This window comes from Strix aluco, chromosome W (genome assembly GCF_031877795.1).
Source record: "Strix aluco isolate bStrAlu1 chromosome W, bStrAlu1.hap1, whole genome shotgun sequence".
Classification (NCBI taxonomy): Eukaryota; Metazoa; Chordata; class Aves; order Strigiformes; family Strigidae; genus Strix; species Strix aluco.
In genome coordinates, this window is record NC_133970.1 from 45185930 (window position 1) to 45330108 (window position 144179).

The 144179-nt window shown below is 42.8% G+C and overlaps 1 protein-coding gene, 2 long non-coding RNA genes and 1 pseudogene across 22 annotated transcripts; 3 read left to right on the plus strand and 1 right to left on the minus strand.

Moving 5' to 3' along the window:
• The first annotated feature begins 16548 nt into the window (after nucleotides 1-16548).
• On the plus strand, nucleotides 16549-110501 carry LOC141917769 (soluble lamin-associated protein of 75 kDa-like). 20 transcript variants are annotated; one of them, XM_074811230.1, is made up of 14 exons: nucleotides 16549-16674; nucleotides 18513-25535; nucleotides 88143-88280; nucleotides 90372-90471; nucleotides 92594-92679; nucleotides 94081-94252; nucleotides 96513-96692; nucleotides 98134-98262; nucleotides 98473-98585; nucleotides 101786-101840; nucleotides 102181-102319; nucleotides 105918-106083; nucleotides 106964-107167; nucleotides 107933-110501. In XM_074811230.1, exons 3-14 carry the CDS (start codon nucleotides 88143-88145, stop codon nucleotides 108482-108484), a joined length of 2034 nt encoding a protein of 677 aa, XP_074667331.1. In that variant the 5' UTR covers nucleotides 16549-16674; nucleotides 18513-25535; the 3' UTR covers nucleotides 108485-110501. The 20 variants fall into 20 exon arrangements, with proteins under 20 accessions (XP_074667331.1, XP_074667327.1, XP_074667330.1 ...); XM_074811226.1 differs by lacking the exon at nucleotides 16549-16674 and adding an exon at nucleotides 16681-16890; XM_074811229.1 differs by lacking the exon at nucleotides 16549-16674 and adding an exon at nucleotides 16898-17668.
• Nucleotides 32207-34211, plus strand: LOC141917764 (uncharacterized). The gene is made up of 2 exons (XR_012621443.1): nucleotides 32207-34014; nucleotides 34045-34211. It is a non-coding gene; the product is annotated as an uncharacterized LOC141917764 (long non-coding RNA).
• A 12743-nt stretch (nucleotides 110502-123244) lies between the features above and the next one.
• Nucleotides 123245-128774, minus strand: LOC141917619 (ribosome biogenesis protein NSA2 homolog; annotated as a pseudogene).
• A 1292-nt stretch (nucleotides 128775-130066) lies between these two features.
• LOC141917678 (uncharacterized) lies at nucleotides 130067-142280 on the plus strand. The gene is made up of 4 exons (XR_012621400.1): nucleotides 130067-130132; nucleotides 131484-131609; nucleotides 141723-141811; nucleotides 142216-142280. It is a non-coding gene; the product is annotated as an uncharacterized LOC141917678 (long non-coding RNA).
• Nucleotides 142281-144179: the final 1899 nt, after the last annotated feature.

The following is a 144179-nucleotide window of genomic DNA, read 5'->3' on the forward strand; positions in this document are numbered from 1 at the left end:
TAACTGTGGACAAATGGGTCATTTTAAATCAGAATGTCGTGCTCATGTGTCTCGTAAGAGGGGAAACGGGAGGCAGAGCGCGCCCCGCCCTCGCGCGACGACACAAGTCCAGGGTGCTTGGACCGCTGCTCCGCTGCCACCTCCGGAAGCGCAGGGGTGGACTTGGCAACAGCAGTAGCTATTACACTTACAGACACTACAATACATCTGGTTGATTCTAATCTGGTGGGGCCTCTGGGACATGGTTTAAGTGCCTTATTAATTGGACGTTCCTCAGCATCTAAAAAAGGTATTTTTGTCATCCCAGGACTTATTGATGCTGACTTTGAGGGAACAATTAAAATCATGGTATACACACTTACTCCTCCTTTGACTATCATGGAGGGATCGAAAATTGCTCAGCTAATTCCATTTGAATCAAAAGTGCCTAATGCAGAACAAAAGAAGAGAGGTGAAAAAGGCTTTGGGTCCACCGGACAACCAGATGTTTTGTTAGCCATGGACATTAGTCGGGGGAAGCCAGAGGAGCAGATGGAGATGAGACACCCTAATGGACAGACGAGTAAATTACGAATGCTCATTGACACTGGAGCAGATGTCACAATTGTACCACTTTATCTATGGCCTAGTCAGTGGCCTTTACTGCCTGCTAATACAGGAATTCTAGGGGTTGGAGGAACTCAAGTCACATCCATCAGCAGAGACACAATAGCATTTATGTTTCCGGATGGCAAGGTAGTAACCACACGTCCCTATGTGATGCACTCACCTGTGGCACTGGTGGGCAGAGATCTGCTCAGTCAAATGGGAGCTCGATTGATTACTTCGCCTTTTTAGGCGCGGCCACGGTAGAGCAGCCAATCCTAAAATTAACCTGGAAAACTGATGATCCCATATGGATCGACCAGTGGCCGCTAAAACTGGACCGGCTGCAAATTATTAATGATTTGGTACAGGAACAGCTAGATGCCAGACATATCCTGCCTTCAACTAGCCCATGGAACACGCCGATTTTTACAATTCAGAAAAAGTCTGGGAAATGGCGTCTGTTACATGATTTGAGAGCGATTAATGCGGTTATCTGTGACATGGGCACCTTACAACCTGGTTTGCCTTCCCCAGTAATGTTACCTGAAGGCTGGGATCTGGTAGTTATCGATCTAAAAGACTGCTTCTTTACAATCCCCTTACATCCAGAGGATGCTGAAAGGTTTGCCTTTACAGTGCCATCGATTAATAAGGCCGAACCAGCAAAGAGGTATCACTGGGTGGTGCTACCACAAGGGATGAAAAATTCACCCACGATCTGTCAGTCTTTCGTCGCGTGGGCTCTGGAACCCATCCGAAAACAGTATCCTCATTTACTCATTTATCATTACATGGATGAGATCTTAGTGGCAGGAAAACAACTAGACTGCGAGACAATATTGGGCCAGCTAACATGCAGTCTCAGGGAGAGGGGATTAGAGATAGCACCAGAGAAAATTCAGAAACAGGGACCATGGCTGTATCTGGGCTGGATTATTACAAACGCAGTGATTCGCCCTCAAAAGGTTAAAATCAACACAAAAATAGAAACATTGTCTGATGCGCAGAGATTAATTGGGGATATCCAGTGGGTTCGTAATATCTGTGGAATTACGAACGATGATCTGAAACCTTTGATGCCACTCCTGGGCACGTCTGTACAAGCTCAGGAGCGCCGTCAACTGGATGAGGATCAACAGCAAGCTTTACAAGTAATTAGCAATAAAATCATGACAACTTATACTCACAGGTGACTGGATGATAAAGCTCTTTCTTTTATGATAGTTAACTCTGGGGGTAAACGTGAACACCCATTGGGGCTTATTATTCAGTTGAGTGAAACAAAACCAAATTTACGAATTTTAGAATGGATTTTTCTCCCTTTCCAGCCCAGAAACACAGTAGTTACACGTCCTGAATTATTTTCACAGCTTGTCATAAAAGGGAGGCAGCGAATTTTAGACATCTCAGGCATCGAACCAGCAGTCATCTATATACCTGTATCTCAGTTTTATTTAGATTGGTTATTAACCGCTTCAACTGCCTTTCAAATAGCAATTGCTGATTTTTTAGGTACTATCACCAATAGTTATCCATCAGCCAAGCTTTTGTCATTATTATGCCATCAGCGGTTTGTACATTTACCCTTGCGATCAGAGGTTCCAGTAGAAGGGATAACTGTCTTCACTGATGCTGGACAAAAATCTCGAAGGGCTGCAGTCACCTGGAAGGAAGGGGACACCTGGGAACATCAAATACTCCCTGGAGTGCCTGGTGACTCTTTACAGACTTTAGAACTTCGAGCTGTTATCTGGACATTTCAATGCTGGTCTCAAGAACCTCTCAATATAGTATCAGACTCATTGTATGTTGTGGGAACAGTACAACGTCTGGAAAACAGCATGGTGAAACCTGTACGAAATCCTGTGTTACATACTTTGTTGTTACAATTGCTGATGCTTTTGAACCAACGTCAGGATGAATATTTTATTATGCACATCCGCAGTCATCAACAATGTGGAGGCCTTGCGTTGGGAAACGCCCGGGCCGATCAGCTTGTCGCTCCAGCCTGGACGGGCCCTGCCGTTAACACCTTTGAACAGGCCAGGCTGTCACACCAGTTTTTTCACCAGTCGGCAAAAATGTTAGCCAGACAATTTCACATTCCTGTGGCTGATGCTAGAGGAATTGTGCAATCCTGTCCCGATTGCCAGAAGGTGGGAGTAGGCCTCGGTTTGGGAGTAAACCCCCGAGGACTCCAACCTTTACAACTCTGGCAAATGGACGTGACCCATATCCCAGAATTTGGCAGGCTTAAATATGTGCATGTCTCTAGTGATACCTTTTCTCTAGCACTCTGGGCAACAGCACAAACAGGAGAAACAGCACGGCATGTCATCAAACATATGCATGCTGCAATTATGGCACTGGGTGTGCCTGCAGAGATCAAAACTGATAATGGTCTGGCCTACACCTCTCGGAAATTTACTCATTTTTGCCAACTCTGGGGTATACGTCACATCACAGGAATACCGCATTCCCCCACGGGACAAGCCATCGTGGAGAGAGCACATCAAACCTTGAAAGCGCTTTTGCAAAAACAAAAAGGGGGAGAAGTCTTGGCTGCTGCAGAACCACTTGCAAAAGCGGTGTATGTGTTAAATTTTTTGCGGTTCACAGGTGATAGAAATGAACCACCAGTAATAATACATAGTTTGGGTTTGAAATCTGGTACAAACCAATGTGACAGTAATGTTTTTGTTCAATACAGGGATGTCGTTACAGGAGAATGGAGAGGACCTGCAGAACTAAGAATGACCAGTCGTGGATATGCTTGTGTTGTTACAGATACCGGCGTCAGATGGGTACCGAGTCGATGGGTGCGGCCCTGGAAAGGGGAAGTCAGGAAGAACGACGCAGAGCACTAGGCTCACTCACAGGTCCTAGGCAGGGGTTCCTGCTTGTGTTTTTACAGGTAATAATTCATCTATGTAGGCCTCTGCAAACTGGACGGAGGACCCTGTGTTTTGAGGCACTTCAGAGACACCAACATCGACTGCACCTGGTTCTGACCTCGTTGCTAACAGCACTACATCCAGCAAACAGAGAAGCCTTTTGTCTTTTCCTGGGCTTGCAGTCGTTTTGCACGGCTGTTCGAATACAGCCGCTTATCACAGTTCAGAAGTTTATACTGAAGCAAGCTGGTTGTCTGAATTTGCCAACGAGCCAACATATCAGCAATCCACTTTTAGTTACAGAAAGGCAGGCTTAATTTTTTAGAAAACAGCAGTAGTTTGTTAAAGTTATAGGCTTAATTGAAAACCTTAGATAAAGGATTCTAGCAGAAATTGATTTTGAAGCTTTGTAGACGTTTGGCTTTGCAGTGTGTTAATTAGAACAATAAGATAGTAGATAAGAGTTGTGGTGTTGGGAAAGAATGGCTCTCGAAGCTGGCAGGTGTACCAGGACACCTGAGAAAGGAAGGTGAAATGATGACTACACGTCAAATGTGGGCCACATTTGTTCTAGTTTGGCTCACATTAAGCCATGAAGGGATTCTTGACATCGAACCCAGAGCAACCATTTGGGTAACCTGGGCAAACGCATCTGGGATAAAGGATTTCTGTTTGAGTCTACAACAAGCAGACGATCCTTTTAGGACCTGTTTAATTGGCATTCCATTGCAGGAAAATGAAACTGATTTTGAAGGATATTGGAAACAACAGAGAGTGAACCTGATTGGCAGACCAGATGATGATAGTTGTTTCATTTTAAATTGGCCCTCCATGCGTAATGCAGCTTGGCAAAAGACAGTCATTGAGAATCTAAACCAGTTAACTTCTTTACCCTTGCAAGAACTGGATTTGTTGGCCAGTGTTACACCTGTTAAGTATGTTGATGTTACGGAGATGCCAAACTGCCATAATGTGGTTCCTCAGCTGCAGCCAGTGAATGGCACAGGAGTGGTTTGGTTTGGTGACCCATGACATATTTGGTTAGCTCAGAATGGTCACCGAGATTTATTTGTAGGTTGTCAAAATGTGACAGGGCATTCTTCTTGGAATAATTTGAAAACAGGAGGATTCTCCGTAGAAACCACCGGAGGCTTTAAACTTCCACCTGGAGTGTTTCTGATTTGTGGGGATAGAGCATGGCCTGGTATTCCTGTACGACCTGTCAGTGGTCCTTGTTATCTTGGACGACTAGACTCGGGATGAGGGGCTGGTTGCAGACCTTGGTCAAAAGAGTATTGATAGTGCTAGTAGGTTTACTAATCTTGATGTTGCTTCTTCCCTGTCTGTTTCAGTGTTTGTGACGGATGTTGAATAGTCTGGGTGAACAAATGTTTAAGAAAAGAGAAGTCTGGATCGCTCAAAAACAAAAAGGGGGATTTGTGGAATGGCTGGAAAATAACGGACATATTATGAGCGATCCAAACCGAGGGGCCTCACTGTAACAACAAGCTGCAGCTGTGTTCAAGGACAAAAACAAGGCCGAGACGGCCTGAGAAACTACATTCCTGCCCAAGAGATAAAGATGTTGGAATGTCGAAAACAGGGGGTCTACCTGGGGGGAGAGCAGCGCGTGGACGCCACACCGGGACCAATCATAGGGGGCAAAAGGGCGCGTGAACAAGTAGCTTTAGCCTATTAGCAATAAGATAGCGGTGTGTGAAGCTTGTGATAGAGTATAAATTGCTGTGTAACCTTTAATAAAGTGGCATCAACTTGATCACATTGGTCGTCTAAGTTGTGTCCAAGACTTCCGCGTCGGCAATGGATGATAAATTCAGAAGAGAAATATTTGAAAAAGCTGTATTTATATAATTATTCAAATTTCAAAAATATAAGTATGTCATGAAGGAAGATAATATTATTAATTCAGTGAATTACATTTAGAATTCAGAAAAAATATGTAATGATTTTATTTTCATTCAAAGAAGTAACTGTATGGGAAAGGAACTACATTGCAGCAGTAAGAAAGCAATCACTATGTTTTTGTTTATTAGTGATTTGAAACACTGAACTTTGTGCTTGCAAAAAATTTTCAGTATCATTGAATGTTTAAAAAAAATATTTAAAAGCATATACACATGTGCTTGCACACCCACACATAGCCTATAATTTTTCTTATGTATCTTACAGGTTTTTGTAAAGCTGGGTGTCATAAATCAGATGGGATAGAGTTTGACTTCCCAAAATGTCCTTTATTTTTCTCCCTGAGTTGCTTTGGGATGGTTGCGACCACCAACATCCATTCCTATTAGTAAAGAAAGGGTTTTCCATATTAACATACCAATGCAAAGCAAACTAATTCCTTAGCTTTAGACACAAACGATAAGATGACCAAATTTTGAAACAATTGAACCAAAATTCATATGAATTTAACTGCTGCACCGTCTGATTTTGTTTGCATGAATGTCTCAGTCTGTAAGAAGACAATTACAGTGTCGCAATATCATTTATTTTGGTTTTGGTTATGCTTGCCATTCCTGGGCTTTCCATATCTGATTTCTCTCTCACCATGGAACATAAACTGTTAAAAACATTCCTTAAAAGGGATTGTTGAACAGTTTCCCAAGGCAGCTAATCACAGAAAGCAGTTCCATATTCTAGAAACAGAATTATATGAATCTTAGGTTTCACGTATCATATTACGCAGTAAATTACTAAATTTTATTTGCATGGCCTATACATATAAATGAGATTACTTTGATGCTGTATAAGCAGAAAAGACTACCAGGTACTCTTACTTCTTGTTTCAAAATTAAAACTATTTTTCTGTGCTTCACCTAGCCCATTCAAGTAATATGCATTAATCTGTAAAAAAAAGTATTTCAAACCAAAGGATAGGATTTTTTTGATTTAAAATACCTTCATAAACAGTAACCTGCACTTGCTTTTTATAGACTTGGGACTTTTGTTATTCTAAATATGATGAAAAAGAATTATACCCTCATAGAAACAAAAAAATGTATACCTAAATCTTAGAAAGGCACCTTTCTCTAACTGGAAGATAAAGACTACTCTGTTTCTATAAGGTTCTTCTCATGTGTGCGTGTCATGTCCTGCTCAGAAGAGGGAGACAAGTGACTTAGATTCGTAAATCCCCAATGGAGTGGACAACAGTGAGACAAGTCTCAAAGTCCAGACATAAACATTTATTAATTTCCCACAGTGTATTAATTTGATACACAATAATTGACTATATAACAAATTATGGCAAATGATATGATGTGCCTTGTGTTACTTAATGATAACAAGGAAATAGGGGAAAAGAGAAGAAAAGAGATAGAGATAGAGATGGGGATAGAAATAGAGATCACCAGTTCGGGTTCCTGCGTTGGTTCTGCCAAGGAGGGTTCAAGGATGCATCCGTCTTCTTCACTTCTTCACTTCACTCCTTCACTCACTGTTATCCTTGCCCCTCCTCAATTTATACACACTTTCCTTGGGTCCCTCCCCTAGGTTAACCTAAATATCTATGTATCATATGTATGGGGAGGGGTAAGGTGCTTCATTGGATGATATAACTAGCATGATCTTGTTAATCTTCATTAGCATAGGCAGAAGTGTCAACTTTAATATATTTCGTGGATAATGAAGCAAAGGTCATTCACCAGACAGATGGCCCTTGAAACTTTACAGGATGCCCCAGAGCAGAACTGTCCTGTCTCCACAGGGCTCCCTCCTCCAGCTGCATCCCGTGCTATTCAGGCAGCCTTATCAGCTCCAAACTCCACACTGTCCACCCTGTGACTATAGTTTCTTCTTAGGGTACTTATGAGTGTTTGAGACATTCCTTGGAAAGTCTTGGAGGTTCTCCTTCCCCCCCATCCCTTATCTTTACCAGTTCTCATCTTTCACCATTGTTTATGCTTCCCTCAGGCTGCTTCTTTCAGTCTTCGTTTCGGGGAGTTACAAGTCATCTCTTACAGTGCAGAATATATGGATTACATGTCTGTAGCAGGTATGAGCTTTAGTGAAAGAATTTTCTGCTGCCATCCAATAGCAAACTGACCAAAAGATGGAATAAGTCAAGACTTCATTTACATATTTTATTATCTACCATGCAGGAGAATTCTTGTCACAGAAAATGTAATAATTTTCATTTTAAAATGTAAATGAAAGAAGAATTTATTAAATTGCAATGAGCAGCAAGAATCCTATTCAAGGTTATACTAAATCTTCAAATCCTCTACTAAATATAATTTCAAAAAAGAAGAAATTCTACCAGCAACTTACTAGTACTTGTATAAGAAAAAATTTAATATGCATAACTACCCACTCTTATAACTACAGTTGAAATAGCTGTTTTGAATGGTGCAGCCTGAGCATCTGTATTTGGTATTGTAAAAGAGAAGTAACAGTATGGTGAGAGGTAAAACAAGATAAAGGACAGAATGAGTTTTACTGTCCGAAGTCATCAATGAGAAGAAGAAAGAGAAACAGTGATGTGTGGCATATCACTTCTTTACTGACACTGAAGACAGGTCTACCCAAGTATACACTTAGACTAATGCTACTTCAAACTCAGTGGGGTTTTCAGAAGAGGCAGGAAGAAAATGGTGCATTCTGGATATTGTTAGTAATTCAGTCTGACAAATGCTGTTACTGTGCTGCTAAAAAGGAACTTGTGATTGATAATAATTTCTCTGGGAGCATTCATTCTGCATAAAAAGCTAAACATGCTGACAACTATGTGATCCTAGGGGGAGCAAGCAGCTTTTGAAACCCAAGGGCAGAAAAAGATGTGTCAGACTTGGAACATAAATTGTGTAAGATAAATTAGAACTTATATCATAGGTTCAGAATAAGGCACAATATGCATATGAACACAGGCATAATTATGCAAATTTGGGGATACATGATAAATAGTTTCCCAAGATACTCTGTCTAGGTTTTTTTTTTTTTAAGCTGGCATATTCACCATCTGGTTTTGTGCATACCTGAAACTCCAACCATGATTTTGCTTGGTTTTAATTTTAAATCTCATTCATACAACATTTCTCTGGGATAGAGCAGGACATCTACCATCCCTCTGGGGAAGGAATTTCAAAACTGTAATTTGCAAAAACACTAAGCTGTCTAGACAGGCATGTGCCAAACATCCATATGCCAAATAGCTTACAAAGTACTTGAATGGAACAGGTGAAGGGTTTTTTGGCCTACCACTCTCCACATGACTCAAATGGCCAAAAGGGACAAACTCTTGCCATTGAACCTAAAAAGCAATTCTAACAGTTTCTACCATCACTCTGGAGAATGAAAAAAAAGAAGAATGATCAGAGTTGTTATAGTAAAAATTTGACATAACACATAATTCAGAATGTGTATAAACTACTTTTTGAAAAAAAAATGCACATATGAGCCTCGGTAGGAAAGAAGGATCAGGACAGTAGATGAAAATGAGAAGAAAGACATATCATCAGATATAGAGACATGAGGAATATGAAAAAGGAAATAAATAGAAATATATGGGTAAGAATAATTCTGACTGAAGGAGAGAGTAAGAATCAATGGAGCAGAAAGAGCTGGAAATGGGAATAAATGGTAGGACAGCTGGAGAAAATCAGAGGCAGAGTAGCAGACTATTTTAGATCTTACTACTAGTTTGAACACAGAATATTCTACATTGTTATATCATTTGAACTGATCCATAAGTAACAGTAAGGGAGTCATTGCTCTACCACACAAGCCCCTAACAGTTATAATTTCTGTCATTTCTTTAAAATGCTTGTTTGTGACACAACTTAAAGCATGAACAGTTGGATGATTTTTTCATCTTTCACTAGTGCCTGTGTTCAGTCATTCTATATTAAATTAAACTTCTTTACAGAATTTCACTTATTTTAAGGCAGACTGTTTATTCCTGTTGCGGGAGGATATCGGACCTGCACAACTCTATGAGAGTTATAACAAGCAAAGCTGTTTATTTTTCTAATAGTACATACTTAGCTCTCGCCAAAGCTCTTACTTCATAATTAGCAAGTCAGCAATCAGACAGCTATCAACCTTTTCTCCCACCAGCATCAGACCACTCTAACACGCGCTGTGCAGACCAATCACCCTCTCGTTCACGCGCTGTTCACGCAGCGGTAACTTCTCACAGCTCAGCACTTTCCCACAGCTCAGTGTTGCAGCTGGCCGTTGTTTTTCCCTGCCACCTTGGCACAACTCGGCAGTTTCTGATCTTTCTCCCAAGGCCTGTTTCTCATCAAAGCCTAGCTGTTGATTCAGAGGCTGTGCAAGGCTGATAGGCCAATGCCTCCCACATCTCCCCCTTCTTTGTTTTGCAGCTGCGCCTGCAAGACTTGTTTCAAAGCTTTATCAATTAAGGTTTGGGCAGACTTCAAAAATCACAGCATACTTAAAATAGTTCCACAGAAGGCTAGAAACAATACAGCAATTACAGTCACTAGTTGAAAAGAGTAGGACAGTCTTTTTCACCATCACATTTCCAGGACACTGGGATACACTGGGTTGACTGAGGACCACAGCTGATTTCATTTACCCGGCATGTTCTCATATGGCACAGTTCAGCACTCTCGTCAGACCCACCCTCGCAGTCCGGATCCCCATCACACTGCCATCTGTTAGGCACACACTGACCACTGATGCACACAAAATCAGATTCAGCACACGTCTTCTTCACACAAGCACTCTCATCACTGCCATAAAGCATATGACTAAGTGCTACAAAATAAGGAAGATACAGAATAGCACACTTACTTAATGGGGTACTAACATTCAGATCCGCAATTGCCGGGGAACCCTGGATGCAGCGAGAATTTAGAGTGCCCTTCCTCGCAAACCGGAAATCCTACGCGATGCGTCCATCCGTAGGTGAGGCATCCAACATCGCTGCAAGCAGGTCCAGCCTCATATATCTAAATCAGCAGGCCAAAATAACTGGCAATTTTCTTTGAGCGGAAACATCTGCTCTCATCCTCCTGTTGGGTTCCACCCAGAGCCTGGCCACCACTCAAGGGGGAAACCAAGGGAGTTTCTAATAAGGTTAAACACTTGAGGTCTTGCTTCTTAATATTGCTAAACAAGGAAAGTTGAATACACACATTCTTATAGCATTTCATCCTTATTAATAACTACATTTTGTCTAAGCTACATCTTTCACTAGTGACTAGTAAGCCTATATATGTCATCAAGGAGTTGCAATTACTGTCAGCATTTTCTCTTAAAAGAGTTGGCAACTGCAGTGTGATTAAGGACAGAGATAGTGTCTTTGGTCCTATTGCAGCAGCAAGCATTGCCCATCCATTCTGCTTAAATGATCAGTCGAAGAGATGGCGAACTGCTGGCACAGGGGCATCCACAGCACCCACAGCCGGCTCCTGAGTGTCCACCAAAAGCTGCCTCTCACGCCTCGGGTGTGGTCGCACACACCTTGCCGGTAACCACCGGGGACCGTGACCTGTGGAGACACAAGCATAACCTCTTCCCCAGGTTATTAAAGGATCTGGTCCTGCCCAGTTACCACTCTCCAGGTTTTTGCTAACACTTGAGCCTTGCCCTGGACTTCTTCTTGATCTGGTATCTGCGACCAGAAGTGACACAATATTGGTGGCACCTGTGAGGCAGGGGAAATGTTTAAAAAGTTCATGGCATATAATGCCTTATTTAGCCTTTCATGAGGTGTAGATTGATCCCCTCCATCTCCCCCTTTTTGTTGTTGTAACAGACGCTTTAGCGTGCCATGCGTACGCTCCACAATGGCCTGTCCGGTCGGTGAGTGGGGAATGCTGGGCAATGCTTGACTCCCCACTCCATGGCAGGATGCAGACACTGCTCCAGAAAAGGTATCAACAGACACATGTACACATTTTAACGTTCCAAGTGCAGCGAAGTGAGTGACGTCAGATTGCCATAATTCTGAGGAGGTGAGTCCCCGAGGGTTGACACCACTAGCTGTTGAAGAGAGGGAGTCCTCTGGTATTCAGGGCAAGTGGCAATGACGTCTTTAGCCTGACGCCTTGATAAAGAAAACTGGTTTTGTATTGCCCTGGCGTTTTGGTGGAAAAATGCATGTGAAAGCCGAGCTTGCTCAAAGACATCAGGTACCACCTGAGCCGCCAGAGTCAACGCATCCGCTCGTCGATTGCCTTCAACCAAAGGTCCAGGTAGTGCAGTATGCGCTCGGATATGTACAATAAAATAAGAAGTCTTGCAATTATTTAATACTCGTAAAACGGTGTGCGTTAATGAATATAACAGTGGATTATTAACGTCCTTCGGACATGAATTCTCTATACGCTGTACAAGATTGGCAACATAAGCAGAATCAGTAACAATGTTCATTGGGGTGTCCCAGCGTTGAAATACACGGACTACTGCAGCTAGCTCAACGATCTGTGGCGATCCCGGGGATCGAGTAATGTCTGATTGGGTCTTGCCATACTACGACTGACTTTCCCGTTTTTCCAGATCCATCAGCAAACACAGTCAAGGCTTGCAACGGTACATCGCTGCACTTTGGCATGGCATATAATAACAAATTTTGCTGCAATAATTTATGTGACGGGCTGTGTACTAAAAGCTGTCCGGGGTAGTCACAGATCACTGTCTGAAATGCTAAAGACATTTGTATTAGCCACTGTAACATGTGCATAGTAACCGGAACAATGATACACACAGGTTCCTGACCAGCAAGTAATAGTAGGCGCTGCCTACCTTTCATGATCAGTCTGGCAAACATTTCTGGACGAGTAGTGACCGTCTTGTGCATTTGGTGTGACAAAACAAAAAACAAAACAAAACAAAACAATCCATTTAACAATAACAAGAGGGTCACTAAGTGTTTCATCCCATTGAAACAGCAGAGCATAGGGCTGCCCTGGAGAGTTAAATAATATCAGTTGATACGGATGGCCGGGCACACATCGCGATGTCTGTCTTTCTGAGATGGCGTTAGCCACACGGTGGAGATCTTGTTTCACTGTCTCTGTAAGTACTCTGGGTGATGTCAGTGAAGGATCTCCTCACAAAATATCAAACAAGCTATGCAGATCATCGTTAGTTAGGCCCAACAACGGCCGTATCCAATTTATGGCTCCCAACAGTTTCTGTCAATCATTTAAAGTCTTAACATCAGTTTTAAGTTCAACCTGTTGTGGGACATTAGTCTGTTCACAAATTCTCCACCCCAGGTACTGCCACGGTGATGACCTCTGTACCTTTTCAGGTGCTATTTGTCACCCCATTTGAGATACTGAGTCTTTGGGTAAAGCAAGAGCCTTTTCCATGATCTCCTGTGTTTCTGCTGCTCTAAGGATGTCATCCATATAATGATAGATAACAGCCTGGGGGACCTGCGTTCTAACAGGGCTCAAAGCCTTTGCAACAAACCACTGACACATCGTGGGGCTGTTTTTCATGCCTTGTGGCAAAACAACCCAGTGGTACCATCTTGCAGGTTCACTGACATTAATACTGGGAACAGAGAAGGCAAATTTGGGTGCATCATCCAGATGCAAGGGAATGGTATGTAGGGAGTGGCGTTCAGAAGATCTCGCGATGTACGGAAGGAATAGCTGTAGCCCTCCCTTGTTACGAGGTAAGGTGATGGATAGGCTTGTAATGTTAAGGGCACGCCCACGAAGGAGGTGCTTGGTGAACGTATATAGGTGAGATACACAGTTTAATAAACGGACATTTTGTATCCATCATATTGGTGTTTGTACTGATGTCCCCGTGAAGGTCTTAACCTCCTGCAGCATTAGTCTGCGATCTGAGCGCCACTGATATGTGGATTGGCAGGTTTAATGAGGCAGGCTAATTGCGGTGTTGCAGTGTTAGTCTCTGCGACCTGAGCGCCACTGACACGTGGAGAGGCAGGTTCAAAGAGGCAGAGCTAACAGCAACAATGGTAAAAAATTTCAATCCTTTAGATCAATTATTATAAGATGCCAGTTTCAGGGAATCACTGTTGGGGAGGGCATGCCTGGCTGTAACGTACCCATACCCTCCATGGCATCATGAATGTGTCAGAGATCATGTAAAAGTCACCATTTACCACTTTTCTTTAAAATAACAAACACCGGGGAGTTCCAAGGACTGGTGGTAGGTACGAGATGTCCTGCACTTAATTGTTCCTGAACTAAATCATTAAGGTGGCACAACTGTTCCATTGGTGAGGGCCACTGACCCACCCACACAGGTGATTCTGTTTTCCAGGTTAGTCTCAGGGTGGGTTTAGGGGTGGGCTGTGCTGCAGTGGCCCTTAAGACAAATTTGATCCAATTGGAGTTCCCCATTGAGCCATACAGTCACGACCCCATGATGTAAGAGGGGTTTCCGATATAAATGGACGAATATTTGCTACCTGGTTTTCTGGGCCCCTTACATGAATGAGTTATTTGCTTTGAAACGTTACAGCATGACCACCAACCCTGAAAAGCACTCGCGTTACCCGAGCTAACAGCCAACCTGCTCACAGATATTACGGTCACATCCGCGCCAGTATGTAATATGCCTGTCAGTGCAACAGATTTTCTGCTTTGGTGAGGGCACATTTTACCAGAGGTCGCCCTTGTGTCACTGTCTGAGCCCAAAATATTTGAGGAGTACCTGCTGACCCAAATCCTGAGTCACCCCGGCTTCTCGGCATACTGTTAGGGGGAGCTGCAGTCAAATAAACAAGCTGAGCAATTTTTGACCCTTTTGTTACTGAACACGGGGGTACCGGGGTCCAGGCCATAATTCTGATTTCCCCTTCATAATCGGCATCTATGACCCCTGGTAAAACGAACAACCCCTGTAAGGTTGTAGATGAACTTCCCAGTAATAATGCACCTTTTTTTTTTTTTTTTTTTTTTTTTTCCCATTTCCCAACAGTCTATATACTCCTGTTGGTATCAAGGATACAGTGGTATCTAATGATGTTACTGACTCGGAGGCTGCTAGGTCCACGCCTGATCGGTATCAACTAAATTATTATAAACCACCACTGATTGCAATATTTGATTAGTGTCTTTTTGTTCACACTTGTGCCTGGAGGTCCCCCTATCTTCTTCCAGCATTTAAAAATACAGCCTAGGGGGCTCTTTTTGACTATTCCCCCACTCCAGCCGCTTCCCATCTCGTCTGCTTTACCTTAACACGCTACCTGATTAAGCTGACAATATCCCCCTCAGGCAGATGGTACAAGGGTGCGCTCTCCCCACAGAGTACGCACCTAAATTCAAGACAACAATGAACACAGAGTTACTGCCTCCCGCTAGAGGAGATATTTCACCTGTGACACTTCAAACACTGAGCCCGAACAAACAGGCAGCACCAGTGACCCAGCGGGCGGGCACTAGGGCGCTCTGTACTAAGGAATGTTCCCTCGTCCTGCACTACCCCCCCACTGGTACAGAGTCTGCCCTGCGCTTCGTTCCTCTGCGGCCGCTTCCCTCGCGGGATAACGGAACTGCGGGTCAGAGAACTCCGCACTCCGCAGCTGCAGCTGGGCTGCGTCTCACACCCGCAGAACAGTCCCACACCCACACAAAGGGGCCCTTACACTTATTACTCACACAACATCAAATGACAAATACTACAAACATCAAAACACCATTAAGAATATATAAAGCCATTGATTATGTGGTGCGTCCAGAAAATTCCTCCTTCTTTGTTTTTAAATCAAGGCCTTTAGTGTACTGACCATCAGAAAGGTTTAAAGTTAGTCCTTTTAGAATGGACAAGGGACTCCGCATCCCAGTGTCAGCACCTTCTGTAAAAACTGCCGCTTTTGGTGTTCGGGGGAGGTGGGACGGACGATCGCGCGGTGCTAGATGGCCGCAGGCAGTCGCTCCGTGGCGGGGGGGCTTGAGGAGGCCCCAGGCCACTGCCGCCAACTCCGCGCTTTAAGTGTCCGAAACCAACTTCCAAGTGGTCGCGAGCTCACTGGCATGCTGATCCCCCTTGGAAATAGCTTCCCACAACTGTTCACCTCTTTCAGCCCATTTTGCTGGTTCAAAGGCTGTGAGGGTATCGGCAGGATGGCCGTGGTTTCTGCACCATTTAAGTAACCTTCGTACAGAAGTTTCGTTATAAATTATCCCTCTCATAGAGAGTATATGCAGCAGGAGTCTGACAGTGGCCGTCTCCTCTGCGGACATGTTCTGCCCCATGCTGCCCCCGATTGATCACCTCTCCCGGGTGAGTTTCCGTCGATCGACTGTTTTCCATCCTCCCTGTCACACCCCGCTGCAGACAGTACCTCCGAACGGGGATCCTCCCGCGGCGTCTTCTGCACTCCGTCCTGGGACATCGGGGTCACCATTTGTTGCGGGAGGATATCGGACCTGCACAACTCTATGAGAGTTATAACAAGCAAAGCTGTTTATTTTTCCAGTAGTACATACTTATGCTCTCACCAAAGCCAAAAAGGTCCTAGTTACATTACATACATTCTTTAATAATTATAGACAAAAGCTACAGTGAAAGAACATAAGACAAATGGTGCACAGTTAATGAGCATTTATTGAACGATAAAGATAAAATACTATCTGATGAGGCCTTATGACTATTTGAAACACTATTCAAAACATTTCAGGCCATTGCATATAAAGTAATGCATCCAGAAAATTATAAACTCACATTTTATAACTGTCTGGAAAAGTGTGGTTTCATTAACTTAATTTGTATATTGCAGAAACACTATGCCAGAGACTGAATTCAACTGTGCACGTCAAAAATAAACCATCTGAACTTTACTTACTACTTAGCTTCTGTGGCAACTGAGGTATGGACTCTCCATTGAAGTGCAGAAGAAAAGACCCTTTATTATTACAATAGTAACTTCTCACAGCTCAGCACTTTCCCACAGCTCAGTGTTGCAGCTGGCCGTTGTTTTTCCCTGCCACCTTGGCACAACTCAGCACTTTTTTATCTTTCTTCCAAGGCCTGTTTCTCATCAAAGCCTAGCTATTTCTCAGAGGCTGTGCAAGGCTGACAGGCCAATGTCTCCCACATGTGCCCTGCACAGAGCCTCTCTAACTCTCAAAGACTGTGACTAGTGAATGCCTGGTTGACTTTTTGCTGCACAGAGCAGATGGGACTGCTGCAGTATTTCATTTCACACTAGGAAAGTTGTGAGGGGCCATAAGCCTTGGGGTCAGCAAGAGGACAGAGGCCACAGAGCCAGGTTTCAAATTAACTGCATAAGGGTATTGTATGGGGAGATGGGGGGTAGGGGATATGCATCCTGCAGAGGCCAGACTACTAATTGCAGTGTCCTGGTTTCGGCCAGGATAGAGTTAACTTTCCTTGAGCTGGGAAGGGTCACAGCTGGAGGGCCGGGTCTGGATTGACCATTGGAGTATTCCACATCATGTGATGTTACGCTCAGTATATAAAGGAGGTGGGTTCTCTCTCATTTCCACTTCTGGTTGGCACCAGGTGGTGAGCAACTGCATTCTGTATTACCCATTTGGACTTCCTATTGTTACAATGTAAGGAGGAATTATCCAGATTTTATTCTCACATCCACATTTTTTACAGGAGAAAGTTTTCTATTTGGCTCATTTATAGCATCTTTGGTTTACCTATAAATGACCATTCTGTACTTGGGGAGTATGAAAATTTTGTCAAGAAATGGAAGATGCAGATGAAAGCATCTTATGAAATAATTCTGAAATGTTCCAGGAATCTTAATCTCCTGTTAAAACTTAATATAATCACGCAAAAATGTTTTCTTACCAGAAGACAGAACGTGGAGTGTTTTAGAGAGTAGAGGCCAATCAAAATAAGTTCTGAGTGGGAAAACAAAACTCATACAGTACTTAGAGGAAAAAGGGAGATTTCAGGCTATGAAATTGGAAATTGAAAAGGAGGTGTTAACTTAGGAACTGTTATTTCTGTTACATGCTGTTGGATAATGAAAGTTCTGATGACACAGAAAAATCCTTCTGCACGTGGACTAATCTGACCAGAAATGGAGATGTTTCTAGCTTTAGTACAGGAATATAAGAAAGAAAACCAACTTTGTTATGGGACTTTGGAACACAGAGACTTTTGCTAATAAGTCACATGGATGGACTGAATCAACATCAATAGAGATGACAAGATGAAATCACTTTTACTGAAGTGAACATAGTTCTGCAAAGGATGCCAAGGCTGTATTTGTCCATGATGTGGAGGTTGGTGGGAGAGGTTAAAGAAGAGAAAGCTGAAGGGTAGATGTACCTGACATAGCTGTTTGATGTGCTCTAAAAGAAACTATCAGTAAAAGGAATTGCAAGATTCGCGTTTCTTTCTTTACACCTAATTTAATAACACCCCCACTTTTAAGATTTGCCCTTCTCTAGGAGTGAGAGTGAGATGGTCAGTGGCTGTGCTTTTGCATGTTTTGTATGCTTGGTTTGTTATGCTTTCATCTGTTATGTAAATCTTGCAAAGAGCAGATTATCCCTTTTTCCAGATGGGTTAGGCACTCCTGAATCATTAGTGATAAACTCATTCCTTCTTGGCTGCCAAATCTTGCTGGCCTTACCTGTGCACTTCAACAGGCGTGTAGACATCAGAGCTCCCCCAGTAATGTCTGCCATCAGTCCTCTACTTGTCAAACCCATGATTCTCACTGGTAACCTGCAGTATTTTGCCTGTTAAGTTCTTGATTTTCTCTAGGGATAAGTCCCAGCATCACTAGCTGTAACATCTGTCAGGGAAGGCAGCTGGTCTGCCGATAACCTGATTGAAGAAGAGTTTGACCTTGACAAGATTCCGGTGTACCCTTGAGATAAGGAAGCTATGCTTAAAGCAAATAACTTTCAAGGAGCTGCTGACTACATAGCAGGATGAAGCAAGCAGGGAGGAAACTGATCAAGGTTATCCAATGAGAATGTTAAAAACAACTTTTTGACCAATTATATTGTAACACTCTGGCACCTGAAATCTATAAAAATGCATGCTTTTAGTAATAAAAAAACTAGCCGCTTGTTCACCCATGTGAGTGTGTGTGTGTCGCTTTGTCCGTCTCTACAGCGACAAATGGTGACCCCGATGCACAACAATGACGTGCAACAAGGACGAGATCATGATTTGACAAGGATGTGATTCGGGATTCACGACTTAGCAAAGGTGGGCTGCAGGACGACGTGCAGCGGAGACGGAGCCCGGTGAAGCTAAGAGCAGTGGGAATCTGCTTGGTCTGGACCTGAACTTTGACACCTAATATGGTGAGCCACCGGGAACGGGACTATAGACATGGGACAGCATTTAACGAAAGAAGAGCAAACAATACTGTCCACATGGAAAGCATTACTTAAACATAAAGGTGTTAAGACTAGTGAATATGGGCTAAGGCGAATGCTCATTTGAAGTAAAATGCACGGATTTGAAGCAACAGCTGCCACGGCGTTTAGTGTATCAGCATGGCAAGAAGTAGGGCAAAAATTATGGGATGCAATCTCTAAAGGGTCAAAAGATGCATCAGAATTGGCTACTATTTGGCGGCTGCTGAGTAAGACTCTAAAAGAATGGAAAGCAGAGCGGGACAGTAAGGAAAGGGACCTAGAGGCAGCAACTGCTGAGACAAAGAAAAAATGCTCTGATAAAGACCATGACATAGAAACTGTAACAGAGAAAATGGGAGCATTACAGCTCCCTCCGGAGCCTAATTTGTCTAATTCTTCAACTAAAGATCTAAATGAGAAACTAAACAGATCCCCTAGTTACCCATCACCTGCTGATCAGATTAAAGTTGTGAACACCTGGAAGTCACCAAAAGACTATTCCTGTAGGTTCAACTATAAAACCCCTGCTCAGCAGCTAGAAGAATTTGCTAATAAAGGCAAACCTACTGTACCCAGTGCCCCCCCTGTGGGAAAAGAGGAGTTCCAGTTACCTCCCTCCTCTTCTGTCACTCATATGCATGTTCCTTTGCCAAATGATGAGGACAGTGATGAGGAAGAGGTGATAGTAACCTCCCGAATAATGAGGCAATCAGGAGGTCCTGATTGCCACCCAAACACTCAGGAAAAGATGGCACTACCCTGGACTTTGCCCCCCGCCACTGTGGCTGTTACACCACGACATCCAAGTCAGTTTTGGGCACAGGTCAGGAAAAGGCAACTGAAGTAGGGAATTGGGATCTAGTTGAAAAACTTGATCTCCCCCATGAGACTGGCTCCAACTTGGGGCCGTGTGAATCAATAGCGTATCCTGTGTTCAAAGCTATACCTGGTTGTTACAGAGGCTCTCAAATAAACAACCAACCACCAAAAATAAAAAAAATAAAAAATTTATCATTAACACAATTAACTAGCCCTCCGTATATTACAGGTTCGAATGTCTGTGAGAGGAGAACAGAGCAACTTTCTAGGGTTTAACGGCAACCCAAAACGCTTCACAAAGAACTCTATAGGGTTTAAGGGCAATCCAAAACACAGAACAAAGCCCCACTCCCTAGGGTTTAACGACAACCCAAAACGCTTTATCACTCGCCTGACAAGTGAGGGCTCTCAACCTCGAGGACCTGCTCAGGGCAGCGTCCCGACCCAAGGCACCTCGAGGAGTTTCCTTGGGCAGCGTCCTGGCCCAAGGGGAGAGTCCTCAACCACAGCATGCTGCTCCAGGGGACGAGCTCAAAATGGCTCCCCCAGGGGACTCCATTTATACCCAGGCCCAATCTGACCTGTAGTCAGTAGCGGCTCCCATTGGCCAAAGGCCCAACTACTGCGAGGCCCTGAGAACAAAGACAGCCAGAAGCTGCTACACTTCAGCAGCCAAGAAGCTCTGCTTTCATTAGGCGGATGCACCTGCCACACTGTTTCGGGGCAAAATGATGATCATAACCCATTTTCCTGGAAGGTTGTGCAAGATTTACAAACGAAGTCTGCAAAATTTGGCATTAACTCCCCCAAAATCATGCAATTGATACGAGTAATAAATACGGATTTGTTGTGCCCCTACGATATTACTCATCTCGCCCAGATTTTATTTCAACCAATAGAATTCATGGTGTTTCAATCGACTTGGAGACAATTAGCTGGAAGGGCTGCTATAGAGAATATGCAATTACCACAAGGAGACCCAAGGCAGGAGGGACACGTTAAAGCAAATTGTCCTGCCAAACAAAGAGATCCAAGAAACTCTGCCAGCAATTCCGCAGGACTAAGCTGCAGCTTCTGTGGAAAAATAGGGCACTTTGCCAAACAATGTTGGTCCAAATTTCATGTCAGCGGACAATCTCTTCAGGGAAACGGCAAGAAGAGTGCGAGAGGGCGTGCGAGGACACAAATTCCCTCCAGCAACCCCTTCCTGAGAGCCACCCAGGTCAGCTACCCTTATGCGACCGCCTCATAGGGAAAACCACTGGATCAGCAGGCATGGATGTATCCACTGCTGACACAGTAACCATTTCAACGAAAGACATCGTTAAAATACCGTTAGATGCAAAAGGACCTATAGGGTGAGGGTTGAGTGCCTTATTGATCGGAAGGTCTAGTGGTACTTTAAATGGGTTGATTGTGCATGTGGGAATTATCGATGCTGATTATACTGGGCAAATTTGTGCTATGATTTTTACTCCCTATTCGCCCGTAACAAACCTATCTTTGGCAGACAGCATTGCAAAGTCAGTGGAATGACTGCTGTCCCTCCCATGGGGCAGTGACCCCATTTTGTGCTCAGTCTCCTCTGTCCCAATGATGTCACCACAGCTGTGCACCTAGTACTTCCCCAGCTCGGCACAAAGCTTCATACGCTACAAAGCAAGGGTATGTTGCATAGCCTAAGTCAAGCGTGAGTGCTGTCCTTCCACAAGAACCTTTGTTTAATTTTTCTGCTTTTCAGTTCCCTGGCATGCAGGTGTTCTTAGGGGTGGACACTCTGGTGCTGCAGTCTATTGATGGTCAGTGCTGGGGAACAGAGCTGGCTATTGGCTGTTTTCCTTTGGAAAACATGTTTCTGCCAGTAATTCAGTTCAGTCACCCCCCAGTTTGGTGAACAGGAGTGGTGGTGAGGCCTCAGGCTGGCCCACGGTGTGGGTGTCTATCAGAGATGCGGAGGTAGCCCTTATTGGCCATGGCTGTGGGGCTGCCTTTCTTGCAGAGGGGATATTTCACCCCAGTCTCATGGCAACCTGCTTAGCACTAGGAGACCATGTGTGGCTTTGCTCCTTCCTCCCTGTGGATACTAACCAGCTCTGAGGCAGCCTCAGGTTCCCTTTGCATGCCTAGGCCACGGAGCAGGTACCACCAGCCCCCCACCATGGCAGGTGATGGCGTGGTGAAAGAGGAGCTGCTGCAAGTATACTTGAAATTACAAGACCAATACACCTCTCAAGACCCCCTGACTTTGTTAGTGTATAGAAACCAGTAATGTTATTTTTATTTTTGTATGCAATGTATATAACTTAATTTATATTCTTTTCCTAGCTACCCCCTGTAGTCTTACCCATTTGTAAAATATCTTGAAACCTGTAACTCCTTGCCTAGTGGGGATAAAACAGGCCTTGGACAGTCTGGTAAACTCCCTGAATACAACCCTGATAACAGGGACCTAAAAATGCCAGATAAGCACCTGAGAAGACGCCAGTGTCAAGATAAGTGACTGGAAGCTGGTTTAAACTAACCACCTTGAAGCAAACAGGAGCCAAAGGACGGATGAGGTAACTCCATGACCATATGTGACACGGGAAGCCCAAAGTTCAACTAGCGGACAGTGTGAGAAAGGCTGTGTGGACCTCCAGGAGGGGGGAGAAGACCCTCACTCTATTTTTACTATGCATGCTCAGACTATGTAAATGAATTCTGAGAAGCCATTAGCATAAGACTGCCTTTTCCAGGAATCCTGATGCATATGTATGCTTTCTGTGTATATTAGTCAGAGAGTTTTGTTAGTAGTTGGAGTACTCATGGTGGAGTAAACCCCAGTGCTGCCCAGCGCTGCAATAAAGAATACCTGCTTAACAGTCATATTGGATTCTGACTGCTGAGTGAAACTCTTTGTTTCAGTGGGTACCACCACTGCCACTGAGGCTGACCATGGAACAGATACCAGGGTTGCTGCCATGGCAGGCGATGGTGCAGGTAGCACCACCGCTGCCACCATGGTGGGGGGCACGGGTGCCACTACTGCCACCGACGGCTGTGGTACCACAGGAGCCGCCATGTCAGGAGGTGATGACGCGGGGACTCCAGCCCCCGCCATGTCAGCAGCTCGAGGTGTAGCAACGTCAGCGGCGAGGGGCGGGAGGGGAGGCCGCCCGGGAAAATGATATCAGGCGCCGGGCAGCAGGACCGCGGAAAGGCAGAGAGAGCCGTGAACGCTGCCGGGGAGCCCGGCCTCCGCCGCCTCCTCCTCTCCTGCCGCCGCCTCGGGAGGCTGCCTAGCTGGCTGAGGTGAGGCGTGGCGGGGATGTGAGGGATAACCTACCGGGGCTTCCTGTTTCTCTGCGTAGCCCAGCCGGGCCTAGCTAGGCGAGTGGAAGGACTCAGCGGCTGCCTGCTGCAGCCAGGGTAAGGGAGGCTGCGCGGGTGGGCGCGGGGCGTGCTGCCCACCGGAAGGCAGGTGGGCGGGCCGGAGCGGCCGCTGCCCCACGGTAGGCCCTGGCGCCAGGTGTTCGCCTGTACTCCCACCGCCACGTCCCACGGGTGCCGCGCTCCCTCCCTGAGGGCAGTGCCTGGCCCCTGCGGCCGTCGCAGGACAGGCTTGTGTGGTCGTGCCGAGCCCACTGTCATGGAGGCCGTGGAGGGGGGCAGATGCGGCTCTATCAGGGCTCGGGCAGACGGTGGGGCTGGCCAGGCCCTCCCGCGGCGGTGGGCGGCCCGGCCTCCCCTCGGCTGGGCCCGCCGTCCCTCGCCTCGCCTAGCATCTGCCCGGTGCGGAGCCCAGGCGCCGTGGGGCGCAGACGGGCTTGTGTGGTGCCAAGTTTTATGTGAGTTTTCAGGAAAACAGCCACGTTTTGGGCCAGGCCACTCCGTGCAGGGTAGGGCCAGTCATCTTTTGTGGGAAGTATCTATTGTAGCATTGCAATTTACGTATTATAGCCACACACATATACAAGATCTATTATATATACATATATCTTTATGCATATATATGAAAAGAAAAATTGCAATGCTGCAATAGGTGCTTCCCACAAAAGATGTCTCTGTGTGTGCATATGTGTGAAAATACATGTGGACACATATAGTCTCACATACACACACACACTCTCATGTTTTTCTATACGATGTGTGTTTTTTTTAAAATTTGTTTTTAGGTAGAGTTGATACTTCCCTCTTAAAACAAGGGGAAGTATTTTGCCTAAGATATACGTTGATGCAGCATTGCTATCCTGCTTACGGAGTGTTAAATCCAGACTGAGAAAGTGGGTTACTTTGGGAGCTAGAGCAAAAGGTTTTACTAGCATTAATGGAAAACAAGATATACTCACTCACTGGTTTTAGATACATATTAATGTCCTATTTAGAGGAAACAATTAAAAAGTGATCTTTAAGCTGTTTTGGGCTGTGGTGTTTTCAGTATTAATAATGAGAAATTTGGAAAACTACCCTTTGGTGTGGAGACACTGTCCATCTGATACTTGGTTTTGTGTGTGTGTGCATGCAAGAGAGAGGAGAGAACTTTTTCTCCTTCCTGCTTAAGTTCAGATACTTGTTTTGTGTGCTGGGCCACACCATTGGTCATAGTCTGGTATATAACCCACCAGTTTTTAAGGGGAATAAGTATTGTGACAGAGTGATCAGTATAATAAAATCAGTGCTGCTTCACTGGAGGACCCATAAAAGATTGCTGCAAATCAGAGTGATTATGGTCTCTCCTCAAAACTTCCTATGGGAACTGAATGCATCTTCTCTCTGTTTCCTTAATCACACCAGCACCTTTCTTGTTGTTTAATAGACCTCTGCTTGATTTAAATATTGAAGAACTTCTTGTCTTAACGGTGGCTAGTAAGAAAACATTTTAGCACCTATTTCACAGAGGAAAACATCAGGGCAGAGAGACGTTTATACTATAAACGTTTAAATTCAGGTGTCATTAACCTCAGTGATCATCTCAATTTCAACACTATGAATGAAAAGCTGCTGGGGACTCTGATATAGCAGACTGGTGTTAAAGTTGCTTCCCTGTTCCCTTTCCCCAATCTGATCTTACTCAGCATCTGCTCTGAGAAGCAAATGTTTTACGGTGCCTTTCTTTACTGTGTGGAAGCTGAGTAATTAAAATGGGATTCTACTGTACTTTTCCAATGAACTATCTCCAGCAATGCATGATCAAGACACACAGTACCAAGTCTTTTTGGAGTGTTTCATAACCTAGCTCCTTTACAAAGAGGTATTACTCTGACAAATGACTTGTAAAATAATCTTAATTTCTTCTGTATGCATATTAAGATAGATAATGTCTCTTCACTTTAATAATTAAAAATAGATTTTTTTTTTTTACTCTTATTAGTATTGCAAAAATAACACAACTCAGAACAAACTTAACTCTCCTTACTTCTCCAAACATCCTATCTGTGCAGGTTGGTTTAAATAGTTGTAATTGTACACCTATTACAGTGCAGAATCTTTGCCAGTGAAAGACAGATGGAGTTCACCTCAGTGACATTTATTAATGCTTTTGTTTTTATTTTTAAAATTGAAAAATTGAAATGTTTGATATGAAATCACTAAGAGAAGAACATGGAATTTGGCTGTATTAGAGAAACTCATCAGGATAGAGGAGTCCTTTACTTGCTTATGTTCGTAGGTATAATAAGGCTTGGTTTATCAATATCTTGTACCAATCAATGAATATCAAGTAGTAGTAATAATTTAAAGGAGTTACCAATTGCATTTATAAACTTCAAACACAAATAGTATTATTAGAGCTGAAGTGTACTTATGCTTATTTTCACATTGCTATTCCTTAAATATTTCTGTATACAAGTTACTAGCTTCTCATTTCCTCACCAGATAAATACCTTCCTCCAGCTCCACAAGGTTGTAACCTAGTCATCAAATTGTATCAGCTATACATTCCAGAAAGTCTTAGTCATCCTTTGATCTGTGAAAGGTAAAGTTTGGGGCATCTATGGCAGAGGTGTATGCTTATCTTTGGAACTGTTTTCATCAGTTAATGACTCTTGGATAGTCATTTCATAAACTGTTCAAAAACAAACAAAAAACCTTTTTCATACAATAGAAATGTGTTGTGTTGTGTTTTTTTTTTTTTTAAATAATCAAGCAAAATTCAACCCTCCTCCCAAACTTCTGCTTACAGCTGTTTCAGTATGGTTTAAACAATCCTGAGTGGAAAAGCCTGCTTTAATGTGTTTCCCCTACTGCATTGTTTTAGATATGACTGAAATGGCATATGCAGTGTCTTGATAGCTCTTCTCTGGCATTTTTGCAGTTTTGTTTGTTATTGCTGACTTTTTTTTCTTTTGTTGTTTTGGACAATGGGATGTAACAGCATGTATTTATTTAGTCATTATAGATTTAGTTGGTGTTCTCCAGTGAGTCTGTAAAAATGTAAAAAAGATCCTATGTAAAAAGATCCTTCCTCAAAAGAGTGATGACCTTTCAAATCTTCCCTAAAATCTCACTAAAATTAGTGAGAATAGTCAGGACTAACATATCTCTTTCTTTGTTTTCAAAGTTAAATGGAAAAATCTACCAATGTTCTAAATTATATATCCATATATATTTAAATGATTCCTTGAGTTGCAGATCTAGCAAGATGGATTTTTTTCAAAAATAGCATTTTAGATTTTTGATCTGTTTTCAAATATGGGTTGTTCCTCTCGGTCCTGTACTTTATTTTTGTAGTAAAATACTATCCTATGATTTTATTATTACTGTAGAACAGGGGACCTGCATATTCACAGTGACAGTGTCTCTTTGTTTTGCTGATTAAGGATACCAATTAAACTCGGACACCAGAGTGAAAAGAGCAGGCGTATTTTACTGGTGATAACCAAATAGCGTAACAGTGTAATACAGAAAACATGCAGGAAGAAAAGGCAGAATAGTGCACTTAAAGCAACAAACAGGAAAATACAGGGTAATGCATCAAATCATTACTACATGAGAGAGAGAAGAGTGATTAAGAAAGATCCATCACCACTTGCATACGTTACCATCATCCAGACCCGCAGGCGCTGGGCAGCCCCGGTTACAGCGAGGATTTGGAGAGCCTGTCCTGGCAAGTGGGAAATCCTACGCGGTGTGTCACGTCCCACTCAGACGAGGGAGACAAGTGACTCAGATTCGCAAATCCCCAATGGAGCAGACAACAAGTCTCCAAGTCCAAACATTTATTAACTGCCCACAATGTACTAATTGAACACACGATAGTTGGCTAAGTATATAGCAAGTTGTGGCAAGCAATACAATATGCCTTGCATTGCTTAATGGGAAAGGGAAAAGAGGGAGATAGAGGGAATGGGGAAATACAGATCACCGGTCTGGGTTTCTGCGCTGATCCTGCCAGCGAGGGTTCCAGCAGGCACAGGAGGCAGCCGTCTGTTTCACTTGCATCCGTCTTCTTCGCTTCACTGCACTCTCCAGGCCCCCCCCCTCCTTCCCCCCTCTTGATTTATACACCCTTTCCTGGGGTCCGTCCCCTAGGTCGACCCACATACCTACGTATCCCATGTACGGGGAGGGGTGAGGTGTTTCATGGGATGATGTAATTAGCATGATCATGTTAGCCCTCGTTAGCATATTGAGGGGTGTTAACTTTAATATGCATTCCGTGGATAATGAAGCAAAGGTCATTCACCGGACAGATGGCCCTTGAAGTTTTGGCCAGGTGCCCCAGAGCAGAGCCGTCCTGTCTCCACAGGGCTCCCTCCTCCAGCTGCATCTTGTGTTATTGGGGCAGCCTTATCAGCTCCGACCTCCACAGAATGCACCCTGTGACTCATAGTTTTGTCTTGCGAGTGTTTGAGGCATTTCTTTGATCAGCCTCAACTTTTGCTTTCTCAGGCTGTTTTTCTTAGTTTATCGCAGGCCTGGTTTCTCGTCTCTCACAGTGTGTCCACCCATAGGTGAGGCTGTGAGCGGGTCCAGCCTTATATACTAGATTCAAATTCAAATTCAAACCATTCAAATTCATATTTTTTCCATGTCACCTTGTACCAAGGGGTTAAAATTTATCCCAAATGGGGAATATGTTGCCTCCAGAAGCCGAATAGCCCAATGAATCTTTGAGCTTCTTTTTGTCTTGCGGTACAACAAAATCTAAAAAATTTTTCTTTGTTGGGCTTTAGGCAGTATTTCTCGATGCCCACAGTGCCACTGAATTCCTAGAAACTTCACTGTCTGAGATGGTCCTTGGATTTTTTCAGGGTTAATTTCCCAAGCCTTCTGTTTCATGTGATCTACCACTAATTCAAGAGCTTGTTGTACCTCCTCCTCATCATTTCTTTGAATCAAAACCTCATCTATATAGTGACTTAATTGTGTGTGAGGAGGCAGCTGTATTTCATCTAAGTGTTCAGCTACAATTCTATGACAGACAGTGGGGCTATGCAACCACCCTTGTGGTAGTCTGGTAAAAGTGTATTGCCGGCCCTGCCATGTGAAGGCAGATAGATCCCAATGCTCTTCTGCAATCGGGATGGTAAGAAATGCATTAGCCAAATCTATTACAGCGTACCCAGTTCCTGGATGTTTCTGAACTTCTTCTATTAAAGTGACAGTGTCTGGCACAGCTGCTGCAAGCGGTGCAGTATGTTTGTTCAGTTCTCTAAAATCCACCGTCATTCTTCAGGATCCATCACTCTTCCTGACAGGCCAGATCGGATTGTTCCATGCTGTCGTGGTCGGCTTTAAAGCTCCTACATCTAATAAATCTCTAATTGTCTGTGATATCTCTTCATGTCCTCCCGGAATTCTATACTGCTTCATTGTGACTAACTTAGTTGCAGCTGGGATCTGCACAGGAGGCATTTTTACTTGACCGACGGTAACAGGTCTGGCACTAATACAGGGTTTAACTCCAAATTGATACTGACCATCAGAAAGATTTAAAGTTAGTCTTTTTAGAATCTCTATACCTTTTATATATCCAAGAACGGGGACAATCATGACTGAATATAATCATTTTGGGAGGTTTCTTATTTTCATTTCTATTTGTGTTTGTACAGCTTTAATCTATTTTCCTCCTAAACCTGTAATAATTACAAGTTGTCCTTTAAATTTCTTGGGATTCCAATATATTAAGGAGGCCTCCGCTCCAGTGTCAATCAGCGCATTTACAGTTTGTGGGGACTGCGTGTTCTAAAAAAAAAATTTAAGCTCCACATGGGGTTGTCAGTCCTTCTGCACCCACTACCCTGGAGCTTGGCCATTAATTCATTTGTACTGATCATAATATTGATTCACTTCCTCTGCCTCGTGCAAAGGGTACAAGTCAGAAAATGGTGCCTAATCGTCTTTCACCCCCGGAAGTGGTGATCCACTTATGGGGGGGGGGGGGGGGGGAAGGGGGCCTTCCGTGGGCAGATGCAGGGTCCCGTTGAGGTTCGAGAAGGGGCGCCGTAGGCTGAGTTGTCCCTGGATTCTTAGTTTTAGAACTCTGCACTCTCTTGCTAGGTTTATTCAGCCCTCTCTGTGTATATATTCACCACAGCTCGTTAGTTGGAACACTATCAATTTTTTTTCACGAGACATGCCGTCTTTTAGCAAAGCCATAAACATTTCCTTAAGAGAAATCCTACTTTCACTGTCTTTAGGGCTCTCTCGAGTATCTCGATTCCCTGCACTCCCTCGGGGGTCCCACTCCCCAAGGTCACCCAGCTGCTGTATTTTTCTATCGCATCACAAAGGAGATTTCCTATCTCAGTAATCAAAAGAGTCATGATAACATTTTTACAGTAGTACCGCATCTCACACACTCACACACACTCTTAGATTAAACACATCGATCTTATATTTTACCAGCAGTCCTGGCTGACTGGGGAGGTCCCGACAGATTGGAAACTGGCCACTGATCCAGGAAATTACAGGCCTGTCAGCTTGACGTCGGTGCCCGGGAAGCTGATGGAGCAGCTCATCCTGAGTACCATCACACAACACGTGCAGGACAACCAGATGATCAGGCCCAGTCAGCATGGGTTTATGAAAGGCAGGTCCTGCTTGACAAACCTGATCTCCTTCTACGACAGGGCGACCTGCTTATTGGATGAGGGAAAGGCTGTGGATGTTGTCTACCTTGACTTTAGTAAGGCCTTTGACACCGTTTCCCACAGCATTCTCCTAGCAAAACTGGCTGCTCGAGGCTTGGATGGGCACACGCTTCGCTGGGTAAAAAACTGGCCGGATGGCCGGGCCCAAAGAGTTGTGGTGAATGGAGTTAAATCCGGTTGGCGGCCGGTCACGAGTGGTGTCCCCCAGGGCTCGGTTTTGGGGCCACTCCTGTTTAACATCTTTATTGATGACCTAGACGAGGGGATCGAGTGCACCCTCAGTCAGTTTGCAGATGACACCCAGTTGGGTGGGAGTGTTGATCTGCTCGAGGGTAGGGAGGCTCTGCAGAGAGACCTGGCCAGGCTGGAGCCATGGGCTGAGGCCAACTGGAGGAGTTTCAATAAGGCCAAATGCCGGGTGCTGCCCTTGGGCCACAACAACCCCCAGCAGCGCTACAGGCTTGGGGAGGAGTGGCTGGAGAGCTGCCAGTCAGAGAGGGACCTGGGGGGGTTGATTGACAGCCGGCTGAACAGGAGCCAGCAGTGTGCCCAGGCGGCCAAGAAGGCCAATGGCATCCTGGCCTGTATCAGAAATAGCGTGGCCAGCAGGGACAGGGAAGTGATCTTCCCCCTGTACTCGGCACTGGTGAGGCTGCACCTCGATGAGTGGGTTCAGTTTTGGGCCCCTCACTACAAAAAGGACATTGAATCACTTGAGCGTGTCCAGGGAAGGGCAACGAAGCTGGTGCAGGGTCTGGAGCACAGGTCTGATGGGGAGCGGCTGAGGGAACTGGGGGGGTTTAGTCTGGAGAAGAGGAGGCTGAGGGGAGACCTCATCGCCCTCTACAACTACCTGAAAGGAAGGTGCAGAGAGCTGGGGATGAGTCTCTTGACCCAAGTAACAAGCGATAGGACAAGAGGTAATGGCCTCAAGTTGCACCAGGGAAGGTTTAGACTGGATATTAGGAAGTATTTCTTTACAGAACGGGTTGTTAGGCGTTGGAATGGGCTGCCCAGGGAGGTGGTGGCGTCCCCATCCCTGGAGGTGTTCAAGAGGCGGGTTGACATAGCACTTAGGGATATGGTGTAGTTGGGATCTGTCAGTGCTGGGTTAACGGTTGGACTAGATGGTCTTCAAGGTCCTTTCCAACCTAGGTGATTCTGTGATTCTGTGATTCTATATTACCACACAAGGAGCTCCCTTACACCATTTACACAAACAACACAATTACACTTATAACCACAAGTACCACTAAGACAATTATGACAAACGACAAATCCAAATTTAACACCATACGTACAATAAACAAGTTCCAAGTCTCAGAGTCAATATCGGTGCCAATGGTCAAAGTTCACAACAAATCCAGCCCTCTCCTTTTTCTATACTTATATTGTGCTACTCGCACTGTGGCTTTCTCTGCCACTGTCTGATAAGTATCCAGCTTATCAGCAAGCAACTTATTCCAGCATTGCAACATCACTATTTGACTCTGCAAATCACATATCTGTCGCTCCATCTGGGAGCGCTCCAACAACAGCCTCTCTTTACTCTGGTGTTTTCTATATGCAGTTAACGAAATCCATCCCCGTTTACTTGAATTTGTAGTCTCTTTTCCTTTTCCAATAGGTATCCTTTTCATATAATTTAGAACATCTAATGGTTCGGCTTCTTTCAGCCAGCTCTCCCATTGTTCGCAAGGTTCTCCGACCTGAGCCCACTCCTGGGCCCGCGAACTACAGGGAGGATTTTCCCAACCAGGAGTATCTGGTGGACTTGACAAATTTCCTTTGAATTTAAATAATGGCATTTTTTGTCGGATCCCACTTCTGACACCAATTTATGTTTTGCTGATTAAGGATACCAATTAAACTCAGACACCAGAGTGAAAAGAGCAGGCGTATTTTACTGGTGATAACCAAATAATGTAACAGCGTAATACAGAGAACATGCAGGAAGAAAAGGCAGAATAGTGCACTTAAAGCAACAAACAGGAAAATACAGGGTAATGCATCAAATCATTACTACATGAGAGAGAGAGAGAATAGTAATTAAGAGAAATACATCACCACTTGCATATATTATCATCATCATCCAGACCCGCAGTCGCTGGGCAGCCCCGGTTACAGCGAGGATTTGGAGAGCCTGTCCCGGCAAGTGGGAAATCCTACGCGGTGCGTCCACCCGTAGGTGAGGCTTCCAAAGTCGCTGTGAGCGGGTCCAGCCTTATATACCAGAGATCGACAAGCCAGAATAGCTGGCACCTTTGTTTTGAGCGGAAAGTTTCTGGTTTCATTCTCCTGTTGGATTCCACCCAAAGCCTGTCCAGGGCTCGGGGGGGAACCAAGGGAGTTTCTAACAAGGCCAAATACTTGGGTTCTCAGCCTTGAAGAAGGCTGCGAAAGGAAAGTTGGATACATTCTCTCAGCATTTTGTCCTCACTACTGATTATATTCTAGGCCGCATCTTTCCCTAGTGAGCTTACATACTTTGTTAATGACTACATGCTAAGTTAGCAGCTTCGTCTCGGGGCCTGTTGTTCAGGCTGCAGTATTTCAATGCTTTAGCACTTTTTACACCAGCATAAGTGGGTTGTTATAACTTAGTACAATACCTACTAGCACAATGGTTATCAGTTATAAAATATCCAGGATTCATCTATAGGTCAACTCAGGCTTGGGCCTGTTGTCCAAGCCTTAGCACTTCACTCTTCTGCTTATGGTTAGAGATTGTTTATGGGCCAGGGTTACCCTTTCTTCTAGGCTTCATCAAAACATATAAAGTAAGGGTGGTTAAATAGGTTTCTTTAATTCTGTGGAATTGCTGAAGAGGAGGAATAATCATTAAAGATGTGGTCTCCATTGAATCAGTAGCCCCTGGGGCTGTGCTAGAAGCATACAGCTTGTTCAGAAGTTCTAGCATAGTGGTGGTTATGAGCCTGCTGCCTCACTGGCCTTTCCCAAGCACTGAATATCGATGAACTTTGAATGGTATGGAATGCTGCATTAACCATAACTGATTTTATACTTCTCATACACCAGATGTAAAAATGGGAAATGTGTTTAGGTTAGCAAATGTATTGCTAGAAGACCAATCTTTTATCTAGCTCTTTTGCAGGTAGCAAATCCTGCAACATAAAGGCTTTCTAGCTTGAATAGCGTTTATCACAGCTGTTGTAGAATTAACCAGGAAATGTCATCATTTTGGGGAATTTGAATGATTTGTGAGTTGATAATAATAAAATAGTTAGGGATGTTAACAATAACAGCATAAATGTTATTACAGTGTAGCACAGACAAAGGATTTTAAAATGCTGGAGTATTTGATTTCTTTTGATACTGTAGCATTCAGAGTTCATGCTGTCAACCTTTACTCTGAAGCTGCGAAAATGAGTTTTCTGAAGAAGCAGGAGGTAACAAACCGATTCCTGCAACTGAGGCTTAAAGCTGAACACTAATTTAGGATTAATATCTTGAGTTATCAGTGATGATACTGCTCCAGTAATTTATATAGTACAGTATGGTGATGTGTTGAGAGGTATGATTAACTTGCTTATCTTTGTTCTAAACCCACCCCTAACAAGCAACATCTGTATTTCTAGAGAAAATAAGTTATTGAAGCTTTTAAGGCATTTTTTCAAAAATTCAAGTGACGCGAGAGGATATCGGACCTGCACAACTCTATGAGAGTTATAACAAGCAAAGCCGTTTATTTTTCTAATAGTACATTCTTATGCTCTCACCAAAGCTCTTTCTTCATAATTAACAAATCAGCAATTAGACAGTTATCAACTTTTTCTCCTATCAGCATAAGAACATTCTAACCCGCGCTATGCAGACCAATCAACTTCTTGTTCACACGGCAGTAACTTTTCACAGTTCAGTACTTTGCCACAGCTCAGTGTTGCAGCTGGCCGTTGTTTTTCCCTGCCACCTTGGCACAACTCGGCAGTTTCTTATCTTTCTCCCAAGGCCTGTTTTTCATCAAAGCCTGGCTGTTTCTCAGAAGCTGTGCGAAGCTGACAGGCCGCGGTCTCCCACATTCAAGTACATCCAGGACAGAATAGCCTGGGTACTAAGAGGTATAGCTTAGAAGTTTGAAGCGCACAAACATGTATTACAGTGCAAAGCAGGGGAAATGCAGTATATTCACAGAAGCATATAAGTTCTTGAATGGATGTCAGGATGGTTGATGATAGAGATAAGGATGGGCTGACACCAGGGAGGAGGCTGTATGTGAATTCCTTTCCGCTATTAGAGACAGTCTTGCTAACATTCTGTCCTGGTTTAGCCAGGATAGGGTTAAGTTTCCCCAGCAGTGGGGGGGGAGCTCTAGCCGGGTTATTCAGATACCATGCGGACGTCACCGGTCATATTTTCCTGGCGCGGGAGCGCGGGAAGAATCGGTGATCGCGTGGGGTTCGCGCCGCCGGGTTTTCTCTCAATGCTGTATTGGTAGATATTTTGCCCTGTTCATTGTTATTACTGTTATTCTTATTGTTATTGTTGTTGTTTGTTGTGTTGCTATTGCACTGTTGTATTAAACCTCTCCTTATCTCAGCCCCGGGGCTTTGTATTTCACTCCCTTTGTGGGGGAGGGGCAGCGGCCGTGTGGTCTCAGACCCCGGCAGGGGCTAAACCATTACACATTCTCAGATGTAGTACTTCAGTCCTGTGGTAACATGTTCACTGATAGCTAGTGAATACATGTTAACGAATGTTTTTTATAATGAAGCTGCAATAGATTGAACTAAAACAGCAGTGGTTATACCCAGACAATTGTGGGGAACAAAAATGAACCATCTGCAACTACGAGACTGCTGAAAGCAGAGGCAAACACAGAGCTGCTCAGGAGTGTGCTCTGTCTGCTGAGGAGTTTGCTAAATATTAGTTTTGATGGCAGTAGGTATGGACAGCAGGGAGAGGTGATTCATTTTGGGGAAGACTCTGTGCCCTGAGATGCTTCTTGTTTGTGTGGTCCCACTGGAAAGCTTAGAGAAGAGGGATGTAAGTCAATTGATGTCTGAAGAGATTCTTCAGGGCTCTGAACAATTATTCTTTTGATGTTTTATTCTTCCTTTGTTCTGTAAACAGGACTTTTACATAAACAAGAAATACCAGACCTTGTGTTTTTGGTGGTTTTTTTTCGTCTTGCTGGAACAGCCTACAAGATGCCTGACTCTTTGCTAGCTTCTTAGTCATATTGATGTTGGTTTTGAATTTGCATTTCTTGAATGCTTATTTCTCAGAGGATGGAGTTTATTTCTAGTTCTAATTCATATGTGCCTTTTTTCCATCCTTCTGAAAATGGGGTGAGGAAGACAAACATTCACTACTGAATCCAGCTGTGAGCTGAATTGGAGTTGGGATACTCTATGTGTTGTTTTGCATGGACATATGAAAATGCTTGTGCCTACCATTGTATTTGCGAGAACAGTATCTGTCACCTGGGATGGTAGCTTAAAATATCTCTTCATAAAATGACTGGGCTCAGACTGATGCTCAGTAATGACTTCCTCATCATGTCTGTGGCCCAAGCATGGTATCTGAAAGCCCTGATTACTTGCTTTGAACATAGTTCCTAATGTCTGCGGTATTCTTGTCATCTCACTTTCATCCTATCTTTCTCTTAAGAAAGAACTTTCTTTACCTTGTCTTTCTAGTTATCTGTGTCCCTAGCTCTCCTGGTGTTCTTTGATCCCATCCAGTTTTGATAAGTCCACAAACTGCATTGCCTGTGAAGTTCATAATTTTGTTTTACACTGTTGTTATAAATTGAGACCACAATGGACTATAATTCACTCTTTATTAATTATAGCAAGTAGAATATGAGCAAAGACAGCGCTGGACGGCAGGGGAGTCTGCGCTCCGCCAACTGCCGTGCTGAGTAGTTCAAATAGTCCCCTTTTTATACATCTTTACTTCCGTGCTCATGAGGTAGTGGAGGTACTCCGCGCATGCTTCAGTTGTTGTTAGGGGGGTCGTTTCCTGCCTCCTGGTATTTGTTGAGGCTGAAGTAAGAAGTCTTCCCTCTTTGTCTCATAGTTGATCTTTCACTCATATATCCTTATATGGGCTGTCTTGTCCTGTTTCTTGTCGCTTCCTGGAAATCTGGTGGTTATCTTGCATGAGCAGTATCTGGTTCAGTTTGTGTGAGCGATTACAGTTATCTTATCTCACACAGGCAGCGTCCAGTGGTTGTTTGCATGAGTGGTTTCTGTCGTCTAATTTTACATTGAGCTTAACATAAATCTTAATAAACAATACCTTAGTCCACAGTTTCTCACACTGTCAAGCTTTCAGCTGCTCTTACCCGAAAAGTGGATTCGTGCCCAGCGTGCAATGAACAAATCTTGACATGCTCAGGAGAGATATTGTATTTATTCAGGCCTGGGTGCTCGGTGGACTTTTCCACAAATCAAGCACACCAACAGCAGGTTTTCATGCTCCTTTTATACACAAAAAATCAGAAGTTAGTACTTTTCCATAACACGCCTATTAGATACTGATTGGTTAGTGATTAACATACAATTATAATACAGCTTACATAATACTTCTACTACTACGCATGCTCAGGGGAAGGGTCTTAACCTGGGCAGGGGTCTTTTTGATCTGTGGGTGTGGTTTTAGTATTATAATGAAGGCAGTTCACTTTAAGGACACCCAAAAGTTGGTTTCATTGCCAAGTTAACTGATTGATTAATCACTTTGTCAAGCTGTTAAATAACAGACCTGGTTTCGACCAGGATAGAGTTAACTTTCCCTGGGTTGAGAGGGAGCACAGCTGGAGGGCCGGTCCGGACCAGTCATTGGAGTATTTCATACCATGTGATGCCATGCCCAGGGATACAGGTGGGCGCGGGCTCTCTCGGGCGGGCGCCGTTTTCAGGTTCCGGTGCGGTCGCGTGTTGCTGGGGGGGGGGGGGCGGTCGCCACGCTCGGTAAGTCACTGCTGCATCTTACCCGTTCCTTTTTTGGACTCGCTATTGTTACTGTTGTTCTCTTGGTATATTTAATAAATGCTTTCTTTTTATTCAACCCACGAATTCTCTTCTTTTTGTCCCTCCCCTATTTCACTGAGTAAGGGGGGAGGTGAACGGCCAGCCACGTGGCGTCTGGCTGCCGGCTGAGTTCAAACCTCAACATTAATCTACAGTAAGGTTTAAATTCTTACTGTTCCAAATATGTTCTACTTACTGTAGCACTGACTTTGATTCTGATACTCAAGTTATGGTAAATGGGCCATAAGGCCATATAGTCAGACTCTGAAACTTCTCAATTCTGTGTGCTTGCTGATCTGCGAGAAGGTTTTAGGGTTGACTGACAGAGATCTGTTGTTGCAGGGATCTGTTGTTTATCTGCGTTCTATGTGTATTGGGTTTGCGTGGCAAGGTTTTGGTAGCAGCGGGGGCTACAGGGGTGGCTTCTGTGAGAAGCTGCCAGAAGCTTCCCCCATGTCCAATAGACCCAGTGCCAACCAGCTCCAAGATGGACCCACTGCTGGCTAAGTTTGAGCCCATCAGTGATGGTGGTAGCACCTCTGGGATAACATATTTAAGAAGGGGGGAAAAAAAAAACCTGCAGGCAGAACAGCAGCTGGAGAGAGGAGTGAGAGTATGTGAAACTACTCTGCTTAAATGAAGGTCAGTGAAGAAGGAGGCAAGGAGGTGCTCCACGAGCCGGAGCAGAGATTCCCCTGCAGCCCATGGTGAGGCAGCCGTGCCCCTGCAGCCCAGGGAGGGTAACGGTGGAGCAGATCTCCACCTGCAGCCCGGGGAGGGTAACGGTGGAGCAGATCTCCACCTGCAGCCCGGGGAGGGTAACGGTGGAGCAGATCTCCACCTGCAGCCCGGGGAGGGTAACGGTGGAGCAGATCTCCACCTGCAGCCCGGGGAGGGTAACGGTGGAGCAGATCTCCACCTGCAGCCCGGGGAGGGTAACGGTGGAGCAGATCTCCACCTGCAGCCCGGGGAGGGTAACGGTGGAGCAGATCTCCACCTGCAGCCCGGGGAGGACCCCACGCCAGAGCAGGGGGATGCCTGAAGGAGGCTGTGACCCCGTGGAGATCCTGTGCTGGAGCAGGTTCCTGGCAGGACTTGTGACCCCATGGAGAGAGGAGCCCACGCTGGAGCAGGTTTGCTGGCAGGACCTAATGGAGGACCCACACTGGAGCAGTCTGTTCCTGAAGGACTGCACCCCGGGGAAAGGACCCACACTGGAGCAGTTTGTGAAGAGCTGCAGCCCGTGGGAAGGACCCACATTGGAGAAGTTCATAGAGAACTGTCTCCTGTGGGAGGGACCCCACGCTGGAGCATGGGAAGAGAGTGAGGAGGAAGGAGCAGCAGAGACAATGTGTGATGAACTGACCGCAACCCCCATTGCCTGTCCCCCTGTGATGCTTGGGGTGGGAAGGTGGTAGAAAAGCTGGGAGTGAAGTTGAACCCGGGAAGAAGGGAGGGGTGGGGGGAAGGGTTTTTAAGATTTGTTTTTATTTCTCATTACCCTACTCTGCTTTGATTAGTAATCAATTAATTTTCCTGCGTTGAGTTTGGTTTTGCTGTGACAGTAATTGCTGAGTGATCTCCCTGTCCTTATCTCGACCCACAAGCCTTTTGTTATATTTTGTCTTCCCTGTCCGGTTGAGGAGGGGAAGTGATAGAGCGGCTTTAGTGGGCACCTGGTGTCTAGCCAGGGTTAGCCCACCACAGTCCTTTTTGGTGCCCAACGTGGTAGTTCTAAAAGACTAAACCGCCACCAAAATGTACTAACACAAAACTAGATACTCTGAATGAAAGTATAAGCAACAACATTAAAGAATGCTTTTAATTAAATAGCAGTTACATTTGCAGAAAACATGATCTCTTAACAGCTACAAAAATTCTATGGCTTTTAATGAAAACAGGACAGAAACCTTACCAGTTATCAAAAGTGGGGTGGTAGAGTAATATTAGGAAAATATATTATGCAATGTCACTCTCTGCGGGAGATATGGACATGCAGACAATCAACGTGATTAAGCAATGCCAATTTTATTGTGGTGAAGCAAACCTTTTATAATGCAGGTGAGAATCACATGATACAATCACAGGGTATAATTCTTTCTGATTGGACAGTTAGCCTTGCACATGTGCCTTAAGCTCTCTCTTCTGATTGGATGAAAACTGCCACATCGACATTGTACAAACTTCCTTCTCCGCCCAAACCCACACCCTGAAATTGTTTTACTTCCTGCGATCTTCCTCATTCCTTCCGGGTTATGTCTTCGTGGAAGCTGAGGCTTTACCAGTCTTGCTCATATGCAGGATTGCTCACACGTCCATTTCCTTGCAGGAAATCCTTTAGAATCCCCACAACTCTCAAACCCACCTTAGGTAGGTAAGGTTCTTGAGCATATGCCTGATTAAGCACCTGTGTATCTCCACTGGTGTTTTGCTCAAGTGATTAAAATTAGGCATTTGATTAGGTAGCCTATTTAATCAAAGACTAAGTTCTTCTGTATACAAACTACTAATCTGTTACTTACATTTTCCTACACAGTCTCATGCTTTAATGGGATTATCATTTGGTTTCTTGAAGAGCACTTTCTTTGGTAGAGAGTTTTGGGAAATTAATATGCAAGTGTTTCCTACAGTGAAAGTGTGCCAGATATTTACTAAATTAAAATTCTGTGTTTGAGACAACTGGAAATAGCCACAGTTAATAAATCTGAAAAATTAGGTTTTCTTAAAGAATCCTTTCATGCTTTCCCTTCAGTTTTGAAGTGAATATATCCATACACAAAATGAAATCCATTCCAGGTGTGTTTGAAAATAATTAACATCTAAAAGACAGAAAGATAGGACTAAGACAGATTTTTACTTCCTGGATCCTCCTCTCTTTGACCTATATTTGATCTCTCCTGTGCTCAGCACGCACTCTTTCTAATCTCCCCCTTTCCTCTGTCTCCCCTTTACTACACACTACAAACCTGATTAATAACACCAAACACCACATAGATACCCCTAATGACCTACCTTTCCTCTCTGGTCACTGATCTTTCTCCCTTCCATGCATCAGCAGTTTAGAGCTGTTGTTTTATAATTCTCCAGTTCCCTCAGATTTTGCTCCTGCACTTTATACCTCACAGCATCTGCTCTTAAAGATTAACAGCCTTCCTATAGCTCAGCACTTGTAGCCCACACTCAGCCTCCCACACAGCCAGCCACGCTGCTTTTGCCCCTGCTTGTCTTCCACAACTCTGTCCCCAGGTTCACCTCCTACTTCTCCAGGTACCTCTTCAACAAGTCCATAAGATATGCCTCCTCTTTAATTTTCTGCAACTTTATTTGCCACTTGCCATCAGAAGACCATGTCCTACTCCCACTTGGCACCCATGTTCCTTGCCAGCTTGTTCAGTTTTCAAACCTTCTTACTCTCTCTAACATTATCCCTCCAGTTTGGAAGGTGTTACAACCCAGACTGGGAGCTCAGGGAGTCATAAAGGTTTTGTGATCCCCTTGTGTTAAATTAAGGTGAAACAACACCAAATGACCGGTTAAAATGTTTTACTTGTGGTAGAAACAACTTAAACTTGAAAAAAGTATACTAAGTGATATGGTCTCTTATTGATGAAGGGAAGGGAAGGGGAGAGGAAGGGAGTCAAAGAATCCAGATCACCACCTCAGGTTCAGGTGTTGTCTCAGGTCCAGTAATCTTGGGTGGTGGGTGTACCCTGGCAAAGTTTTCTGTTGCCTTAAATTCATCTTATTGGTTGATTTGCATACTAGACAAAGAGAGGCAGGTATTCTGATTCACGGAAACAGACTCTACAACTCAGAGAGAGTTATACAGCAGGTATGTTTACTCTGGCACCAGGGTGCAAGGGGATTTCTCCACAAAGCTTGCACACCCACCGCACATTTTACCAAAAACTTATCGAGTGTGGCTATACATATTCATTGGATTACATAACACAAACATACATATGCATGAGTAAGGCTGGGTTAGTTCTAGAGGCTGATGTCAGCAGTTTATGTTCTCTTTGCACCTGCGCATTGCCTCCTGGGGGGCGTCTTCGGGGGGCTTTGGGAGGAAGGCTCACAGTCTGTTGTAGCGGCCAAAATAATGAGTCAGAGTGTTCTTTCTTTCTGCAGGGCAGGGGCCATTTATTTTTTCAATAGTACATACTTATGCTCTCATTAAAGCTCTTCATAATTAGCAAATCAGCAATCAGACAGCTATCAACCTTTTCTCCTATCAGCATCAGACCACTCTAACACGCGCTGTGCAGACCAATCACCCTCTCGTTCACGCGCTGTTCACGCGGCGGTAACTTCTCACAGTTCAGTACTTTGCCACAGTTCAGTGTTGCAGCTGGCCGTTGTTTTTCCCTGCCACCTTGGCACAGCTCAGCAGTCTCTTCTCTTTCTCCCAAGGCCTGTTTCTCATCAAAGCCTTGCTGCTTCTCAGGGGCTGCATAGGGCTGACAGGCCAATGTCGACTTGCCTCTCTCCCACAGTCTTTCTCACCTTGTACTTTTCCTCGGAGCATGCGCAGATTCTCTTAGCCAATTTCTTGAACAACAAGAGTGTTTTCAGATGGTTTACTCATTCTATCTGATCTAAAAGTGCCAGTGTATCCATTTCTACCGTCCATATATGGCTATCTTATTCATTACCAAGACTAAACTAGTTAGAGCACATCTGCTTTCCAAGGACATGTTTCTTATTTTTGCTGAACACTGTAGTTCTTGGTAGGTTTCCACAGAAAACTGCTTTGTTTTGATGGACACAGTAGCAGCAGCCCTTGGTAAGCTTCCACAGAACAGTCAGGGCAAGCAGGATTATTAAGCAATATTCAGAAATCATTATAAGTTGCTATAAGTAAATAAGTTGCAAACTAGGTGATCATTTCCTTGTATCAATTCCATGAACTCATTTGCATGAGAGATGAGGAAAAGGTCGAGCATGGGTTCTGTCTCTGCGCTGAGAGGGAATGGGGTGCTTTTGTCCAACTGAGTCGGTGGTCATGATCTCCCCCTACCACCTTTACCTTTTCCTCAGTTTTTGTTTCTTGGGCAATTATCTAGCCTCTAGCTCCATCTGGTGCTGGGTGATTTTCTTTCTTATTAATCTTTTAGCTCTTCTTCAAGGCTATAGTCGTAAATTAAGGTGTAGGCCTTAACCTGAACATATGGTTTTACTCAGTCTATGTCTCCTCCCTTCAAGGCTTATCTAGGGAATTTGGCTATGCAACTGAAGGGAGCAGAGACATGCACCCTTCCATACACCCTGTGCTTCCCTAGGCTGATAATTCATTCCTTAGACTAATCACAAAGGCCACAGCTTGTCCTTGAGGCTTTCCCTGTAGATCAATGTTTGAGGCATTAACTCCTTCAGTTCCTCACAGAAGGATGCCCTCATAAATACATCTAGTGATTTCAGAGATAACAACAATAAAGCAAGCTCTTCTCTTGACCATAGTTACAAAACACCCACCGAATATGGTTAGACAGCTGGTAGACTATTAAACCTAACATAATTAACTTAACACTGTGGTGAGACTGGTACTGCAGTAACCCTATGTATGCATTTGCATCTTTTTTTAAAACACTTGGTTGCATTGTGTTCTCCCTAACCCCCCTAAAACTGGAGCAGAGATCAAAGCTGCACAGATTAGGTCAGCCAATTGCAGACACATTTTAGCACAGTCTAATGAGTTACTGCTCATCAGCCAAAAAAAAGTAACTCTCTTTATGGGTGCTTTGAGAATATTCCACATGCAAATTCAAATGTGATGGTGACCATGGTTACTAATGGTGAGCAGCAGGTCATTAAGCTTTGCAGTCATACCCTCCATACCTAAGGAGTTACTAAAACAGATGCCTGAAGTACAACTTTGCCACATTAAGTCTGTGAACGTCATGGCTTTCAGTAGAGGAGCTGTAGGAAATTCAAGTGATAAGTAGTATTTCAGCTCTTGTTGCCTTCTTAAAATTGTCTGTAGGTTTTTTTGATGTTTTTGTTTTGCTTTAAAGTCATTTGCAGCAGGAGATTTATAACTGAGAAAGAAGTAATTGCTTAGTTTTCACGGGTAATTCAAATGAAAATGCAGAAAGGACAGGCAGAAATTAACACAGGATATTCCCAGGAGTAGAAGTAAGTCACAGAAGTAAAGCAGGGTGTGGTAGGTTGACCTTGGCTGGATGGCAGGTACCCACCAAACTGCTTTATCAATTCCCGTCCTCAACTAGACAGGGGAGAAAAAAATATAACAAAAGGCTTGTGGGTCGAGATAAGGACAGGGAGATCACTCAGCAATTACTGTCATGGACAAAAACCAGACTCAATGCAGGAAAATTATTTTAATTTATTACCAATCAAATCAGAGTAGGGTAATGAGAAATAAAAACAAATTTAAAAAAACCCCTTCCCCCCACCCTTCCCTTCTTCCCGGGCTCAACTTCACTCCCAGCTTGTCTACCTTCACCCCCAAGCAGCACAAGTGGGAAGGGGATGGGGGTTGCGGTCAGCTCATCACATGTTGTCTCTGCCGCTCCTTCCTCCTCAGGAGGAGGACTCCTCACACTCTTCCCCTGCTCCAGCGTGGGGTCCCTCCCACAGGAGACAGTTCTCCACAAACTTCTCCAACATGGGTCCTGTCACGGTCCACTCGGTGGACTCGTGATGGTTCCTTTGCTACGATCTCGAAAGTGCAAAATTAAGGTGACCAACACCAAAGGGGATAGCAGTAATCAAACAGTGAAACTTTATTGTGTTGCCCATGAAGCGGCACACGATAGTTAGAGATGGGTGAGAGAAAGGAGAAAGTAAAGTTAAGTTTAGAGAGAGGAGGGAGAGAGGTTATAGCTACCACCGCTGATCTCACGACGTCCTAACGGTCCCGGGTCCAGCTGATGCTGCGTCATTGATCGTTGTGGTCCTTGGTGGGGAAGCTTCCAATTTTCGTTGTCCAGAAGTCATCTTTTATGCTCAGTAACACACCTTGCTCCTCCTCTGCCTCAGGGGTCTCCGCCCTTCTCAGAATTCAATTATCATATCTCCGCCCTTCTCGAGCGAGGCCATCACGCGTGCGCAGGGGGGAGTGTCCGAGGTGTGGTCAGTCTTGGAGGCGGGTAGCCTTCGACCAGGAGGTGTGTTTTGGTATTATAATGAAGCAAAGTTCGTCTAAAGTTCATGAATTCTTCATCGATGTTATGGCAACAGTTGTGATCCATCTCTTTTGACAGTGGCTATGCAATTATCTCTAACAGCTCCGGCTAGGCCCAGGTACCGAGCAATAGCACAGCACTCTGTACTGCACGGCTCAGGCACCGAAGAACAGCACTGCACTGCCTGCACCACCCGGGTCAGTGCTCAGGAGAACAGCACTGCACTGCCTGCACCACACGGGTCAGTGCTTGTGATAGACAGTAAACTGTTTGTTCATCAAATTCCATTGAAGATACTGGGAGCTCGTGACATGTTATTCCATAAACTATGTAGGCCTAAGCTTAATCTTAACTATTACACTGTGTAACGACTAACTGACTGTAAGTGCTTATCTAAGTTGAAATGCTGAAGCAAGGACTCCTACTAGGCAAAAGACTGAAAAGAGGGAGAAAGGGAAGAAGGACAAAGGGGAGAAAGACAAAGGGAAGAAGAAGAAGAAAAAAAAAGGGGGTAGTGTCTATATTCTGTAAGATATAAACAAAGACTTTGTGAGCCACTCTCAGGAAAGTAGGAAATACGAGAAGCTGGTGACGTGAGGAAGACCCGGATGGAGCGACCCCCTAGCTGCAAAGTGCGCAGACGCAGAGTACACCTCTCAGAGAGACCCGATAACGGAAGGCGGAGGATATAAAAAAGACGGACCCTCGGGAAGTGGGTGCGCGCCGTTGGTGGAGCAGGGACTCCCCGGCCGCCCAGCGCTGTTTTGCTTATTGCCGCTTGCTAAAATAAATAATTGAAATTTAATTTGTCCTAACTTGCATCATTTTGGCAAGATAGTCTATAACAAAATTGGTGCTGTGACTCGGATAGAGGCAATCTGGTGGGAAGCCCCATACGGGGAGGCGCGCCCCGCTGAGTTCAGCGGCCCCGGCTGAGTGCTATCACATCACGCCCTCTACCGACGAACTCCAAAACTCGGCAACAAGCAAAAAAAAAAATACCGGTAACCCCGTAATCTTTGTGCACGAAGCCCCGGACGAAGACGCAGGGTTGCGTGAGTATAGGCCGGTTACCGTTCGGTTGGGGTTGGGTTTCCCGGAGTGTGGTGTGTGAGACGCCCAGCAGAGCGAAGCGAGTGCGGACCCCTCGGTAGTGCAGTTCCCATATCCCGCGAGGGACTGGGTCACGAAAAGGGGGAAGCGAATTGTGTGAGTGTGTGAAGGCGCTCCGGAAGATGGGACAGAAGAAAAGCAAGCCTTCTGATCCCATGGGTGATTTGGGACCCGAGGTGAGGTACCCCCAAATACCACCAGATAGCCCTTTAGGCTTGATGTTAAACCATTGGGAAGATTACCCCTCTAGGCGGGGTAAGGACAAAGCAAAAATGATTTATTATTGTATGGAAGTTTGGGGAGGGAAACAAATCAGAGGCGATCATCTCTATTGGCCTGTTTTTGGGTCCTTTGAAGAATGGGTCTGCCAAGCCCTAAACATTTATGTCAACTCAAGGGAACCCTTTGATTTAGAGGAGAGTGAATATGCACAGGTATGGATAGCATCAGATACCCGAATAAATCTATATCCTCTAAAAGAAAAAGTTAAGAAAAAGAAGGTACGTGATGAGGACGAACCTCCCACCTCTCCTCCTCCTTACATACCTCCACCCCCACCTCCGGCGCCTTCACCTCCTCCGACTGCGCCGGAGGACCCAGAGAATTCAGACTCCCCACCTGAATCCCCGAAAGAACCGAGACGAATAACCCGTAGTCAAACTAGAATGGGGTGGGGTGATAGTGGCTTGTACCCCCTAAGGGAGGTTGCGATGGGGGGACCCCAGCCTGGCATGGGATATGTGACTGTCCCTCTTAATTCAGGGGACGTCAGAGAATTTAAAAAAGAGATGGGGAATCTATTGGAGGATCCCTTAGGTGTGGCGGAGCGGGTGGATCAGTTTTTAGGACCAAACATCTATACCTGGGATGAAATACAAGCCATAATGGCTATACTATTCACTGTTGAAGAAAGGGATATGATCAGGAGAGCAGGAATGAGAATTTGGGATCAACAGCATCAGCAAGGTCCGGCAGCAGATGTAAAATGGCCTCTAAATCGACCTAATTGGAATAATCAAAATGAAATCGATAGAGGTCATATGCAAGACCTGAGGACGATTGTAATCCAGGGTATAAGAGAATCAGTCCCTAGAGGACAAAATATAAACAAAGCCTTTAGTGAACATCAGAAAAAGGATGAAACTCCTACTGAGTGGTTAGAGAGACTGAGGAAAAATCTTCAGCTTTACTCAGGACTGGACCCTAATACCCCAGTGGGACAAGCATTGTTAAAGACACAATTTGTGACAAAAGCATGGATAGATATTAGAAAGAAGCTAGAAAAAATAGAAAATTGGCAGGATCGGAGGTTGGATGAATTACTGAGAGAAGCACAGAAAGTCTATGTCCGAAGGGAGGACGAGACTCAAAAGAAACATACCAGAATGATGGTAGCTGCGATAAGGGAAGGACAGAGAGTGAACGGTGCTGGGAGAAAACAAGAAGGTCAAAGAACAGGCTATAGATCAAAGGAACCGGAGAGAGAGAGAGAAAAAGGGAGTATTGTCTGCTTTTATTGCGGAAGAAAAGGTCACACAAAGAAGAGCTGCAGAAGGAGAATGATGGATGAGAGAATGTTTAAAGAAGATTAGGGGTGTCAGGGGCTCTATTTGCTGGGGACCCGAGAACGAACTGAGCCCTTGATAAAGTTAAAAGTAGGTCCTCAGCAACAGGAGGTAGAATTTTTAGTAGATTCAGGAGCGGAGAGATCTACTGTTCAATCATTGCCCCAAGGATGTAAGATTTCATCAGAAAAAGTACAAGTAGTTGGGGCGAAAGGAGAACCATTCGGAGTACCGGTAATTAAAGATGTACTCCTTGAAACAGATTCTAAAGTGGGGGTGGGATCCTTATTGTTAGTACCTGAGGCAGATTATAACCTACTGGGGAGAGATCTAATGATTGAATTAGGAATTAGTTTGGAAGTAACAGAACACAAACTTGAAATCAAACTATGCCCCCTACGGGTTGAAGATGAGACTAAAATCAACCCTGAAGTATGGTACACTCCGGATACGGTGGGAAAATTGAATGTTGAACCTTTTATGGTAACCATCCGGGATCCTGAAGTACCGGTGAGGATTAAGCAATATCCCATACCTCTGGAGGGAAGGCAAGGATTAAAACCAGAAATTCAGAGATTAATAAAGCAGGGATTATTGGAACCCTGCATGTCCCCTTTTAATACTCCCATTTTACCTGTCAAGAAGGCGGATGGGGGGTACAGATTAGTCCATGACCTAAGGGAAATTAACAAAAGGACTGTAACTAGATTCCCTGTAGTAGCTAACCCACACACTCTCTTAAGTCAATTAGGCCCGAACGACCGGTGGTACAGTGTAATAGACTTGAAGGACGCTTTCTGGGCATGTCCCTTAAAAGAGGAGTGTAGAAACTATTTTGCTTTTGAGTGGGAGGACCCAGACACCCACAGGAAAACTCAACTCCGGTGGACAGTCCTACCCCAAGGTTTCACTGAATCCCCAAACCTGTTTGGGCAAGCTTTAGAACAAATTTTGCAGGATTACCAGATAGGAGATACCCTTACCCTAGTCCAGTATGTAGATGATCTTTTAATAGCAGGGGAGGATGAGGAAAGGGTTCGGGAAGAAAGCATCAAGTTGTTAAATTTCCTGAGCTTAAAGGGACTGAAAGTGTCAAAATCCAAATTGCAATTTGTTGAAAAGGAAGTTAAATACCTAGGGCATCGATTAAGTCAAGGAACTAAGAAATTGGATCCAGAAAGGGTGAAAGGGATACTTTCCCTACCAAGTCCAAAAACTAAAAAACAAGTCCGGCAGCTATTAGGGCTATTTGGATATTGTAAGCAGTGGATCGAAGGGTATAGTGGAAAAGTAAAGTTTTTATACACCAAAATAACTAAAAATGGATTATTAAAATGGACTCAGGAAGATGATCAACGGTTAAAAGAACTAAAAACTGAATTAGTAAATGCTCCTGTTCTGAGCTTGCCCGACCTGAAAAGACCATTTTTCTTATTTGTCAACACAGAGGAAGGAACTGCATTTGGAGTATTAGCCCAGGAATGGGCAGGAAAAAAGAAACCAGTAGCATATATCTCAAAATTACTGGACCCCGTAAGTCGGGGATGGCCTACGTGCCTACAAGTTGTGGTGGCAGCTGCTTTGTTAGTTGAGGAAGCGCATAAAATAACTTTTGGTAGTGAATTAAGGGTACTATCACCCCATAATATTAGAGGTGTGTTACAGCAAAAAGCAGAAAAATGGATAACCGATGCTAGACTAGTAAAATATGAGGCAATCCTCATTACGTCCCCCCACCTGACCCTTGAAACAACATCGTTACAAAATCCAGCCCAATTTTTGTATGGAGAACCTAGTCAAGATCTTTTTCATGATTGCCTCCGTAACATCGAGGAGCAGACTAAGATAAGACCAGATTTGGAAGAGGAGGAATTAGGGAAAGGAGAAAAATTATTTGTAGATGGATCCTCTCGAGTGGTAGAAGGGAAAAGAAAATCAGGATATGCCATAATTGATGGAAAAACTTTTAAGGTGATAAAATCAGGACCCTTGAGTCCCAGCTGATCAGCACAGGCATGTGAATTATATGCAGTATTAAAGGCTTTACAATTACTAAATGGAAAAGTGGGAACTATATACACTGATTCTAGATATGCCTTCGGAATAGTACATACCTTTGGGAAAATATGGGAAGAAAGAGGTTTAATCAATTCTCGGGGGAAGAGCCTAGTACATCAGGAGTTAATATCACAAATTTTGCAAGCTATACGAGGGCCCAGCGAAATTGCGGTAGTACACATAAAAGGACACCAGAGGAGGCTAAATCCTTTAGTACGGGGGAATAACCTTGCTGATCAAGAGGCAAAGAGAGCAGCGCTATCAGCACTGGACTTGGATGATCCGATAGAGGACAGAAAGCGGTGTGTTAATTGTGGAGATAATTACCTCCCCTGTTATGGTTGCTGGAAAGAATACGGAGTAGACGGTATAGAATGTATATGTGAAAGACCAGGGTTTAAGTGGTGCTTTTTCCATGGAAAATCCTATGAACTTTTAAGTTTTACTGTTCAAGAACAAGCAAAATTAAATCAAATGGGGATTAAACAGAAAGCTAATGGAAAATGGGAACTCCCGGACGGCCGAGAAGTTCTCCCAAAGCCCATAGCTACCAAGATAATGCAGCAATTCCATAAAAACACTCATTGGGGAACTCAGGCATTAGTGGATCAATTTGCAACTAAATACATGTGCATTGGGATATATGATATAGCCAAAGGAGTGATAGGAGAATGTCTCGTTTGTCAAAAAGTAAATAAACATCAAATAAGAAAACGAGTATATGGGGGGCGAGAATTGGCTCATAGACCTTTTGCAAGAATACAAATAGACTTTACTGAATTACCAAAGGTGGGGAGGTATAAATACCTATTAGTAATTATAGATCATTTAACTCAATTCGTAGAAGCCTTTCCCACAGCCCGAGCCACAGCTCACACAGTAACAAGGATATTACTTGAAGAAATTATACCTCGGTATGGAGCAATAGAAGCAATAGACTCAGATAGGGGTCCACACTTTGTATCCAGAGTAGCCAAAGAGACTTTGGCTGCCCTGGGTACACAGTGGCAATACCACACTCCGTGGCACTCGCAGAGCTCAGGAAAAGTTGAACGTATGAACGGAGAAATAGAAAAACAACTTACCAAACTAATGTTAGAAACTAAAATGTCATGGGTAAAGTGTCTCCCTTTAGCCTTGTTAAATATCAGAACTCAGCCCCGAACTGATGTAGGCATTTCTCCCTTTGAAATGCTATATGGGATGCCTTATGATTTAGAAATGCCACCGGATCACCCCCAACTTGAAGAATTAAAGATAAAGTCCTACCTGATACAGCTAATGGCAAGGAGAAAACAACTACAGGCTCGGGGGATGGTAGTGCAAAGACCTCCATTGGATGTGGCCATGCATCAAATCCAACCAGGAGATAAAGTACTAATCAAATCATGGAAAGAATCTTCTTTGACCCCCCGTTGGGAAGGACCCTATGTTACTCTTATCACTACAGAAACTGCTGTTCGGACTGCTGAGAAGGGGTGGACACACGCAAGCCGAGTAAAGGGACCTATACAGGATCCGGCCTGGAAAGTGACCAGCCCTCCTGGGGATCTACGAGTCACCCTTCGGAAAACCTGAAAGAACTCTCTACACATTGTGAGATAAGAACCTACGAAGGACTCGATGAGTGAAACCCTGATATTTTGTCCAATTGAAACTTGTATTTGTTTTCCTTTTATATGCATAAAGTGTAAAGTGTAATGTATGTAAAGAAGGCTGGGGGATTCATAATGCACATGGAATAAATCTTCGGTCTAGTTGTAATCAGTGTTATTAACGAGAACGGAGATTAACTAATCAGGCCCTAAAACTGGAGTAAAAACAGGAAAATAATTGAAGATTCTAAAACTTGGTAGAAAATATTTACTAAAGGGATAAATCCTGAAAGAGAGTGCACTCACTCTAATTGGCCTACTCAATAGCACTCTCAGATCCTAAGGGTGATCTGTAGAAAGCACATCCCCTGGGTCCCCTGTCGTGAACCCGAGGTCAAAGATAAAAACTGGGGGACCTGTGTGTCCCGGAGTAGAGGCAAACGTACCCCTGAAGAATACGGCTGCTGCCGAGAAGATGGAACACCCTGCTGCTCTAAGCAACAGAGTAGGCAGAGACGTATCAAAGTGGGGAAAACTTTACTGCCCTACTCTGAAGAAAAAAGGACCTCTGAGGGAGAAGGGCCAGACGAGAGTGTCAGACACCCCGATACAAAAGAGACTAAGAAAAAATATGCAAATCTATAGAATCCCGTCAGCCTTCTATTGGAGCTATTGGATAGTCTGGCTAGGTGTATTAGCTACAATGAATACACTACCAGGATGGGCTAGAACGACTAACCAATCCCACCAACCTTTTGAACATACCCTAACTAATCAAATTATATGGCCTTGGACAGATGCTTATTATGGACATACAGGAAGTATGGATGCAGATTTGTATGGGACAGAGTTAGCAACTGCCATACTAAGCAATAACCTAACACTCCAAACATATAAATGGGAGAATTCATCCCATACCTGGACAGCTAAAAAAGGAGATGAGATACAGATAGGCTGCAGAGTATTCAATGTAAATGTGATAATAAGTCGACACCCTTTAATTCAAACCGTCCGTCAGCCCCCTTTTACTCAAATCGTTATCAGAGACAAAACGGAATCTAAAATAGCTCAAACCCGTTGTGAGTCGGAAGCCTGTTGGTATGCATTTACTGCAACCCAACCGGTGTCCATAGTTTGTTTGGGAGAGACCAGGTCAGGAGATCAAGCTATATCTTTCCGATTTCCATTGAATATACAGGAGGAAACTACAACAACCACAACCCACGCTCCCAAAGAGACTACTCAGACTACTCATACTGTTCCAACACAACCAACAGTCGTGCTTAGCCCAAGAATTTTTAAAATTGGACCATATGCAATTAGAAATACAGGTCAACAACAAATGCTGTTTAACCCGGCGTGGTCTCTCAAACAAGTTGAATTGTTAATGCAAAATAATGTTTCAAATATTCAGCCAGCATGTTCACCTTTCCTAAAGACTTCTTACGAGGGATGGACAACCTGGCTGCAAAAACAAACTCCTCACACAAAAAGAACGCAGAGAGACTTAACCGGTGCTTTGGGAACAGGATTGGGAGTTTTAAATAGTATTGATTCGGAGGTGATAATGAACAAATTGGCTACCTCAATTAGTGATTTAACTAATATACAAAGGCCTTTGCGATCTTCCTTATTGGCTTTGGGGGCTAACCAGTGGCTGTTGTCGAATATATTACCAAAAGGGGAAAAGGTAAATATAAAGGATCATGAATTGATTACAGACGCACTCAGTGTGCTCCAAAATAACCTCTCTTTAGCTCTCAGCTGCATCCAGGCTCAAATATGGATGCAGTCGATAGCTGCCTCAATTATAAGAGAAGGTGAAGAAGGTATTCTTCCTACTGAAATTCGAAGAATAATTTGGGACAGTGCTACTAATTTTGAAAAGAAACTCCAATCCTGGTGGAACCTGGTAAACTTTACCTATGACCCCATCACAAACACAGCTACTACCTTTATACTCACTATTTACAATGCCACCATATACCAAATTTATCCTATCATTGCATTAGGGCTGAATCACAACGGAACCATACTCTATCCTTCTGAGCATAGAGTATGGGCCCGAAAGGTAAACGAAAAATGGCAAACTGTCAATCTAGAGTCCTGCATTGTACGGGAACAACAAGGATTCATTTGTGAAGGCAATGCAATTGAGGCACAAGATATTTGTTTAGATACCGAACAAAATATTTGTCACTTTGAGGTCCATCCCAATGAAAATCCTAAAACAGTACTTATATATATTGGCGAAGGTTGTGTATGTTTGAGGACGGTTTGTGAATTCTTAACCGTAGACAAGATCATAATAGAGACAAAAAATTATTCAAATCTCTGTGTTTGCAACTTCACAAAGGTAATCGGATGTGACTTTTCCTATTTAGCCCCGGTCACGTCTTACCAACTCCTGCAATCCAATTATACGTTAATACATAATCTACAACCTACACCCATTGGAATGAACCTCACTTTGGTTAAGCAGTTACTTCAACACAAAGACTTAGTTAGAATTTTAGAGAAAGTTAGAGAAAACGGACAGAAAACTCTAATAACTGTTCATCACAATGTGGAAGAAATACACCGAGTCTTGGAAAGAGCAAAAAAGAATGCAGAACATAACTGGTGGGACACCCTTTTTGGATGGTCACCTACTGCTACAGGCATCTTGAACAAGTTGTGTCACCCCATTGTGGTTCTCTTGATATTAATCTTAATCAGTTTGACTTTGTCATTAATATTATATGTCATAACTTGGAGAATGATGCAACGGGTAACATATCTGATATCTGTCACCCGTCCAATACTCATTAAAGCCAAAAACAATCAATTAGATGATGACTTTAAATTGAAAAAAACTCTCCTGTTAAGTCAACAAGAATTGCAACGATTTGATGAACAAAATGATAAAAAGAAAAAGGGGGGATTGTGATAGACAGTAAACTGTTTGTTCATCAAATTCCATTGAAGATACTGGGAGCTCGTGACATGTTATTCCATAAACTATGTTGGCCTAAGCTTAATCTTAACTATTACACTGTGTAACGACTAACTGACTGTAAGTGCTTATCTAAGTTGAAATGCTGAAGCAAGGACTCCTACTAGGCAAAAGACTGAAAAGAGGGAGAAAGGGAAGAAGGACAAAGGGGAGAAAGACAAAGGGGAGAAGAAGAAGAAAAAAAGGGGGTAGTGTCTATATTCTGTAAGATATAAACAAAGACTTTGTGAGCCACTCTCAGGAAAGTAGGAAATACGAGAAGCTGGTGACGTGAGGAAGACCCGGATGGAGCGACCCCCTAGCTGCAAAGTGCGCAGACGCAGGATACACCTCTCAGAGAGACCCGATAACGGAAGGCGGAGGATATAAAAAAGACGGACCCTCGGGAAGTGGGTGCGCGCCGTTGGTGGAGCAGGGACTCCCCGGCCGCCCAGCGCTGTTTTGCTTATTGCCGCTTGCTAAAATAAATAATTGAAATTTAATTTGTCCTAACTTGCATCATTTTGGCAAGATAGTCTATAACAGTGCTCAGGAGAACAGCACTGCACTGCCTGCACCACACAGTTCTGCATTCAGGAGCCTTTGCACCACATTCCACTCCGGGGATCGGCAACTGCGCTCCAAACAGGCCGTTGTTGGGTACCTCACTGTCCATGTCCCCGACAACAATGTTGAGACAATGCTGATCTTCTGACCGACTCTTACAGGTCCTTCCTGTTGTAGCCTTGTGGCCCATACCAATGTTTCTCATCAAGCACAAGGACCGCTAATCACCGGTTCCATTGTGTAAGCCTGATACTTTGTGGCTCTATTGTGTAACCCTGATAGGTCTAGTCCTTGCTAAGGAATCCCATCATTGAAGAGGTGATAAAAGATTGATAAGAAGTAAGCATCTGGTGCCAGAAGCTTTATGATTGCCCAAGAAGCGTGAAGTCAGCAAAAATCTGTGGAAACTGGGGGAGAAGTAAAGGCAGCAGGGGGAGTTCGTGACCACCAACTCAAGACAGAAAAAACTTTTCCCCCCACCTGTATGGAGTATGTGTGCTAATTTACACAGTGAATGAGGCTAATTTAAATAGAGCTAACCAATAGCAAGTGGAATGGTAGTTGTTATAGATTAAAAGTAATTTAGTGGGAAATAACCACTTCTCAATTTTTAGTGATCAATAATAAATTTATTAGCAAGCGGCGAGTGAGCAAAACAGCGCTGGGTGTGCCGGGAGTCTCTGCTCTACCAGGACACACACCTGACCCGGCAGAACCGAGTCCCTTTCTAGTGTAGGCTTCATCCATATTCATGATGGGCGTACCCTGAGGGGTCTGCAAAGGTGTAAACAAGTTTTCCCGGGCTTTTCTCAGGTTTTCGCGGGCTTTTCTCAGGTTTCGGCGGGCTTTTCTCAGGTTTCCGTCACAGAAGGGGGGATGACTCAGCACAGGGGTTTCTGTAGTGGCTTGAAGATGGGGGCCATTTTAGCTCCCTTCTAACAACTGATTTTAACAATAGAAACTATATACATATAGCTTATTTCTTATTTACATAAGAGAATTACAAAACTGTTCGGCCACAACATCCTGACTACAACTTCTTTTCCCCTTGAGATTTGAATAACAAATACCATATATGTTTTATTACAGTAGTTATGGACCAATGAGTGCAAACTTAGATAGGTTTTTACTAATCATGTAATAGGATAAATAGGCTGTAGTTCCTTTGTGTGGTGTGCCAGCTTTGTGGAATTACCACCTAGCACCCATCTTTGCACAACTATGGAATAAACTGATATATCAGCTCTGTGTGTGAGATCGGCTTTTGCACACCAGGTAACAAACCTGTTTGAGGGTCAACACCGTGGGCTACAGTTCTTTGAGAACTGCTCCAGCATGGACCCTTTCCATGGGGTGCAGTCCTTCAGGAACAGACTGCTCCAGTGTGGGTCCCCCACGGGGTCACAAGTGCTGCCAGCAAACCTGCTCCAGCGTGGGCTCCTCTCTCCACAGGGCCACAAGTCCTGCCAGGAACCTGCTCCAGCACAGGATCTGCACAAGGTCACAGTCTCCTTCAGGTCACATCCACCTGCTCTGGCGTGGGGTCCTCTTTGGGCTGCAGGTGGAGATCTGCTCCACCGTTACCCTCCCCGGGCTGCAGGTGGAGATCTGCTCCACCGTTACCCTCCCCGGGCTGCAGGTGGAGATCTGCTCCACCGTTACCCTCCCCGGGCTGCAGGTGGAGATCTGCTCCACCGTTACCCTCCCCGGGCTGCAGGTGGAGATCTGCTCCACCGTTACCCTCCCCGGGCTGCAGGTGGAGATCTGCTCCACCGTTACCCTCCCTGGGCTGCAGGGGCACGGCTGCCTCACCATGGGCTGCACCAGGGGCTGCAGGGGAATCTCTGCTCTGGCACCTGGAGCACCTCCTCCCCCTCCTTCTTCACTGACCTTGGGGTCTGCAGAGTTGTTTCTCTCACATATTCTCACTCCTCTCTCCCAGCTGCTGTTTTCGCTGCAGGGGTTTTTTTCCCCACCTTAAATATGTTCTCCCAGAGGTGCTACCACCATCACTGATGGGCTCAGCCTTGCCCAGCAGTGGGTCCATCTTGGAGCCGGCTGGCACTGGCTCTATCAAACATGGGGGAAGATTCTACCAGCTTCCCACAGAAAGCACCCCTGTAGCCCCCCACTACCAAAACCTTGCCATGCAAAGCCAATACACTGTAGAAATGAACTTTTAAATGCTTTTTTTAAGACTTTATTTTGTTTTAATGAAATTAATATACTTTATTCAAACTTTGGTGGTTTTTTTTTTTAAATTGAAAAGAAATCATGTGCAAATACTTTTTTTTTTTTTTTTAAGTGGAAGACAACTCCTTTTCTTGTTCATGTTTCATTCCACAAAAGACTGGCTGAAACAAGTCACATAGACCTTTCAACCGTAATTCTTGCTGATCTCCACTGAAGTTGTGTTTTATACCAGGAGTGGAGAGTTGGATCCTTTATGTAGCTTTCATTTACTTGTATAACACAGAATTATGAAAATAAATCGTTGTGGCTAACTAATAAATGGAAAGGATTGATTATTTTTGTTTGTTTATTTGCATTTAAACAAACAGCTTTGATTTGTGTCTCTGATAGAAAACCAGAGCTGCCTAAATTGCTTCAAGCAGATTATGGATAACGTTATTGGCATATTAATCCATAGCTCTTGGTGGATGTTGACATCAGCTTCTAGACCACTGTACTATGTTTCCTTAAGAACTTTATATACCTTATAGGGTATGACTAGATGTTATTTGGGGATTTATATTCCTGTTTAAAAAAAAAAAAAGGGAGACTTCTTTTTCCTTGTAGGAAATAACAAAGCCCCAAACCAGAGCAAATTTATCTGAGTTGGCAAGAACTTGTATTTAAGATTGATACATCTATATTTTCTAAAAATGCAAACAGAAGCCACACTGCAGGAAATATATTTATATTTCTTAGCTGTATGGTGCAGATAATGGTTTAAAGCCTACTTAGGAATATACGAAAACCAAGATTTTTGAATTAAACCCCAAGAAAACCTACTCTTAAATATGTAGTTATTTGAGTGGGGAGGGTTTGAGTTGTCTATTAAATGTGGCAGATGAAATACTGTATTATTGTTGCTTCTTCAAGCCTGTACAGTTTTCAAGAAATCCTAATATATACTCTATTGTTTAAAAAAACAATTCCCCTTTTCTAAAATATCTTCCTCTTCCCTCAGTCTACATACATTACATTACAAATTAAAATAAATAGTTTTAAAAGAGATGGGGATATTTATAAAACATAAAAGTTTTTTTACAATAATGATTTAAATTGTTAATTATGGGACAGGTTTTCTCTATGTATTTCAAACTGCAAGACTCATAATAAACCAGATAGGTACTCTCTATAAGTATTTGAATGATTAATTATTTTAGCATAAGTTTAAAATTTACTTATTCTTATATTAGAAAAGGATAAACAACTTTTTTACTTATTTGCTTCAGACTGTATTTGGATAGAAACAAGAAAAAAGTGCAATTGCACAATACAACTAAAAACACACACCTCACCCTCCCAATTAAAATATTTGATGTTGAATAAAGAAGAAACAAAAGTGATGAGAATGTTTTGTGTATATGACAGTCTAAGCAAAGAAACATTTATGTAAGTTAGTTAGCTGTTAATAGAATTAGTGTTAGTAGAAATTCACAATTTTCACAATTTTAGAAGTGGCAGATGTCATGTTGAAGCTTAGTTGAAGCTAGAAAGCTAAAAATACTACCTTTTAAAAAAAATTATCTTTCTTCCAACTTTTATGTGGTTTCACAGCTTTCACCAAACAAGCAACTGGATGTTGTAAGGTGGGAAACTAACAGTAAACCAGAAATGATGTTCCTGCTGCTCTGATTGAGAAGATGATTGCTGGTTTGGTGCATTGTCAGATCTCTTTCTGGAGCATAGCTTGGTCCTGTGGCTTGGTTTTCTCTAACATCAGTAGCTAGGGTATATATGGAGATATATGCCTAGTTTGTAATTTAAGTCTCTTTTTACAAGGCTACCCCAAGTGTAGGTAGTCTGGAAGATCATGGTAGGACTGTAATTTTAATATAGAACTTGGTTCAAGGTGCATAAGAAATGCATTGCAGTTTTGTTGTGGATGAAAATATTAACACAGTAATGATTTAGCAGCAAATCATGATTTATTAATGACTAGCAGCACTTAACCATCAACCAATTTAAGGATTTGCAAAATAATTCCATAAAATACGTTATGGTTAAAATAGCAACTTAACTACAGATTCAAAAATGACAAGATTCACACTAACTTACTATAAAGTATCCTAAATCATTATATATATATGTATATTCATAAACACAAGATGTACAAACACACAGACAGACAAAAGTATTTGGATCCAGTGAAATATGTATGTACCCACACTAGTGAAAATAACTGTGTATACCCAAACACAGTGGCAGGTAGAGAGGTGGGTGAAAGAGAAGCTAGCTCAAAGTAAAAATTGCCCTCTTCTCGAGTTTAGAGTAAATACTCACAATGCATCGGCATTCCTCAACGGGCCATAATTGAGACTTGAGGGGGTTGACTTCACCCTGGCCCTTCATTGGCTTTGACGGCAGACAGTACCTTGAGGAGCTGATACCTGAGAGGCGTCCCAGCTCAGGGGAGATGCTGGTCACAGGCCTGCTGTGATCCAGGAGAGCTCAAAGGGTCTCACTTGGGGTCGCTATTTATAGGGTCCAAGATGACTGACTTCCGTCAGGTACTTTTCCACTCCGGTCCAACTCGAGTGATGAAATATTCTGGTGTTTCCACCAGTTGCACAGGCCCAGAACTTGCTGGATGTGCGGTTCTGTTATTGCCCTCCCTCAGCCACGTCCCAGGTACAGATGTACCAGGCTGTCAGGAGGTGATGGACTGTTATTACCACTCCCAAGTGATAGGGAGAGCAGGAGCCAGGCACGTCAAGGGGGTGGCTTAATGCTCTGCTCCACTGCCATTTGCAATCCATACCTCCCTAGGTTGGTATGTGTCCCAGGAGGGGAGTTGGAATCACACCAAGCACCGAGCGGCCCAGCAAGGAGGAGGGGGGGAAGGGGGGTAATTGCACCACCACAAGTCCTTGAGGAGTTCTGTGATCCAGTACTTCATCACTTGAGCACTTGTTTAAATAGATTAAACCTTATGTCAGGCACTACTATGGTTTACTTCTTGTCAGAGTAAGCGAGTACTTCATCAGAGGACTGGACTGGCTGTGTATGTCCTGAGGGCTGGGGCTGGATTAGTTGTCCTGTTTTAGCAGCAACATTCTGCAGATCATACCTTGAGCACCCTGGTGTCTGTTCTCATAACTTCAAATTTTAATGAAAACTACTTAATTTTATTTTTATTTAGTTTTAAACACAAATTTAAATCTGAAGATTGATTGCCTGCTATGTAGCTGTTGATTTAGTGTCGTAGTTTAACCCCAGCCCACAATTAAGCACCACACAGCCACTCACTCATTCTCCTCTGCCCCACTGGGATGGGGTGAAGAATTGGAGGGGTAAAGAGAGACTCATAGGTTGAGATAAAAACAGTTTAATAATTGTAATAAAATAATAACAATAATAGAAAGTACAAATGGGTAATGCACAATGTGATTGCTCGCCACCCACCAACTGATACCCAGACCATTCCTGGCTAGCAATCCCAAAAAAACAAGATCTCTCAATCACAATCCTGGAAGCAAGAGAGAACCCCCTCCTTCCTGGCCGACCCTCCTTTATATACCAAGCATGATGTAACACGATATAGAATATTTCGTTGGCTAATTTGAGTCTGGTGCTCTGCCCATGCTCCTTCCTGGCTTCTTGTACACCTGTGCACAGACAGGACATGGGGAGTTGGAGAGTCCTTGATCTCTTAGCAACAACTGAAAACATCAGTGTGTTATCAACATTCTTCTCATACCAAATCCCATACTGAATCCAAAACACAGCACTAGTCTAGCTACTAAGAAGAAAAATTAACTCTATCCCAGCCAAAACCAGGACAGTACCCACCCCTTATTGCATACCATTTACGTTATGCTCAGGTTCCATGTTTCCCAATACATTCTAAGTAATCACCATCCCTTTCCCTGGTTTTTGATGTATACACACAGATATCATTCCCTTAGTCTATGGGCCATCCCTGCAAAATGTGTAGTGAGTTCATTTAGTCTATAACTTTGGGGTCCATCTGTCATGACAGTCTTTTAAGGCAGGAGGGGTGATGTGGAGTTGGCTCAGTTGGTGGAGTGGGTGACCTTGGTCACAGGAGGGGAATGGTGTGTAATCTCTGCTACATTTGGAGCTCATAGCTGATGTATCTGGAGAGGTCTGTGCTCACAGTCTGTGGGCCAAAGATGTCAATCTCGAGGAAGTTGCTGGGCACCAATTGCTGAAATCAGTCCTGACTCTATCAAAGCAAACTCTATCTTTTTTTTATTAATCTGATTCCATTAGTATAATATATATCAACCATAGCAATGATGATATGCAATAACAGGGTTATTTAGCAATTAACATCATACAGTTCAATTTATGGGCTATTTTCACCTAAGATCAAATCCCCTTGAGGCACACATCGGACTTCCCCATCCTTCTGCATTACCCACCAAGTGCACCCAGGCCCTTGGGCAAAAGTAATCCCACCCATGGGTTTACCTTTACCCTAGGCAGGAATAACCCAGATGGTCACTCGCCGAGGAGAGCAGCTCACACCCACCCCTCGGTAACGAGCTGGGAGGGCTTCCTAGTTAGCGTGGGCGGAACCAGCACCACCCACCGTTAATTCGGAGATAAGAACCCTGTGGGAGGGCAGCAACCAGGTCACTGCCCACTGAGCTCAGGGTGATCAGACAGTACCTGTAAACCACTGGTAGCCTGAGCCATGGTCTCCACTTGCCTCAAAAGCACCACCAGCAAGAACGTGGCGACCCAGACTGAGCAAGCACGCAAACATGCAGCAGTCCAGGTCCCAGGCTGCAGGGAGTGCCTGAGCCTGTCAGTGCTGTTGGAGGGCCACAGTGACAGTGCCTGTGTGCGCTGCGACCAGCTGGATGACCTGCTCAGCCTGGTGGCAGAACTCAAAGAAGAGGTCGAGAGATTAAGAAGTATTAGGGAATGTGAAAGGGAGATTGATTGGTGGAGTTCCACCTTGGTACCTGTTATAGACTATCTTGCCAAAATGATGCAAGTTAGGACAAATTAAATTTCAATTATTTATTTTAGCAAGCGGCAATAAGCAAAACAGCGCTGGGCGGCCGGGGAGTCCCTGCTCCACCAACGGCGCGCACCCACTTCCCGAGGGTCCGTCTTTTTTATATCCTCCGCCTTCCGGTATCGGGTCTCTCTGAGAGGTGTATCCTGCGTCTGCGCACTTTGCAGCTAGGGGGTCGCTCCATCCGGGTCTTCCTCACGTCACCAGCTTCTCGTATTTCCTACTTTCCTGAGAGTGGCTCACAAAGTCTTTGTTTATATCTTACAGAATATAGACACTACCCCCTTTTTTTCTTCTTCTTCTCCCCTTTGTCTTTCTCCCCTTTGTCCTTCTTCCCTTTCTCCCTCTTTTCAGTCTTTTGCCTAGTAGGAGTCCTTGCTTCAGCATTTCAACTTAGATAAGCACTTACAGTCAGTTAGTCGTTACACAGTGTAATAGTTAAGATTAAGCTTAGGCCAACATAGTTTATGGAATAACATGTCACGAGCTCCCAGTATCTTCAATGGAATTTGATGAACAAACAGTTTACTGTCTATCACAATCCCCCCTTTTTCTTTTTATCATTTTGTTCATCAAATCGTTGCAATTCTTGTTGACTTAACAGGAGAGTTTTTTTCAATTTAAAGTCATCATCTAATTGATTGTTTTTGGCTTTAATGAGTATTGGACGGGTGACAGATATCAGATATGTTACCCGTTGCATCATTCTCCAAGTTATGACATATAATATTAATGACAAAGTCAAACTGATTAAGATTAATATCAAGAGAACCACAATGGGGTGACACAACTTGTTCAAGATGCCTGTAGCAGTAGGTGACCATCCAAAAAGGGTGTCCCACCAGTTATGTTCTGCATTCTTTTTTGCTCTTTCCAAGACTCGGTGTATTTCTTCCACATTGTGATGAACAGTTATTAGAGTTTTCTGTCCGTTTTCTCTAACTTTCTCTAAAATTCTAACTAAGTCTTTGTGTTGAAGTAACTGCTTAACCAAAGTGAGGTTCATTCCAATGGGTGTAGGTTGTAGATTATGTATTAACGTATAATTGGATTGCAGGAGTTGGTAAGACGTGACCGGGGCTAAATAGGAAAAGTCACATCCGATTACCTTTGTGAAGTTGCAAACACAGAGATTTGAATAATTTTTTGTCTCTATTATGATCTTGTCTACGGTTAAGAATTCACAAACCGTCCTCAAACATACACAACCTTCGCCAATATATATAAGTACTGTTTTAGGATTTTCATTGGGATGGACCTCAAAGTGACAAATATTTTGTTCGGTATCTAAACAAATATCTTGTGCCTCAATTGCATTGCCTTCACAAATGAATCCTTGTTGTTCCCGTACAATGCAGGACTCTAGATTGACAGTTTGCCATTTTTCGTTTACCTTTCGGGCCCATACTCTATGCTCAGAAGGATAGAGTATGGTTCCGTTGTGATTCAGCCCTAATGCAATGATAGGATAAATTTGGTATATGGTGGCATTGTAAATAGTGAGTATAAAGGTAGTAGCTGTGTTTGTGATGGGGTCATAGGTAAAGTTTACCAGGTTCCACCAGGATTGGAGTTTCTTTTCAAAATTAGTAGCACTGTCCCAAATTATTCTTCGAATTTCAGTAGGAAGAATACCTTCTTCACCTTCTCTTATAATTGAGGCAGCTATCGACTGCATCCATATTTGAGCCTGGATGCAGCTGAGAGCTAAAGAGAGGTTATTTTGGAGCACACTGAGTGCGTCTGTAATCAATTCATGATCCTTTATATTTACCTTTTCCCCTTTTGGTAATATATTCGACAACAGCCACTGGTTAGCCCCCAAAGCCAATAAGGAAGATCGCAAAGGCCTTTGTATATTAGTTAAATCACTAATTGAGGTAGCCAATTTGTTCATTATCACCTCCGAATCAATACTATTTAAAACTCCCAATCCTGTTCCCAAAGCACCGGTTAAGTCTCTCTGCGTTCTTTTTGTGTGAGGAGTTTGTTTTTGCAGCCAGGTTGTCCATCCCTCGTAAGAAGTCTTTAGGAAAGGTGAACATGCTGGCTGAATATTTGAAACATTATTTTGCATTAACAATTCAACTTGTTTGAGAGACCACGCCGGGTTAAACAGCATTTGTTGTTGACCTGTATTTCTAATTGCATATGGTCCAATTTTAAAAATTCTTGGGCTAAGCACGACTGTTGGTTGTGTTGGAACAGTATGAGTAGTCTGAGTAGTCTCTTTGGGAGCGTGGGTTGTGGTTGTTGTAGTTTCCTCCTGTATATTCAATGGAAATCGGAAAGATATAGCTTGATCTCCTGACCTGGTCTCTCCCAAACAAACTATGGACACCGGTTGGGTTGCAGTAAATGCATACCAACAGGCTTCCGACTCACAACGGGTTTGAGCTATTTTAGATTCCGTTTTGTCTCTGATAACGATTTGAGTAAAAGGGGGCTGACGGACGGTTTGAATTAAAGGGTGTCGACTTATTATCACATTTACATTGAATACTCTGCAGCCTATCTGTATCTCATCTCCTTTTTTAGCTGTCCAGGTATGGGATGAATTCTCCCATTTATATGTTTGGAGTGTTAGGTTATTGCTTAGTATGGCAGTTGCTAACTCTGTCCCATACAAATCTGCATCCATACTTCCTGTATGTCCATAATAAGCATCTGTCCAAGGCCATATAATTTGATTAGTTAGGGTATGTTCAAAAGGTTGGTGGGATTGGTTAGTCGTTCTAGCCCATCCTGGTAGTGTATTCATTGTAGCTAATACACCTAGCCAGACTATCCAATAGCTCCAATAGAAGGCTGACGGGATTCTATAGATTTGCATATTTTTTCTTAGTCTCTTTTGTATCGGGGTGTCTGACACTCTCGTCTGGCCCTTCTCCCTCAGAGGTCCTTTTTTCTTCAGAGTAGGGCAGTAAAGTTTTCCCCACTTTGATACGTCTCTGCCTACTCTGTTGCTTAGAGCAGCAGGGTGTTCCATCTTCTCGGCAGCAGCCGTATTCTTCAGGGGTACGTTTGCCTCTACTCCGGGACACACAGGTCCCCCAGTTTTTATCTTTGACCTCGGGTTCACGACAGGGGACCCAGGGGATGTGCTTTCTACAGATCACCCTTAGGATCTGAGAGTGCTATTGAGTAGGCCAATTAGAGTGAGTGCACTCTCTTTCAGGATTTATCCCTTTAGTAAATATTTTCTACCAAGTTTTAGAATCTTCAATTATTTTCCTGTTTTTACTCCAGTTTTAGGGCCTGATTAGTTAATCTCCGTTCTCGTTAATAACACTGATTACAACTAGACCGAAGATTTATTCCATGTGCATTATGAATCCCCCAGCCTTCTTTACATACATTACACTTTACACTTTATGCATATAAAAGGAAAACAAATATAAGTTTTAATTGGACAAAAATATCAGGGTCTCACTCATCGAGTTCTTCGTAGGTTCTTATCTCACAATGTGTAGAGAGTTCTTTCAGGTTTTCCGAAGGGTGACTCGTAGATCCCCAGGAGGGCTGGTCACTTTCCAGGCCGGATCCTGTATAGGTCCCTTTACTCGGCTTGCGTGTGTCCACCCCTTCTCAGCAGTCCGAACAGCAGTTTCTGTAGTGATAAGAGCAACATAGGGTCCTTCCCAACGGGGGGTCAAAGAAGATTCTTTCCATGATTTGATTAGTACTTTATCTCCTGGTTGGATTTGATGCATGCCCACATCCAATGGAGGCCTTTGTACTACCATCCCCCGAGCCTGTAGTTGTTTTCTCCTTGCCATTAGCTGTATCAGGTAGGACTTTATCTTTAATTCTTCAAGTTGGGGGTGATCCGGTGGCATTTCTAAATCATAAGGCATCCCATATAGCATTTCAAAGGGAGAAATGCCTACATCAGTTCGGGGCTGAGTTCTGATATTTAACAAGGCTAAAGGGAGACACTTTACCCATGACATTTTAGTTTCTAACATTAGTTTGGTAAGTTGTTTTTTTATTTCTCCGTTCATACGTTCAACTTTTCCTGAGCTCTGCGAGTGCCACGGAGTGTGGTATTGCCACTGTGTACCCAGGGCAGCCAAAGTCTCTTTGGCTACTCTGGATACAAAGTGTGGACCCCTATCTGAGTCTATTGCTTCTATTGCTCCATACCGAGGTATAATTTCTTCAAGTAATATCCTTGTTACTGTGTGAGCTGTGGCTCGAGCTGTGGGAAAGGCTTCTACGAATTGGGTTAAATGATCTATAATTACTAATAAGTATTTATACCTCCCCACCTTTGGTAATTCGGTAAAGTCTATTTGTATTCTTGCAAAAGGTCTATGAGCCAATTCTCGCCCCCCATATACTCGTTTTCTTATTTGATGTTTATTTACTTTTTGACAAACGAGACATTCTCCTATCACTCCTTTGGCTATATCATATATCCCAATGCACATGTATTTAGTTGCAAATTGATCCACTAATGCCTGAGTTCCCCAATGAGTGTTTTTATGGAATTGCTGCATTATCTTGGTAGCTATGGGCTTTGGGAGAACTTCTCGGCCGTCCGGGAGTTCCCATTTTCCATTAGCTTTCTGTTTAATCCCCATTTGATTTAATTTTGCTTGTTCTTGAACAGTAAAACTTAAAAGTTCATAGGATTTTCCATGAAAAAAGCACCACTTAAACCCTGGTCTTTCACATACACATTCTATACCGTCTACTCCATATTCTTTCCAGCAACCATAACAGGGGAGGTAATTATCTCCACAATTAACACACCGCTTTCTGTCCTCTATCGGATCATCCAAGTCCAGTGCTGATAGCGCTGCTCTCTTTGCCTCTTGATCAGCAAGGTTATTCCCCCGTACTAAAGGATTTAGCCCCCTCTGGTGTCCTTTTACGTGTACTACCGCAATTTTGCTGGGTCCTCGTATAGCTTGCAAAATTTGTGATATTAATTCCTGATGTACTAGGCCTTTCCCCCGAGAATTGATTAAACCTCTTTCTTCCCATATTTTCCCAAAGGTATGTACTATTCCGAAGGCATATCTAGAATCGGTGTATATAGTTCCCACTTTTCCATTTAGTAATTGTAAAGCCTTTAATACTGCATATAATTCACATGCCTGTGCTGACCAGCTGGGACTCAAGGGTCCTGATTTTATCACCTTAAAAGTTTTTCCATCAATTATGGCATACCCTGATTTTCTTTTCCCTTCTACCACTCGAGAGGATTCATCTACAAATAATTTTTCTCCTTTCCCTAATTCCTCTTCTTCCAAATCTGGTCTTATCTTAGTCTGCTCCTCGATGTTACGGAGGCAATCATGAAAAAGATCTTGACTAGGTTCTCCATACAAAAATTGGGCTGGATTTTGTAACGATGTTGTTTCAAGGGTCAGGTGGGGGGACGTAATGAGGATTGCCTCATATTTTACTAGTCTAGCATCGGTTATCCGTTTTTCTGCTTTTTGCTGTAACACACCTCTAATATTATGGGGTGATAGTACCCTTAATTCACTACCAAAAGTTATTTTATGCGCTTCCTCAACTAACAAAGCAGCTGCCACCACAACTTGTAGGCACGTAGGCCATCCCCGACTTACGGGGTCCAGTAATTTTGAGATATATGCTACTGGTTTCTTTTTTCCTGCCCATTCCTGGGCTAATACTCCAAATGCAGTTCCTTCCTCTGTGTTGACAAATAAGAAAAATGGTCTTTTTAGGTCGGGCAAGCTCAGAACAGGAGCATTTACTAATTCAGTTTTTAGTTCTTTTAACCGTTGATCATCTTCCTGAGTCCATTTTAATAATCCATTTTTAGTTATTTTGGTGTATAAAAACTTTACCTTTCCACTATACCCTTCGATCCACTGCTTACAATATCCAAATAGCCCTAATAGCTGCCGGACTTGTTTTTTAGTTTTTGGACTTGGTAGGGAAAGTATCCCTTTCACCCTTTCTGGATCCAATTTCTTAGTTCCTTGACTTAATCGATGCCCTAGGTATTTAACTTCCTTTTCAACAAATTGCAATTTGGATTTTGACACTTTCAGTCCCTTTAAGCTCAGGAAATTTAACAACTTGATGCTTTCTTCCCGAACCCTTTCCTCATCCTCCCCTGCTATTAAAAGATCATCTACATACTGGACTAGGGTAAGGGTATCTCCTATCTGGTAATCCTGCAAAATTTGTTCTAAAGCTTGCCCAAACAGGTTTGGGGATTCAGTGAAACCTTGGGGTAGGACTGTCCACCGGAGTTGAGTTTTCCTGTGGGTGTCTGGGTCCTCCCACTCAAAAGCAAAATAGTTTCTACACTCCTCTTTTAAGGGACATGCCCAGAAAGCGTCCTTCAAGTCTATTACACTGTACCACCGGTCGTTCGGGCCTAATTGACTTAAGAGAGTGTGTGGGTTAGCTACTACAGGGAATCTAGTTACAGTCCTTTTGTTAATTTCCCTTAGGTCATGGACTAATCTGTACCCCCCATCCGCCTTCTTGACAGGTAAAATGGGAGTATTAAAAGGGGACATGCAGGGTTCCAATAATCCCTGCTTTATTAATCTCTGAATTTCTGGTTTTAATCCTTGCCTTCCCTCCAGAGGTATGGGATATTGCTTAATCCTCACCGGTACTTCAGGATCCCGGATGGTTACCATAAAAGGTTCAACATTCAATTTTCCCACCGTATCCGGAGTGTACCATACTTCAGGGTTGATTTTAGTCTCATCTTCAACCCGTAGGGGGCATAGTTTGATTTCAAGTTTGTGTTCTGTTACTTCCAAACTAATTCCTAATTCAATCATTAGATCTCTCCCCAGTAGGTTATAATCTGCCTCAGGTACTAACAATAAGGATCCCACCCCCACTTTAGAATCTGTTTCAAGGAGTACATCTTTAATTACCGGTACTCCGAATGGTTCTCCTTTCGCCCCAACTACTTGTACTTTTTCTGATGAAATCTTACATCCTTGGGGCAATGATTGAACAGTAGATCTCTCCGCTCTTGAATCTACTAAAAATTCTACCTCCTGTTGCCGAGGACCTACTTTTAACTTTATCAAGGGCTCAGTTCGTTCTCGGGTCCCCAGCAAATAGAGCCCTTGACACCCCTAATCTTCTTTAAACATTCTCTCATCCATCATTCTCCTTCTGCAGCTCTTCTTTGTGTGACCTTTTCTTCCACAATAAAAGCAGACAATACTCCCTTTTTCTCTCTCTCTCTCCGGTTCCTTTGATCTATAGCCTGTTCTTTGACCTTCTTGTTTTCTCCCAGCACCGTTCACTCTCTGTCCTTCCCTTATCGCAGCTACCATCATTCTGGTATGTTTCTTTTGAGTCTCGTCCTCCCTTCGGACATAGACTTTCTGTGCTTCTCTCAGTAATTCATCCAACCTCCGATCCTGCCAATTTTCTATTTTTTCTAGCTTCTTTCTAATATCTATCCATGCTTTTGTCACAAATTGTGTCTTTAACAATGCTTGTCCCACTGGGGTATTAGGGTCCAGTCCTGAGTAAAGCTGAAGATTTTTCCTCAGTCTCTCTAACCACTCAGTAGGAGTTTCATCCTTTTTCTGATGTTCACTAAAGGCTTTGTTTATATTTTGTCCTCTAGGGACTGATTCTCTTATACCCTGGATTACAATCGTCCTCAGGTCTTGCATATGACCTCTATCGATTTCATTTTGATTATTCCAATTAGGTCGATTTAGAGGCCATTTTACATCTGCTGCCGGACCTTGCTGATGCTGTTGATCCCAAATTCTCATTCCTGCTCTCCTGATCATATCCCTTTCTTCAACAGTGAATAGTATAGCCATTATGGCTTGTATTTCATCCCAGGTATAGATGTTTGGTCCTAAAAACTGATCCACCCGCTCCGCCACACCTAAGGGATCCTCCAATAGATTCCCCATCTCTTTTTTAAATTCTCTGACGTCCCCTGAATTAAGAGGGACAGTCACATATCCCATGCCAGGCTGGGGTCCTCCCATCGCAACCTCCCTTAGGGGGTACAAGTCACTATCACCCCACCCCATTCTAGTTTGACTACGGGTTATTCGTCTCGGTTCTTTCGGGGATTCAGGTGGGGAGTCTGAATTCTCTGGGTCCTCCGGCGCAGTCGGAGGAGGTGAAGGCGCCGGAGGTGGGGGTGGAGGTATGTAAGGAGGAGGAGAGGTGGGAGGTTCGTCCTCATCACGTACCTTCTTTTTCTTAACTTTTTCTTTTAGAGGATATAGATTTATTCGGGTATCTGATGCTATCCATACCTGTGCATATTCACTCTCCTCTAAATTAAAGGGTTCCCTTGAGTTGACATAAATGTTTAGGGCTTGGTAGACCCATTCTTCAAAGGACCCAAAAACAGGCCAATAGAGATGGTCGCCTCTGATTTGTTTCCCTCCCCAAACTTCCATACAATAATAAATCATTTTTGCTTTGTCCTTACCCCGCCTAGAGGGGTAATCTTCCCAATGGTTTAACATCAAGCCTAAAGGGCTATCTGGTGGTATTTGGGGGTACCTCACCTCGGGTCCCAAATCACCCATGGGATCAGAAGGCTTGCTTTTCTTCTGTCCCATCTTCCGGAGCGCCTTCACACACTCACACAATTCGCTTCCCCCTTTTCGTGACCCAGTCCCTCGCGGGATATGGGAACTGCACTACCGAGGGGTCCGCACTCGCTTCGCTCTGCTGGGCGTCTCACACACCACACTCCGGGAAACCCAACCCCAACCGAACGGTAACCGGCCTATACTCACGCAACCCTGCGTCTTCGTCCGGGGCTTCGTGCACAAAGATTATGGGGTTACCAGTGTTCTTTTGCTTGATGCCAAGTTTTGGAGTTCGTCGGTAGAGGGCGTGATGTGATAGCACTCAGCCGGGGCCGCTGAACTCAGCGGGGCGCACCTCCCCGTATGGGGCTTCCCACCAGATTGCCTCTATCCGAGTCACAGCACCAATTTTGTTATAGACTATCTTGCCAAAATGATGCAAGTTAGGACAAATTAAATTTCAATTATTTATTTTAGCAAGCGGCAATAAGCAAAACAGCGCTGGGCGGCCGGGGAGTCCCTGCTCCACCAAGGGCGCGCACCCACTTCCCGAGGGTCCGTCTTTTTTATATCCTCCGCCTTCCGTTATCGGGTCTCTCTGAGAGGTGTACTCTGCGTCTGCGCACTTTGCAGCTAGGGGGTCGCTCCATCCGGGTCTTCCTCGCGTCACCAGCTTCTCGTATTTCCTACTTTCCTGAGAGTGGCTCACAAAGTCTTTGTTTATATCTTACAGAATATAGACACTACCCCCTTTTTTTTTTTTCTTCTTCTTCTTCCCTTTGTCTTTCTCCCCTTTGTCCTTCTTCCCTTTCTCCCTCTTTTCAGTCTTTTGCCTAGTAGGAGTCCTTGCTTCAGCATTTCAACTTAGATAAGCACTTGCAGTCAGTTAGTCGTTACACAGTGTAATAGTTAAGATTAAGCTTAGGCCTACATAGTTTATGGAATAACATGTCACGAGCTCCCAGTATCTTCAATGGAATTTGATGAACAAACAGTTTACTGTCTATCACAGTACCCATGAATCAACAGGAGCAAATAGAGACTCCAGGCAAGGCAGGTGATCCCTCACCCTCATGCTACCAGGCAGAAGGAGGGGACTTAAGAGATGAGGGAGACTGGAAACAGGTCCCTGCTCAGGGAGGCAAGACAATTCTCTCCCAACCTCCCTCACCCTCCATGGTGCCTCTTCACAATAGATTTGGGGTCCTGGAACTTTTGAATGAAGACATGGAGGAAGAGAATGAGACAAACAATGAGGAAGATCAAGGACCACCAAGGCCAGGTCACTCTAGAAAAGGTATTAAAACCAGCTCTGAAAGGAACCCCAGAAGAGTCATTGTAGTGGGGGACTCCATTCTGATGGGTGTCGAAGGCCCCATATGCAGACCAGACCCGCATCATAGGGAAGTCTGCTGCCTCCCTGGGGCCCGCATCAAGGACCTCACAAGAAGACTCCCCTCTCTAGTTAAACCCAAGGACTATTACCCTCGTCTGGTTTTTCAGGTAGGTAGTGATGACATTAGCAGGAGAAGTATTAAATTAATGAAGCGAGATTTCAGGACCTTGGGGAAACTGATCAAGGGCTCAGGGGCACAGGTTGTGTTCTCCTCCATCCCTCCAGTTGGGGGGATGGATGAGGATGAACACCGAAGAACACAGCAGATGAATTCGTGGCTTCAAGACTGGTGTCACCGTCAGGGCTTTGGTTTTTTCGATCATGGGTTGGTATACAGGGCACCAGACCTCTGGGCCTTAGATGGGATGCACTTGTCCCAGAAGGGGAAGAGGATCTTGGGGCAGGAGTTAGCTGGGCTCATGACAGAGCTTTAAACTAGATTTGAAGGGGGAAGGGGGAAAAACACCAGCCCATCTGAAGTGCATGTATACCAATGCACACAGCATGGGTAACAAACAGGAGGAGCTTGAAGCCGTGATGAAACAGGAAAATTATGATGTTGTGGCTATTACAGAAACATGGTGGGATGTCTCCCATGACTGGAGTGCGCCTGTTGATGGCTACAAGCTCTTTAGAAGGGACAGACAAGGAAGGAGAGGTGGTGGGGTGGCGCTGTATGTTAGGGACTGTTATGATTGCCTTGAATACAAGTGCAGTGAAGACAGGGTGGAGTGTCTTTGTGTTAGAATCAGGGGGAAGGCCAATAGGGCAGATGTTGTAGTGGGAGTCTACTATAGGCCACCCACCCAGGACAGAGAGGTGGATGAAATATTCTATAGGCACTTGGGTGAAATCTCACGATCGCTTGCCCTTGTTCTTGTGGGGGACTTCAACTTCCCAGACATCTGCTGGAAATACAGCACAGCAGAGCGGGACCAGTCCCGAAGATTCCTGGAATGTGTAGGGGACAACTTCCTAACACAGCTGGTAAGAGAACCAACCAGAGAAGGTGCCCTGCTAGATCTCCTTCTTGTGAACAGAGAAGGACTGGTGGAGGATGTGGCGGTTGGAGGACAACTAGGGCACAGCGATCATGAAATAATAGAGTTCTCTATTCTTAGGGAGGCCAGGAAAGGGCTAAGCAGGACTGACATCCTGGACTTCCAAAGGGCTGACTTTGTCTTGTTTAGGCACCTGCTTGACAGGATCCCTTGGGAGACGGTCCTGAAGGGTATAGGGGTCCAGGAAGGCTGGGCACTCTTTAAGAAGGAAGTGTTAATGGCTCAGGAGCAGGCAGTCCCCAGGTGCTGTAAGAGGAGCAGGCGGCAGAGAAGACCACCCTGGCTGAACAGGGAGCTTTGGCTGCAACTCAAGGAGAAAAGGAGAGTTTACAGCCTTTGGAAGAAGGGGCTAGCCACTCACAGTGATTACAAAGAGGCTGTGAGGCTATGCAGGGCGGAAATCAGGAGGTCCAAAGCCCAGCTAGAAATTAATCTGGCTTCAGCAATCAAAGATAACAAGAAATGTTTCTATAAGTATGTCAATAGCAAAAGAAAGACCAGGGAGAGTCTCCATCCCCTGCTAGATGCAGGAGGAAACTTGGTAACAAGTGATGAGGGGAAGGCTGAGGTCCTTAATGCCTTCTTTGCCTCAGTCTTTAATAACAAGACTAGTTGTATTGAGGAAATCCAGCCCCCTCAGCCAGATGATAGAGACGGGGAGAACGACCCCCCCGCAATCCAGGAGAGAGTCAGTGACCTACTGCATCACATAGACACACACAAGTCTATGGGACCGGATGGAATACACCGAGGGTGCTGAAGGAGCTGGCTGGGGTGCTCGCCAAGCCGCTTTCCATCATTTCCCAGCAGTCCTGGCTGACCGGGGAAGTCCCGACAGATTGGAAACTGGCCAATGTGATGCCCATCTATAAGAAGGGTCGGAAGGATGATCCAGGAAATTACAGGCCTGTCAGCTTGACTTTGATATCCGGGAAGCTGATGGAGCAGTTCATCCAGAGTACCATCTTACAACACATGCGGGACAACCAGGGGATCAGGCCCAGTCAGCATGGGTTTATGAAAGGCAGGTCCTGCTTGACAAACCTGATCTCCTTCTACGACAGGGCGACCTGCTTATTGGATGAGGGAAAGGCTGTGGATGTAGTTTACCTTGACTTTAGCAAGCCCTTTGACACTGTTTCCCACAACATTCTTCTGGCAAAACTGGCTGCTCGAGGCTTGGATGATCGCATGCTTTGCTGGGGAAAAAACTGGCTGGATGGCCGGGCCCAAAGAGTTGTGGTGAACGGAGTTAAATCCGGTTGGCGGCCGGTCACGAGTGGTGTCCCCCAGGGCTCGGTTTTGGGGCCACTCCTGTTTAACATCTTTATTGATGACCTAGACGAGGGGATCGAATGCACCCTCAGTAAGTTTGCAGATGACACCAAGTTGGGTGGGAGTGTTGATCTGCTCGAGGGTAGGGAGGCTCTGCAGAGAGACCTGGCCAGGCTGGAGCGATGGGCTGAGGCCAACTGGAGGAGTTTCAATAAGGCCAAATGCCGGGTGCTGCCCTTGGGCCACAACAACCCCCAGCAGCGCTACAGGCTTGGGGAGGAGTGGCTGGAGAGCTGCCAGTCAGAGAGGGACCTGGGGGGGTTGATTGACAGCCGGCTGAACAGGAGCCAGCAGTGTGCCCAGGTGGCCAAGAAGGCCAATGGCATCCTGGCCTGTATCAGAAATAGCGTGGCCAGCAGGGACAGGGAAGGGATCTTGCCCCTGTGCTCGGCATTGGTGAGGCCGCACCTCGATTCCTGTGTTCAGTTTTGGGCCCCTCACTACAAAAAGGCCATTGAATCACTCGAGCGTGTCCAGAGAAGGGCAACGAAGCTGGTGCAGGGTCTGGAGCACATGTCGTACGAGGAGCGGCTGAGGGAACTGGGGTTGTTTAGTCTGGAGAAGAGGAGGCTGAGGGGAGACCTCATCGCCCTCTACAACTCCCTGAAAGGAGGGTGCAGAGAGCTGGGGATGAGTCTCTTGACCCAAGTAACAAGTGATAGGACAAGAGGGAATGGCCTCAAGTTGAGCCAGGGAAGGTTTAGACTAGATGTCAGGAAGTATTTCTTTACAGAACGGGTTGTTAGGGATTGGAATGGGCTGCCCAGGGAGGTGGTGGAGTCCCCATCCCTGGAGGTGTTTAAGGGTAGGGTCGACATAGCGCTGAGAGATATGGTGTAGATGGGAACTGGCAGTGCTAGGTTAATGGTTGGACTAGATGATCTTCAAGGTCCTTTCCAACCTAGTTGTTTCTGTGATTCTGTGATTCTGTCTTCCCCAGCATATTTTTAATGTGCACTACAGAGACTTTATCCCCATCTACAGTACATAGAAAGGTTGATTGAGCAGGGCCAGCCTGGCTGGCAGATCCTCTAGTATTGACTAAACCAGGTGGCTTTTGCTAAATGTGTGTCCCAATATTTGAAAGTTCCAGCACCCATTGCTCTCAGTGTGGTTTTTAGCAACCCATCATACAGCTTAATTTTTCCCAGAGGCTGTAGTGTAAGGAACTGAAGGAAGTAATGCCTCAAACATTCATCGACATGAAAACCTCAAGGAGAAGCTGTGGCCTTTGTGATTAGTCTAATGCCACCCAAGGAAGCACGGAGTGTATGGAAGGATGCACATCCCCACTCCTTTGCGGTTGTATTGCCAAACTCTTTAGATAAGACTCAAAGGGGGGAATTGTAGCCCATACAAATGTTTCTCGTCAAGCACAAGGACCACTAATCATTGGCTCCATTGTGTAAGCCTGATACTCTGTGGCTCTATTATATAAGACCAATATGATCCAAGCCTTACTAACGACTTTGCCACTGAAGAGGTGATAAGGACTGATAAGAGGGGAGCATTTCTGCCCCTGAAGCCGGATGATTACTCAAGAAGCAGGAAGTCAGCAAAAATCTGTGGGAACTGGGGGAGAAGTAAAGGTGGCAGGGCGAGCACAACCACCGAGTCAATTGGACAAGGGGATTGCTGCACCCCATTTCCCCTCAATGCATGTGCAGAACCCATGCTCCACCTTTTTCCTTGTCTGTCATGGAAATGAGCTCATGGAATACCTGCCTCTCTTTGTCTAATATGCTAATCATCTCATAAGATGAACTTAAAAGGCAACAGAAATATTGCTGTGTGTGTACCCACCACCCAAGATTACTGGACCTGAGGCAACACTGGAACCTCGGGTGGTGATCTGTAGTTCTTCGACTCTCTTTCTCTCCTTTCTTTTTCTTTTCTATCCTTTCTTTTCTTTCTTATAGATTTATAAGAGACCACATTGCTTATTATCCTTTTCCAAGTTTAAATTGTTCTCTACTGCAAGTAAAACATTTTAACCGGTCATCTGGTGTCGTTTCACCTTAATTTAATCCAAGGGGATCACAGAATTTTACGTCTGTCTGAGCTTCCAGTCAGGGTCATAACAGGCTGGTGCATGATAGGGGATGTGATATACCCACTCAATGCCATGTTTTTTGGCCCAAGTGTCTATGAGATTATTTCAGAAATGAGTCCCGTTATCTGACTCAATTTTTCTGGGGTGCCATTCCTCCAGAATACTTGATTTTCAAGGCCCAGAATAATGTTCCAGGTGGTGGCATGGGGCACGTCAGATGTTTCCAACCATCTGGTGGCTGCTTCCACCATTGTGAGCACATAGTGTTTGCTGTGCCGAGTTTATGGGTGTGTGATATAATCAATCTGCCAGGCCTCCCTTTATCTGTATTTTAAGCATTGTGCTCCATACCAAAGAGGTTTTAACCATTTGGCTTGCTTGATTGCAGCACATGTCTCACATTCATGGATTACCTGTGCAATAGCATCCATGGTTAAGTCCACCCCTTGGTCACGAGCCCATCTATATGTTGCATCTCTTCCCTGATGGCCTGAGGAGTCATGGGCCCAGCGAGCCATAAATTGTTCACCCTTATGTTGCCAGTCCTTACTTGCTCAGTGTGGTGGTTTGACCTTGGCTAAATGCCAGGTACCCACCAAGTCGCTCTATCACTTCCCCCACTTCCCCTTTTTTTTTCTCAACAGGGCAAAGAGGGGAAAGAAAATAAGATAGGAAAAAAAAAAACCCAACCCTTGTGGGTAAAACAAAAGCAGTTGTAATATAAGCAAAGCGAAGCAAAGGTCCGCGCGCGGAAGCAAAAAAAAAGCAAACAGATTTATTCTCTACTTCCCATGAACAGGCGATGTCGGGCCTTCTCAGGAAGCAGGGCTCCCATACGCGGAGGGGTTGCCTCGGAGGACCAAGGGTGACCCCCACCCCCTTCCTCCTTTCTCCCAGCTTTATACTGAGCAGACGTCAGATGGTCTGGAATATCCCTTTGGTCAGTTGGGGTCAGCTGTCCTGGTTGTGTCCCCTCCCAAGATCTTGCCCACCCCGTCCCACTGTGGGGGGGGAAATGTCGGAAAGAGCCTTGGTGCTGTGTAAGCACCACTCAGCAGTAGCCACACCACCAGGGTGCTATCAACACCCTGCCAGCTCCCAACATCAAACACAGCACCATGGGGGCTGCTACAGGGGAAAACCAATTCCGGCTCAGCCACACCCAGTACACTCAGCAATATCCAAGGCCAGCTGGATGGCTTTCACCTCTGCAAAATGACTTGATTCACCTTTTCCTTCAGCAGCTTCTGTGACCCGTCGTGTGGGGCTCCACACAGCTGCTTTCTACCTTCAATGTTTCCCCACAATGCGACAGGACCCGTCGGTAAACAGGGCACATCGCTTCTCGTTATCCAGTATTTTATTATATGGTGGGGCCTCTTCAGCATGTGTCACCTCTTCCTCTGGTGACATTTCAAAATCTTTGCCTTCTGGCCAATTTGTGATCACTTCCAAATTTCCGCTTCATCCCCCTCACTGCTTTGGTTGGGAGGTCTATAGCAGACTCCCACCGCAAGATCTGCTTTATTGGCCCTTAACCTAATCCAAACACTCTCAACCCCATTATCACTGTACTTGATTTCTGAGCCCTCACAGCATTCTCTTACATACAGGGCCACTCCACCACCTCTCCTTCCCTGTCTGTCCCTCCTGAAGAGCTTGTAGCCATCGATGGCAGCACTCCAGTCATGTGAGGCATCCCACCACGTGTCTCTGATAGCTACTATGTCATAGTTCTCATGCTGCATCATGGCTTCAAGCTCCCCCTGTTTGTTGCTCATACTGCGTGCATTGGTATAGATGCACTTGAGATGAGCTAGTGAATCCAACATCTTTTTGTTAGTGTGGGCCCCATTCCCTACCAGACGCTTCTCAGGTGCTTCCACGGTTCCTGAACATCTTTCCCTTCTCTCAAATGAAGTGGCAGAGGGAGAGCCCTCACCAGTCCACCATCCTTCAAGCTTTGCCATGCTTCCCTTGAGCTTATTCCTAACAGGCCCAGTTATCTCCCCCGTCCACCCTCATATCTAGTTTAAAGCCCTGTCAATAAGCCCTGCTAACTCCTGCCCCAGAATCCTTTTCCCCCTCTGAGACAAGGGATGATGAAGAAATATTTTCTTCATATTGCCACAGTTGACCAGCCAATTCATTCACCATTGATCCCTCTTCGTCTTTCCAGTTCATCACTGCCAATGAATTGGCATGTGACAACGGTCTGTTCTGTACAAACTTCCTTCACATGGGCCAGGTGCATTGGACTTCATCTGGATCTGTGGGTAACTGTGCATTGTCTGGGTCATAGTAAACCATCTCCCACATGGCTAATTCCCTGAAGTACTGGATACCTCTTTCCATGGTGGTCCACTTGCCTAGATGACATATAACATCTTCTTTGAAGGGGTACCTTTCCCTCACACCTGACAGAAGTCACCTCCAGAGGCTGAGGGCTTGTGTCCCTTTTCCAATCACTTTGTCAATGCCCCCTTCCCTAGACAGGGATCCCGGCTGTTTGGCTTCTCTACCCCCTAATTTCAGGCTACTGGCCCCATTCTCCCAGCATTGGAGCAGCCAGGTAATAATGTGCTCACCTGGACAATAGCTGAAATCTTTTCACCTATCTCACAGCTCATGCAGGGATAGGGATTGGGTGATTATCTCTGGTTCTGCATCTTCCTCCTGTTCTGTGATGGCCCTGGTTCATCTTCATCCCTTACTAAGCAAACTGATTTTTTTGTATATTTTTTCTTCTGTATAGGGGCAACTGACACCATCACGGGTTGGTTCTCTGGTTCAGCTGCAGTGCCTGTTGCGGGGATTGCAGTAACCACAGTACCTGTCTCCAGGGTTGGAGTGGCTGCAATGCCTTTAGGTCTGTTTTCCCTCCCTTCCCCCTGAGGGTGCTGCATATTATCCAGCAGTGTTTGGTAGATATTGACCAGGGCCCAGCACACTGTGGTAAGTTGTGGCTCTTTGGAATAGCCACAGCATTTTCCTTTCAAATATTCTATCACTGCATCAGAGTTCTGTAGTTGTTCAGGAGTGAAGTTCCAAACCATTGGAGCTTTTCTAGATACCTGCCCATATTCTCCCACATGCCATGCCACCTATGATTATCCAGCCTTGGGGCAGATCTCTGAGTGATACTCTTAAATAGCTGTTTAACCCTAAACAAGATCTGAACCACATTCAGGAACATGCTGGTTCCTAGCAATAGGACCATGCTGGTTTGAACATCCCAAGGATATTCAAAATTCTCAAGAGCTATTGAACTAGCCTGGAGAAGAGGAAGGTGAAGGAAGGTGTTTCCCCCATGGATTGGCTCTCTGAGGAGAAAAGGTAAAAAGAGTGTAATTATTAATAGTTTCTGAGAAATGGCTCCTGAAGTACAGAGATGATGGCAATACTGAGTACAAATACCAGATTGGTCTCACAACCAATAATTTTATCATACCATAAGCCAGTGCTACATAGCACAGCAAAGCAAAAACCTTAATCTGACTCCCACAGATGATAAGCAGCAGCACAGGGAATATATATGGCAAGTAAGGTGTTACATAACAGAACTCTAAGAATGAGTGCCACAATCCTAAGAGCCAATAAATCAACATTGTGAGCAGCGACTATTAAACTAATATAATGAATGCTTATAATAAGTTTGTTTCAACACACTCTGGTCAGATCTGTCATTATCTCAAACCTTCATGCCCCACGGTGTGCGCCGAAAGGACTGTTGTGGTTTAACCCCAGCCAGCAATTAACCAGGCTGAAGCCTTAGGCCACAAGCTGTGAACTTTCACCCAGATATGCTGAACTTTTACCTAGTTAAGTAAAAGAAGGCCCCAGATCCAGTTCGAGCTGGAAGATAAGGAACCAAGGAAGGCCAATACAATTGTCAGCTGATGCAGCAACCTTAGAGATAGAGAAGAAACAGCCCACCTAGAGACAATGAAGGGACCCAATGAAGAACAGGAAGACCCTAGACCCTGATATTACTACTGGTCTGAACTGTCACATGAGGGGTGGGGAATTTAGATTGTAAGGGTATGATTGCCCAGGGGTTTCTTTGTTCGGGGTCCCTCTTCGGAGGCACCCAGCTTGAGCTGCCTTGCATGTTGGATAAATAAACCACTTATTTACTCAGTGGATTGATGAGTCATCTTCAAGCAGGAACCTAGGGCTGAGCCCTGCTGACGGTGGCAGGTAGCATAATTCCCTCAACAGTCTGTGCTAGAGCCAGAAATTCATTCTGATGCCTCTAAATCCTTGGCTGGCAGCCTAACCACTTAGGCTTCAGTTCCCCTAAGATAATGGCACCCCAAGCTGTTTTTAAGCCCTGTGACATGCTGTAAGAAACAACATATATTTTGGCTTCTTATCTTTCTGTTATTTCGTCACACTCAGTATTGAGGGTCTGCAGGGGAGCAACCAGTTGTCTCGATTCCAAGAGCCTGACAAAATCTTCGCGTGGCCTGGAAGCTGCATCGACTGTGCATCTCTCCTTCATGCACTTCTAAGATGAAATAGGGGTTGCAGCTATAATTTATAATTAAATCAATTTCCAACATTGCTCAGTTATTCTCTTAAAAAATATTTTTTTCTCTCTTAATGCTTAAAGTAATGAAGATTTTGTGAATAAGGAACTGCCTCAGCTGCACAGGAATATGATCACTCATCCTGTTAAATGTGGGTTTTGTTGGTGTTGCTTGAATTGATCTCTTATCCTCTGGTGCTGCAGCTGTTCCTAAAAAAGGTTGTGCCATTTCTCACATAGTAGCTTGTATAATGTTGAGAAGGGGGAAAGTGATACAATTCCACACTGTGGAGGTTTGAACTCAGCCGGCAGCCAGACACCATGTGGCCGGCCGTTCACCTCCCCCCTTACCCGGTGAAATAGGGGAGGGACAAAAAGAAGAGAATTCGTGGGTTGAATAAAAAGAAAGAATTTACTAAATATAACAAGAGAACAGTAACAATAGTGAGTCCAAAAAGAAATGGGTAAGATGCAGCAGTGGCTTACCGAGCGCGGCGACCGCCCCCCCAGCAACACGCGACCGCACCGGAACCTGAAAACGGCGCCCGCCCGAGAGAGCCCGCGCCCACCTGTATCCCTGGGCATGGCATCACATGGTATGAAATACTCCAATGACTGGTCCGGACCGGCCCTCCAGCTGTGCTCCCTCTCAACCCAGGGAAAGTTAACTCTATCCTGGTCGAAACCAGGACAGTTTCCACCCCTTATTCCATACCATTGACATTATGCTCAGGTTCCAAATCCATCCTAAGGAATCACCACCCATTTCTCGGGTCTCACAGATACCATTCCCTTAGTCTATGGGCCATCCTTCCACAATGTCTGCTGAGTTCATTTAGTCCATAACTTCGGGTTCCATCTGTCATGACAGTCTATAAGGCTGAGGAATGAGGTGGAGTTGGCTCAGTCGGTGAAACAGGAGGCTTTGGATGTGGCACGGGGATGTTGCAAGGCACTAATTGCTTTATCCCCATCCACGGTATGTAGGAGGTTTGATTGAGCAGGGCCAGCTTGCTTGGCAGATCCTCTGGGATTGACTAACCAGGTGGCTTTTGCTAAATGCACGTCCCAGTGTTTGAAAGTCCCACCCCCCATTGCTCTCAGTGCAGTTTTCAGCAACCCACTGTATCGCTCAATTTTCCCAGAGGCTGGTGCATGGTAGGGAATGTGATATATCCACTCAATGCCATGTTCTTTGGCCCAGGCCTCTATGAGGTTGTTTCGGAAATGTGTCCCATTATGTGACTCAATCCCTTCTGGCGTGCCATGCCGCCATAAGACTTTCTCCTCAAGGCCTAAAATGGTGTTCAGGGCAGTGGCATGGGGCACAGCATGAGTTTCCAACCAACCAGTGGCTGCTTCCACCATTGTAAGCACATAGTGTTTGCCATGCGGAGTTTGTGGGAGCGTGATATAATCAATGTGCCAGGCCTCCCCATATTTATATTTTGACCATCGTCCTCCATACCAAATGGGCTTTAACCGCTTGGCTTGCTTGATCATAGCACATGTCTCACATTCATGGATTACCTGTGCAATAGCATCCATGGTTAAGTCCACCCCTCGGTCACGAGCCCATCTATATGTTGCATCTCTTCCCTGATGGCCTGAGGAGTCATGGGCCCAGCGAGCCATAAATTGTTCACCCTTATGTTGCCAGTCCAGATCTACTTGAGCCACCTTGATCTTGGCAGCCTGATCCGCCTGTTGGTTGTTCTGATGTTCTTCAGTGGCCCCGCTCTTGGGTACGTGAGCGTCTACATGGCGTACTTTCACAGCCAGATTCTCTACCCGAGCAGCAATATCTTGCCATAATCCAGCAGCCCAGACAAGTTTCCCCCTGTGCTGCCAGTTGCTCTTTTTCCATTCGTGTAACCACCCCCACAGGGCATTTGCCACCATCCATGAGTCAGTGCAGAGATAGAGTACTGGCTACCTTACTTGCTCAGTGTGGTAGTTTGACCTTGGCTAAATGCCAGGTACCCACCAAATCGCTCTATCACTTCCCCCTGCTTCCCCCTTTTTACTCAAGAGCAAAGAATGCAATGCTTTGAAAATTGTTGGACCACTAAACAAAATAAAACACCTCACCTTCCCCCAAACCAGAAAAAAACATTCCCCAAATTACATTTTCACCTTTCATTTAGTGCTCCCTATTTTTGTGTGGTTTGATGCTTACTTGAAACTATTATTTCAGGCACTAGAATGTAGATATGGCCACTTGTTTCTGGCCTTCTTGGGTAGCACTGGAAGTGAGGCTGAAAAGGTGGCAGAACACCTAGATGCTGGTTATTGCCAGTTCTAGATTACTTACAGCAGCTAAGAAAGAGCGATGTGCATACTTTTATTTTAATGTTTATAGCTCTATGTGCTAATTGTTATTTACTCTCCTTTTTTCCTACTCTGTTTGAGTGCTTGATTTTAAAATTACTGAAAGTAAAGCCTGTGTGAGAAAGGAAATTGAGACATCACCTGAAGAACGATTGCACAAAAATGTTTGGTGTCTCTGAAATAACAATAAGAAACCGGTGAGGACAGAGGGTGTATGTACAAGGGGATGTGTGAATTAAGATAAAACCATCTGTATTCATACAGAATAGTTTGTTGCAATTATATGTATATATAACTGGACATGTATCCACAAATACTATGTGTGATATTTGAAGAGAGGTCGCTTCCTGATCTCTTGTTATGGTCTCATATTGCAGTAAAATAAAGCCTGACTGTGTAGTTTGGGAGCTGGTTGCTGCTTATCACTTAATAACAAGAGAGTTACAGGGAGCCACCCATCTCCAAGGTAAAACCGTTTGTTTAGACAAATTCTGATTTAAACCCATCATATCCAAACCTGCATCCTTAAAAAAAAAAGAAAAGTCATCTCCTGTTTAAAGAATGTTATCCTGTGTAATAACTGTTGTGGTGGTTTGACCTTGGCTAAATGCCAGGTACCCACCAAGTCGCTCTATCACTTCCCCCCCTTCCCCCTTTTTTCTCAACAGGGCAAAGAGGGGAAAGAAAATAAGACAGGTAAAAAAACCCAACCCTTGTGGGTAAAACAACAGCAGTTTTAATATAAGCAAAGTGAAGCAAAGGTCCGTGCGCGGAAGCAAAAAAAGCAAACAGATTTATTCTCTACTTCCCATGAACAGGCGATGTCGGGCCTTCTCAGGAAGCAGGGCTCCCATACGCGGAGGGGTTGCCTCGGAGGACCAAGGGTGACCCCCCCCCCTTCCTCCTTTCTCCCAGCTTTATACTGAGCAGCCGTCAGATGGTCTGGAATATCCCTTTGGTCAGTTGGGGTCAGCTGTCCTGGTTGTGTCCCCTCCCAAGATCTTGCCCACCCCGTCCCACTGTGGGGGGGAAAATGTCGGAAAGAGCCTTGGTGCTGTGTAAGCACCACTCAGCAGTAGCCACACCACCAGGGTGCTATCAACACCCTGCCAGCTCCCAGCATCAAACACAGCACCATGGGGGCTGCTACAGGGGAAAACCAATTCCAGCTCAGCCACACCCAGTACAACTGTCAAGTGGGGATGTGAAGAATTGTACCACTTGTGTTCTATAACAGTTCATATGACAGGGCCTGAAGTACTAATTTGCACAGGCTTCAACCTAGAAAGCAGAGATGCGCCTATTTAATATAAATAAATAAATAAATTTATTTATTCTGCTGCCAGAGGGATGGAGAAAAATGCATTGGCAATATCAATCGTGGCGTACCACTTGGCTGCCTTCGACTCTAGTTCATATTGCAGTTCCAACATGTCTGGCACGGCAGCACTCAGCGGTGGCGTGACTTCATTCAGGCCACGATAGTCCACTGTCGATCTCCACTCTCCATTAGACTTTCGCACTGGCCATATGGGGCTGTTAAAGGGGGAGTGCCTCTTGCTGATGACTCCTTGGCTCTCTAGCTGACGAATCAGTCTATGGATAGGGATTAGAGAGTCTCGATTGGTGCGATATTGCTGTCGGTGCACGGTTGTAGTGGCAGTTGGCACCCGTTGTTCTTCAACCCTCAGCAATCCCACAACAGAAGGATCCTCTGAGAGACCAGGTAACACAGACAGCTGTTTAATTCCTTCTGTTTCCAAGGCAGCTATACCAAAAGCCCACCGATACCCTTTTGGGTCCTTAAAATACCCTCTCCTGAGATAATCTATGCCAAGAATACATGGAGCGTCTGGGCCACTCACAATGGGGTGGTTTTCCCACTCTTCTCCACTTAGGCTCACCTCGGCCTCCAATACAGTCAGCTGTTGAGACCCCCCTGTCACTCCTGAAATACAAATGGGTTCTGCCCCTTAAAAATTTGATGGCATTAGGGTGCATTGCGCACCAGTGTCCACTAGAGCCTTATACTGCTGAGGGTCAGATGTGCCAGGCCATCGAATCCACACGGTCCAGTAAACTCGGTTGTCCCTGTCCTCCGCCTGGCTGGAGGCAGGGCCCCTCTAATGTTGGTCATAATACTCGCTAACAACAAATGGGTTAGTGTGGTGTGCACGGGTTTCAGCCTCATCTTGATCACTCACTTCTTGTGAATACAAGTCAGGAGTTCTTCTCATAGGATCATGAGCAAAGTCGACCTTTGTGCTCCGTTTGGGCACTTGATTACTGGAAACTGGAGCAGCATTTCTCCTAAAAGAACCCCGTTTTGTACTTGTTCTTCCTTCCAGCTCACATACCCGCTCTTCTAGGAGGTAGGTCAGTTTTCCATCCCATTTCTTCATGTCTTCTCCATGGTCACGCAGGCAATGCCACAGCTCCCCCCGTGGTGTGTACCGGTTCTCTCGAGTAGGGAAACGACTGCTCCTAATAGCCGAGATTCTGGTCCGTGCAGGTGGGGAGTAGGACATGTTCTCGTTAAATTGCTGGAATTCATGAAATAATTTCTCCACAGCTGCAACGAGGGGGTAAGAGAGACTTTCTTCATATTGTCGTAGTTGGCGAGCCAGTTCATCCACTGCTGGTCCCTCTTCGTCTCTCCGGTCCATTACTGCTGATGCACTGGCATATGATGAGGGTGTGCTCCGTACAAACTTCCTCCACACGGGCCGGGTGCATCGGACTTCATCTGGATCTGTGGGTAGCCGTGCATTATCTGGGTCATAGTAAACTGCCTCCCGCACAGCTAGCTCCCTCAGGTATTGAATGCCTCTCTCCATAGTGGTCCGCTTACTTGGTCGACATGCAAAGTCTTCCTTGAAGGGATACCTCTCCCTCACACTTGACAGGAGTCGCCTCCAGAGACTGAGATTTTGTGTCCTTCTTCCAATGGCCTTGTCAATGCCCCCTTCCCTACACAGGGATCCCAGCTGCCTCACCTCCCTGCCCTCTAGTTCCATGCCACTGGCCTCGCTATCCCAGCACCGCAGCAGCCAGGTAACGAGTTGCTCACCTGGATGGCGGCTGGAATCTTTTCTTATGTCTCACAACTCACTCAGGGATAAGGATCGGGTGACTATCACTGGCTCTGCCTCCTCCTGTTCTCGTGATGGGCCTGGTTCATCCTCACCCTGTACACTGCGAGGGGATTTTCTTGTGTATTTCTTCTTCTGTCTGGGAGCAACTGACACTGTCGTGGGTTGGTTCTCTGGTTCAGCTGCAGCGCCTGTCCTCGGGCTTGTAGTGGCTGCAGCTTCTGTTACTTGGTTACCAGGTGCAGAGCCCTTCTCTTCCTCTTGAGGGTGCTGAACAGTGTTTAATAGCACTCGGTAGGGGATGGGCCAGGCCCCAGCATGTTGCAGTGAGCTGTGCCTCCCTGGAATTACCCGGGTGACAACATACTTTTCCCAAATATTTCACTAGTTCTTCAGGATTCTGCACCTGTGCAGGAGTGAAGTTCCAATACACTGGAGGTGCTCACTGTCCTAGGTACTTGCCCAGGCTACCCCACACCCCCAGCCACTCATAATTCTCCAACCTTGGGGTAGCTTTCCAAGGGATACTCTTAAATAGTTGCTTAACCCTGAACAAAACCTGAACCACATGCAGGAACACAGTAGCTCCTAACAGCACGGCAACCATGTTTATGTCAACATTCCACAGATATTTGAACTCCCCGAATTTCTCAAACACAGCTGTAAATAGCCCCAGGGCCGATGACCGCATGCTATCATAGATGAGCATCACATAGTACAACAGAAACAAAACCTTAACCCACCTCTCACGGAAGGTGAGCAACAGCATGGGAAACACGTATTGCAAATGAGGTGGTAAGATCTTAAGGAGCCAAGCAATCCACATTTTACCCGTTTTGTTGTCATCTCAAAAGAAAAACCAAACCTCAGTGCCCCACGTTGGGCGCCAAAACCTGTTGAGGTTTGAGCTCAGCCGGCAGCCAGAGGCCACGTAGCCGGCCATTCACCTCCCCCCTCTGGTGAAATAGGGGAGGGACAAAAAGAAGAGAACTCGTAGGTTGAATAAAAAGAAAGCATTTACTAAATATACCAAGAGAACAACAGTAACAATAGCAAGTCCAAAAAGAAACGGGTAAAATGCAGCAGTGGCTTACCGAGCGCGGCGACCGCCCCCCCAGCAACACGCGACTGGAAACGGTGCCCACCTGTATCCCTGGGCATGGCATCACATGGTATGAAATACTCCAGTGACTGATAGGGACCGGCCCTCCAGCTGTGCTCCCTCTCAACCCAGGGAACGTTAACTCCATCCTGGTCGAAACCAGGACACACATTAAAGCAACTGTTGCTCATGTGAGTTTATTACATACAATCTTTAATCCTATTATGTGAAATGATATGGTTATGAAGAGTGTAAGGCTTATTTTCTTTCAGTTAAAACAAGAAAAGCATAATTTGCCTGATTTAAAAAAATAAAATAAATTTAATTTCCCTCCCTCCAAACACACACACTTCTAAAGTTTTTTGTACAAATGGTCATGATGAGCTTGGTTGCTTAAGGCTGCATTACATGTGCTCAGTCAGCCTGACTCTTAGTAACCAATTGGAGTGCTACCCATTGAGCAGAGCACAGTCCTGCAGTGTGTGACAAGGATTTGACCTGACAGTTTTACAGTTGCACAACACATAGAGACTTAGAGCAACAAAAAAGGGCCATGACAGATTGCATGGCAGAGACCTCTACTGTTCCTGCTGCCTCTGTGGAGAAAAATGTGTAATGCTCTTGTCAAGGAAAACTGAAAAGCTATTTTCTCTCTCTCTCTCTCTCATGCATTACTCAAGAGACTGTCTAGATGTGGAGCCATCTGGTTTTTTAAGACACTGACAAACCAGCTGTGTTTTTATGAGGGAAATGTATTAATTTATTACCATTGGCAGCCATTTGATTTGTCTTTGCTAGGTTAGTGTGCCTTTCAAAATGAGGATGCTTGCATTTTGAACTGTTAGACTACTCTCTTATGCTCTGCTGTAGATTGGAATGGGACTTTTTTCAACCTAAAGAGTACCCAGTGTTCCTCCAGAACAGATTGAACTCATGAACTTGTGTAGCTCATGCTTATGAGAGTTTGGGCTGTTTTCAAGGAAAGGAGCTGAGGGATCTGTATCTGTATATAGTTCTATAGACCTGGAAGAGCCTTAGCTGAAGAGCACTCCAGGAGCTCTTGTTCATTTTAGCTTGACACTGCTTTGACAAGGAGAATTTGAGTCAGAGCTTTCGAGGAGCTATTGCCACTATGGTTTTTCTTCAGTGTTTTAGTTTATGTCTTGTCACCTCCTTAAAGTGTTTCTTTAGTTTGTTGTGGGCTCTTGTTTTTAATGAGCTTGTAGCATCTCCTGTTCACAGTTGAAATGCTTTTGGAAACAACCAATTGGCAGGCATACTAACCAGCCAATTGTAGAGAGAAGTTCTGAACAACACTTCTGTTTCTTCAGAGATGGATTTCAATGCAAAGTCTCCAAAATAAATGAGCCTCTCCTTTCTGTTGTTATCTTTTGTGTTGTTTACTTTTTATTTGCTTAATCTGTGGCTTCAAAATCATCTGGGAGGGAGATAACTTAGCTTGCCACTTCAAGGCAGCCTGTGGTCTATTGTAAATGTGCTGCAAACAGGGGGTTTGTGAGTTGGAAATCTGCCATGTTTTGGTCTAGGGGGATCTATGGGCTAAACCCTTCCTTTTCTGCTTATAAACACAGATTGGGATCATGTATCGTTTTACAGACTGGGTGTTAATAGGCACCATCCTAATTAAATACCTGGAGCATTTCTCCTTTCTGGCTTGGACATAGAGGGCTCTAGAGAGCAGCAGAGGGGGGTGTTCAACAGTCTTAGTTATATGTTTAGTAGGAATATGTGATAAACTGTGCATCATATCTCTCAAACTTCCTGCAGTAATAATGTTGCTTATTTCTCAAGATGATGGCATTCCCTGTGGATATGTTGAACAGCTACAGTCATGAGGACTTGGAGAACTCTGCAGAGGACTACTTGTCTGACCTTCGGTGTGGGGATCCAAATTGTCCTGAATTCTTGTCCCTTTCAGACCACAGAAAAGTAAGAACCAACAAATACCTTAGTCCTAGTTTTCCTGATATACCTGTAGATTTAAAATATTTAAAATATCCAGTCCATAACTGTTGAATTGCATCATTATTTTAGCAAAGCTTTTATATTTTCCAAATTCCTGTTTGTGTGTTAAGCTCTACTTTTTTTTTTCATTCTGTAATTGGGTTTAAATTTGGGCATCAGTGACTATTTGCTGCTTCTAGGCAATGGATCTGTATGCATTAAGTAATTTTTTTAAAAAAAAATTAAAATTTCAACTGATGAGTCAATCTCTTTCCTAAAAACACTAACTCACAGTCACAAAAATGTATCATCACAACTAAGGGGTTCATGATTTACTGAGGCTAACTGGCTCTGTATCTCAGTCCTTCAGTGATCTTCATGGTTGGGTTTAATTCTTGATCAGCAAGTTTCACTAATTTTACAAGTGATTCTTTTCTTTTTATCTGAAATATTCCCTGATGTTGTTGGGAGTTCTAGTAGAGGCTGGCTGTGACACTTCATGTTTTAAACACTTATCCCTTGAGTGATAAGTTAGTCAATGTTGGTTCTGTCTAGATGAGCATTTCTAATAGAACTAGTACCAATAAAAGCAATGGTGTGTAACTTTAATGAAAAATAAGTGAGCTGAGACGATTCTCTGTGGGAACAAAAGGTCAGTGCTGCAGATTCCTTGGCAGAAACACAGTCTTGAGTACTTTCCTGCATTTCTGCAGGTGCTGTATACCTAAATATTTGTCTGTATTATCATCCTTGTTTGTGACATAGCATATCGATCTTAAATTGGGTAAGCAAGTCTATTTACCACACCATTAATGCCTGTCTAGTTTTTATGCATTAATTAAATATTGAAAACATGTGAATTTAAATATCAAAATACATTTTCACAAAGGTCCTCAGCTCCTGAAAGGTGGATTGATTTGACCCTTCTCACGTTGTTCCTGAGGGAAAGTCAAGCAGACAATTTCTAAATTGTGTGCAATTTAAGGGAAGAAAACCCTTTTGAAGCCAACCTTCCCAGCTTGGCATGTTAGGGCTCATGTTACCAAACAGCAATTTCTCTGTGTCAGTTTGTTTCTGTGTCTGCCTGCCTGCCTCATTCTTCTGTCAGCTTTGACAGCTTGTGTAGCTGGGGCAGTTGAAGTGAACATACTGCTGGGTCTTTGCACACCTTACTTCAGTTGTGCACTGTGGTGGTTTGACCTTGGCTAAATGCCAGGTACCCACCAAGTCGCTCTATCACTTCCCCCCCCTTCCCCTTTTTTTCTCAACAGGGCAAAGAGGGGAAAGAAAATAAGATAGGAAAAAAACCCCAACCCTTGTGGGTAAAACAAAAGCAGTTTTAATATAAGCAAAGCGAAGCAAAGGTCCGCGCACAGAAGCAAAAAAAAGCAAACAGATTTATTCTCTACTTCCCATGAACAGGCGATGTCGGGCCTTCTCAGGAAGCAGGGCTCCCATACGCGGAGGGGTTGCCTCGGAGGACCAAGGGTGACCCCCCCCCCCTTCCTCCTTTCTCCCAGCTTTATACTGAGCAGCCGTCAGATGGTCTGGAATATCCCTTTGGTCAGTTGGGGTCAGCTGTCCTGGTTGTGTCCCCTCCCAAGATCTTGCCCACCCCGTCCCACTGTGGGAGGGGGGGAAATGTCGGAAAGAGCCTTGGTGCTGTGTAAGCACCACTCAGCAGTAGCCACACCACCAGGGTGCTATCAACACCCTGCCAGCTCCCAGCATCAAACACAGCACCATGAGGGCTGCTACAGGGGAAAACCAATTCCGGCTCAGCCACACCCAGTACATGCACATAAATGTAAACTGCTAACAGCAGAGAGCTTGTAACGGTATAAATTGCTGTAGCTAAATCTGCCAAAGCTTGAGAGTCAGAGCTCTTTATAATGTAGTCTGTCTTTAGGAAGAAAACGTCTAAAGGGTCAAGGTCTGATACTTGTATTTTACAGTTAACTGTTAAGCACTTGGTTTTCAACATTCGTCTTGCTTACCCTGATAAACATTTTCTGTATATTTTACCAATGTTGTATTAGCAAGAGTCTACTGAAGTATTGTACATTCTTGTTTCAGATTCCTATTAGCTTGTCAACTGTGGGCTTCGTTCCTCTTTATGGCGGAGAGCAGACACACAAAGTTCTTGCTTTGTTTGCACCAGAGGACTCGCTCACAGGTTTCATTTTAAGTTTCTAATCTCTGTATGTGTTGCTGTTTCTTTTTCTGTGACAAATACATGTAACCAGGTCCTTGCTCATTCCATGCTAGTGTAGCTCATAACTTTTCCACTTCTGCATTTGTTGTTCGCTGCCTTCTTGTTCTCATACTATTCTTATGGATTCATATATGCAAGTGATAAAACATTGGCTTGATAATCAGAGTAGAACTGGAGTCACTGAACTGAGAAGATATGTATCAAAATAAGATGGCGCTCATCTGAATCCAAATACATGTGTCTCTTGATTGCTTTATGTACACCTCACTTCTCCAAAAGGAATTTATTGAGCATTCATAGAATCTATTTATATGCCCATGAATTTAGATCCTCTTTATTAGCAGTGATTGGTCAGCATCAAGTGTGAATTTGTCTTTATCTTCAGGTCCTAACATAGCTCTGAACAAAGTGACATCTCACTGTTTTTTGGGGTTTTTTTTCCTCCCTTTCTCCCTTCCTTTTCAGTCCTTCATGTTTTCTTCTCTTTCCATTTAATGCCATGTATATGATTGCTAAGTTTGCCACAAATACCCGTGGATCGAGCTCTTCCTGATTGCTAATCACGTGGCCATCAGCCTTTTTACATTCATCTGGCTCCCTAAAACTTGAACAGTTTCAATATCAATATCCATTAACAACCCAAAACTGAAATACATGTATGAATGAGACTCTTCTTGGCAGGCCCAGTATTTATTGGAAGGAGGTGTTAGAGCACAGTGACACAGTTCCTGTATGTCATGATGCATGAAATCTGCATTTGGTTTTATTGTTCTCAGTTTTCAAACAAGTTTTGGACAAGGGAGAATTTGTGGTGGGTTGACCTTGGCTGGCCGTCAGGTGCCCACCAAGCTGCTCTATCACTCCTCCTCCTCAGCTGGACAGGGGGAGAAAAATATAATGAAAGGCTCGTGGGTTGAGATAAGGACAGGGAGATCACTCACCAGATACTGTCATGGACAAAAACCAGACTCGACTTGGGGAAATTACTTTAACTTCTTACCAATCAAATCAGAGTAGGGTAATAAAAAATAAAAACAAATCTTAAAACACCTTCCCCCCACCCCTCCCTTCTTCCCGGGCTTAACTTCACTCCCAATTTCTCTACCTCCTCCCCCCGAGCGGTGGAGGGGAACGGGTAATGGGGGTTGCGGTCAGTTCATCACACATTGTCTCTGCTGCTCCTTCCTCCTCACTCTCTTCCCCTCCTCCAGCGTGGGGTCCCTCCCACAGGAGACAGTTGTCCACGAACTTCTCCAGTGTGGGTCCTTCCCACGGGCTACAGTTCTTCACGAACTGCTCCAGTGTGGGTCCTTTCCCCGGGGTACAGTCCTTCAGGAACAGACTGCTGCTGCATGGATTCCCCACGGGATCACAAGTCCTGCCAGAAAACCTGCTCCAGTGCGGGGTCTCCATGGGGTCACAGCTTCCTTCAGGGCACTTCGACCTACTCTGGTGAGGGTTCATTCCCGGGCTGCAGGTGGAGATCTGCTCCACTGTTAACCTCCATGGGCTGCAGGGGTACAGCTGCCTCACCATGGGCTGCACCAGAGGCTGCAGAGAAATCTAGTGCCTGGAGCACCTCCTCCCCCTCCTGCTTCACTGACTTTGCTGTCTGCAGAGATATTTCTCTCACATATTCTCATTCCTCTCTTCCAGCTGCTGTTCTGTCTGCAGGTATTTTTTTTCCCCTTTCTTAAATATGTTATCCCAGAGGTGCTACCACCGTCGCTGATGGGCTTGGCCTTGGCCAGCGGTGGGTCCATCTTGGAGCTGGCTGGCATTGGCTCTATTGGACATAGGGGAAGCTTCTAGTGGCTTCTCATAGAAGCCACCCCTGTAACCACCCCACTACCGAAACCTTGTTCGACATATTCAATATAGTGTTTCATATGGGGGTGGTGGTGTATAACACCACATATATTGTTGTAAGGTAGTAAGAGCTGCATTAATATAGTGCCAACTAGAAGATGCTTAACTTGGTTACTACAGTGTTATTCCTAATTCTTTATCATCTTTAATGAATATGTTTCTTTTTGGAATGGTAAGAATCACTAACTCTTTATTTCCCCTTGTTTCTTTCAAGCTGTAGCCCTGTATCTTGCTGACCAGTGGTGGTCAATTGATGATATTGTGAGAACTTCTGTCCCTTCTAGAGAGGGGCTTCAGCAGGTAAAGTGCTCCAACATTTACCTAGCAATTATTTTTATCTTTCAAGATAATGGCAAGTAATAGCAAATAGCCAGTGTGTGAGATGTTACATGTTTTTTTTTTCATTCAGAAATGAGTTAGCTGTCTCATGTCAAAAGCAAGGTCAATGGGAATAGAGGAAATAGGTACTAGGGGGAACGGTTGTGAAGATAGTGTCTAGAGAAAGAGGGACTCTTGTACAGTAGCTTCATATGCAAGCTATTTAGATGTTAATGATGTCAAGAAGAGTTTTTTCCTTACTCTTTAGAACATAGTATGTCTGATTGTATTGAAATGTCTTAGTAGAGTGGTGCATTCTATCATAGCAGTATCTACCGGTCTTATCGGGAGAGTAATAAGCTAAAAATATTGAAAGGAACCTGTTTGATAGAGGCAAGTTGGAGCTGGTGGCCTGCAGTGGCAATATATGAGGTTTGGGAAAGTAAGCTTCCTGGTATCTGCTTTATTGCTCATCACTGAGCTGTGTTACCATTACTGACACCTATGTAGTATGGAATTTTGGTCTCTTCCAAAACTGTAAATCTGTATTTTTCCAGGAGTGTAATTCATATCTGGCCACTCATCTTTGATTTTTGTATTTAAATTTACTCTAGAGAATTTGGCATGTAGGCTTGTTTTCTGTGTGCTTCATAATGGTAGGATGGTGAGTAAATCAGGAAAGCTTGAATCTTTTACAGGTAAGGTAGCTGAGACTTTGGGCATTGGGAAGGGAACATGGTTTCTCCATTCTTCCTTCACAGTGGGTAGGATAGTGGTGAACTTACTTAAATTTCATATGTAAAAGGAACCCTGCAGAACAGAGAAAAGGATATTGAATTCCTTGTTTCATGCCACAGAAACTGTTGTAACTAGTTCTTCCACTGCATCATGTCCTGTTGTCTTGCCACTCTATCAGCAGTGACTGAGTGTTTCAAGTCCTGCTACCCTGTGAGGCTCATAATTCCTTCTTTGTAGGACTCCAATTACCTGCTAGTCTGGGAAATCTGAGGCTGGCATACGGCTTTTGTATGTGGTGAATATTTCTTAAATCCAAAAATAGTCCTGAGTTAAACTCAAAGCATTCCCCCCACTACCCCACTCCCAGCACTTCTCTCAGCTTTTACCCATTGGATTGGGAGTGACATTGAAGTCGTGAAATATCCTGTCTATGGTAGTGCTTTATACTTAACCTATTGCTATGGCTTCAGAGCATCTCCTAGGCCTCAAACAAACCCCAGAGCTTCATCCTGCTTTAGCACTTATAGCTTCTCTTGATTCTGTCTGCAGCTGTGTTAGCTGGCGACTTTGAAAAATAAGGTCCCTGATGTGCAAGTATCAACTAAACTGACCACTCTTCTAAAATGTTTTTCTGTGTTTCCTTAGGTGAAGTTTGTTGGAGAGAGGGTGGTTCTCTATGTTCTGAATCGAATTATCTATCGGAAACAAGAAATAGAAAGAAATGAGGTCCCATTTCTCTGTCATGGTGGCAATGACTATGCTAAGATCATGTGGAAAAAGGGAGAAGCTATTGGGTTCTATTCTGTTAAACCTACAGGTAAAACACTTGTGTATTGTGGGATTTGAGGGGGGTAGAAGGGGGGAGATAGGGAGCTTATTTGAAGAATATTGTTTAGTAGACTTTACAAGCCTTGCAGGCCTGGTGAGTTGGTGTTTTCTTGAATTCATAAGAAGTCAGATTGCAGTTAAAATTTCTGGCTTAAATGCTTATGTCCTTTAGTAATCTAAGAAAGTTTTTAGATTTCTTCATATTCTACAGAATAGATTTAAAATTGTAAAAATGAGGTATACCTGAAAGGTTTGGGGTTTTTTTGTTTTTTTTTTCTGTAAAACAGTTGTTTACTGTTAGATTGGGCTATACTTGGGTTTTGGTTTGTTTTTTTTTTTTTTTTTGACCTAGCTCCAGAATGTTTATCTGAAATGATTGTAGAATCAGATGTCATTATCATGTAAATATTTTATAGCATTACAACATAGAAACTTTGCTCACAGGCACAAGATTCAGCTATACTTGGTGGTAACAAAAACAGATTCCCTTTCCTTCCACACATGCGTTCCCTCAGAGATTACAGTTCAGCTAGCAGGTTTATGTCATTAATGGTACAGATTTTCTGTTGTTTTTCTAAAACATCATAATTTCCCTTTAGTTATTTTGGACTTAATTGTGTTTTTCAATTTTTGCTGAATAAAATTTGGTATTTGGTTCAGCATGTTGATAGCACTTTGTAGAATATCAACTTTTGGATCAAGAAGAAACAATCTGGCATTTTTGTTTTATCTCTAGAGGGGGTTAATGAATTCAGGATTAATGATGGTACTGGAGGCTTGCTGGAGACTTCCCCCATCTGACATACATATATGCCTTTGCAAACTGTTAAAAATACAGTAGTAAACTGTCTGGATCACTGACCTATTCTGGTCTGGCAATCAAGATAGGAAAGCAAGCAGCTAATTTGTTCTGATTGTCTTTGTTGTCTTTTTGTGGATTTTTTTTTAAGAAATGATGCATTGCGTAATTTGAATAATTCTCAGTATTATTTTTAATGTAAAAAAATGCTGTATCATAATGATCACAAAGTAGTATTTGCGTTGCAATGGTTTTTGTTGTGGCTTTATAAAGCTGGAAATTAGAGTAGTGGTTCTATTTTTAGTCTAGAATGGGGACACTTGTTTATGTGACACTGAAGTTTTGCTATACTCATGCTCATTTGTTATAGTTTTCACGATTCTCTCCCATTTACTTGTCCTGAGTTAGTAAACACTGAAGGCATTATCAGTATTTCACCCATGTTTGATTGTGTGATGTATTCTCCAAATGAGTAGCCCATGTGGAGAAAGACAGCTCTGGATACGATGGTTAGTAAAGAGTGGTGGAGCTTGACTGGTATCCCAAAGGGTACTCAAGCAATGTAACCTCTCTGCCCACATTTTCCTTGCTTGAAAAATGAAGAGAAGTATGTTCATTGGTTTCAAAAGTACAAGGTTACAAAGACAAAATATGTTGTATAGACAACTGTATGCTTCTCTTTGGCTATTTTTTTTTGTTTACATTATTCACACTGACTGGCAAAATGAGGGCCTGGAAAGGGATTGGATAGTTGACGTGCTTTCTTAATGTCATTATATAGCATCACTTTGTCACCACTGAGTCCATAGCTACCCTTTGAATCCTCTGATGCTGAAGTACATATGTGTTGTGACAGTCTGTTTTATCTTCATTTCATTATGGATAATGTATTATCTATGGGAGAATTTCAATGTAAAGCATCCTAGGATTTTTTTGTGATTTCATTTAAAAAATTTGAATTATTGTTTCAGTCCTTAAACAAGAGCTGAATTGTAGTCTTCATATTTGTCCTGAGGAGTTATATAATCTGCATAAAAGTGCAATTCAAGAATTTTATTGTCTCTTTTTCCCTCCTCCATTCTTCAGCTTCATACTTAGTATGGTTTTCCTATGGAATTGTATAGTGAGATTTCAAAGTGAGCCTTTCCTCTCTATTTCTGCTATTCATTTCTGGTACTACCGGACTGCTTTAGCAGACTCTTTCTAACATATTAATCTATGATATATCTTAGCAACATTATGAAGCCTGCCCAAAGAGCCAATAAATGTCTGATAGCAATTATTTATTTTTATAACTTTAATATAACTTTATATATTTATATGACTTATTATATAGTTTGATATAATTTTTATACATTATAAAGGTCTTTATTTGAATATGCTAAAATCCATGCGGCAACATGTCAATGCTGAAGTCCTGATGTATTTCCCCCCTCCCCCATTATTTCAGGAAGTATTTGTAGCTCTTCTCTTACTCAGAGTTATCAGCTGCCAGTGCTAGACACAATGTTTGTAAGAAAGAAACATCGTGGGAAAGACTTTGGGCTAATCATGTTGGAAGACTTCGTGGATTCCTTTACTGAAGACACTCTTGGCCTACGATACCCACTATCATCCTTCATGTACATAGGCAAGCTCTTTGAATTATTCTTCTGATCTTCTTTGTGCTTTCTTTACATGTCCAAACGAGTGCTGTTGTTCAAGCTCCATGTTTGTGGCTGCATCCTCAGTTTTTGTATTAAATGTCCTGCTCTTCAGTGAAGGTTAAAAATCCTGATTTGTTCAAGATGGTGAAATATTTCCTGGTTAGATTTTAATCCTCTGTGTGAGGTTAGACTATTGGATCTCTGTTAACTTTCTGCTACTGTGCAGTTTACCGCTATATTTCCCCCCCGCCAAGCCTCCAGAGTGGGCTGAGGTGTTTTTGTGTATGATCTCCTAACATATATCTTGTTTGTAGCACCTTTTTTTTTTGCTCATTCCTAAACCTCACAAGGTCATTTAATTCATGCTTTCTCAGAACTTCTGGTCAAGTGGACATACTAGGCTACGTTTTAACTTGGGTATAAGAAAGCACAGTTCTAATGTACAAGGAAAACACTTATAGCTCTTCCATTAACAACCCAAGAAGCTTATGTCAGCTAGGTAATGACATACATTTTGGAAACAATGTTGCTTGAGACTGTGTTCAGGCAAGAAGCATTTCCTTTGTCCAGTTTCTCAAGGCCTACTCTTGGGCCATCTGTCAGGCTTTCTTCTATCAACATTTTCATCTGGCCTTCTTACTTAGGCACTGGAAATTTTCTGCTTTTCCAAGTACCACTGTCTGCTGTTGGATCTGTCTAGACCTGGTTTGTTAGGCTTCAACCAGCAAACTGTCTTGAACAGAATTTAATGACTAATCCATTTCCCTGGCCAAGGAATGATACAGCAGGGATCTTGTCCACTGAGATTATGCATCAGTAGTGAATCAGGTGAAAAATGGTAGTTTTCCTGGTAGCTACTACAGAATAATGTCAAAACATTCCTTTCCACGTGAATGTTTAGTATGTGTATTGAGAAGAAAGAGGTGGAGGGACAGCAGAGAAAAAATATTCCAAAAGTGAACAGTGAGTGGATGATAAACCATGCAATGGCAACATGTTCGTGTTCCCAAAGAGTGCTTTTCACAAGTGCCTATAATAACATGAAGTGACAAAAATCACTAAGAGACCTTTCATCCTGGTTGGGTCTTGTGATTGGCAGGAACAGTGACTAGTGAAGTTGTAAAGCTCCAAAGTGGGTGCTTAGAGAAGAAGAAAAAAAAATCTCATCTATCTTTGCAGTTTAAGATAATAATGGAAAGTGCTTAGACATCAAGAAAAGATTTATTGAGAAGGATGGCTAGGTAGGGTAAAGCAATCTTATGTTTATTTCAGACTGGACTGTTTTGTTTAACAGTTCTTTCTGTGGTGGTTTATGTGTATGATGGAATATTGCAAATGAATTTGATTTCAGATAAACTTTAAAAACTGAGGTACAGATGAGTATACAGTATATATAGTAGTGTATTTTTTCTTATGTTCATTCAGCTTGTAAGCACTATTTTGAGAAGTACCCTGGGGATCATGACCTTTTGTGGGAAGTGGAGGGAGCAGGACATTGGTTTCAGAGAACACCTATTACCACTGTATTGCAAAGGGAAAAGCTCAAAATTGCAGGTACGGATGCTTTGTTTTGTTTTCTGACACTTTGTAAAAGTTGTACTGTAGAGTGTTTGTTCAACAGTGACTTCTGTGAACGTTGCTCGTGGAAACTAGCAGAAAGATTTTTATTTGTCCTGAGATCAGTGAGATCATATTTGGAATGGTTAATTGTTATATAAAGGTACTATAATTTTCATTTTCCCTGTTTCCTCTTTTATATCTTAGCAGAGGTCTCTCAGAAAGAAAATACAAGTTTCCAAGCAGAGGATTATTTTCAACAGTCTGCAGCAGAATCTGAAGCAAGTGGACAAAAGACTGAGAGAGAAACACAACTAAATGTAGGTACACAGACTGTTTTCCATATATTAAAAAGGCCTGAGAGCTTTTAAGAGTTTTCTATAGTCATATAACATATCTTGTCCTATTCTTCTGACTTTACCTGTTCTTTATATTTGGCAAATATTTTTAATTTCTACAAAAGAATAAGTTTCTGAAATTAAAAAAATGTAGGTTTTCAGCAGATTAGTATGTTTGATCAACTGTATGTTATGCTTGCTTGATATTTCTGTTTCAAGTTCTCAAAGAACAGTCCTGGGTTATGCAGAGAGCTTGTACTTTTTGTCTCTTCGTCTACGTGGCAGCCAGTCTGACAGAACACATGGTTCTATCAGAGGTATCACCAGAAAGTGATATCTCTTTTTTTGATTGCTTTGTTACTAAAAAACCATAAAATATAAGAAATTATTTTTGTCCATCTCATTATAATTGAATTGACTCAAGTCTGCACTATATACAAAAGACAAATGCCTTTGTTACTTTTTGTGTAGTTGTTATGCTTCCCACTGATGTAATACTGATGAATAAGCTGGGGTTAAAAATACACTTTTTTGGGAGAGGGGTGTAGGGGGTGTGTGTGTCCCATGAATGTAGAGGGATCTGTCACACCTGTCAGGGTCTAGGGATTTGAGCTGTTTGCTAGCAGCTTAGAGAAGGAGAATTTTTCAACTGGCTCTGAGATTAAACTGTCTAGAAAGGTTGTTGAATACTAGAGTCATCGTAAGAGTGGAGAGAATGAGGAAAAGTGTTTATAGAAGTGCACATTCACATCACAGTTCAATACAATTGAAAGTGTTTAGTTTGCATTCAGAGTTATACATTGACCATATAGGAGGACTGCAGCTTTCTTTGTACGTATTTGAAATCTCAACCAGATTTCAGCTACATATGGATAAGTGGTCATGAATATATTTATGTCTTAGAATATTATGAAGCTGTCCCTCTATCTCATTTGTGTTCTGAGGCCACACAAAATGTGCTTGAGAAAAACTTGTAGCTCCAAATATAGTGCGAATGGATCTGTGTGCTTCAGGACTATCTGTAGTATTGACATGACCATGCTCTCATAGAAGTCAATGCTTTAATTAAAAATAGGAAATAATGGTTGAATTGGTACTCTCAGCTCTTCATATCTAAACTTTAGATTTGAAATGTAAATCAAATGTCCCTTTTCCCAGTTGAGAAAATTAGCCTTTCCCAAAGCAAATCTGCCAGCAAAGTAGTGATGTTTTTAGTCTCTAAATGATCAGAAGCAACAACTCTTTAATTTGTAACAGTGTCTTGAGCATCATCACTGAGTTCTAGATTCAGATTCCAATAATAATATCAGCAAAATGATCTCAAAAAATGCATGTTTTGGTTGTAGAGCTACATGGATACATTTGGAAAAAATAGCAGAGGGATATTAGTAGTTCTTATGATTTTTGTTGCTGTGAGTTAAGAACTTAAGCCCTGTCTCTTGCCTTCTTCCAGAAGAGGAAGATGATAGATACCGAAGTGCTCCAACTCCTCATAGCTTGGTAGAATTGCTCTTCTTGGCACCTGCACTATCGGTCATGAGTTCTGCAATGCTTTGAAAATTGTTGGACCACTAAACAAAATAAAACACCTCACCTTCCCCCAAACCAGAAAAAAACATTCCCCAAATTACATTTTCACCTTTCATTTAGTGCTCCCTATTTTTGTGTGGTTTGATGCTTACTTGAAACTATTATTTCAGGCACTAGAATGTAGATATGGCCACTTGTTTCTGGCCTTCTTGGGTAGCACTGGAAGTGAGGCTGAAAAGGTGGCAGAACACCTAGATGCTGGTTATTGCCAGTTCTAGATTACTTACAGCAGCTAAGAAAGAGCGATGTGCATACTTTTATTTTAATGTTTATAGCTTACACCCACTTCAGAGTATCAAGTGCTTGACCACTGAGTCCTCAGCTAACTTTCAGAAAAAATGGAAATAGCGTGGTGGTGCGGAAGAACAAGAGGCAAAAGACCTCTAGGGAGAGGGAGCTCTGACATAAGCAGCCTCTTGTGCCGACTGTGTATGTAACATGCATTACTGATGAATCACTAAGTTCTGCTTTTTTTCTTGTCTGATCTCTCTTTTTCTCTTAAGATAATCCATGGGCTGCCATATTTTATTACGTGTCACAATAAAAATAAGACTATGCCCTGGTTTCGGCTGGGATAGAGTTAATTTTCTTCCTAGTAGCTGGTATAGTGCTGTCTTTTGGATTTAGGATGAGAATAATGTCGATAACACAATGATGTTTTAGTTGTTGAGAAGCAGTGTTTGCACTAGGTCAAGGACTTTTTAGCTTCTCACCCCACCCCACCAGTGAATAGTCTGGGGTGCACAAGAAGCTGGGAGAAGACACAGCCAGGACAGCTAACCCAGATTGGCCAAAGGGATATTTCTTACCATATGATGTCATGCTCAGAATGTAAACTAGGGGGAAAGCTGGCTGGGGGCTGCTGCTCCAGAACTAGCTGGGCATCAGTCAGTAGGTGGCGAGCAATTGCATTGTGCATTACTTGTTTTGTATATTTCAATTCTTTTATCATTATTATTATTCTTTTCCTTTCATTTTCTGTCCTATTAAACTGTATCTCAACCCATGAATTTTACTTTTTTTTCCAATTCTGTCCCCCATTCCACTGGGGCGTGGGGGAGTGAGCGAGTGGCTGTGTGGTGTATAACTGCCTGCCAGGTTAAACCATGACAGACTACAAAATAGAATACAAGTATAAAAATAAAACTGTCCTGATAAATTTTGTCAACTACTGTAGTACAGTCCCTTGTATTTATACAAAAAGAAAAAAAAAAAGACAAAAGAAAAGATTTCTAGCATTTAATTCTGTTATAACACACCTGTTATAAACTGAATTGTTAGGAAAAAACTTGGTAGTGTTGTCTATAATGTCAGGCTACTTTCAAGTCTTATCTTCTATATTGGGGCCAGAAGGAAAATGCAGAAAAAATATTCATGCTTGTAGTAAAGATGATAAAAAGTATTTAATCTGTTGAGAGATAAGATACATACATATAAGTATCTTAAATTAAGAATGGTTATAGCTGCTCTTCCATAGGATCATTACTATGAAACAGTGCTTTAGAAAGATGCAAACACAGGTAGGGAGATGAAAGTATTTCAATCAATTCAGAAGTTTTTGGAATAACATTAGCCTTGCTTTTGCTTCACAGGCTGACTCTCAAAAAGGTAAAGAATCAGTAGATGTCCATGCAAGCACATCTGACGGTAAAAATAACCTTGATTATCAGTATTGTGATTACTGTGGATTAGTAGACTAGCAGGCTGTTATACCGCTTTCAGGCTTATCATATTCATCTGCAAAGTGTATAGAAAATATGCCTTCCTCTAAGGTGCTGAGTCTCAACTCATAAACATTTTGAGGTCTTCGGATAAAATTGTTATGAGTCTTGGTAAAGACACTATGCATGTATATTCAGAAAATAAGTACTACAGTGAAATGCTTAACTTGCACTCAGTCTCTTTAATGAAACTTGGCAGGGGGGAATATGTGCAGATCTTACAATGTGCATTTGTTCACTTGCATTTATTTTGTTTTTTTCCTAAGACCCTGATACAACTCCTATTTCCATTTGGACACGAAGCAGTCATTTAAAATGTCCCAGGATAGGAAAAAATAGCCAGGAATCTGAACCTGAAACTTCCCAAGGAAATGAGGAAAATGTTCTTCATGTGTCAGATAGCAGGTAAAGGAGCCTGTATTTCACTGATTTTTTCTTATTTTGTTGCTTGGGCAGTCACAAACTATCTCCCAGTGTCCTAATTGTTATTTACTCTCCTTTTTTCCTACTCTGTTTGAGTGCTTGATTTTAAAATTACTGAAAGTAAAGCCTGTGTGAGAAAGGAAATTGAGACATCACCTGAAGAACGATTGCACAAAAATGTTTGGTGTCTCTGAAATAACAATAAGAAACCGGTGAGGACAGAGGGTGTATGTACAAGGGGATGTGTGAATTAAGATAAAACCATCTGTATTCATACAGAATAGTTTGTTGCAATTATATGTATATATAACTGGACATGTATCCACAAATACTATGTGTGATATTTGAAGAGAGGTCGCTTCCTGATCTCTTGTTATGGTCTCATATTGCAGTAAAATAAAGCCTGACTGTGTAGTTTGGGAGCTGGTTGCTGCTTATCACTTAATAACAAGAGAGTTACAGGGAGCCACCCATCTCCAAGGTAAAACCGTTTGTTTAGACAAATTCTGATTTAAACCCATCATATCCAAACCTGCATCCTTAAAAAAAAAAGAAAAGTCATCTCCTGTTTAAAGAATGTTATCCTGTGTAATAACTGTTGTGGTGGTTTGACCTTGGCTAAATGCCAGGTACCCACCAAGTCGCTCTATCACTTCCCCCCCTTCCCCCTTTTTTCTCAACAGGGCAAAGAGGGGAAAGAAAATAAGACAGGTAAAAAAACCCAACCCTTGTGGGTAAAACAACAGCAGTTTTAATATAAGCAAAGTGAAGCAAAGGTCCGTGCGCGGAAGCAAAAAAAGCAAACAGATTTATTCTCTACTTCCCATGAACAGGCGATGTCGGGCCTTCTCAGGAAGCAGGGCTCCCATACGCGGAGGGGTTGCCTCGGAGGACCAAGGGTGACCCCACCCCCTTCCTCCTTTCTCCCAGCTTTATACTGAGCAGCCGTCAGATGGTCTGGAATATCCCTTTGGTCAGTTGGGGTCAGCTGTCCTGGTTGTGTCCCCTCCCAAGATCTTGCCCACCCCGTCCCACTGTGGGAGGGGGGGAAATGTCGGAAAGAGCCTTGGTGCTGTGTAAGCACCACTCAGCAGTAGCCACACCACCAGGGTGCTATCAACACCCTGCCAGCTCCCAGCATCAAACACAGCACCATGGGGGCTGCTACAGGGGAAAACCAATTCCGGCTCAGCCACACCCAGTACAACTGTCAAGTGGGGATGTGAAGAATTGTACCACTTGTGTTCTATAACAGTTCATATGACAGGGCCTGAAGTACTAATTTGCACAGGCTTCCACCCAGAAAGCAGAGCTGTGCCTATTTAAAATTAATAAATAAATAGCTCCTTCCTCCCCCTTCCCGTGTGTGGGTATATGTACACTCAGAAACACACACTGCTTCTCTCTCTCTGTGTCTCTTTCTCTTAAACAAACAAACCAGTCAACCCAAAATACCCCCCTGTCACGTCCCGCTCAGACGAGGGAGACAAGTGACTCAGATTCGCAAATCCCCAATGGAGCAGACAACAAGTCTCCAAGTCCAAACGTTTATTAACTGCCCACAATGTACTAATTGAACACACGATAGTTGGCTAAGTATATAGCAAGTTGTGGCAAGCAATACAATATACCTTGCATTTCTTAATGGGAAAGGGAAAAGAGGGAGATAGAGGGGATGGGGAAATACAGATCACCGGTCTGGGTTTCTGCGCTGATCCTGCCAGCGAGGGTTCCAGTAGGCACAGGAGGCAGCCGTCTGTTTCACTTGCATCCGTCTTCTTCACTTCACTGCTCTCTCCGGGCCCCCCCCCCCGCCCTTCTTGATTTATACACCCTTTCCTTGGGTCCATCCCCTAGGTCGACCCACATACCTACATATCCCATGTACGGGGAGGGGTGAGGTGTTTCATGGGATGATGTAATTAGCATGATCATGTCAGCCCTCGTTAGCATATTGAGGGGTGTTAACTTTAATATGCATTTTGTGGATAATGAAGCAAAGGTCACTCACCGGACAGATGGCCCTTGAAATTTGGCCAGGTGCCCCAGAGCAGAGCCGTCCTGTCTTCACAGGGCTCCCTCCTCCAGCTGCATCTTGTGTTATTGGGGCAGCCTTATCAGCTCCGACCTCCACAGAATGCACCCTGTGACTCATAGTTTTGTCTTGCGAGTGTTTGAGGCATTTCTTTGATCAGCCTCAACTTTTGCTTTCTCAGGCTGTTTTTCTTAGTTTCTCACAGGCCTGGTTTCTTGTCTCTCACACCCTCACCCCCAACAAACAAACAAAGAACCACAAGCCCTCTTTTTGGGAACTAAAGATTATATAATTATTTTCTATTCTATTTCTATTTCTATTTCTCAAACTTGTTCCATTAGCTTTGTTTAAAGAGATAAAATTAAGTTTTGTGTTGTTTTTTTTTTTCCTGTGAGGCTGAGTTCTTCAGCTATCTACAGTCTAATTTTTGCATTTAAATTGCACTGTGGAACTACAGAGATATAGAATATCTGTCCTGCACTGTCAGTATGCTGCCCTAAGGTGGTTCAGAACAGGCTAAATGGCATGGTTTGACTCTGCCACAGGTTGAGAAATTCTTGCTGTTACTACTAATTGGCTAGTTGGTATGTGAGAGAACTAGCCTCTTCTTGAACATCAGTATTTTGGGCCTTACAAGGTGGAGTCAACAAGGTGCCACTACTCTGAACAAGATGTGTAACATGGTGCTCATGAGCAGAGCTACAGTGAATCCTGATGGCAACGGAGCAGGATATCAGTTTGGTTCTTCCCTTCTGCACATTCCCTTGCACATTAGCAAATGCAGCAGGGTCTTCTGTTAGGGACCTTCTCCTCTGGATTGCCTGCATCTCAAGACTGGTATAAAACCCTCCAATATTGCCTTTATTATGAGATTGTGAAGAAGCCTCCTGAAAATCTATTGTGTGTACTTTTTTCTTTGCTTGTATATAATACTTCCAGTACATCTAAATTTTATCATCTCAAAAATGAGAACTGAATGTTTGAGATGGTGTTACTACCTATCAGGTGCATCAGAGCTTCATCTTTAGCTTTTTGCTAATTTAATCTCTAGCTGATTGAATCTTCTTCAGCCTTGATGTGTTTATCACCTTGAATTCTTTTCCAGTCATGATCTTTGTAATATATGTATATTCAATGATTATACTAGCATATTTACTTATATAGCTCCAAAATTTAAAACTGTTTCTTCAGTGAGTCTAGGAGAAGTTGCTTCCTTTCTCACCTCTTTGTGGCTTCCAAATTGATTACTGCTTTCTAAATTTAAAATAACAACACATTTATGACTCTTATTCACACAAAATGGAAGTGGGATAGATGTCTTCATTTTATAATTGTCACAGCAATTTAGTTTAGTTAATGTATTTTTCCTAATTAGGAGTTAGCTGGTTTTAGATGTATTTAGTTTTCTGGATTTGTATTTCCTATGGCACGTATGTGATATAGAAGTTTAAAATTGGTCATGAAAGAATTTCCCTGATGCTGAGATCACCAAAATTATGTATTAATCTAAAAGACTTGAAGGATATATCTTAATACCTACTGCAGGCTGGAACTTCCTGCCCATACATTTGAAAGCTCTGAAGACTTAGTAGAAGAACCTAAAGAGATTGCTGCTGAAAATGATGAGGAAATGATTGTTGAAAATGAGGACCGATCTATATCAGAAATGGAGTTATATGCATCACCCCCTGAGAAATGGAGTGAGAAGGAGGTGAGCTGGATGTGATAGTGATAGCAGATAAGAAGTTTGGAATACAACTACAGTTTGTTAAGTATGGTCCTTGCTGCCTTGATCCATGTGACTATCAACTCTGATTTTTGTACCAATGCTTTATTGAGAAGTATATCTGACAAGCTAAAGCTAGTGTAGAATTAGTATCAGGGAATAATTCCTTTACTTATTTTGAATGATAGAGTTCATAGGATCTTCAGTAAGGTGAGTTTCTAGCTTGTCCATCAACCTAACTTTCTTAATTGATTTGTCCTACTCAAATATTGTGGAGAACTGAAGTAGGGTCAAGATCTGTTCCAGTATCTCCAATTTACAAAAAAAAAAAAAATTCTTTGAAGAAACTAATAGCTGGTATGCTTCAGTGACTACTGTTGACTCTTTTTATTTCTCCCCTTAAAGCTTGCCTGCTTTGATTTTTAAATCCAACTTTTATCTACAAATACTTGTTATCAGCTTGAATTAAAATCTGGGAGTACCCTCTGTGCCTAGTGATACCTCCAGGGTTTTATGTTCTTACTGATTGGTGAGAAAGTGGATCTTACACTATGTTGGGTTTGTTAACGTATGGTTTCAAGGAAGGACTGCAGCATGTATGCTTGAGACGCATAAAAAATACTCGTCTTGGCTTCTGACAGTGTAAGCCATGGTCAGAAACTTAGTGCAGGTGACAACATCAAGCTAATACAATGGTTAAGTAGTTGGATAGCTACTCTACGCTAAGCTATACCTTCTTAGTAATTTCTAGGTACCTGAGCTAGCTGCTTCTCAGATTAAGCTGCAAATTTAGATCACAGATATACCCACTAGTGTTTGGGAATAATAGTTGGGCATAATCTTGACTTAGAAATGTGATTTTTAGGAAACTCCATCTGAACCTCTTAACAGTGAGGTAGCAGAAGAAATTGGTAAGACCTCACTTATGGCTGAAGAAGAAACAACAAATGAAGTTCTAGGTGGTGAATCAAAATTGCAGTCTGAGAGTCAAGGAGAAGAACCCTTAACACTGTTTGTTCCATTAATCCTTGAGTCTCCGGCAAAACCTTCAGAAGACACTGTATCAGAGGTGAGAGAATTGAAACAAAATGTTAAGTCATCTTTCCTTCAGAGTGTACATAACTTGTTGGGTTTTCTTTCGTTAAGTAACAGATAGAAAGTAGCCCCTACCATCATATGAAATTCTTGGGAGAAGCAATTATTAGGCCAGATGATGTAAATCCATAAACAGAATATACTAATGTTTCTGTTTTAATATGCAGAAGTGGGACATATAAGTATGTGATACCAAAAAAAAAAGATATGTTGCTCCAGTTTGCCTTGTCAGTAATGAAAGAGCTATTTCTCACTAAAATATTAGTTGGATATGAGTGAAAAGCCACGTCTTTACTTTGTATAGTAATTCTGCCCTTTTGAAGTGTACAAGCAATTCATTAATGGTAAAATACCCTTCTAGAACACAGATTTTACTTATTTTTGTTTGTAGTGCAAAAGCAGATTGTTATATGCTAGCAAAATGATAATTGTATGTGTCTAAAATAAAACACCTTTATTTTTTTTCCCCGGGATTCATTTCAGAATTTTTTTACTGTACCTGAATAATCCATTGAATAATTTGAATTTGAAAATAGGAGAACAACTCTGGATATCAAATGCAGTTCACAAAATAGTCTTGTGCAAAAAGGAGGACTGGTTTGTTGACTGGGCATGTAGTCATGCTGAATGCCAAAATAGCCTCTGAGGTTGCTAGCTAGGGGCAGTAGTTGTTCAGCTTCTTGTATCTTCAATTAATTGTCCCTTTGATTGTTTTGGCACCCTTCCCCTCCCCCTGCAGGTTTTAAATGTAAATGATTCAGAAGTGCTGACTGAAGAAAGCACATCAGTAGAGGAGGGCATTGAAGAACACCGCCAAGAATCTGAAAAGAAGACGACATCCACTGAAAATGCAGCTGCTTCAAGACCCAAGGAAGAACCCTCTGACAATGGCCTGCCCAACTCTATGGTAATTGAAGCAGCAGAAGAATCTGTTTCTGAAAACATATTGCCCAAAACAGCTTCCTCAGTGGATGATCAAAATGAGGAAGCAGGGCACAACTCACAGGAGGGCCCTGTTGCTTTGAGTCGGAGCTCTTTGATAATGGTTGAACTTGAGGGTGTTTCTTTTCAGCAGTCTTCTGGACAGGAAGTACAGAAGAACCAGTTGGAAGAACACTCAGAAGAGTTTGCTGAGCAGATGGATCAGTACATGCAGACAGTGTCAGAGCGGGCTGCTGACAGCAGCTCTGAGGAAGCAGAAATTGAGGTACCCATTGTAGATCGGAGAAACTTGCGAAGAAAGGCCAAAGGTTACAAAGGTCCATCCAAGAAAAAAGGAAAGCCAGCTTAAAAATTAAATATTGATTGTTAATTCATCTATTTGTAAGGAAGTTATTATTTTGTGTAAAACACTAGGGTATAACTAAACCATATGGGACATGGGACACACATGTTTAAAATACTGGGTTGGACTTCCTTTTGTGATTCATCACCTTTCTTCAAGTTTTCTTGAATTTGTAACCACTGGACATTTTGCTTCATCGGAGTATGAAAGTAAACAGCTGGTCTCCTCCTTTTATAAAGGATACATGCTGAATAAATACAGTTGTGGTAGCAAAGGGAACAGTTTGTATATTTGAGGCGGCAGTCTTGGAAGAAAAATGAAGTGTGAAATCCTGGCACTAAGATCCCTTAAATTACCATAGACTTCCACGGGGCCAGACATCACTCTAGTATTTGTTTAATAACCTTGTGTTCTCTACTGTGGGGAGAAGCAGAACAAGAAAAATCCTTCCTTGCTTCTTGTTCCCTCCTCATAGACTTTCTCAGATAAGATTAAAAGAATGTAAGATTCTGTAATTCTAGGTCTCAAAATATATAAGAAGGTACAACTCAGTAGATCAAAACAACATAAGCAGCATCTGTCTTTCACGCGAATCAGACTGGAGAGAATTGACTTGCACTTTTGATTCCCAACTATTTGTTAATCACTTGAAACAGCTGAGTCAGCAGAAACACCATCAATGCAGTATCTACCATAGCACACTGTGATAATTGAATTTTTTATGTGAAGATTAAGAAATGTCTACACAGTCCTGTAGATTCCAAAGTGAGCATTTTGCTAAGCATAAGTTTTCCCAGAATGTATGGAGTTTAGACTCCAGTACATATATGGAATTGTTTGAACTGTCTTCCTAACTACTTGCATGTGTTGAGTGGATACTTGATTACTCGTTACATTACAGGAAAAGGATATGACAACTTTTGATCTAGTTTTGGTATGAATGGAAGTGGTGCTTTGTGTTTTCCAAGTACTCAGCTGTTGCTGTGGGGTAACTATTAAAATGTTGTATCTACCAGGTGTATGACTCCTGTGAGCTCTGGCCTTTCAGGTGATTAAGACATTCATTGATGTGAATATTAGTGGGTGTTTCAGCAAATACTTGTTTGCCAAACTTCTATGCCTTTAGGAGTTAACAGGTGATTGCTGCAAATACTTGTGATTCCCACTTTCTTTTTCTAACTTGGGTGTAATTCCTGGGATAGGAGCTTCCCAGTTCATAGCTTTTCTTAAAAGCAGCAACCAAACTTTGATGTATGCAAACAGAAATAAACAGGCTCTTCATGCATGTTTCCCTTCAGAGGCTTTCCTGGCAAACCATGTATGTATGACAAATTAAGTTAAATATGTTACTCCTTAGTTTGCTATGTGTTTCTTTCAATAAATGAAGCTCATCTCGTAATGGGTTAAAAACTCAGGAATAAGAAAGAACAATGGTTCTAAGAACAGGAAATCACACATCTATTTGTCCTGCTATATACCTTTTCTAAGATGAATGAACTGGTCTCCTACAGTGTGTCAAAAATAGAGGTATCTAGAAATTGCTGGTCAGGACTTGTGAGTACAAGGTTCACTTGAGTAGTTGCAATACTGTCTTAATTTTTATCCCTTTATGAAGCTAATGTAAGAATCTGGTTTTGGATTTTATGCTTATACAGTTTAACTATTTATAAGGTATTTTAACCGTATAAAATATATTCTTACTATTTATTTCAGCTGATAAAGTACCATGCTCCTTTTTAATCCGTTAAGAGAAGCTTATGGAAAAAAAGGCAGTTTTTAAGAAACATGTATTACCTGAACTGTGGATTTAGGGTGCATGAGATTAACTAGTTAAATCTGGGTTTCTTGCACTGTTGCATGTAGCTGTAACTTCCTATCAATGTACATACAGGTACTCTTATGAACCTTGTGACTGATAAATGTTCACTATCTTTCATGATTGTTTGTAAACATATTCAAGTGAACTGTAAGAATTTCTAAAACTAATCAAACATTTTCTATGAAGTACATGAGACAAAACTTCAGTTACTGTTATAGACTATTTTGCTAAAATGATGTAAGTTAGGACAAATTAAATTTCAATTATTTATTTTAGCAAGCGGTAATAAGCAAAACAGTGCTGGGTGGCCGGGGAGTCCCTGCTCCACCAACGGCGCGCGTCCACTTCCCGAGGGTCCGTCTTTTTTATATCCTCCGCCTTCCGGTATCGGGTCTCTCTGAGAGGTGTATCCTGCGTTTGCGCACTTTGTAGCTAGGGGGTCGCTCCATCCGGGTCTTCCTCACGTCACCAGCTTCTCGTATTTCCTACTTTCCTGAGAGTGGTTCACAAAGTCTTTGTTTATATTTTACAGAATATAGACACTATTCCCTTTTTTTTTTTTTTTTTTTTTTTTTTTTTTTTTTTTTTCCCTTTGTCTTTCTTCCCTTTGTCCTTCTTTCTTTTCTCTCTCTTTTCAGTCTTTTGTCTAGTAGGAGTCCTTGCTTCAGCATTTCAACTTAGATAAGTACTTACAGTCAGTTAGTCGTTACACAGTGTAATAGTTAAGATTAAGCTTAGGCCAACATAGTTTATGGAATAACATGTCACGAGCTCCCAGTATCTTCAATGGAATTTGATGAACAAACAGTTTACTGTCTATCACAATCCCTCCTTTTTCTTTTTATCATTTTGTTCATCAAATCGTTGTAATTCTTGTTGACTTAACAGGAGAGTTTTTTTTTAATTTAAAGTCATCATCTAATTGATTGTTTTTGGTTTTAATGAGTATTGGACGGGTGACAGACATCAGATATGTTACCCGTTGCATCATTTTCCAAGTTATGACATATAATATTATTGACAAAGTCAAACTGATTAAGATTAATATCAAGAGAACTACAATGGGGTGACACAACTTGTTTAAGATGTTTGTAGCAGTAGGTGACCATCTAAAAAGGGTGTCCCACCAGTTATGTTTTGTATTCTTTTTTGTTCTTTCTAAGACTCGGTGTATTTCTTCTACATTGTGATGAACAGTTATTAGAGTTTTCTGTCCGTTTTCTCTAATTTTCTCTAAAATTTTAACTAAGTCTTTGTGTTGAAGTAACTGCTTAACCAAAGTGAGGTTCATTCCAATGGGTGTAGGTTGTAGATTATGTATTAATGTATAATTGGATTGCAGGAGTTGGTAAGACGTGACCGGGGTTAAATAGGAAAAGTCACATCCGATTACTTTTGTGAAGTTGCAAACACAGAGATTTGAATAATTTTTTGTCTTTATTATGATTTTGTCTACAGTTAAGAATTCACAAACTGTCCTCAAACATATACAACCTTCGCCAATATATATAAGTACTGTTTTAGGATTTTCATTGGGATGGACCTCAAAGTGATAAATATTTTGTTCGGTATCTAAACAAATATCTTGTGTCTCAATTGTATTGTCTTCACAAATGAATCCTTGTTGTTCCCGTACAATGCAGGATTCTAGATTGACAGTTTGTCATTTTTCGTTTACCTTTCGGGCCCATACTCTATGCTCAGAAGGATAGAGTATGGTTCCGTTGTGATTCAGCCCTAATGTAATGATAGGATAAATTTGGTATATGGTGGTATTGTAAATAGTGAGTATAAAGGTAGTAGCTGTGTTTGTGATGGGGTCATAGGTAAAGTTTACCAGGTTCCACTAGGATTGGAGTTTCTTTTCAAAATTAGTAGTACTGTTTCAAATTATTCTTCGAATTTCAGTAGGAAGAATACCTTCTTCACCTTCTCTTATAATTGAGGTAGTTATCGACTGCATCCATATTTGAGTCTGGATGCAGCTGAGAGTTAAAGAGAGGTTATTTTGGAGCACACTGAGTGCGTCTGTAATCAATTCATGATCTTTTATATTTATCTTTTCCTTTTTTGGTAATATATTCGACAACAGTTACTGGTTAGTCTTCAAAGTCAATAAGGAAGATTGTAAAGGTCTTTGTATATTAGTTAAATTACTAATTGAGGTAGTCAATTTGTTTATTATTACTTCCGAATCAATATTATTTAAAACTCCCAATCCTGTTCCCAAAGTACCGGTTAAGTCTCTTTGCGTTCTTTTTGTGTGAGGAGTTTGTTTTTGCAGCCAGGTTGTCCATTCCTCGTAAGAAGTCTTTAGGAAAGGTGAACATGTTGGTTGAATATTTGAAATATTATTTTGTATTAATAATTCAACTTGTTTGAGAGACTACGCCGGGTTAAACAGCATTTGTTGTTTACCTGTATTTCTAATTGTATATGGTCCAATTTTAAAAATTCTTGGGTTAAGCACGACTGTTGGTTGTGTTGGAACAGTATGAGTAGTTTGAGTAGTCTCTTTGGGAGTGTGGGTTGTGATTGTTGTAGTTTCCTCCTGTATATTCAATGGAAATCGGAAAGATATAGTTTGATCTCCTGACTTGGTTCCTTCCAAACAAACTATGGACACCGGTTGGGTTGCAGTAAATGCATACCAACAGGTTTCTGACTCACAACGGGTTTGAGTTATTTTAGATTTCGTTTTGTCTCTGATAACGATTTGAGTAAAAGGGGGCTGACGGACGGTTTGAATTAAAGGGTGTCGACTTATTATCACATTTACATTGAATACTTTGTAGTCTATTTGTATCTCATCTCCTTTTTTAGCTGTCCAGGTATGGGATGAATTCTCCCATTTATATGTTTGGAGTGTTAGGTTATTGTTTAGTATGGTAGTTGCTAACTCTGTTCCATACAAATTTGCATTTATACTTCCTGTATGTCTATAATAAGTATCTGTCCAAGGTCATATAATTTGATTAGTTAGGGTATGTTTAAAAGGTTGGTGGGATTGGTTAGTCGTTCTAGCTCATCCTGGTAGTGTATTCATTGTAGCTAATACACCTAGCCAGATTATCCAATAGTTCCAATAGAAGGTTGACGGGATTTTATAGATTTGCATATTTTTTCTTAGTCTCTTTTGTATCGGGGTGTCTGACACTCTCGTCTGGCCCTTCTCCCTCAGAGGTCCTTTTTTCTTCAGAGTAGGGCAGTAAAGTTTTCCCCACTTTGATATGTCTCTGTCTCCTCTGCCTACTCTGTTGCTTAGAGTAGCAGGGTGTTCCATCTTCTCGGCAGCAGCCGTATTCTTCAGGGGTATGTTTGCCTCTACTCCGGGACACACAGGTCCCCCAGTTTTTATCTTTGACCTCGGGTTCACGACAGGGGACCCAGAGGATGTGCTTTCTACAGATCACCCTTAGGATCTGAGAGTGTTATTGAGTAGGTCAATTAGAGTGAGTGTACTCTCTTTAGTAAATATTTTCTACCAAGTTTTAGAATCTCCAGTTTTAGGGTTTGATTAGTTAATCGCTATTCTCGTTAATAACACTGATTACAACTAGACCGAAGATTTATTCTATGTGCATTATGAATCCCCCAGCCTTCTTTACATACATTACACTTTACACTTTATGCATATAAAAGGAAAACAAATATAAGTTTCAATTGGACAAAAATATCAGGGTCTCACTCATCGAGTCCTTCGTAGGTTCTTATTTCACAATGTGTAGAGAGTTCTTTCAGGTTTTCCGAAGGGTGACTCGTAGATCCCCAGGAGGGCTGGTCACTTTCCAGGTCGGATCCTGTATAGGTCCCTTTACTCGGTTTGCGTGTGTCCACCCCTTCTCAGCAGTCCGAACAGCAGTTTCTGTAGTGATAAGAGTAATATAGGGTCCTTCCCAACGGGGGGTCAAAGAAGATTCTTTCCATGATTTGATTAGTACTTTATCTCCTGGTTGGATTTGATGCATGGTCACATCCAATGGAGGTCTTTGTACTACCATCCCCCGAGCCTGTAGTTGTTTTCTCCTTGTTATTAGCTGTATCAGGTAGGACTTTATCTTTAATTCTTTAAGTTGGGGGTGATCCGGTGGTATTTCTAAATTATAGGGCATCCCATATAGCATTTCAAAGGGAGAAATGCCTACATCAGTTCGGGGTTGAGTTCTGATATTTAATAAGGTTAAAGGGAGATACTTTATCCATGACATTTTAGTTTCTAACATTAGTTTGGTAAGTTGTTTTTTTATTTCTCCGTTCATACGTTCAACTTTCCCTGAGTTCTGCGGGTGTCACGGAGTATGGTATTGCCACTGTGTACTCAGGGCAGCCAAAGTCTCTTTGGCTACTCTGGATACAAAGTGTGGACTCCTATCTGAGTCTATTGCTTCTATTGTTCCATACCGAGGTATGATTTCTTCAAGTAATATCCTTGTTACTGTGTGAGCTGTGGTTCGGGCTGTGGGAAAGGCTTCTACGAATTGAGTTAAATGATCTATAATTATTAATAGGTATTTATACCTCCCCATTTTTGGTAATTCAGTAAAGTCTATTTGTATTCTTGTAAAAGGTCTATGAGTCAATTCTCGCCCCCCATATACTTGTTTTCTTATTTGATGTTTATTTACTTTTTGACAAACGAGACATTTTCCTATCACTCGTTTGGTTATATCATATATCTCAATGCACATGTATTTAGTTGCAAATTGATTCATTAATGTCTGAGTTCCCCAATGAGTGTTTTTATGGAATTGCTGTATTATCTTGGTAGTTATGGGTTTTGGGAGAACTTTTCGGCCATTCGGGAGTTCCCATTTTCCATTAGCTTTCTGTTTAATCTCCATTTGATTTAATTTTGTTTGTTCTTGAACAGTAAAACTTAAAAGTTCATAGGATTTTCCATGGAAAAAGTATCACTTAAACCCTGGTCTTTCACATACACATTCTATACCGTCTACTCCGTATTCTTTCCAGCAACCATAACAGGGGAGGTAATTATCTCCACAATTAACACACTGCTTTCTGTCCTCTATCGGATCATCCAAGTCCAGTGCTGATAGTGCTGCTCTCTTTGCCTCTTGATCAGTAAGGTTATTCCCTCGTACTAAAGGATTTAGCCCCCTCTGGTGTCTTTTTACGTGCACTACCGTAATTTCGTTGGGTCCTCGTATAGCTTGTAAAATTTGTGATATTAATTCCTGATGTATTAGGCTTTTCCCCCGAGAATTGATTAAACCTCTTTCTTCCCATATTTTCCCAAAGGTATGTACTATTCCGAAGGCATATCTAGAATCAGTGTATATAGTTCCCACTTTTCCATTTAGTAATTGTAAAGTCTTTAATACTGCATATAATTCACATGCCTGTGCTGATCAGCTGGGACTCAAGGGTCCTGATTCTATTACCTTAAAAGTTTTTCCATCAATTATGGTATACCCTGATTTTCTTTTCTCTTCTACCACTCGAGAGGATTCATCTACAAATAATTTTTCTCCTTTCCCTAATTCCTCCTCTTTCAAATCTGGTCTTATCTTAGTCTGTTCCTCGATGTTACGGAGGCAATCATGAAAAAGATCTTGACTAGGTTCTCCATACAAAAATTGGGCTGGATTTTGTAACGATGTTGTTTCAAGGGTCAGGTGGGGGGACGTAATGAGGATTGCCTCATATTTTATTAGTCTAGTATCGGTTATCCATTTTTCTGCTTTTTGCTGTAACACACCTCTAATATTATGGGGTGATAGTACCCTTAATTCACTACCAAAAGTTATTTTATGCGCTTCCTCAACTAACAAAGCAGCTGCCACCACAACTTGTAGGCACGTAGGCCATCCCCGACTTACGGGGTCCAGTAATTTTGAGATATATGCTACTGGTTTCTTTTTTCCTGCCCATTCCTGGGCTAATACTCCAAATGCAGTTCCTTCCTCTGTGTTGACAAATAAGAAAAATGGTCTTTTCAGGTCGGGCAAGCTCAGAACAGGAGCATTTACTAATTCAGTTTTTAGTTCTTTTAACCGTTGATCATCTTCCTGAGTCCATTTTAATAATCCATTTTTAGTTATTTTGGTGTATAAAAACTTTACTTTTCCACTATATCCTTCGATCCACTGTTTACAATATCCAAATAGCCCTAATAGCTGCCGGACCTTGCTGATGCTGTTGATCTCAAATTCTCATTCCTGCTCTCCTGATCATATCCCTTTCTTCAACAGTGAATAGTATAGCCATTATGGTTTGTATTTCATCCCAGGTATAGATGTTTGGTCCTAAAAACTGATCCACCCGCTCCGCCACACCTAAGGGATCCTCCAATAGATTCCCCATCTCTTTTTTAAATTTTCTGACGTTCCCTGAATTAAGAGGGACAGTCACATATCCCATGCTAGGTTGGGGTCCCCCCATCGCAACCTCCCTTAGGGGGTACAAGTCACTATCACCCCACCCCATTCTAGTTTGACTACGGGTTATTCGTCTCGGTTCTTTCGGGGATTCAGGTGGGGAGTCTGAATTCTCTGGGTCCTCCGGCGCAGTCGGAGGAGGTGAAGGCGCCGGAGGTGGGGGTGGAGGTATGTAAGGAGGAGGAGAGGTGGGAGGTTCGTCTTCATCACGTACCTTCTTTTTCTTAACTTTTTTTTTTAGAGGATATAGTTTTATTCGGGTATCTGATGTTATCCATACCTGTGTATATTCACTCTCCTCTAAATTAAAGGGTTCCCTTGAGTTGACATAAATGTTTAGGGCTTGGTAGACCCATTCTTCAAAGGACCCAAAAACAGGTCAATAGAGATGATCGCCTCTGATTTGTTTCCCTCCCTAAACTTCCATACAATAATAAATCATTTTTGCTTTGTCCTTACTCCGCCTAGAGGGGTAATCTTCCCAATGGTTTAACATCAAGCCTAAAGGGCTATCTGGTGGTATTTGGGGGTACCTCACCTCGGGTCCCAAATCACCCATGGGATCAGAAGGCTTGCTTTTCTTCTGTCCCATCTTCCGGAGCGCCTTCACACACTCACACAATTCGCTTCCCCCTTTTCGTGACCCAGTCCCTCGCGGGATATGGGAACTGCACTACCGAGGGGTCCGCACTCGCTTCGCCCTGCTGGGCGTCTCACACACCACGCTCCGGGAAACCCAACCCCAACCGAACGGTAACCGGCCTATATTCACGCAACCCTGCGTCTTCGTCCGGGGCTTCGTGCACAAAGATTACGGGGTTACCGGTATTTTTTTTTTGCTTGTTGCCGAGTTTTGGAGTTCGTCGGTAGAGGGCGTGATGTGATAGCACTCAGCCGGGGCCGCTGAACTCAGCGGGGCGCGCCTCCCCGTATGGGGCTTCCCACTAGATTGCCTCTATCCGAGTCACGGCACCAATTTTGTTATAGACTATCTTGCCAAAATGATGCAAGTTAGGACAAATTAAATTTCAATTATTTATTTTAGCAAGCGGCAATAAGCAAAACAGCGCTGGGCGGCCGGGGAGTCCCTGCTCCACCAACGGCGCGCACCCACTTCCCGAGGGTCCGTCTTTTTTATATCCTCCGCCTTCCGGTATCGGGTCTCTCTGAGAGGTGTACCCTGCGTCTGCGCACTTTGCAGCTAGGGGGTCGCTCCATCCGGGTCTTCCTCACGTCACCAGCTTCTCGTATTTCCTACTTTCCTGAGAGTGGCTCACAAAGTCTTTGTTTATATTTTACAGAATATAGACACTACCCCCTTTTTTTTTTTTTTTTTTTTTTTTTTTTTTTTTTTCCCTTTGTCTTTCTCCCCTTTGTCCTTCTTCCCTTTCTCCCTCTTTTCAGTCTTTTGCCTAGTAGGAGTCCTTGCTTCAGCATTTCAACTTAGATAAGCACTTACAGTCAGTTAGTCGTTACACAGTGTAATAGTTAAGATTAAGCTTAGGCCAACATAGTTTATGGAATAACATGTCACGAGCTCCCAGTATCTTCAATGGAATTTGATGAACAAACAGTTTACTGTCTATCACAGTTACCACTTCTGTATGACTTCTCTTTTAGTGCTAAGATTTATTGTGTTAAAAAAAAAAAAGTGGCTAGACAACACATCTATTGCATTGCTAAGAATCTGGGATTTGTGAGGCCTGATGGCTTAAAAAAGGGTGGTTGTATGCAGTATATTGCGATTCGTCTTCTATTTGTTAGAGCAAGCTTTACTAAACATTAACCTGCTGAATACTTCAAATGAAACAACTGAATCCACTTTCAATAAGTTAAGGATTCTTTTGTTTATGAAAAGTGAGTCCCAGTTATTTCAATTACTTCTAGGTGAATTTTTTATACATATGTTTATCACTTTTATTCCCTGCGAGGTTGGAAAACAATGTTTGTGAGAAGGTAATTTCACTCATATGGCTTTTACTTTTCATGGCTAAGCTGGAACTGATTTCAATTAGTATACTTTTAAGATATTTGTATGTTGAATGCATAAATATTGCAACAGGATTATTAGATTAGGTCAATCTTGGCTTGTGCTGAGAACAATCAGATTCCTGATCTAATTTCAGTGAGTCAGTTTTAACTACTGAACTTAAGAGTACACTTAAAAATATGAAATTGAGCAGATACCTCTGTAAATCTGGGGTACCTGAGATACAACCTGATGGACAGATTGTTATGTACAGAATGTGGGCAGTCAGGGTGCAATTAGCAATTCTGATAACCAGTACAGTCTTGAAAACTGGACATAGTTCTAATTGTGATCGCAGCAGTACTCTGAACTAAAGGGCACAGTTTATTTCTGTAACAGCTTCTTTGGCATCAGTCATCTTGCAGTAAGTAAGGAGTAGCTAAATCAAAATACTTACTTTAAATAATAGTTTTTATTGCTGTACTGATTGTCCCATTGGAACAGTAGTTTAATAGTCTATACCTTCTGTTACATTAATGCAAGGGAGCATATCTGACAGCTGCATTGACTGAAGCATTTTATCTTGGGAAAATCAGCATTTTTTAGGCTTGGATGATTTTTTTCTCTGTGTGTGTCTGTTAACTGTCTGTCTTATTACCATCGAACTCTTAAAAGAATTTTTAAGATCTTATCTCACCAGAAAGTGAGATTAAAACATCGACTTATACAAGTTTGTACCAAATGCTATTACATGTGTACAGTGAAAGCAAGCAGTATTATTTTTGAGCTTTATTTAGTCTAGGAATAGAGTTTAAAGAACATTAATTTGTGACTTCAGCCTTGGACTTAAATGGTAAATGGTTTTGTATTTGAATCCAACATTTGTTCAAACATTTTTCTTGTACTGCTTATTAACTTTTAACAGGATTTGCTTTGCTTCTCCCACATTCTCTTTTGGTCTCTTTTCATTTCATGCAGAATTTTTATTTGCTGTTCTCTTGTTTCATAGCCCTTTACACAAAAATGTATACATGTCTTAATTCAAAAGTGCTTTTAACTTATTTTAAATGATGTCTGACCTTGGTTTGTTGGTTTTTTTAATACCATTTCATTTGTAGATGTCAGTCATCAAATCGATCATTTACAATGTCATCAACACTACTAAGTTAAACACAGCAATAAATAAGCCTAAATTTCAGCTTCTCTGCCCTGTGACCATTTTAAAATTTTATTTCCAAGAGGATACACTTCTAAATTTATTTTCATAAATGCGGTGTTAGATGTGTTCTAAACTAGTGATATCCTGTTTATAAATCTTATGAAAGATGTGTTGCTATTCTAGAGTACTGTACTTGTCTTGTTATAGTGTGTTTTTAGTTTTTTCCTTTTTTTTGTATTGTCTTGCCTGCTTCTGAAATGTTTTGAAGTGGTAATTAAACTTATATTTTGTGATGTTTTTTTTCTTGGTTTTTAGTATTTGAATCCTTTCTGCTATCCAGGAGGCATGTTTTAAAGTGGTTCAGTTCACTAAAACTAGCATCATTTCACAATATGTCTGCTACCAAGGAGCTTTAAAAGCTCAAAGATTATTAATTGAAAAATCTTTTGCCTATTAAAATAATTTCCTGTACTTAATTAGCTTTATAAAAAGCTGTAGAATAGGCTGTTCTGAATGTTACAATATGCATTCTGCTGTTTACATCATCTTGCCTAGTTGGTATAAACTTAGCAGTTATTACTGTAGTTTGTTATAGACAAGGCAACTAGAAATTCTGTAACATACTCCCTATAGTGTGGTACATCATTAAAATGTCTTAAGTGCAACAATTGTTTTTCAGCCAACAAGTCATGTATTTTATAACACAAAATGTAGTAATGTTCTTAAGACAGCTGTACTTTACGGGGGGGGGGGGGCACTGTGTAATAGAAAATTAAAGTATTCTGTTCATGTTATTTGTTAACATGCAGTAAAGGGTAAAGCAACAAGGACCTAAACGGAGTCTTATCTGTTTTGACAAAATGCCATCTCTCCAAGCAAATGACTTACTGGCTTGGCTACTGACCCTCTCTTATTTTCAAATCACTTATCACTACACAAATAAGTAAAAATCGTATTATGTTACTATGTCTAGACTAGGGCAATGTGTTGAACTAGCAAAATAGCCTGTAAAAGGAGAAAACTTTAGTATAGTTAAAGTACTGCCTCTATCAGATAGTGTAAGTGAAGTTACAAAGCTGGTACAAAAGCAGTTAGCTTGACTTCCTGGCCAGAGTTCCAGATCTGGAAATACTGTTACAGTCATGAAGATGATTAAGGGATTGGAGCATCTGTCATGCAAGAGGCTGAGAGAGTTGCAGTTGTTCAACCAGAAGAAGAGGAGGCTCAGGGAGGATCTTACCCTTGTGAGAGGGTATAAAGAAGATGGAGCAAGCCTCTTCTCAGTGGTGCCCAGTGATAGGACACAAGAGGCAGTGGGCACGAACTGGAATATTCTATTTAAACATAAAACATTTTAAACTGTAAGAGTGGTCAAACACTGGATCAGGTTGCCCAGAGAGGTGGTGGAGTCTCCATCCTTGGAGATATTCAAAACCTGACTGGACATGGCCCTCAGGCACCTACTGTAGTTGACTCTGATTTAAGTAGGGGTCTTGGACTAGACAATCTCAAGAGGTACCTTCCAACCTTAACTACTCTGTGATTCTATAATCACCTGCCTATATAACCTGCTTGTCCCTGTGGCTTACTGCATGCGTGACCACCTCTAGTCTTAAACTTTAATCTATGTTAATGCAAAACAATCTAGAATCATAGAATCATCTCGATTGGAAAAGACCTTGAAGATCATCTAGTCCAACCATTAACCTAATACTGACCATTCTCAACTCCACCAGATCCCTCAGCGTTATGTCAACCTGACTCTTAAACACCTCCAGGGATGGGGACTCCCCCCCTGCCCTGGGCAGCCCATTCCAACGCCCAACAACCCCTTCTGCAAAGAAATACTTCCTAATAGCCAGTCTAACCCTGCCCTGGCGCAACTTGAGGCCATTCCCTCTTGTCCTATCACTTGTTACTTGGGTCAAGAGACTCATCCCCAGCTCTCTGCACCTTCCTTTCAGGGAGTTGTAGAGGGCCATGAGGTCTCTCCTCAGCGTCCTCTTCTCCAGACTAAACCCCCCCAGTTCCCTCAGCCGCTCCTCATAAGACCTGTGCTCCAGACCCTGCACCAGCTCCGTTGCCCTTCTCTGGACACGCTCGAGTCATTCAATGGCCTTTTTGTAGTGAGGGGCCCAAAACTGAACCCACTCATCGAGGTGCGGCCTCACCAGTGCCGAGTACAGGGGTAAGATCCCTTCCCTGTCCCTGCTGGCCACGCTATTGCTGATACAAGCCAGGATGCCATTGGCCTTGGCCACCTGGGCACACTAAAACCTATTCACATTCTGGCTTCTGAAATATCTTAAAGTTTTGTTTGAAAGTTTCCCTTTTACAATGTTGAGGGATAAGAGTGCCTTCATAAACTTGATTTGACTTGGAATTTGTGTTAAAAGCTCCTTGGCTTGAAGCAAAGTACTGTTTAAGAGTAGGAATATAAAAGGGTGAGTGTGTGTATTTGTAGTGGTAGATTGTGCTAAGTTTGTTTACCGCCAAATTCTCAACTGGAAGATTACTGATGCAGTTATTATACAGCAGCGCTGAAAGCTTCCAGTTTAGAAGCAGCTTTTGTTTCTTGTATTTTGAGGATGCAAGCTAAATATACATTGATCAGTTGATGCTTGTGACTAGTTTTTCTTGAATGTTTCTTAAAGCAACCAAGATAGCTACAACTACTTGTAGCTATCAGAGTTGTCATGCCCTTCTCAAATTTCACATCATAAAACCGCTACAACTTCATAAACTTAAGCTTCTGAAACTTCTCTTGCCTGGAACTGCAGTGTGACACCCCCCAGCCCTTATTCTTTCCATTAATGCAGTCATGGAGGCAAAGGGTAGAAAGGAGGTAATGGGAAAAAAGAAATAGTTGCCCTTCTAGTTACCTTCCCCACTGTGCCCCCATGCTGCTGATATGATCTCAAGCCTGCGCTTCTGTAGGGGCAAGTACCAAATTGAGTGTTTAATTTCTGATGTAAGTCTGCATTAAGATTATAGTTGCATTCTTCCAACTCTCCTGCTTTCCCAGAAGCAGAATGCAAGTTAATATATTCCTCTGTAGCTTTATCTATTACGGCGGGCCATTATGGGGGATAATGGCTGTATTTCCCATCACTAGGAATGTGAGCTGAATAGGTATTTATACAATATATCTACTGTAAAAACATCGAGAAGGTTTAGATCAAATCCATACCACATTAGCAAAACATGAAAATTGAATCACTTTATTTGGACAGTGTTCAGCTGAGCAAACAATAAATATAAAAATCTGAGCAGTCATTCCTGGCACGTTTAAGTTTCTCACCAGCTTGTGGGGTCAGGTCAATACTCTTAAACGGTTGAAGGTTCCAGAGATCTTGCAAACTTGTTGAAACTGCACTAATTTTGCAAGAGCCCATGTCTAATGCTTAGTATCAATCACAAGTTAGACAAGTTAGACTTCATTAATACAGCCATAATTTTCTGGACTGTTTGTTACTTGTGCATATTTCCCTAAAGAGAATAGGGAATTAAATGTCTACAAAAGCTTGAAATAGTTTATATAATAAATCAGAATTTTTTATGTTTGCAAGTTCAATCCACAAGTTGCTTTAGAAGTGTATGAAATTCCTGTTCCAAAACTGAAATGCATTTTGAAATCTAAATGTACTTACTGCTGAGCTGCAAACTTAGGTTCTCAAAATATTTTATTCAGGCTGTTTTTATAAATGTATCATTTAGAGTTGTGGGTACATTAAAAAAAATAATCACCGAATTGTTGAATAATTTGGGTTGGAAGAAACTTTTAAAGGTCATCTAGTCCAACCCCCCTGCAATGAGCAGGGACATCTTCAACTAGATCAGGTTGCTCAAAGCCCCATCCAACCTGACCTTGAATGTTTCCAGGGATGGAGCATCTACTACCTCTCTGGGCAACCTGTTCCAATGTTTCACCACCCTCATCATAAAAACTTTCTTCCTTATAGCCATAGGTTCTGCTATAGTTCAAGTCAACCTCACTGTTAAAGTCCATCTCATCCTATGAAGATACTTCTATACAGAACTTCCACTGAAAACATAATACAATTGTTCATAGTTCACATAGTTAGGTCTTTATAGACTTGTAGCACTGCTTAATGAAAGACATATGCAAGCAAATTAAGTCTTTTTTTTCTGAACTTCACCTAATTTGACATTGAAAGTGTAAACTGAAAGCCTAAGATGAAAACTTAAAACTTGCATTTATAGAGCTGCCTAGGAGTTGCTTCTACTACAGCCCAAACCTAACATTTAACAATGGATCAATTATGAGAATATGTGGTCTTAACAATACATCAGATAATGAAGACTTAAAACTTTTAAAAGTAGTTCTGCAGTAGAACTAGTTTAACTACTTACCCCAGATAACTTTGTCCCCTTCTATCACGAGGCCAAGCTCACACATTCACCTCAATGATGGTACCTTTGGTAATTACACCCAGTATTGTATACAAAGAAGAAGAAGGATTCTTTTTTACATTGAGAACAGGTAGGCAGAAAGTAGCTTTAAGTTCAGCATGTACAATGTACCTTCTTGAAACATAAGCCCTGTTGCATAAAGAGTGTTAGAACAAGTTACTATTTGCTTTAAGCCCTCATGACTAATCTAGTTTAACACTTTTAGCATTGTGTCCTCAGCTTTATATGTTTTAAGAGACTGGGAAGAATGAAACACCTAGAATATAGAATGCTATCTGCCTACTACAGAATGCCAGATTTGTTTAAAAACCTGATTAATAACAAGATAAAGCTTTCTGTGTATATTTTCAGGATGCCAATTTTTAATAGTAGTACAAGCAGAATACTTGCTACTTCAGATGGCTTCTATTCCATGAAGAAATTAGGAGTTTATGGAAAAGCATTTAACAGTGCTAGTGGTTTTTAAGACTAGAAATTTTTCCTTTATTCTTGTAAAACTGAAAAACCTCTCACATACTGTAAAATATTAAATACCCATCTCTTATAACACTTTCTATCTAGTGACCTGTGCTTTGTAAAGAGGACTTCACCACTAAGTACCATAACCTTTTCTGTGTCAATAAAAATTTATCCAAGGCTCTGTGTAAGATGACTGTCAAAATAGTAATGAGGTATGATCCAACAGGCAGCCTGTATAGTGATTCTGTTGATTCCTGTAAGGAAACAGGAACAGGTATTTATAGAAAAACTACACTATCTTAGTGAATCTAATTTTTCCTCCTGTGCACTGCCAGGAAGCTAGAGCCCATATGCTCTTCCTGCAGTCGTGTAAGAAAAGACCAGGCTGGAGGCATAGCATTTCCCTTGCATACGGTCACCTCTGCTTCAAGCTTACTTAACAAGCCACAAGGAGGGAGTTCTGGAGTCCTAGGACAGAGTTGGCTTCTGCAGCTGACAGAATCAGAGCAGCTTGAAAAAGACATAAGCTTCCAATTTTAAAAACTATTCAAAGTGCCTCTGCTAAAGACCTTCCCATGCTAATTTGACAGCTCATAGCTTTAACTTACTGGCATCATCTGAGTTATGGGAGTAAGAGTTGAGATACTTCAATACAGATTGTGACTGCAGGGGCATCTCCCCACCCTCAGGCTATTCTAAGTTTATATTTCTGCAAGGAAACTAATAAGAATGTTCTACATCAGTAGTAATCCAGTGCATTATCATAGAAGAAAGTTTCCTTACCACAGGATCTCAAAGCAGTAAGTCTAAAGAATTATTCCTTAAATGTTCTTTAAGTCTCAAGAACATTACCATTGGTTGAATGAATCATTTGTATTTAAGAGGCTTCCTAGTAAAGCCATCTCAAATAAACCAAACTTTTGTAACCGTTCTCTTCCAGGCCGCTTTCTTTCTCTTTCCTGTATGAATCACTTTTGAAACTTGTTTCTCCTGTGTGTTTCTGCACAGACCTTTGGAACAGGAAGCTCCTATTTCCCTGGGGGAGGGGGAGATAAGAAAAAGTCAACAGTCTTACATGCAGCACTGATACATGAAAGGGGACAACCAAAGCATAAAATAAAATTTCCCTAAAGAGTAGTGGTAGACATACTTTTTATACAACTTATAGCTACTTATTTTAACTAGCATTTAAAGTTATGAAAGATCAAGATATTGCATATGCTTACTTTGTCCTAGATTGTTCAATTATTCAGGGTTTCAGGTTTTGTACAATATCAATATTTAGAGTTTGCTTGTAGACTGTAAGTCACCTCAGCATCAGCAACACAAAGTGGTCATTGGCACAAGTAATAGTAAGCATCTGAATTTTATTACAGTTACTTACAGCTTTGCCTTTCCTTTCCTTTCCTTTCCTTTCCTTTCCTTTCCTTTCCTTTCCTTTCCTTTCCTTTCCTTTCTTTCCTTTCCTTTCCTTTCCTTTCCTTTCCTTTCCTTTCCTTTCCTTTCCTTTCCTTTCCTTTCCTTTCCTTTCCTTTCCTTTCCTTTCCTTTCCTTTCCTTTCCTTTCCTTTCCCTTCCCTTCCTTCCCTTCCCTTCCCTTCCCTTCCCTTCCTTCCCTTCCCTTCCCTTCCCTTCCCTTCCCTTCCCTTCCCTTCCCTTCCCTTCCCTTCCCTTCCCTTCCTTCCCTTCCTTCCCTTCCCTTCCTTCCTTCCCTTCCCTTCCCTTTCCCTTCCTTCCCTTCCCTTCTCTTCTCTTCTCTTCCTCTTCTTCTCTTCTCCTTCTCTTCTCTTCTCTTCTCTTCTCTTCTCTTCTCTTCTCTTCTCTTCTCTTCTCTTCTCTTCTCTTCTCTTCTCTCTTTCTCTTCTCTTCTCTTCTCTTCTCTTCTCTTCTCTTCTCTTCTCTTCTCTTCTCTTCTCTTCTCTTCTCTTCTCTTCTCTTCTCTTCTCTTCTCTCATGTTAGAGAGAACCTTAGCCCAGGACTGGTCCTCTCTGTCCAGCAGGTATGCTGGTACAGCTCCTTTAGGTGTTTTTTTTCATCATTCTTTTCCTTTGTACTTCTCTTTTCATGCATTTTAATGCTGCAAGGAAAGAAACCCAGTATTTTCTTTAAAACCCACTCAGTATTAAGCACATTTTTATATATGATATCCTTTTAACTTAGCTTGTACCTGCTCAAAATTTTCTTTTAAAAGAGATATTTGAAAACAAGTACATATTTATGCTTAAGGAATAATCCTAAGTACTTTTCAAGATAAACAATTTCATTTAATTTAACAACTGACAGACTACACAGTGCATAAAAGCTTGTCAATTCCTATCAAGATAGGGACACGAGACATTCATCTTACTAAGTAATTTCTGAATGGCTTAAAACAAGCAGCTTAACTCTCAAAGCCAAGCACTTTGAGAGACAGTAGCCTTCCTCTCTGAAAAAAAAATAGCATGTTACTACTCTTCTGAGATTTGATGGCAATGCTTACAAATCTGAGGAACGTGTGTGTATGTGTGTAAAAGGGGTCATGTTTCATTAATTTTGAGGGCAGGGGGAGAGAAGACTGACAAACTAGTTAACAAACACAATACCTTTACAAGTAGCAGAGAAAAACAACTGTCTACTCTTGGAAAACAATGAAAACAACAAGGTGGATAGATATTAAGTTCATTAGCAATAAATGAATATTGCTAATATTCACAATGTAATGATAATAATATTTATATACAAGAATTATATTATTATATAATAATATAATCATATTATAGTAATTACAATAATATATTGTAAACATTATGATAAATTGTGGGGATTCTAAAGGATTTCCTGCTGGGAAATCGGCATGTGAGCAATCCTGCATATGAGCAAGACTGGCAAAGCCTCAGCTTCGGCGAGGATGTGACGAGGAGATGACCCTGGAAGAATGAGGAAGAACCCAGGAAGTTAAACAACTTCAGGGTGTGGGTCTGGGCAGAGAAGAAGTTTGTACAATGTCGAGGTGGCAGTTCTCAGCCAATCAGAAGAGAGCTTAAGGAGCATGTGCAAAGCTAACTGTCCAATCAGAAAGAATTATACCATGTGATTGTATCTTGTGATTTTCACCTGCATTATAAAAGGCTTGTCCACCATAATAAAGTAGGCATTGCATAATCACTGTGTGATCATGTGCATAGCTCCCACAATAAATTATTAATAACAAATTATAAATAAATTCTAATAATATAATAATATAATATTGTCAATAGCTTGATATTGTAATTTATCCTGGAAGACAAGCCTCATGTTCTGCTCAAACACTGTGTTACTGTACTTTTTCTATTAACACAAGTTTAAAAAACACCTGTTGCCTCTCACTACACTAATACAGCTGTCACTGTAAAAACCTTGAGTAAATACATTCATATTTTTTGGTCATAATTACATCAGTCATCACTACTGCTAATTATCACTTATCTTAAGGAATGCTTTTAGGTGCAGAATTGTTAACTGCTAATGGTAAACATCCATTAAGAGAGGAAGTCAGAAATGTCTTCATTGTGACAAAACCCACTTTCTCCTACAAACTGAGTGCTATTTAAAAGTATAATGTATGACTCAAGTAATAAGTAGTTCTTTATAAATATATTAACATCTAATCTCATCCTTCAAATGTAAGGATGACTGGACAGTGTCAGAGATGAGGCAGGTACTCACATCTTCTTTATCTGAATCTTCTCAGCATGCCGGTGCTTGTGGTAGAGCTTGGCCCTCAGCTTGATCATCTTCTTGGCCTTCCTGGACTACTTGTGAGCCTTGCGGCCTTCCTTATTCTCCTCTTGTGGTAGTCCAGGCAGTAGCCATAGTGCTCACGGTGCAGCTCAATGTACTCATTCTGCGGCTGTGTGCACAAGAAGCGCGGTGAGCAGGTAATGGCAGCTGAGGTCAGCGCTGCCCTGTCACCCAGGCCCCGCGCTGCTGGGACACGCCGCGGGAGCCTGAGTAGGCCTCAGCGTGACAGTGGCACCCTTAGTGTGGGACAACAGGGCCATCTCAGCTGCCTTCACCCTCCCCTGCCCCATCACCCCCATCTCGGCCTCCACCACTGCGACAGCAACGGCCCCACAACACCTCCCCATGCTCTGTCAACCCAGCAGCCTCCTCCACAGTGAAAAGGGTGGGTAAGCTGAGAAGTGGCCCTGGCTGGAAATGCTCCCTCATGGCACTTTGGTTCCTCCTAGCAGAGAGGTGGTGGTCCACATACCTTGAGGGTTTCGCTCCTGCCTTCGCAGGACCAGGAAAAGGAAAAAACGAAATGGGAAAGGCTGGGGCTGTCAGGTTCGGGTGGGAGTATGGAACTTGGAGCGGTTAGGTGGTGGGGCCCATGGGAAAAGGAAGAATGAGCATGCCTTCTAGCAGCATGTAGTACCGTTACTGTCCTGGCTAGGGCTGGGCCTGTGCCCATCACAGCCCCTAGATGCCTTTCTGCTCTGTAAGCCAAGGTTTGGCCTTTTTAAAGTTCCTCATCTAGAGGTAAAAGATAATGTAGGGGCCAGCTGAGTAATGCGCAAGTGGTTCGTAATACGTCAGGTAGGGGAATGTAAGTTTGCAAGGCATCGTTTGCATAACTGGGGAACGGCCGCCTGGGCCACTTATGGAGCTCAGTGAGGTGGACTTATAATTGATAGTGTGAAGGCACTACTTCTTTTCCTGCTTTCTTGTGTAGCAAACTATAGCAGTGACTGTAGAAAATGGATATTTGGCTCATAAGATGAGGGGGTGGAAGTGAGCCATATGCAAGTTTCCTTTATCGTGAAACTCTACCATGAAGCATAAAATCAGTAGAATTGTATATTGCTGGCTCCTTAAATAAGCAGGAATCAGCTAGGAATATTTCTGAAGCTTCTGCACTTGGGCATTGTGTCACAGTGTTTTTGGCAATGCTTAAAAGCTTGTAGTATTTAATATTTTCTTTTATTTCTCCTCCAAAAGCTTACTTTTCCCTGATCCACCTCCTTTAAGATCAGAAGAGCTATTTATGCTTCACTGATTGGTAATCGGGACTCTAGAGCTTATTTGAGTGTGAGTGTAAACTGATGTTAAATTTTTTTGCTTTACTGGTTGTAAATTTCTTAGAGAAATATGTTTGGTGTTTTGTGGACATATAGTTATGCTGCATTTTTAAGGCTTAATAACATTATTTTTACAGATCTGACACTGATTTAACCTGCAAAGCAGTAACCTGAAAAACAGTAACCTGATCTAGCTTGAAAAACAATTAAGTTTCATGATTGATTTATGTGGAAGTAGTATAGTTACCTGCTTTCTGTCATAAACCTTTTGTACAATATTTACTTATCTTGGCAGGGAACAGCTTTAGAAACAGGAGCCAGAATACTGAGAATTATGAGGAAATCTTCAGTGAACACATTGAAGTTATCAAGTTGAGGTAAACTTTTTCCCAAATTTTGGTACTTTATCTGTGAGTGAAAGAAATATTCGGGTTACTCCGAGTAAACAATTTTATTTATTTTTTCATCTTTAGTTTAACAATTGTTATCCAAACAGAATACATAATTTCACGTTGGGATTGGGCTTCACATAAGTCAGAATGTGGAAGCTGGTCAACATTATAAAAACATTACTGAATAAAAAAAATTACTGCAGTAAAGGCAATGTTTTTGCTTTATGCAGAATCCATAACATCGGCATTATGGCCCACACTGATGTAGGGAAAATTACAATGACAGAGAGAATGCTATATTATTCTGGATACATAAGAACACTTGGCATTGTTTGTATTACTTTTTGTATTTCAGTAGCTTTGAGACATTTAATAGTACACAATAACATGCAATGCAGTTAGAGGTTGCTGGTAGAATGCTTAACGTAGAAGCCAGTTGTTTCAAAGTTGTGATGCAATATAATGAAATTCTAATGCACTTTATATTCTAAGGCAGTTGTACTTTGAGAGATCATAGATAAATATTTTTCTTTTACTTTTAGTGCATTATGATTTATTTCCCATTTAATTAGAGGTTCTCCTTGTTTTACATATTGTTAATTGGCCATTCTGGTAAAGCCATTTCTTCATTTCTTTTGACCTGTAAAGAAACCAGATTAACAAAAAGTAACCATTTCTTTTGAAAGCCATAGCACAAGAAGAATTCCTTGCTTCAACAACTCTCACAAAAATCTTCAAGATTGAAAGAGCCACAGCAGCCTCCATTTCTGCTACCTTTTGACCTTTTAAATTTAATTCCCTGTTCTCTACTGTGTATGAGAAGGTTAGAAGATGTTAGGTCTGTGGAGCAGTTGAACTTGGTGGCCTGTTTGAAAATGTGGAACTGCTCTTGTTAAAAATTTAAAAAAAACCAAACCCACAAACAAAACCAAACCTCTTACTTGTTTGTGTTTGTTTTTTTTTAAAAACTCAATTAACTTTTATTTACTAAATTTTAAAGTGTCAGGTTCCATAAAATAAGTACATCCAGTTTTTTTAAAACTGTTGTTTATTTATGATTTTGGACTTTGCTTTAATTTTTAAGTTTCTCACAGTGTTACCTAGGATTAAGAACAACAAAAAAGGTTGTTGGAATTGCAGAGCATTTGTTCCCTAGAAAGGGAGCCTGAGTAAACTAGCTGACATTATAATTCTATGAAAAAGGCTAGTTTTTCATAGCTTATACATATACAAAAGGGACAGTATTTCCAAATATCTCTCAGCATCCTTATTCCAAGACAACTTCAGCTTTTTAATTATTTGCATACCCACCTGTAATCCTGCTTCCTATTCACAGATGTTGATGATGGGGACACAGTGACAGATTTTATAGTACAAGAGCGAGAACATGGTATTACCATTCAGTCTGCTGCTGTTATGTTTGACTGGAAAGACTACAGAATCAATCTGACTGACACCCCAGGTACTACGCTTTAGCATTATTCACATTATTAGGAGAGAGTAGATGATGTGGGGTGTTGTAGAATGTAAGTCTTCATTTTAAATATGGTGCGATATTTAATTGGTTGAATTGCTGCAGTAAAAAGGCTTATATTGAGCTCTGTTCAGCTTTTCTTTTTAGTTTCCACACTAAATTGCTCTCAGATCTGTGATTGCAATATAACAATTGTCGGGGTCACCATTAGCCGGGGTCCTTATTTCTCCGTGCGGGAACAGAAATGACGCAACACCAATGTGATGATCAGGTCGTCCATCTTTTTTTTATTCCTTTTCTGGTTACATTTATATTCTACTAAGTTCCGTACACGCACTCATCTATCTTCTAATAGGCTACAGGTCATCTACACGCGCTGTTCACGCGCCTCTACAAGCATTTGCATTGGTTAATTGCAATTAGCACGTAAAGCCCAAAACTTGCCAAAACTCCCTTATCTCATACCCTGTTTTGCTCAGACTTGTGTGCTTTTGCTGACCACAGGTGTTTCTCACTTATCTGCTATCTTGTGTGTTTTTGCCAGCCTTATTTTGCTGGCCTTGTCTTCGTCCTTGCATTCTTCTGTCTGCACTAACTTTCTCCCAGCGCGGCCCAGACTCCTACATCTCCCCCTTTTTTTTTTTATTTTATTTGCTCAGCCAAACTTTGCAGCATCCTCTGCAAACATTGGAACAAGCAAGGAAGAATCAACATCAAAAGCAGCAATACCATCAGTACCATCAATGCTCCTTTGACCAATGTTTGTAACCAACCTCTCAGTCCGAGATCAATGAGCCAATCTGAAAAGGGGCCATGTCCCTCTGTAATATGTTTCATGTTATGTTGCATTTTCGCTAATCGTTGGTGTATGCTCTGCGAATGGTCAGACAAATTAAAGCAACACATTCCTTCAAAATCTTCACATCTATGCCCATGTGCCAATAATAAAAATCTACAGCAGCACGATTTTGCAAAGTAGCATGCCTAACACTATCAACATCAGTAAGCAGCGCACTCAGCATTTGCGAAGTTAGATTAAATTGCTTTTCACTCCAACATGCTAATCTACGTATGTATTTTCGCATTTCTGGCAGCCATTCCTTGCGGAAAGAAGAAAGAAGTAGCTATAACAGTGGCTAATGAAGATAGCCGCACCTTGTCGTTGCAGGTGTCGTCAAAGGTTCGAACAGATCCGCGTGATCTTATCCTTGTGCACCTGCCAACTTCGAGGAACGTTTATTCCAACACCACAGCTCCTATCCACGACCTTATTATTTTGCCTAATACATTGCAAAGCTAAGCGTTTACAAAGCTCAAAACTAATTTCTGCTAAAACTCTTTGCCCAAGATCTTCAATTAGGCTTAAAGCCCTAGAAAACGGCTGTTGTTCTCTAAAACTCTAATCTGTCCTTCTGTACTAACAGCTAATCGCTGATATACTGACCTACCTATAAAATCAGACAACCAATCTGCTTCGGTAAAAGATAATCTGGTCAGCACACAAGTGACATTTATACACACTTTCCCGATCATGCGCACGTGTGACTCTCCAAGTTGCCCTGTCACACCATGCACAATGTATAAAAACCCAAGGTCGACAGTTTAGACCATGTTCCGTACTAGCTGTGTCATGTTCTTCAAGCTGTTTTATGGTGAGCGGCTGTGTTCGAATAGCCGCATAAAATGACTGCAGGTTCGGTAAAAGACACAGAACTTCACTGTTCGCTGGATGTAGTGCCGTTAACAACGGCGTCAGGACCAAGTTCAATCGATGTTGGTGTCTCTGGAGTGCCTCGGGATGCAGGGTTGGTGTCGTCATTCTTTGCGATCCATGGTTTCACCCACTTTGCGGGGGCCCACTTGGGTGGATCACTACCTGTGGAAACACAAGCATAACCTCTTCCCCAAGTTAGCAACTGCATAGGTCCCTCCCATTGCCCAGATTGAGGGGAATACAATTGCACTTGAATTTTTTGAAAAGAATAATCATGCTTGTTTGTTTGCATATGTATTCACGCAGGCAGTTCATCTTGCCCTCCACGTATATTAAGCCAATTTAAAACAAATAATGTTTTTGCCAATATCTCATGAGGGGAACCCCCTGTCTCCCCCTGTTTTTTCAAAATAACAAGGTGATGTTTCAATATACGATGGGCGCGCTCAACGATTGCTTGCCCGGTAGAGTTGTGTGGTACTCCGTGGAGAAGCTGAATTCCCCAATGTTGTAAAAAGGCAGTGGTGGAGGCTGCCCGATATGCAGGACCATTATCAGTTTTAATTTTCTTTGGACACCCCATAACCGCAATCGCTTGCGTCCAATGTTGACGAGCTGCTGCTGCCGAGGCAGAAGCATGAGCAGAGGCCCATATAAATGAGGAACAGGTATCCACTGACACATGTAAGTAGCGAAGACGCCCAAAAGGCGGAAATACAGTGATATCAGTTTGCCAAACTTCCCGTGGCTGTAAGCCACGAGGATTCGCACCACCGTCCTGTAGCGGTGTGGGAGTGGCACAGTCTGGACAAGCAGCCACTATCGCCCGTGCTTGGGTCTTAGGGATGTTAAATTGCTTACGTAATGCAGTTGCAGACTGGTGAAAAAAGGCATGAGATTTGTAGGCTTCTTGAACAATGTTATGCGTGTCTGCTAAAGCGGCAACCAACTGATCAGCTTGAGCGTTGCCTTCTACAAGACCTCCAGGGAGCCTAGTATGGCTCTTTAGATGCATGCTAAAAACCCGATGCGTGCGATGATTAACAGTATTTCGTAAGTGGACGAAAGCCTGAAAAAGGGTGGGATTGTTCACATGTCCTAACAAGGCCCTTTCGATTCGTTGTACTACACCTGCCACATATAAAGAATCAGTCACAATGTTTAAATCTTGAATGATCCAGCGGTTAAGCACAGCAATCACAGCTTTAAGCTCCAAAATCTGTACAGATGTATCGCAAACAAAGCGTTCTGATTGCCATATTCCATTCTCCTGCCAAACAAATCCTGCCGTTTTGGTCTTGCTGCTGGCATCTGTAAATACTGTTAAAGCCTGTAAAGGTTGTCGACTAATGACAGGAACAGCAGTCATTGTTAAAGCAGTTTTAAATAGTGGATGCTTTGGATAATGGTTCTCAGTTTGATAGGATTTGTTCATCACAGCCAGCGAGAAGGACATAGATGATTCACACATAGCCTGAATTAGGTCCAGTGCATACGGCACAACTACTCGATCCGGTTCCTTTCCAGCAATAGATATTGCTCGCTGAACACCTTTTCGGATAATACTTGCTATCGCATCCACACGTGCTGTTATTGTTCTATGTCCTCTGGCTGATAAAAATAACCATTCGATAATTCTGAGGGGATTAGACTGTTGTTCACACCATTGTCCTAGAAAAGCTGATACTTCTGACTCTGTATTATATACAAACAATTGTAATGCTTGAGCAGGGTCAATACGAGCTGCAGAATTAACACTCAATTTCAGGGAAATATTATCCAGGGCGTGTTTAGCTGACGCTGTTAGAGACCTAGGTTCTTGAGGATTACAATTTCCTTGCAACAACTTAAATAAAGGCTGTAAATCTGTGTTAGTAATGCCACAAATACTGCGGATCCACTGAATATCTCCCACCAATTTCTGTAGATCATTTAATGTTTCCCCTTTCTGTACTATTGATAGCTTCTGTGGCCTAACAGTAGATTCAGTTAAAGTCATCCCTAGGTATTTCCATGGCTCAGTCCGTTGTACCTTTTCAGGGGCCACAACAAGTCCCATTATATTTAGAGCTTCTATCAGTTCTTGAATCAGTTCTTCAGAGATGGGTGTTTTTTGGCAAAGCAACAAATCATCCATATAGTGATACAAAATACAGTCGATATGATGTTCTCGAAAGGGTCGTAGAGCTAAATCCACATACCACTGACATATTGTGGGAGAATTTTTCATGCCCTGTGGTAACACTACCCAATGATATCTCTCAGAAGGTTTTGCTCTATTTGTAGAAGGGACAGAGAAGGCAAATTTTTCATAATCCTCTGGATGCAAAGGTATTGTAAAAAAACAATCTTTCAACTCAATAACCACAGTGTCCCAGCCCTGAGGGAGCATGGATGGATTGGGTAATCCTGGCTGAAGTGCTCCCATGTCCTGCAGAACTGCATTAACTGCTCGCAGATCTTGTAACAGTCTCCATTTTCCAGACTTCTTTTTGATGGTAAACACAGGTGTATTCCACAGACTGGTAGAAGGGACAAGGTGTCCAGCATTCAATTCTTCTTGCACGAGATCCCTTAAATGAGCGAGCTTCTCAGTTGGTAGCGGCCATTGCTCCACCCATACAGGAGTATCAGTTAACCAGCTCAGTTTTAAAACAGGACGGGGGTCGCTCGCTACAATGGCCGCCTCTAAAAAGGCGTTTGTAATACACATCCCCACTGAGACAAGACATCTCGCCCTAATAACCAGAGTGTCGTATGCAGTACATATGGTTTCACTTGTGCTCTGAGACCTTCTTTGTCATCTATAATGGTGACAAAATGTGCACTTTGCTGTGTAGGGGATGCTCCTCCAATTCCTACAACCATGTTGGATGCCATAATCAAAGGCCAAGAAGGTGGCCATGCAGCATATGGTATAATGGTGACATCAGCTCCAGTGTCAAGCGTGACTTGTTCAGAGCGGATCTTAACTCCATCATTCCCAAGTATTGTGACTGTTCTCATAGGCTTATTGTTGGTGATCAATTGTGAAAAGGCAACAGTCACTGGTCCAGTAGACCCAAATCCTTGATCGCCTCTTTCGCGATCTTGACTCTTAATAACATGTGCTCGAAACAGAATTAATTGAGCAATACGGTCACCTTGATGCAATGTGGCTGGAGGGTTTAGAATTCTCACCATTATCCCAATTTGTCCAGTATAATCAGAATCAATGAATCCAGGAATAATCATAATTCCTTGCTTCGGTGCCGAGGATCGTCCTATCAATAATGCACTAAGTCCATGTCCTAACGGTCCTGTAACTGCGGAAGGAACTACATGCACTGAATCATCTACTATTGTGACGTCGACTCCCACGGCCAAATCGAGGCCTGCACTTCCTCGGGTGGCTGCTGAGAGCTCGTCAAGGCAGCCGCCACTTGGGGGAATTTGAGTGTCTTGGCGCCCCCCGGAAAGGCGCTCTGCGAGGAGTTTCCCGGCAAGGGGCTCCCGTCTTTCTTGAATTTTGATCGACACTCGCTGGCCTTATGCCCAAATTTATCACATCGGTTACAGGTACCGGCACATGGCGCTGTTATGGTAGCTTTCTTTGCCTGAGGACATTGTCGCTTAAAATGATCAGGTTTACCACATAAAAAACATCCTTCCTTTTTCCTAGCATTTTTAAGTCCGGGATCTCCTTTTCCCTGACTTGTAACAGGTCTTAAAGCTGCAGCAAGGGCTCTTGCGTGGATAGTAGCCTTTTCTTGCTCCTCCAATAATGGTGGCAATCGTGAACATGCCTCAACCATCTGTGTCAGGCTAGCACCTCGTGGGAGACTGGCAATCACTTGTTGGCATCTTTGATTTGCATTTTGATATGCCAAATCTTTCCCCACCGCTGTTTTAGCATCAGGTGTAAGATTAGGTGCAGTATCCAGTGCCGCTTTCAATAGATCAATAAATTGCATATATGGCTCATCTGGCTTTTGCTTCACTTGATGATAAGGCAGTCTCAGTTTTCCAATTTGAGGCAGCTCTTGAAGCGCCTCTAAGGCCAGTGCCTGAGAGTGTTGTGTTATACGAGGGTGCAAGGCTGCCTGTGCTGCTCCATTACAATACTGTCCTGTCCCCATAAGTTGATCAAGTGTAACAAATCTTAAAGGATCATGTCCATCCAACTGATGGAGGTTGTTTACCATTGCAATCTCACATTTTTCCTGCCATCTTTCTTTAAACATCATAAAAGCAGTAGGGGGAAGGATAATCTCCAAAAGTGCTCTGATATCAGTCGGCACTAAATCTTGATTGCGAAAGAAGGATTGTATCACGGTCATAACTTGTTTGTTATCATACCCAAAGTCCATGACTGTTCTTTGTAACTGAGTCACAGTCTTCCAGTCAAATGGATGCCACACCCGCCGGTTCCCTTGCACGACAACTGGCATTGCCATGACACTAGGTGGCAGCATCTGCCCTTCTATAACTGCATGTTCAATCACCCCCTTCCATCTCTGCCCCACAGTATAATTAGGGTCCTGCGGGGGGGGGATGGATCAGGCGCGGGAGGACTGGATGCCGAAGAAGCAGCATTGTCTTCATGTCCTTTTCTTTCGTCTTTGCCCTGCAGCCATCCAGCAACCCGTTTTAATGGAGTCGTTGAACTAACTTCCCCTTCTCCGTTCTCTACCTGTTTATATTTTGCGTATGCTCGCCGTTCCTTTGATGTAAGCCCATTTCCAAATTTACCTCTCAGATAACTATCTGCCTCTTCTGGAGTCATCTCTCCGTCCTCTAACAGCTGCATTACCCAAGCTCTGGCTCTTTTTTCCTTCTCTCTCAATTTCTCCTCAGTAATCTGAGTCTCTTGTGGGGGTCTCTCAGAATTATTTTGCCCACCGGGCGCACCCCTAGCTTCTGGCCCACAGACGCTCTCTTCGACTGCTTTCAAACCATCCCTTATGGCTTGATGAGCCTTTCTATACGCCTCACGAATAGCCTGTTTGGCTGACCCACGGTCTAGCCGTTGCATTTCATCCAAAAGGTCAGACATTGCTTTCTCTTGTTCTTTTAACAGACTAGCAAGCTGTTCAGAATGAGGTTTAGGATAGACTGCTCGAGATGACTCATCATCCACATCCATAGGGAGCGGCACTTTAACTGGGTCTATGGAATTCGACAAAGTATCAGGAGGAGGTGAACCAGGCAAAGGTGGGGCAGAGGGCATTGTTGGCGGCACCCAGGGTTCGATCTCAATCCTAGGACCTGCCCAAAATTCCCTTTCTGACACGGGACACACAACTTTAGAGGACGCAGGCACACCATCAAATAACAAGTTCTTTTCCTCCTTCTCTTTCTCCTCCTTGTCACTCTCCTTCCACTCAGCGGCAGCAATTGTGCGAGCAGCGGCAGCAGCAACACAAGCCCGACCTTTCATTGCTTCCACTATCACTCGCACACTTCGATAAGTAGGTGCTAATTTTCTCGCTTCCTTGTTCCCTGCTTGAATCGATTCCCACAAATCAGTCCCAATAGATTTCCAAACTTCTTCATCATACAACTGATCAGTATTAGTGATTAATGTCCTACGTCTACACCAGAGAAGCAGCGTGGCTAAATCCCCTTCCTTGAGATCCACCTCTGTCTCCTCTGCGAGCTGCATCAAAGTTCGAACTGCAGCCTTTTCTGTCGCTGATGCAGCGAGCCCCATGCTGTCGGTATCTAAGCCCCTACTATCCCGGCTTAGCGCGGATCCGCTCCTGCCTCTCTCGGGCAGCCCGGCTTACCTCTGATAACGCCGGCCGACAGCCCCCGCCTTCCTCCGGCTTCTGTTCAGACGATTCTATCAGAATCAGCAACGATTCTATCATGTCGTAAATCACGTCGATAGTAAATCACTCCCATTGATAGCAGGTCACATCAGCATGCCGGCACGTCAGCACGTCGGCACGTTGGCACGTCGGGGTCACCATTTATTGGGGTCACCATTAGCCGGGGTCCTTATTTCTCCGTGCGGGAACAGAAACGACGCAACACCAATGTGATGATCAGGTCGTCCATCTTTTTTTTTTATTCCAATCCTGGTTACATTTATATCCTACTAAGTTCCGTACACGCACTCATCTATCTTCTAATAGGCTACAGGTCATCTACACGCGCTGTTCACGCACCTCTACAAGCATTTGCATTGGTTAATTGCAATTAGCACGTAAAGCCCAAAACTTGCCAAAACTCCCTTATCTCATACCCTGTTTTGCTCAGACTTGTGTGCTTTTGCTGACCACAGGTGTTTCTCACTTATCTGCTATCTTGTGTGTTTTTGCCAGCCTTATTTTGCTGGCCTTGTCTTCGTCCTTGCATTCTTCTGCCTGCACTTTCTCCCAGCGCGGCCCAGACTCCTACAAACAATCTTGTGTGTTTCAAGGACTGATGGGTATATTTCTCTGAAAGTGAAGACAAGGTTGTTTTGACACAATTTTAAAAAAATTTAAAAAAAAAACAACAATAATTGTAATGACCTGTTGATGTTGCCTGTTTGAATTATGACTGTATAAAGGGAAGATTGGTTTTTAGATCATGTGGACTTTACAGTGGATGTTGAGTGTTACTTGAGAAACCTGGATGGAGCAGTAGCAGTGTTTGATGCTTCAGCTGGTGTTGAGGTAAAAATAACTGGTAGCGTATTTCTGTCTGATGACTTAAATCAGTGTCATGGTTTAACTCCAGCCAGCAATTAAGTACCACACAGCTGCTCACTCACTCCTCCCCCCTCCCAGTGGGATGGGGAAGAGAATAGAAAAACAAAAGTAAAGCTTGTGGGTTGAGATTAGAACTGTTTAATAACTGAAGTAGAATAAAATATAATAATAATAATAGTAATTAAAAGGAATATAACAAAAAGAGAGAGAGAAATAAAACCCAAGAAAAGACAAGTGATACACAATGGAATTGCTCACCATCTGCTGACAGATGCCCAGACAGTCCCTCCTGGCCAACCCCCCCCAGTTTCTATACTGAGCATGACATCCTAGGGTATGGAATATCCCTTTGGCTAGTTTGGGTCAGCTGTTCTGGCCATGCTCCCTCCCAGCTTCTTGTGCACCTGCTTGCTGGCAGAGCATGGGAAACTGAAAAATCCTTAACTTAGGATAAGCACTACTTAGCAACAACTAAAACATCGGTGTGTTATCAGCATTATTCTCACATCGAATCCAAAACACAGCACTGTACCAGCTACTAGGAAGAAAATTAACTCTATCCCAGCTGAAACCAGGACAATCAGACTGAAATAATAATAATAATACAGAGATGTTGCTCTGCATTATCTCTTTTGATATTTTGATCAAAATTTGGCTTCAGGAAGCTGAGCATTTAATTTCAAGTCATGTGGTATACAGGGATTTCAATGGTAATAAGAGGCAAATAAGGGGGATTCCCATTCAAGTCTGGTGGTTTTTTTGTTGTTTTGTTGCCATGCTTTACAATCATTGATTGAGATGAATGCTTCTGACTAGCTCCACCAGATTAATATCTATTCATTTCTTATTTTCAGATTTCATGTAGAAAATTAGTCATTTTCAGCCAGAATTTCTCCTTCCCCAATTGGAGCATAGTGCAGAAAAGGTGGAGGCAAGCTGGAATTTGACTTTATAGCATGAGATGCTTGAGTAGTTCAATCCTGTAGAAAAGCTACATGTTGTGAAATCACTCTGTTCCACGGGACATCCCTTTTTCCTAGATGAGGGATGAGACAACTGTTGATCAGTGTGAGTCACATTGTTTAACATGCTATTGGAAAACATTAGGTATATGAACCTCCACTGAGTAACACCCCCCACCCCTAGCAACAAAACAATCAGAGCTGCTTGCGTTTTTTTCTAAAAATGTGTAGGAAATTCTTGCATTATTTCTATGTATTGATAAGAGAGTATTTTTTAATCTGAACTGATTTTCATATATACCAGTTTTAATTTTCAAATAAAAATGAGTATCAGAAATGACTCAGCAGTACACAAATTATTAGCAAAACCACAGTAGTTTTTAGTGTTATATGTGTAGCCACACAAATGCTTGCCTATGTGTGCTTAAGTATCTTGGCAATAAAGTCTTAAGTCTCTACATTACTGAGTTCTTTCTGTATATATCCCCTGTAATTCTTAGTCTCTCTCCATGTTTCCTTGCCAATATGCCTGTATGCCCTTAGTGGAGGAGGGGGAACAATGACAGCTAAGAGAAGAGGTGAGACAAAGCTGCTTGCATAGTTCATCTATGTTGCTAGATACGGGACTGTCACAACACATTCAGCACAGTTCCTTTCTGTACTCTGAACTCGGTCCCTCAGCAGTACTGTGGAGTGTATAGTTCAGCTATTGGCACTAATGTTTTCATTTTGTCCTTTGCTTTAGGCCCAAACTCTGACAGTGTGGAGACAAATGGACAAACATCAGATACCACAAATTTGCTTTTTGAACGAGATGGACAAAAACAGGGAAAGGTATTTAGACAGTTATTTTAATCATTGTTAAAAACTTTGTAAGAGAATGTATCTAATCAAGTTAAAGTTATTCTGTTAAGCATAGAGCAAGCTAATTATGTGAATACTTACTATATACATCTTTGATTATGCAGATGCATATTTTTGTGTAATTGTAGGAGTAATTTTTGCAGTAAATAAGAAATGGGAAACCTATCTTACTATATCATTGAGTTTTGTGTAGCTTAGTATCTGTTGTTTTAATATAGTTTTACATATGCTGTTGAGAGTATCAAACAAAAGTTGAAGACAAAACCTTTGCTTTTGCAGGTAAACTTAGAAATTAAATGTTTATCTGCTTTCTTTTGAATGAAACTCCTTTCTTAATTTTTTGCAGCTGTCTAAAATCTCTATTCTATTTGCAGTTGCCCATTGGGGAAGCCAAGATTTTCAGAGGACTGGTTGATGTTGTGACTAAGGAACAAATAATTTTGAAACCTACTTCTGATTTGGATGATGGGAAAAATTTTGAGCAAAAGCCACCGCTGGAGGCTGATGATCCCAACCTGTTCCAAGAAGTCCAGGATGCCAGAAATACCTTAATAGAACAAGTAAAGTTCTAAAGTAAATACATAATATATATTTACTGTTATTTAGAACAGTAGAAAAAAATAGAACTTCTGGAGTTGTCTGGTGCAGTGACCTGCTCAAAACAGGGCTAACTTCAGCATTAGATCATGTTGCTCAGGGCCTTGTCTGGTTGAGTTTTCAAGTCTCTAAGGATGGAGATTACAATCTTTCTGGGCAGCCTGTCCCAGTGATTGATCATCCTTGTAGTGAAGCATTATTTCTTTTTCTCCAACAGGAATTTCCCATGCTGCAACATGTGACAGTGCCTCTTGTCCTTTTCTTGTGTGCCTCTGAGAAGAATCTGGCTCCATTTTCCCTGAAAAAGGCCCAACACCACCATTTCAAGTAGTAGGAGACAGCAAAGTTGGTGGTGCCTCTGTGAAAACATATTTAAGAAATGGTAAAATGATGCACATCAGTGTGAGGAGCAGGGGGGAAGTGTGAGAAACAATTCTGCAAACACCAAGGACAGAGGGGGAGGAGATACTCCAGGTGACAGACCACATATTCCCCTGCAGCCTGTGGAGGATCCCATGCCAGAGCAGGTAGATATTTCCTGAAGGAACTGTGGCCCATGGAGAATCGACAGTAGAGCAGGATTTTCTTGAAGGCTGCAGCCTGTGCAGAGGACCCATGTGAAGAGGGAGGAGTTGTCATGGATGAAAGCATTAACACGGTAATGATTTAACAGGAAATCTAGATTTATTAATAACTAACAGCAATTGATCATTACAAAATAATGCAGAAAATGTTATAAAAATAGCGACTTATTTACAGATTCTAAGATGACAAGATTCACACTAACTTACTTCATGGTATCTTAAATCTATACATATGTACATGTGCATACACAAACACAAAACTTACACACACAGAGATAAAAGTATTCAGATCCAGTAGAATGAAGTACGTACCCACACACCAATAAACAGAGAAAGAGCGGGTGAAAGAGAAGCTAGCTCAAAGAAAAGCTCCCTCTTCTCGAGTTTAGAGCAAATCCTCCCAATGCCTTGGCATTCCTCAACGGGCGATAATCGAGACTCGAGCTGGGGACTTCGCCCTGGCCTTCCGTCTGGAGCAGATGATACCTTAAGGGTTTGGTACCTGAGAGGCGTCCCAGCTCAGGGGAGGTGCTGGTCACAGGCCCGCTGCGATCCAGGAGAGCTCAAAGGGTCTCCCTGGTGGTCGCCATTTATAGGGTCCAAGATAATTGACTTTTGTCAGATACCTTTTGCTCACGCCCAGCTCGAACAACAAAGTATTCTGGTGCCTTCCAGCAGTTGCACAAGAACTTGATGAATGTGCAACTCTGTTATTGTTCCCATTTGACCCCATCCCAGGCACAGGTGTGCCAGGCCCTTAGGAGATGATGGGCTGTTATAACTGCTTCTGAGCAATTGGGAGGGGCAGGAGCCAGGCTCGTTAAGGGGGCACCTTAACGTTAGCAGTCCTTATCTCCACAGATTGGTGTATAGCTCGGGGGAGGTGGGTGGAATCACATGTAGCACCAAGTAGCCAAACAAGGAGAGGCAAGGGGGGGGTGAGAATTGCACCACCACAGGAGTGTCAGGGAGAGGAACTGTTATGTGTTATGTACTGACTGCAGCCCCCCATTCCCTGTCATCTGTGTGCTGTGGAGGGGGGGAGGTTGTCAACTGATGCTACTGGAACAGGCACGTTCTTTAAATGACCCTTGGTAGAATGAGAACTGGCCACAGGGTTGTAGTTATAATTAGATCTTTATTATTATATAAAGATT

What these genes read in the sequence shown, in the direction of transcription:
- LOC141917769 (XM_074811230.1), top strand. Translation starts at nt 88,143, where the DNA reads ATGATGGCATTCCCTGTGGATATGTTGAACAGCTACAGTCATGAGGAC. An exon ending in CTTCATGTGTCAGATAGCAG is followed by an intron (nt 102,320 to 105,917) that starts GTAAAGGAGCCT and finishes TACCTACTGCAG; the next exon opens with GCTGGAACTTCCTGCCCATA. An exon ending in AGAAATGGAGTGAGAAGGAG is followed by an intron (nt 106,084 to 106,963) that starts GTGAGCTGGATG and finishes TGTGATTTTTAG; the next exon opens with GAAACTCCATCTGAACCTCT.